This window comes from Paroedura picta, chromosome 10, assembly GCF_049243985.1.
Source record: "Paroedura picta isolate Pp20150507F chromosome 10, Ppicta_v3.0, whole genome shotgun sequence".
Lineage (NCBI taxonomy): Eukaryota > Metazoa > Chordata > Lepidosauria > Squamata > Gekkonidae > Paroedura > Paroedura picta.
This window is the reverse complement of record NC_135378.1, coordinates 81,748,543-81,887,612: the sequence shown is the minus strand read 5'-3', so window position 1 is coordinate 81,887,612 and position 139,070 is coordinate 81,748,543. Positions and strand designations below refer to the sequence as shown.

The 139,070-nt window shown below is 47.5% G+C and overlaps 8 protein-coding genes and 1 long non-coding RNA gene across 13 annotated transcripts in view; 6 read left to right on the top strand and 3 right to left on the bottom strand.

Moving 5' to 3' along the window:
* Positions 1-330, bottom strand: part of UTP3 (UTP3 small subunit processome component) — a 1,758-nt gene extending 1,428 nt beyond the window's left edge. Inside the window, exon 1 of the mRNA XM_077301146.1 lies at positions 1-330. This exon is cut by the window's left edge and continues 1,428 nt beyond it. Coding sequence (XP_077157261.1) covers positions 1-78 — 78 coding nt within the window. The 5' untranslated portion in view covers positions 79-330.
* Positions 331-5,951: 5,621 nt separating this feature from the next.
* On the top strand, positions 5,952-14,898 carry JCHAIN (joining chain of multimeric IgA and IgM). Its single transcript, XM_077301145.1, has 4 exons — positions 5,952-6,141; positions 9,654-9,786; positions 10,921-11,001; positions 11,951-14,898. Exons 1-4 carry the CDS (start codon positions 6,078-6,080, stop codon positions 12,153-12,155), a joined length of 483 nt encoding a protein of 160 aa, XP_077157260.1. The 5' UTR covers positions 5,952-6,077; the 3' UTR covers positions 12,156-14,898.
* Positions 14,899-15,463: 565 nt separating this feature from the next.
* Positions 15,464-27,289, bottom strand: LOC143819465 (protein FAM47E-like). Its single transcript, XM_077301144.1, has 8 exons — positions 27,071-27,289; positions 24,504-24,886; positions 23,354-23,508; positions 20,779-20,929; positions 19,372-19,563; positions 18,607-18,759; positions 17,231-17,308; positions 15,464-16,713 (listed from the first exon to the last, which is right to left on the bottom strand). Exons 1-8 carry the CDS (start codon positions 27,096-27,098, stop codon positions 16,582-16,584), a joined length of 1,272 nt encoding a protein of 423 aa, XP_077157259.1. The 5' UTR covers positions 27,099-27,289; the 3' UTR covers positions 15,464-16,581.
* A 1,471-nt stretch (positions 27,290-28,760) lies between these two features.
* Positions 28,761-40,820, top strand: LOC143819463 (C-X-C motif chemokine 11-like). Of its 2 annotated transcripts, XM_077301142.1 has the most exons (5): positions 28,761-28,779; positions 35,575-35,822; positions 36,950-37,076; positions 38,865-38,937; positions 39,688-40,820. In XM_077301142.1, the coding sequence occupies exons 2-5, from the start codon at positions 35,753-35,755 to the stop codon at positions 39,709-39,711; spliced, it is 294 nt and encodes a 97-aa protein (XP_077157257.1). In that variant the 5' UTR covers positions 28,761-28,779; positions 35,575-35,752; the 3' UTR covers positions 39,712-40,820. The 2 variants fall into 2 exon arrangements, with proteins under 2 accessions (XP_077157257.1, XP_077157258.1); XM_077301143.1 differs by lacking the exon at positions 28,761-28,779 and having other exon boundaries at positions 35,528-35,822.
* Positions 40,821-41,876: 1,056 nt separating this feature from the next.
* Positions 41,877-42,185, bottom strand: LOC143819464 (uncharacterized). The gene is made up of 2 exons (XR_013224981.1): positions 42,054-42,185; positions 41,877-42,015 (listed from the first exon to the last, which is right to left on the bottom strand). It is a non-coding gene; the product is annotated as an uncharacterized LOC143819464 (long non-coding RNA).
* A 6,632-nt stretch (positions 42,186-48,817) lies between these two features.
* On the top strand, positions 48,818-51,679 carry LOC143819998 (C-X-C motif chemokine 10-like). Its single transcript, XM_077302328.1, has 4 exons — positions 48,818-48,974; positions 49,078-49,204; positions 50,276-50,365; positions 50,812-51,679. The coding sequence occupies exons 1-4, from the start codon at positions 48,914-48,916 to the stop codon at positions 50,852-50,854; spliced, it is 321 nt and encodes a 106-aa protein (XP_077158443.1). The 5' UTR covers positions 48,818-48,913; the 3' UTR covers positions 50,855-51,679.
* Positions 51,680-53,199: 1,520 nt separating this feature from the next.
* SDAD1 (SDA1 domain containing 1) lies at positions 53,200-81,552 on the top strand. Its single transcript, XM_077301141.1, has 22 exons — positions 53,200-53,362; positions 54,742-54,846; positions 56,634-56,732; positions 57,579-57,689; positions 58,604-58,675; positions 60,610-60,710; positions 60,843-60,900; positions 62,583-62,657; positions 63,757-63,858; positions 64,603-64,672; positions 65,448-65,551; positions 67,001-67,058; positions 67,579-67,637; positions 68,876-68,952; positions 69,326-69,423; positions 69,692-69,768; positions 71,563-71,692; positions 72,837-72,928; positions 74,621-74,811; positions 75,454-75,538; positions 76,172-76,333; positions 81,232-81,552. The coding sequence occupies exons 1-22, from the start codon at positions 53,273-53,275 to the stop codon at positions 81,280-81,282; spliced, it is 2,067 nt and encodes a 688-aa protein (XP_077157256.1). The 5' UTR covers positions 53,200-53,272; the 3' UTR covers positions 81,283-81,552.
* Positions 81,553-88,157: 6,605 nt separating this feature from the next.
* Positions 88,158-105,657, top strand: NAAA (N-acylethanolamine acid amidase). Its single transcript, XM_077301140.1, has 11 exons — positions 88,158-88,464; positions 91,175-91,339; positions 92,660-92,786; positions 95,444-95,534; positions 96,225-96,301; positions 97,377-97,549; positions 99,275-99,337; positions 100,757-100,823; positions 102,122-102,150; positions 103,327-103,408; positions 104,718-105,657. Exons 1-10 carry the CDS (start codon positions 88,241-88,243, stop codon positions 103,400-103,402), a joined length of 1,092 nt encoding a protein of 363 aa, XP_077157255.1. The 5' UTR covers positions 88,158-88,240; the 3' UTR covers positions 103,403-103,408; positions 104,718-105,657.
* A 2,266-nt stretch (positions 105,658-107,923) lies between these two features.
* PPEF2 (protein phosphatase with EF-hand domain 2) lies at positions 107,924-138,756 on the top strand. 4 transcript variants are annotated; one of them, XM_077301135.1, is made up of 18 exons: positions 107,924-108,156; positions 115,258-115,327; positions 115,440-115,469; positions 121,855-121,982; positions 123,625-123,682; positions 124,320-124,495; positions 124,994-125,105; positions 125,813-125,859; positions 126,885-127,051; positions 127,162-127,198; positions 127,304-127,453; positions 129,284-129,541; positions 130,759-130,944; positions 132,339-132,481; positions 133,507-133,613; positions 135,669-135,838; positions 136,855-136,942; positions 138,246-138,756. In XM_077301135.1, the coding sequence occupies exons 2-18, from the start codon at positions 115,276-115,278 to the stop codon at positions 138,425-138,427; spliced, it is 2,091 nt and encodes a 696-aa protein (XP_077157250.1). In that variant the 5' UTR covers positions 107,924-108,156; positions 115,258-115,275; the 3' UTR covers positions 138,428-138,756. The 4 variants fall into 4 exon arrangements, with proteins under 4 accessions (XP_077157250.1, XP_077157252.1, XP_077157251.1 ...); XM_077301137.1 differs by lacking the exons at positions 107,924-108,156; positions 127,304-127,453 and having other exon boundaries at positions 115,261-115,327; XM_077301136.1 differs by lacking the exons at positions 107,924-108,156; positions 115,258-115,327; positions 115,440-115,469 and adding an exon at positions 118,553-118,707.
* The last annotated feature ends 314 nt before the right edge of the window (positions 138,757-139,070 follow it).

The window sequence follows — 139,070 nt, the reverse complement described above, 5'->3', positions numbered from 1 at the left end:
CTCCGGCTCCTCCATCTCTTCCTCCGGCGGCGCCTTGGCCCGGGCGGGAGCGGCTGACCGCCGCCGCGCTTTCCCCATGGCCGGGGCTAATGCGGCTAGCGGGCAACACGGAGCGACCGGCCCTGGAAAGCGTGCGCTTTCGCTCCGCTTCCGCCCTCGGGCATCGACTTCCGGGTGAAAGGTCGGTGTGACCCTCCGACCCCGCGCCTCCACTTCCGGTTACCGAAAAGGTTGGTTCCGCGCGCGCATCCAGCGGCCGGGCGATCTCTCTCCCTCTTGGTTCGTCCGAGGGACAACTCCGGGGCTTTTCTCAGCACGGCTTTGCCTTCGAATCGCCTCGTTTCCGGCCGGCCGTGGAAAGCCTTCCGTCATTATTCCTTCCGCCTTGTTTCCGGACGCTCTGGACCAGCGAATGATCATCGAGAGCAGACGGGGGAGTCACGTGGACTCCGTCCAGGGATACAAGAAAGTAATTTCTGTGACCAAAGGAAACCAGTGTGGAGGAACATGCTGAGCCGCAAGGGAGGGCGGCACAAAAATGTAAAATAAATAAATATAAATATTTGAGATGTTGCTAAAGTCCTAACGTAAGAAAACCAGGAGGGGCATCGTGGGATGCCCCTCAAAGCCAATCGCCTTTCCTTCCTACAAAAAACACTCTGAGGTAGGTGGGGCTGAGAGAGCTCTAAAAGAATTGCTCTATGAGAAGAGCTCTAAGAGAGTTGTGACGATCCCAAGGTCATTCAGCTGGTTGCATGTGGAAAAGGAATAGGGACTCAAACCCAGATCTCGATTTTAGAGGCTGCCTCTCTTAACCACTACACCATACTGGCATTAGTGAGGCTGGTGGACTCTGAGCAAGTCGCACTGGCCTTGAGGAATGGATGGTCTGATTTAGTCTAAGGCAGCTTCATGTATGTTCAGTATTTACTAGCAACATGAGGGTAGTGTGCATACACATCCCTTACACCAGCCAGTGTGGGGCAGGTCGAGAAGTCATTTTCCATAAGAACAGGGAACTTCATCAGAATTTTTCATGTTAAGCATCCTCGGTTAGCAGCAGAGGAAGTGGTAAAATCCTGAACAGTGTGGAGACATGCTGGAATGAGCCTTTTTAAAAAGTCAATCTCCCTCAGTTCTCTTCCTTATCTCTTCCCCATCCCATATCACTTCTGGTCCCAGGATTCTAACAGAGCCTTGTGAATGTTTCATGGCCATCCTCTCTTTACCTTTTCACCAGTGGGGTGGGAAACAACCATAGCTCCAGCTATCAGGGGGACATTTCTCTCCCTCTAGTATAATTTCTGAACCTGGGCAGGAATGGATTTGTAGGACCCAAGAACACATGAAGTGGCCTGGCTCTGAATCAGATCGTTGGTCCCTCAGTATTTTCTGTTCAGTCTGACAGTGGCTCTTCAGGCTCTCACATGAAGGTGATTCCCATCCCGATAATCTGATCCTTTTACCTGGAGATGCTGAGGGTTGAACCTGGGACTTTTTGCATCCCAAGCAGATTCTCAAACCCTCTCTTACTGGCCTTCCCCTGGAGGTACAAAACAAACGTGTCATTAATGACACTGCCACTAGGTGGGGTTGTTTCTCAAAGAACTGCACTAAGGCTACACAGAGAGCCCTCAAACTGCCTGCGGTGGAAAGCGAACCTGTGCCTGATACAAGCCGGCTGACGCATACCGAACCCTGTTGCCGTTCTGTGCAAAAGAAACACAGGTGGCCAGGTTATTTTTAAGAAAACCGCAGAGCAGGTGCAGTTTCAATCCCTGGGAGGGGAAGAAGGAGGGCTTCATGGATTCAAGTTATTTCTGACCACAGCAAAGGATGCAGAACGTTCCTCCTTATTTTATGGTGCTGCCACCCAAAGGTTTGGAAATCTTTAGTGACCTTAGGGCTAGGGATGCCAGCTTCCAAGTGGGACCAGGGATCCCCTGGCTTTACAGTTCATTTCCAGACTGCAGAGGTCAGTTTCCCTGGAGAAAAATTACCGGCCTTTGTACATGCACCGATTTTATGGGTGCACATCAGAATTTCTTGGCAACTATTATCTGATGAATGGATATTTTCCAACGATGCATTTGGATTGATTTTGTCACCCTAAAGAAAATTAGTTCCCATAATTTATATATTTTACCGGCTGCTTTGTGTATCTTGTATTTTATCAATGTATGTGTGTCTAAAAGAGCCTCTTGTGGCGCAGAGTGGTAAGGCAGCAGAGATGTCTGAAAGCTTTGCCCATGAGGCTGGGAGTTCGATCCCAGCAGCCGGCTCAAGGTTGACTCAGCCTTCCATCCTTCCGAGGTCGGTAAAATGAGTACCCAGCTTGCTGGGGGGTAAACAGTAATGACTGGGGAAGGCACTGGCAAACCACCTGTATTGAGTCTGCCATGAAAACGCTGGAGGGCGTCACACCCCAAGGGTCAGATGTGACCCGGTGCTTGCACAGGGGATACCTTTACCTATGTGTGTCTAAATTAGACCTCTGAGGAAGACCTGGTGTGGGTCAAAATGTATCAAGTCTATGGCCCAAGTTTGTATAGTGATTATGATAATTTTTCAATAATGGCCTATGAGCCTTGTGTGTGTTTTTAGTCTTAATTTTTAAAGAGCTGCGCCCAGTAAATGTTCATATATTTTTGCAACCTGTTGTCCAGTTTGCAGAGACATCCAACCTTTCAGGTCCGAGCTACTTCCGGTTATGTTTCTGGTTTTGTGTTTCTCATTCAAACAGAACAGTATCATTATCCGAGGGATCGAATCATTGTGGACTCAGCCTTTAGACCAATGGTTCTCAACCTGGGGGTTAGGATCCCTTTGGGGGTCGAATGACTCTTTCAGACGGGTCATGGCAGGTGCCCACATTCAGTTTTCTTGGCTTCTCCCCACCCTTCTCTCCAAGGGGGACCCAAAATGGCCCACTTCCCTTTACTGATGTTTCCAAATCAATTTTGTCTGAGGGAGGGTGCCTGCACCCGAAAGCTCATACTCGGAATAAATCTTGTTGGTGTTAAAGGTACCCTTGGACTCAATTTCTGTTCTTCCATCATTGGTTTTTGTTACTCCATTTGCACCCCGCCCTTCTCTCCAAGGGGGTCCCAAAGTGTCCAACATTCATTTATTAACAAACGGTTGCTAACCGCCAGGTGGTACTAAAATAATTCTCCAGAGTACGATGTTCAATTCCCCTGAAGAAAATGGCCACTTTGGGCGGGGGGATAAACTCTATTGTGTCCATAATAATGCCGAGGACCAAGCTTGAGGCACAAGGCATGATGGGAAGCCAGCTCTGTAATGAATGAAACTGACCAATAGTGTGCATCGATGGAAAAATCTATGGTGGAGCTTTTGTATATAAGCTGTGATTGGTTGTGGGTTTCTTTGGTTCAATTTTTGCCTCTTGCACTACCTAGCTGGGGTCACAATGAAGAGCTGAAATGAACCCCCAGTGTCCTGACCTCTAAACCCAGACTCTTATGGCATTTATACCCAGCTGGAGTCCCTTCCTTTCCCTCCCTGAGCCTCATCCTCCCCTTGCTCTGTCCCTCAATTCTCCAGAAATTTCCCAACCTGAGATTGGTAACTCTATCCAGCTCCAGTTTGGAGAGCCAGTTTGGTGTAGTGGTTAGGAGTGCGGACTTCTAATCTGGCATGCCAGGTTCGATTCTGCACTCCCACACATGCAGCCAGCTGGGTGACCTTGGGCTCGCCATGGCACTGATAAAACTGTTCTGACCGAGCAGGAATATCAGGGCTCTCCCAGCCTCACCCACCCCACAGGGTGTCTGTTGTGAGGAGAGGAAAGGGAAGGCGACTGGAAGCCACTTTGAGACTCCTTCAGGTAGGGAAAAGCGGCATATAATAACCAACTCTTCTTCTTCTTCTCCTCTATCCATGATGCCCATGATATCTCTCTTGGTGATGCATCTCCTTAATTTGCCTGTTTCTTTCTGTTACTGAGCCCCCACATAAACGCACACCTGTTTTTCTTAAGTACTTACTAGTTGACCCAAAAAAGTAACTGAAACCAAAACTTATTTTTCATAGAAGAAACGCGGTGGTCAAAAGGAGTTTATTTTTGGCTACGTTCTTGAAAGTTGAAGACACCCACATGAAATCCGTAGGCGACCGACTTCTAGGTTCTACTGGTAGAAAGAGCAAAAGGGACTCTTTCAGGCAAGGGTTTAGCGGACTGAATGGGGTCTTATATGAATCTGAGCAAGAGCATAATTAAGCTACTGAAAGAAGGGAGAATGAAAAGAACAAAACCAGATCATAATGGCTTGCTGTGTTAATCTTTCTGCAGCAGCAGAGAAGAGCCAGCGTCCAGCAGCGTCTAAAAGATTCACAAAATGTGAGGCAGGGAAAGAGCTTTTGTGAGTCCCCCACTCCCTTCTTCAGATACAGCCAGTTTGTGAATCCCTCTGTTCTAGTAGGACAAAGCAAGAATCCAGCAGCACATTAAAGAAGAAGAGTTGGGTTTTATGCCGTACTTTTCACTGCCCAAAAGAGTCTCAAAGCAGCATACAATCGCCTTCCCTTCCTCTCCCCACAACAGACACCCTGTGAGGTAGATGAAGCTGAGGGTGCTTCTGACAGGACTATCCAGACTGTGACTAGCCCAAGGTCGCCCAGCTGGCTGCATCTAGAAGAGCAAGGAATCAAACCTGGCTCACTGAATTAGAAGCCACTGCTCTTAACCACGACACCTGCGCTGGCTCACAAAATTTATGGCACTGCTCACTTTTTCCAATACAGCTAGGATGTGAGTTCATCTGTCCTAGTAGAAAAGAGCCAAGCAGCACCTTCAAGACTCACAACGTTTGTGACAGGGGAGGTGCTCTTGAGTCACTGCTGAAGTGTGTTAAGAAAGAATGTGATAAGAAAACACATTTTGGCAAGGAGAGATTTCCATCTTACCCACATCCTACCCCTGAGGCTGAAAGAACCCTGATATTACTGAAGAAGAATAGAATCACAGAATAATAGAGTTGGAAGGGATCTCATGGGTCATCTAGTCCAACCCCCTGCACTATGCAGGACACTCACATCCCAATCGCTCATAAGAGTTGTTAAGAAGAAGAGCTGGTTCTTATATGCTGCTTTTTTCTACCCAAAGGCGTCTCAAAGCCAATCGCCTTCCCTTCCTCTCCCCACAACAGACACCCTGTGAGGTAGGTGGGGCTGAGAGAGCTCTGACAGGACTGCTCTGTCAGAACAGCTCTAACAGGACTGTGACTGACCCAAGGTTCTCCAGCTGGCTACATGTGCAGGAGGAGCAGGGAATCAAACCCAGGTCTCCAGATTATAAGCCACTGCTCCTAACCACAACACCAAGCTGGGAGAGGCCGTGGCTTAGAGCTAGAGCATCAGTTTGGTATCAAGGAGAATCCTGGTTCAACCCCTGGAAGCTCCAGGTTAAAGCAGGAGTAGTCAACCTGTGATCTTCCAGATGTCCATGGACTACAATTCCTAGCGTTTTCTGGCAGGGGCTCATGGGAATTGTAGTCCATGAACATCTGGAGGACCACAGGTTGACTACCCCTGGCTTAAAGGACCAGGTGATGCGAAAGACCTCAGCCTGAGACCCGGATCTACTGTTTGAATGGACAAAACTGACTTGGAAGGTCCGGTGATCTGATTCAGCATAAGGCAGCTTCAGGTGGGCCCTTCCACACACGCTAAATAACACACTTTGGATCCACTTCTAATGCACTCTGCAACTGGACTGCCCTGTGGGGAAAGGCAGAATCCACATGCAGATGGCTACTGAAGTGGATTTGGCAGTTTCCTGTGTAGAAGACAAGCCCTCCTGTTTTTTAGAAAAGAAGTGTCGTAATAGCAACCACCTGTAGAGATTTCAAAGAACGGGGCTTCCCCCCCTCCCTCCCAAATTTGGTAAGCCAGCACTGACTTGTGGTTTCACGACCTCTAACCGCACCCTGTGTTGCTGGCAGCTCTCGTCGGCTTAGATCTACGCCGGCAATTCAGCGGAAACTTTCTGTGCTGCACTTCTGCTCCTCCCTGAGTGGCGCATCTCCAAGAGCTTTCCCGGGACGAGATTAAGGATGAGGCCCTCTTGGCTGGCCTGTGGAGCTCTGGCGGTCTTCTGGGGAGCCATTCTTGGAGCAGGTACAGGAAAGATCAGGTCTGAACCAGAAGGAACGGCCATTCATTGGCAAGGAAGGAATCTCCATTAGCTGCTGCATATGATTATTATTTTGCTAGGATGTCCAGACTGGAATTTTTTAAACATGGAACAATGGGAGGAATTGCTCCATTGGCTGGCATTTCGTGCAGTTTGATTGTTGCACATTCCTTGCCAGGTGCTCAGCTTGGGGACACGGTTAAGAGAGCCAGGTTTGATTCCCCACTCCTCCACCACATGCAGCCAGCTGGGTGACCCTGGGCTAGTCACAGTCCTGTTAGAGCTGTTCTCGTGGAACAGTTCTCTCAGGGCTCTCTCAGACCCACCAACCTCGCAGGGGGTCTGTTGTGGGGAGAGGAAGGGAAGGCAATTGTCAGCCGCTTTGAGACTCCTTCGGGTAGTGAAAAGCAGGGTATAAAACTAACTTTTCTTCTTCGTCTTCTGCTTCTAGCATTTTGCTAGTACCCTGACCTTAGGGATACCAGACTCCAGGTGGGACCTGGAATTACATCTCCAGACTGCTTTGGAGGGTGGATACTATGACACTGCACCCCACAGGTGTCCCTGTCCTCTCCTGCCACCCTCAAATATCCAGGAGATTCCCAGCCTGAACCCAGGGACCCTCTCTGGTGGCCAGGGGCATCGATCACCTCTACCTGTCCTGGACGACCCAGACTAAACAGATCTCCCCAAATCTCGGAAGCTAAACAGGGTAATCCTTGAAACGGGAGGCCCCCAAGAAAATCCAGAATTCTCAGAGAGAGACAGGCCATTGCAAACCAACTCTGTTCCTCTCTTGCTTTGAAAACCGTGTGGGGAAGCCGTCCCTCGGCTGCAGCCGGACACCACTGTTGGCTGGTTCAACAATAAGCATAATTGCAGTCCTCACAGAAAGGCTGGGTCCTCAGGGAGGAGGAAAAGCTTTTTTCTTACCTGATAGATATCTCTAGAGCAGGGGTAGTCAACCTGTGGTCCTCCAGATGTCCGTGGACTACAATTCCCATGAGCCCCTGCCAGCGAACGCTGGCAGGGGCTCATGGGAATTGTAGTCCACGGACATCTGGAGGACCACAGGTTGACTACCCCTGCTCTAGAGAACGCGAAGGCACTTAAAAAAAATTGTTTGTTTGTTTATTATTGTATTTATTTATTGAAACTGCTCAAGAAGTTAATGGAGACCGAGGCTTTGGTGTGCCTTAGATAAATTGCAAAAGCAGCCCTGGCGACTGAGGACAGAGCCTTGGAAAACAAAATAAAACCTGGAGGTGGTTCTGCCTGAGAAAAAGAGAAAAAGTGTTGAGAGTTTCTTTGTGAATTCTCTTGTTAGCCTCCTTGCACAGGGGTTCCTTGTCTTCTTGTCTTGATCTCTTCCCAGCTGATGAGGTAGATCAGCTACCTGTGACTGGTGCCTTGCCTTCTATGCTTTGAAGTCTACAAGATTCAGGGTGATGGTGGGTAGAGTGTATGGCTAGGAGCCCGGAGATTTGAGTTCAAATCCTTGTTTGCCACTAGATCTCACAACGTGACCTTGGGCCAGTTACTCTTTTTCAGCCTAACCTACCTTATAAGGTTGTTGTGGAGGTAACGTAAGACCCGTGTATGCCACACTGAGATTCTTAAGCTAAGGACCGAATTTATTTTATTGATTCTTCATCAATACCTTGCCTTTCTCCCCAAGGGGTGGGTCACAAAGCGGCTTACAACATTCTCCCTTTCTCTGTTTTGTCCTCACAATTCCCCTGCGAGGTAGGTTAGGCAGAGAGGAGGTGAGTAACGAGTTTCCATGGCAGGGCTGGGATTTGAGTGTTGAGTCTCCCGGATCCTCGTCTTACAGGCTAACAACGTGCCTGCTGCAATTTGGAAGGATGCCACGCTGACTGTAATATTCATCGTGTCTTACCAGAAAATTGTTTTGTTTCTTTTTAATGTGAAGGTTTGGATGTAGGAGCAGAAGGGACATACCCTGTATGATCATTGGCAGGTGATGGGGGAGGTAGAATTGACAGATCCAGGCTGGGAAATCCCTAGATATTTGGGAATGGAACCTCGGGAGTTCAGTGGGGTACAACATCACAGAGCCCCCCCTCCAAACCAGCCATTTTCTGCAGGGGAACAGATCTCTGTAGTCTGGAGATGAGCTGTAATTCCAGGGGATCCCCAGGTCTCACCTGGAGGCTGGCAACCCTACATAGTACTGACAATGGTAAATACAGTCTTGTAGGAAATATGAGTGCATGTGATCAAAACATTTCCCCTTTTTTCCTAGATAGGATCTTGTTCTTTAACAGCTAAATGAAAGGCAGAAATTCCCCAGGTGAAACATCTCCCTTCATCTCTAAGGGGATATCCATACTGGTGTTCTCTGCTTTTTAAAGTAAAGACAGCGTGTCTCAGTGTAGTTTCAGACAGGGTTCAAATCCTCAGAGCTAGGAAGATTTATAGGGGGATGTTGGGGCAGTCCCCCCCTGCCCATAACCTCACCTGGAAAGAGTTGGTTTTTATACGTCACTTTTCACTGCTCAAAAGTGTCTCAAGGTGGCTTACAATCACCTTCCCTTCCTCTCCCCACAGCTCTGTGAGGGAGGTGAGGTTGAGAAAGCTCTGATAGAAATGCTCTGGGAGAACAACAATAACAGGTCTGGGACTAGCCCAAGGTCACCCAACTGGCTGCATGTGGAGGAGGGGAGAATGACACCTGACTCTCCAGATTAGAGGCCGCCACTCTTAGCCCCTATGCCAAGCTGGCATCCATGGATGCCAACCTCCAGGCGGGACCTCCTGGAATTACATCTGATCTCCAGACTACAGAGATCAGTTCCCCTGCTGAAAAAGGCAGCTTTGGAGGACAAATTCTATGGTGAGACACAGACCCGAGGTGAAATCCTGTCCCAAATGCCCCATTTCCATCAGCCCTCTCTTCAGACCTCCAGAAATTTCTCAGATGCAAGCTGACACGCTTACCACTAGGTTGTCGTGACGCAAAAATGAGGTAAGCTATCTCGATATCTTTGAAAGACGAGCAGAATAAGAGATTATACAGAAAAGGGCACAGAAAAAGATGGAGGAAGAAGGAGAAGAAGAACAAAGAACAGACATTGACTCTGTGGTCCTCCAGATGTTCATGGACTACAATTCCCATGAGTCCATGAACATCTGGAGGACCACGGGTTGACTACCCCTAGATTACATTACAATATATTTTTGAGTCTCCAGCCAACTAGATCATAGACTATAATCTGCAATTCAAATGTATCAAATTACACCAAGATGGCTTCTTAAAATTAAGATTAAAATTAATTCCGCATTTGCTTTCTTTTGTATCATCTGGGTTTTTTAAGGGAAAGGAAAGACTAGGAAATATTCTGCCTGAGTCCATGGATGTCAGCCATCAGTCAGAATAAAGATTACCTCAAACGTCTGACAAAACAACAAGGAAATGTTCTTATTTCAGCTCATTATCTATCATTTCAGCTCATTATTGGTTGTTTTTTTTAAGCTTTTTACGAGGCGCAAGATGATGAGACGGTCTTGGTTGACAATAAGAGTCAGTGTGTGAAGGTGACTTCAGCCTTTGTCCCTTCCAAAGAAGATCCTACAAAAGAAGTCTTGGAGAGAAACATCCGCATCATGTACGTAGCACCCTTTGTTTCATTTCGTTTTCCTTCTATACTGTCATGTACAGGTGACCCATGCAGACATGGAGGAGACACGTCCCATGACATCACTGATGTCATGTTACCCAGACACAATAATGGGTAGCTCTAGGAATCGCCAGAAACTCTATGGCAAAACCATAGAGTTTCCAGCGATTCCTAGAGCTACCAGTTGTCATTTCCAATTTTAACCCAAAAGCCATATACCAGCACAGTCTTTTTTTGCCCCTCCCACCGCCACTCCATGAGGGAGCCTGGCCAACCCCATATGACAATCAAACTTTGGCCTGTTTCACACATGCAAGAGAAATCCCAGCTTTGAATATCCCCTCACATTAAAAACTTCGCCCCAATAGGGAGAAAAATGCTACCTCTTATCTTTGCTTGCTGGTTGAGTTTCCTGTGTTCACAGGGGACTTTAACATAAGGGGAAATTCCAAAATGGCCGCCGGAACTATGTCGTAGTTCTGGCGCCTCAGCCTTATGCTGCCTCATTTCCCTGCCTATGTACAGTTGTCCTTGGTCTTCAAGGTTACACAAGATTCTTTGTCCTCTTTGTGTATGGTTCTTCTGAGTCCATATTTTCGGCCCTGGCTTCTGCCTGGTGGAATGAGCTCCCGAGAGAGATCAGGGTCCTACCTGAACTATCTGTAGGGCCTGCAAGATGGAGCTCCTCTAAGGGGCCTATGGTTGAGGCCAGCTAGATAATAGCTAGATAACAGCCATAGTAAATATCAGGCCTCCCATCCACCCCTCTGCCCTCCTTTCCTCCCCTGTTCCCTCCCCATAAGCTAACACCTGCTGTCTACAACTTGACCTTAGTAATCAAAATTGATGCAACAGTGTTAAGTTGTGATTTTATACCATTTTTACACAGGTTTTTATCTTTATGAATCATGGTTTTATTGAGTTAACTGACTTTTATCGACTCTTTCAGACTGACCTACTTTGCAGGGTTGTTGTTGCAAAGATAAAACAGAGAAGCATTATATAAGCCCAGTTGGGTCTTCCCTTGGGGGGGGGGAGATGAAGTATAAACAAAGCCTATAGATAGTAAGTTGCATTCTGTTGGAACACTCCAATCGATAACGTTCCCCTTGACTCCTCCAGAGTCCCTCTGAAGAGCAGGGAGAATATCTCTGACCCCACCTCACCAGCAAGAACCCGATTTGTCTACAAACTCTCCAAACTGTAAGTGCTTCTCTTGGTTGATCTGAAGTCTCAGTTGCTCTGAGATCGCGGTGAATGGCCCCAGAAGCCCTTGAAGACAATTGCTGTGCCTTTCCCTGCAACTGCATGCACTGTGGATTGTACCAATGCAGCAATTCTGGCATTTTGGGGAGAACGGTCCTCTGTGCAGTCCCATTATAACTGCTTGCCACCAGGGCTTGCTCACCTGATGGTAAATCTGGATGATTGCCTTGAGAACCAGAGTTACATGGATGCCAAAAATCCTATATTGTGCAGAGGAAGCTCTGCCTTAGCTGCCTTAGCTTAGAATGCGAACAACCTGGAGAAAAAAATGTCCTGTCCCTTTACTAGAAGCTCAATGAGATGTCTTCTCTTTGAGCTAACCCTTCTTCCAACAATAAAAATTGTGCAGCATTCTTATGAAAGCCTCAGTCTCTCTGCCCTGTTGCTGGTCCTCCAGAGGAACTGGTTGGCCACTGTGTGAGGCAGGAGGCTGGACTAGGTGGACCCCTGGTCTGACCCAGCAGGGCTCCTCTGATGTTCTCATGAAGGACTCAGCCTCTCTGCCCTGTTGCTGGTCCTCCAGAGGAACTGGCTGGCCATTGTGTGAGGCAGGATGCTGGACTAGATGGATCCTCACTGGTCTGATCCAGCAGGGCTCTTCTCCTGCTCTTATAAGTAGGGTTGCCAACCTCCAGATAGATCTGAAGATCTCCCAGATTCACAACTGATCTCCAGACAACAGCTATCAGATCCTTGGGATCACAGATGCTATGGCATCAGTTCTCTGCTCAGCCCCCTCCCCAGGTTCCACTCCCAGACCCCCAGGAATTCTGTAACTTGGAGCTGACAATCCAACTTCCACCCGATGGGTTACTTGCCGGAACTGCAGATCCTTCTTTGGTAGGCGTGTCGACTAACACATTTCCTTGTATAATCCATCTTCCAGCTGTGAGAAATGTGACACGGCACCAGCCACCTTGGACGAAGAGGGAATTGTTGCCGGGAAGACAGCTCCATGCAATGATCCCAACGAGCCCCAGTACACCTACGACAGGAATAAGTGCTACACTGCCCCAGCCCTGATCTCCTATGCAGGGAAGACCCAGGTTATCACGACGGCCCTGAATCCCGAATCCTGCTACCCGGATTAGAGAGAATCCATAACATCAGGCATCACGGACTGACCTACACTACCCGCTTCTGTCAGCTTTAAGTTAGTTAACCAGCATGACTTTCCCAAAAGTATCCTGGTATGGATCGTCTGGTGAGTCTCCTCCAGGGCTGCCAATTCCCCGGTGGGCACCAAAGCAATGCTGAGAGTACAGATTCAGGCATGGTGGTTGAAGGTACAATATATTATGAAAATCATGGACTCCACAACAAAAATAGAAGAAGAAGAAGAGTTGGTTCTTGTATGCCGCTTTTCCCTACCCGAAGGAGGCTCAAAGCAGCTTACAGTCGCCTTCCCATTCCTCTCCCCACAACAGACACCCTGTGAGGTGGGTGAGGCTGAGAGAGCCCTGATATCACTGCTCGGTCAGAACAGTTTTATCAGTGCCGTGGTGAGCCCAAGGTCACCCAGCTGGTTGCATGTGGGGGAGCACAGAATCAAACCTGGCATGCCAGATTAGAAGTCCGCACTCCTAACCAATACACCAAACTGGCTCTCTGGAATCCAGTAGCACCTTTAAGACCAACAAAGTTTTATTCAAGGCGTGAGCTTTCGAGTGCGTGCAAAGAATTATCATATGGCTTCATTTGGATGTTGTGACCCGGTTTACTAATTTACCATAATTAGATTTTGCCTTATCTCTCCACTGTTCATTAGTGTGAGGAAGAGTGCCTGCCCTCGAAAGCTCACACCTTGAGTAAATCTTTGTTGGTTTTAAAGGTGCCCCCGGGATCTGATTTTGTTGTGCTACTTCAGATCAACACGGCGACCCACTTGAATCTATCCTTATGAACTCCACAGTAACCAATGATGCCAAGAGGAACAGTGAAGAATAGCTCCACAAATACAAATAGAAGTGATCTCTAGGGTCGTCTATCTCAACCCCCTGCAGAACGCAGGAAATTCACAACTACCTACCTACTCACAGTTATCCCAATTCCATGTCCAGATGATTCCCCCTTCCCAAAACCAGGAACGCTGGCCAGTCTAGCCTGGAAGAAATTTGTTTCCCAATCCCCAAAGTGGCAATCAAAAGTTCCCAAGGAGAATGCACCCTCCTGAGGAAGCGTCTTCCACTGAGGAACTGCTCGAGCTGTCAGGAACTTCTTCCGGATGTTTAGCTGAAAATTCTATTGAATTAATTTCAACCCCCTGGTTCTAGTACGACCCTCTGGAGCAACAGAAAACAACTCTGTACCCTTCAAGTACCTGAAGGTGACCACCATATCACCTCTTAGTCATCTTCAGGCTAAACAGACCAATCTCCCCCAACCTTTCCTCCTACAACTTGGCTTCCAATGTCTTATTTCATTTGAAACAAGATCATCCAAGTAACTTGTCATTTGACCTAAGAATCATTTGACCTAAGAATCTGGAAATAAAGAAGCAGTCACAGAACTTATGTTTGCCTCTGAGCTTCAATCAAAACTATTGTTTGAATTATACTATTTGTAAGCACTGAACGTTTGCAATTTGGCTCGAGCTTTTGCAAACTTCCGCGTATCCCCTTGTCATTGCTGTGTTGAGCCACAGGGCCAAACGTGGATTTAATGCAGTCTTTCAGTAATGTGCTTTAAACACAGAGCCAAACATTGATTCATTTTGAAACAGCATTATATTTTCGGAGTGCGTCAGCGCATTGCTATACTTCAGACTGTTCCTTTTCTACATTGTTGATTCCTTCTATAGGACCATCTTCCAGCTGTTAGGTGAGAGGGTTATTTGTATCTTCCACTGTTCTTCATTCTTCATTGTACCGCTGATTATTGTGGAGATTTTGATAATATATTGTACCTTTAATCGCCACACCTGAATTTGCACTTTTGTTTTTTGTTTTTGTGTTGCTGTTCTCTCTTCTGAGAGCTCCCTCTGTATTGCATTCTTCCAGGTGAGGTCTGGAGACTTCCCAGAATTACAGCATATCTCCAAACGACAGAGAGATTGGTTCCCCTGGAGAATACGGCTACTCTGGAGGGTAAACTGTATGGTAGTACACCCTGCTGAGGAGCCTCCATTTCCCAACCTTGCTGTCTAGCCTCCACTCCCAGATCTCCAAGAAATTCCCACTGTGGAGTTAGCAACCCTGGTGAAAATTCAGTGTTAAAGTCCCCACAATCTCCTCCTCGCACAACAGGGCAGGTGATGAAGGAATGTCTGTTAAACCAGTTTAAGCGTGTCCTGTAAACAAATAGACGTTGTTACCTACTAGAACAATTTTTCAAAAATCCTCAGTATAGTTCAGCCTTTCTCAACTTTTTTACCATTGAGAAACTGCTGAAACGTTTCCCAGGCTTCGAGAAACTCCAGAAATAGCACGATCCATGCAGCATATAGTTGGGAAGCAGAGCTAAGGACACGCCCACCCCAGGCCCCTTCCCCTCCAGGTCCATCGTTGGCCATTTTGGGAGGGGCTGTGAGGGTTGACATGGCCATATCCCCCGATAAATGTTTGAAAATTTTTTAAAAATATATTTAAAATTAATGAACTCCCATCCATTCAGGAAACAGCTCCAGGGTTCTCAACAAATCTCAGGGTTTCACAAAACCCTGGTTGGGAAACCTGGTATAGTCGCTTAAAACAAATCTACATCTGCAAAACGTTTTCCTGTTCTTCCTTCCCCTTTTAATTTCTTCCACTTTACAGCTTCGCTCCTTTCCCTTTATCAAATGCCTTTACTAGAGCCCTTAACGAAGCCATGCTGTCAATAAAAAAATAATCTTTCCTTCTCTCTGTGCTTGCATCATTGGTGCCGAACGCAGGTAAAACCGGCAGCATCCCAAGGAAAGTAACAGTGGACTGTATCACTGTTATCTCAGTAAGTTTTATATAACGAAAGAGATTTCAGACGTTTTCTTTCAGCCAGGGATTTGCAATGCAATTCGAGACAGAGTTACACCAGTTTAAACACACTGAAATCAATAGGGTTAAATTGGAGTAACTCTGCACAGGATTAATCTCAAAAGACAGGAAAGGGTAATTTGTATGCTGCAGTCCTCTCTATTTATCTTGCCAGGAACACTGGATTATTTATTTACCATATAGCATGTGCCTTGTAGCCAGATCTGGGGATGGTCTGGCAGCCAGGCAAGGGATGTTGGGAGGTGGTTTGCCATTGCCTGCCTCTGCGTCATGATGCCCCCTAGTGGTCCTTGGAGGAACTGACACCCTAATCCTTGAGGTCTTCCATCCAAATACTAGCCAAGGTCAGCCCTGCTTAGCTTCCAACGAGATTGGGAATCAGGGGAGGATCTTGGAAGAAAGAGCACAAGAAACTCATATTTTTGGCAATAATGTTTATTTACAAATGTACAGATTGAGGAGGTATCTTAAAAGGTTCAGCAACACACACATAGTCAGTTCTAAACCTCCAATTCCAGGTTTAAAATCAACCAATTTCCCTTCTACTTTTTTTTTTTAAGTTGAGCTAGACGTGCAAATAATTCATTATCTTGTAAGTTTGACCCCCTGGACTTCAAATGACTGGGGACCTTGAGGTTTGGACCCCAAATTAACAATCTCATATTTCCACAAGGCGTCAAAGTGGGACAAACCAGGCAAAGCTCTAGGCATGAAACCACATGTGTTCAGTTCCTGCACTAGTTTCAGAGACGTTTTGGTCCCAACAGGACTTCATATAACTGGAGTTTTCCATCCTCTCATCACCAAACTCCACTGGATGTTTTTCTCATTTTTTTTCCCTAAGGGGGTGGACAAATGTACCTCCAGAATCGAAATTAAGGTCCATTTCCCCCCAGTACCATGAGCATGGTTTCCTCCCATGTTCCGTTGCAAATGGTAGGCCTGAGCTAACCAAGTGGCGATTAAGTTGATGGCCCCCAGACTTCAAATTAAGGTTGTCAATCTCCAAAGGGAACCTGCTGGAGGGTTGACATGGCCATTTCCTGGAATTGATTGCCAGACAAAGAGATCTCCTTGAGAAAATGCCTGTTTTGGAGGGTGGATTCTATGACATTGTGCTTGGGTGAGATTCCTCCCTCCTTAAAACCTCACCTCCCTAGACTCCACCCCCAAGTCTCCAGGAATTTCGCAACCCAGAGTTGGCAACACTACTCCACATGGGCTGTCCATCAAAGGATTAGTATCTGATAACTGAAAGACCAGTTAACCTGTGTCAGTGTAAAAATTCTGTCCCAATAGAAATCCAGTTCTAAATTTAGTCCTTGGTTCCAAATATAGAGGATAATCTAAAACATAGTGAGAAAGGTCTTTGACAGGTTCTCCACAAAGACAAAAGCACTTCATTCATTCATTCATTCATTCATTCATTCATTCATTCATTCATTCATTCATTCATTCATTCATTCATTCATTCATTCATTCGCAGTATTGTAAAGAATCATGGACCATACAGGCCATCTAGTCCCACTCCCTGCTCAATGCAGACTCATCCTAAAGCATCCATTGAGGAAGAGTTCTCTTGGAGCTCCTTGTGTCTCGGAAATTTATTCCTGGAGCCCTTCGCAGCTCTAGTTCTGGATCCAAGAGAATTCTGGACAGCCAACATCTGTTGCAGGAACTGAAGCAAAATGCATGTTTTAGCTTGTTTTCTTGTTTGAAATCCCCTATAAATGCTCTCACTTTCCGTGACCCATAGAGTCAGACCCTGCTGTTTGTGGCACGAATTCTGGAAGACGTAAGATAGGACCACATGAACCTCTGAAGGGCAAGCAAGGGTGGGGGTTCGAGTCCCAACCAAAGCCATTTTTAGGAGGGGAGGGGCATAGCCCAGCTGTGATGCACATGCTTGGTGGTGGACTATGTCATTAAGTCACAGTTGACTTATGGCAATCCCACAAGGGTTCAGTTTCAGTTTTATTAAGGTTTAACAGCCCATAAGGCAGGGGTGGACAAACCATGGCTCTCCAGATGTCCATGGACAACACAGCTTGAAAGGTGGAAGGGTTATGCGTCACCTCACTCCCTGATATTCTGTGGTTGGCTTCCCTTCCCACAGCGAGGGCCCACAGGCTCAGAAACAACCTCTGAATAATTAGATCTTGCCTCTGGGAACTTACCTCTGAATTAGAACCTACCTCTGGGATCCGGTAGCCTTTTCTTTCCAGGTACTCCTTAAAAGCATGGGTTCCATGAAGCTGCATGATATCAGCATCCTTTAAAAAAAAAAAAGCTTGATGCTAGAAGCCTGGCCAGGTGGGTCAGCACCAATGTTTCATGACCATCCTCCCCAAGTAGGCAAACTTAGGAGAGACTTCAGTAGTTTATTTGAAGAGATTAGGAATGGTTACATTAGACGCTTTGTTGCTAAAGCTGACAAGATGCACAGGTTTGAAGCAGATATGGGAGTTCAGCACGCCCCCCCCAGGTGCCATTCGTTCCCACAGTCTGTGATCTTACAGGATGCATCCCTTATCTTCAGAGTATGCATGGTTTACCACAGGACACTAACCAGATGCAGATTCAGATTTATCACGGCTATCTAGCCAGGTTTAAAATTCAATGAAATTTGTTTACTACACTGGAATTAGTAATGATACTTCCACAAACACTCGTAAACAGAGGGAAAGCGAATAACTCGGAAAACAACTGAACAACAGGACGCAACCTTTAAAGAGATTAAGAAAACAAATTATATAAAACAACAACTTCAAGAAGGACGTAGATAAAATTGAAAGGGTACAGAGGAGAGCGACGAAGATGATCTGGGGCCAAGGGACCAAGCCCTATGAAGATAGGTTGAGGGACTTGGGAATGTTCAGCCTGGAGAAAAGGAAGTTGAGAGGGGACAGAATAGCCCTCTTTAAGTATTTGAAAGGTTGTCACTTGGAGGAGGACAGGATGCTGTTTCCGTTTGCTGCAGAGGAGAGGACACGCAGTAATGGGTTTAAACTTCAAGTACAACGATATAGGCTAGATATCAGGAAAAAGGTTTTCACAGTCAGAGTAGTTCAGCAGTGGAATAGGCTGCCTAAGGAGGTGGTGAGCTCCCCCTCACTGGCAGTCTTCAAGCCAAGGTTGGATACACACTTTTCTTGGATGCTTTAGGATGTTTAGGGCTGATCCTGCGTTGAGCAGGGGGTTGGAGTAGATGGCCTGTATGGCCCCTTCCAACTCTATGATTCTATGATTCTAACAAAGAGGGAAAAATTATGAATTACCTGCTTTGAGAATAATATTTAACATAAATTAATAGAATCTATAAAAATAGTCGATGTGAATCAAACAACAACGCACTAAACACACAAAACACAATAAACATGGCACTGCCTGGTGACATGCCAATTCGTGCGGGGGCGTGGCATGGCATGGAGGTGTGGCCAGCTGACATCACTTCTGGGGCTCCTCCAAGCCTGAAAATATATTTCAGGGGTTCCTCCAGGGTCAAAAGGTTGATGTTACAGTGCTGGGCCCTTAACTTGTAAAAAATACCCTTGCAGCTAATTGGTCATACCTTTTCAGCCAATATCTTCCTTGTGTTTTCGATGCTCCCATCTTCCACCTGGGGATCTTCTAAAGGTTCGCTGGCCTTCTGTTTTTTCCATGTCTTTGGGTCCAGATACCAGGCACCATACCTGACCCTCTCCCTCTTGGGTCGGGGACGGTCCTGTGGAAGAACTAATTATAAGCAGCAGATTGTCTCTAGCTGTACTTTGACTGCTTCTCTGCAGATCCCTGCTGGAAACAGATTTATACCCCATCCCCTGAGAAGGCACTGGGAACCTTACAAGTCCAACCCTGTGTGTTACATAGTGGCCAAAACCCAGGGACATCAGATGGTCCACCAACCTGGGCCAGAACTCCAGAAGTCTTCCCATTGTGCCCCCCAACACAAAGAATACAGCACATCGCTAAGAACACAAGAGAAGCCATGTTGGATCAGGCCAATGGGCCATCCAGTCCAGTACTCTGTCACACAGTGACCAAAATCAAGGGGCCATCAGGAGGTCCTCCAGCAGGGCCAGAACTTCAAAAGCCCTCCCACGGTTGCCATGCAAGCACCAAGAAGACAGAGCATCCCTGCCCCAGACAAAAGATTGTAAGAGAAGCCACGTTGGATCAGGCCAATGGCCCATCCAGTCCAGCTCTCTGTGTCACACAGTGGCCAAAAAACCCAGGTGCCAAACAAGCTTAGAAAAATGTTAATCTTTTCACTTCACACAGCCACACAAAGGGTCTCCACCAAAATGTTCCCAGGGGAACTTCAAGATTTACTTGCCTTAGACTGGCTTCCTGGCAGAGCAAGGCTTCCGTCTCGGGGAGGTGGTGCTCCCACACCTCTCCTCAGCTCGGCCGGCAAATCATTTGGCTCCACCACTTGTACAGGGACCAACATGGGCAGCTTGGTTTCGTAATGTACGTCAAACAGGTTTAAAATGGCAGCTTCATCCACAGTATGTTTCTCTCCTCCCTAAAATAGGGAGGAAGAAATGTTCAAAGTCTACAGGTCCACCACAGTATGAAGACATACTAGAGCTGGCGTCAACATGTTAGAATATGCAAGATCCTACAGCATATATAAAGGACATTCCACAGGGAATTGGAGGAAATGTGCAGTTTTTTTAGCACACTTTCTCACTGATTGCCTCCAGATAAACAGTTAGGCAGTTAGGCAGGACTCTCTCTCTCTCTCTCTCTCTCTCTCTCTCTCTCTCTCTCTCTCTCTCTCTCTCTAAACTTATTTCAATTTCCATTAATGTTGGTGTTCCATTCCCTTGCATACTCCAACCCTGCCAGCACAACATACCCCAAGGTGGGGCAGCTGCTAAGGCCCAGGTCTTCTGCAGGGTCCTGCTGCCACCATCCCCCCTCTGCCCAGCTTCTGTACTGCCCTCCTAATTATTGTGAGCCCTTCTACCAGGTCCACACCCAGCTGCACTGCCCAGCATCATCAGGGAAGGGTTAGGGAGCACAGAGAAGACGGGGAAAGGAGCACATGGATGGGGGAAGGATGGATGGTTAGGCAGGGAGGGAGGGGAGTGCAGGCAGGCGGGCAGAGAGTGGGGGGGTACTATGGCAAGCAGGGGAAAGGAAAGAGGCCCCTGGGCACTCTCTGTCAAGGGCCTGCTGAAATGTGTTGTCAGAGTATGAATATGTAACGGAGGATTTCAGTGTGGGCTGCTTAAAGACTAACTAGGTTTATTGAGAAGAAAAACCACTTTGTAAAGAAGAGAGGAGAGAGAGAGAGTCATAACAGTCTAACTGACTAACTTCTGTTCTGGAGGCAATCAGGGAGGAAGTATGGTCAAAGGAGCAGGAAGTCTCCAGCTGAGCCAACCAGGGCACAGGAGGAGATTTATCTGGAAAATACCAGGAAGTCTCTAATCTCAGTATGCTAACTACACATCTCCTCCGAGCCTCCCATAAGATATCCTTCATATGCTGTTGAACCGAACACACCACCGATCTTGCACCTTTCGACAAAATTGGCCCTGATTCGTACCTGTAAGCCATGAATCAGGGGTTGCCCCTTAAATGAAGGCTGAGAACTGGAGCACCAGGCCAAATGCTCCCCCGTGTGGGTGCAGGAAGAGATGGAGCAACCTGCCACGACTAAAACTCCAGCCTGCAGCCTGGCATGAAACCTCCAGTGCATAAACGGTCATAGAGGCGCCATTTGACTCACCAGAGAATCCAACCCTCGGCAAAACTCCTTAATGGCTTCTTTGACACTGTCGTCGAGGGGAGGAACGTAATGCAGCCTGGCCTCCCTTTCTCTTGCGGCCACTTCTTGTTTGGAGAACCACGTGTAAGGGCCCTTGCTTTTCAGATCCTTGCTGCAAGAGATGTTTGCATTACTCAACATGCATGAGAAGTACCACCAAGTCACAAATGATTTATGGAGACCCTGTAGGGCAGGGATGGACACTCCCCTTGCTTTAGAGTTTTCGAGGTAAGAGGCGGTGGTTAGCCAATGCCTGTCTCTCTGTCCAAAGGACCTTGTGCACATCTGAGACCTGATACTCTTAGTGCAAATAAAGAATCTTATTTTCTGTTTTTATGTTGGTTTTCCTTGGTGCCCTTAAGACTTGATCTAAGTTGCTGGTCTATGATCTGTTGGTCTATGACCGTAATAAAGATCTGAATCTGAATCTAAGTTACAGTAATACCTCTTGCATCTATTTCTTTATTTAACTTCTTTAAATTTATAGACCGCCCTCTCCAGATTCAGAATGTGGGATATTTCAAGAACTTGAGAATTGGCGACAATTTTGAATTAATCATTCAAATTAATTATTCATTCATACAATTCATTCATTCGTAATGAATGAATTGATCACTCATACAACGAATCTGTATCACATCTAGAAATTCACCATCTCTCACTCTATCCCGTCCCACTCTAATATAAAAGAAATCCAAAATATGGAACATTTAGGATAAAAGGGATTGATTTGATGAAACCAGATCTGTTCTCCTGTCAAATTATTTGAAAACTATGTTTTATTTATGGGACATCAGAGTACTCATTTTTCTGACTGTGTACAATCTTGTGGGGCTTTACGCACCGGGATCTTTGTTGCAAATTGGTCACTGAATGAAAAATCGCCATTTAAAATAGTGGAATTCATCATTATGCATACCTGCCTTTGTAGTGGAATCCAGTTGCGTTTTGTAGCGTTTCCCACAGGCTTCCGGTCTCGGCAGAAATTGCTAGAAAGGAAGCGCTATTGCCAAGCTCGTCCCGCCCCTGGCCGTCAAGCAGCCAATGGGCAGCCGTTAGCATGCTCCCAAACAGCCCCTTTCCCTTTAAGAAAGGTTTTAAAAAAAAAAACAGACCCATTGTAACGAATCTGTATAGATTCGTTGCAACGGAGAGACCCATCCAGCTGCCTAATGTGAGCTGTCGTTTGATCGTATGATCGTTGCCACGCTGCCTCGAGTGAAAAAAAAAATCCCCCCCCTCTCGCGGGCCCGATTTTCGGCTGAATTAATGTGTAAAAAATAAAGGGACTTTATTTCAACAAACGGGCTTTTCTGTGGTTTGTGCTTAGTGACTAAAGGGGAAGGACTGAAGCCAGGGAAGCCTCTAAACAGAAAGAGGCTCGCTGGTGCGTTTATCCCCGCTCGCTCGGAGAAAAAAAAATGGCGATCGCTTCGCCGGAAGTTTGGAGGACAGGCTCAGGAGGAGGGACTTTGTAGAAACCGCAACAATGTTAACGCACAGGTCTTTTTCGCTAGTGTTGCAGATTGGTTGCAAGAGTGTAGCGCTTTCCGGAGGGTGAATCCACTTTTTGGGATTCCCCTGAAAGCGCTACAAGGAAGCGCTTTTTGCTGATTGGTTTCAGGTGTGTGGCAGATTGTCTACGACGTCGTGCGTTATGGCAAATCAGTAGCGTTTTCAATTAGCAACCATTGTGATATTTTGAAGGCGTGCAAAAAGGCCCTGTGAATTCTTCAATTTTTCACTCCCTCTGAAATTGCTCGATCAATTTGCAGTGCAGCCACAAGGTGGCGATCAAAGGCCACCTTTCTGCAGCTTACATTTACAGGGGTGAAACAAAACAAAATCCAGTGGCACCTTGAAGACAAATAAAGATTTATTCAAGGCATGAGCTTTCGAGTGCAAGCACTCTTCCGCAGACTATGAACTGACCATCATGACATTTAATCCTGTTAAATTAGTAAACTGTGTCACAACATCCAAATACAGCCATTAACAAGATTAATGTTTGCTTATATATTAACTTTAGCATATATATTGCTTGTATATCTGTTGGTCTTAGAGGTGCCACTGGACTCTGATTTTGTTTTGTTGTGCTGCTTCAGACCAACACGGCTACCCACTTGCATTTACATGGGTGGCTCTTCAGGCTCAAAATTCAGAGTTTCCCTCATTTTCTTCTAGATAGGTGCTCAAAAAACCAGACTTCATCTAACGGCACAGACCTTTGTGTAAAAAAGCTGAGTCACCCGGGTCACCAGCTAGAGACACTCTCTACTGATCGAAGATGGGTAGCGCTGCAAGATCCACGGGGTATTAGATGAGTAGGGAAGACAAGTCAAGGTTGGGAGACTCCTGGATATTTGGGGATGAAGCCTGAAGAAGACCGGGATCTTGTGGGGTTTAGTGCCCTAGAGTCCCCCCTCCAAAACACCCACCAGTTTCCCTAGGAGAACCGATCTCTGTAGTCTGGGGATGAGCTGTCATTCCGGGGAATCCCCAGGCCCCACCTGGAGGCTGGCCTCCCTCCACTCACCCCTTATGCGACTTCTTGGGCTTCGTCTTCCTTTTTCTTTTACTCTCCAACGGAAGTTGTGACGCAGACGGAGCAAGGCCCCCCCTTTCCAAATCAGCTTCCTCTTCTTCACTGAGCATCTCAGGATCCAGGATACCCACAACTTCTCGGAAAAGCTGAGGACAAATCAGAAAAGGCTCCCTGGTGGAAATCCATCTGCAGAGCAGCTTCTCAGGAGACCGAAAGTATCCAAGCAGAGTTTATTTGGATCCAGGACAGACTCGTAAAACAAATTCCCTCCCTCACACACTTGGCAACTCGGTCACTGATAAACACGTTACAACCCCATGAGTCATGAAAGAAACTTTCCCCCTGTTAACAGGGAAATTGCAATTTGAGCACACTGGAATATTATCCTGTTCATATTTTAATGTTCATTTTTTAATTCTGAAGGGCCGGCATAGCTGCAATGTCTCTGCAGAGAGACCCAAATCACACCTGCTCTTCTTCAGGGAATGGGTTGGGAAAGACCTAGAGATTGTGGGGGTAAAGCCAAAGGAGGGGGACTGGAGGCCTTTCAGTGGGGTATGATTAAGCTTGCCAGACCCCCACTGGTGGAGGTGGTGGTCCCCCAGCCCCTGGCTGGCAGAGGAGACTTAACGAGTAGAAAGAAGAAGGCCATGTTGCCGGTATCACGCCAGAACTGGTGTCATCACGCCCGTGACTTCTAGGCAACACAGCGGTATTTTGCTAAAAACACTATGGCAGAAGCCCGTTTTGCCATAGAGCTTTTGCCCAACTACCAGAGCATTATCAGGAAGTTACAGGTGGGATGACATCACTTCCTGTTCGACACCAGCAAGGCTGCCTTCTTTCTACGGGTTAAGTCCCTCCTCCCCCCCCATCCTCGACTGGTTGCCAGACGGAACCCGACAGGAGGGACCTAGTATAACACCATAGAGTTCTCCTTCCAAACTGGCCTTTTTCCCCCCTCCAGCGGGTGAACCAATCTCTGTTACCTGCAGATAATTTGTCATCTTAAGAGCTACCAGCTGGAGGTTGGCAACCCTAATTGTGACTGCATCCCATTTTGGATCTGTTCTTGCCCCGCTTCTGCCTTTTAAGCGATCAGGTAGGGATTTTTCACTTGTCTGTGGATGCAGGATCTTACCTCTAGAGGGATGCTTTCTGCCAGGTGAGGATAGAGGGCCAGCGGGTGTCTGCTGAGGCAGTACTCTGTCTGAGCGACCGTCTCCTTTCTGGCCTGCTGCAGCCGACTGAGTTTGGAGGTCCGGCTCTGGGGCTCGGAGACCATCCTTTTGGATCCCGGCTGGGTCTGGTGCGGAGCCTCGGGTCTGGTGTGGAGAAGAATCGGGACCGGCCCCTTGGTGGGCTGTGGGAGGACCTTATGGCTTAGACAAGGGAGGCCGGCTCTGAAGTCATCCGGGCTGCCGTTCAAGAACCTCCAGCGCCGGCCGTTTAAGGAATCGGAGAGCCTGGCTTTGGTCAGGTTGTGTTTTTGGAAGCACCTGAGCGGCATTTCCCTCTTGGGATCTGAAAAATAAAAGCAGACCCACTAGGCTGCGGTCCCCAGGTCCTGCTGGTAGCCAACTCTACATTGGAGATTTAAAACCGAGCATGCGTTTCACCCTTTTTTCTTTCTTGCGGTCCACCAGCCCCATAAGTATGAAGACCCCATAAACAATCACAGTGTGAAGGCCCCATAGCTATAAAGCACCATTGGGTCCGTAGCGTAGCATGTGCTCAGCCAGTGGCAAACTAGAAACCTAAAAGTCTGAGCAGCAGCAGAATGTATTAAACATTAAAAATACAAGTATCTATTTAAATTCATGAGCACATGTAACATTTTAAAAGATCAACATATATCACGCACTATTGCACAAATCCAAGGCAGTTTGACACATGGCTAAATTACAACAAACCAGAAAACCAAATGCGTTTCAACTCCTCTGGGGGTCTTCTTCAGTGGTCTAATATTTAAATACACTCGTGATGTAATAATGGGGACTATAAGGTGGTAAGAGCCTCTTGTGGCGCAGAGTGGTAAGGCAGCCGTCTGAAAGCTCTGCCCACGAGGCTGGGAGTTCAATCCCAGCAGCCGGCTCAAGGTTGACTCAGCCTTCCATCCTTCCGAGGTCGGTAAAATGAGTACCCAGCTTGCTGGGGGGTAAACGGTCATGACTGGGGAAGGCACTGGCAAACCACCCCATATTGAGTCTGCCATGAAAACGCTGGAGGGTGTCACCCCAAGGGTCAGACATGACTCGGTGCTTGCACAGGGGACACCTTTACCTTTACCTTTTATAAGGTGGTAAACAATAGGAATGAAGAGGCTCCCACACGTATAAAATGTGTCCAAATATATTTCTTGGAGATCCCCCAAATATATTCTCACTTCTAAATTTTTATAGAAGAAAAGTGGGTTTTTATACCCCCCCCCCTTTTCACTGCCTGAAGGAGTCTCAAAGCGGCTTACAATCACCTTCCCTTCCTCTCTCCACAACAGACACCCTGTGAGGGAGGTGAGGCTGAGAGAGCGCTGATATTACTGAAGAGTTGGTTCTTATATGCCGCTTTTCTCTCCCAGGAGTCTCAAAGTGGCTTACATTCGCCTTCCCTTTCCTCTCCCCACAACAGACACCCTGTGAGGGAGGTGAGGCTGAGAGAGCTCTGATATTACTGAAGAAGAGGAGATGGTTCTTATATGCCACTTTTCTCTCCCAGGAGTCTCAAAGTGGCTTACATTCACCTTCCCTTCCGCTCCCCACAACAGACACCCTCTGAGGGAGGTGAGGCTGAGAGAGCCCTGATATGACTGAAGAAGAGGGGATGGTTCTTATATGCCGCTTTTCTCTACCCAAAGGAGTCTCAAAGTGGCTTACAATCACCTACCCTTTCTCTCCCCACAACAGACACCCTGTGAGCAAGATGGAGCTGAGAGAGCCCTGAGAGAACTGCTTGGTCAGAACAGCACTATCAGGGCTGTGACTAGTCAGAGGTGACCCTGCTGGCTGCATGGGGAGGAGCAGGGAATCAAAACAAGCTCGCCAGATCACAAGCCACCGCTCTTAACCACTACACCAGCGTGATGGTCCTTTTTAGCACAGATTTATTTACTTCACTCAGTATTATGCTTCAGTGACTGGATAGAACTCTGGTACATTAACTAAATAGCCCAATACCATATAACAAGAAGCAAGAGGTTTCAAGCACTTTGTATAAATGATTAATTAATGTATAAGTACCTAATGCACATAATAGAATCATAGAATCATAGAGTTGGAAGGGGCCATGCAGGCCATCTAGTCCAACCCCCTGCTCAACACAGGATCAGCCCAGAGCATCCTAGAGCATCCAAGAAAAGTGTGTCTCCAACCTTTGCTTGAAGACTGCCAGTGAGGGGGAGCTCACCACCTCCTTAGGCAGCCTATTCCACTGCTGAAGTACTCTGACTGTGAAAAACTTTTTCCTGATATCTAGCCTATATCGTTGTACTTGTAGTTTAAACCCATTACTGCGTGTCCTCTCCTCTGCAGCCAGCAGAAACAGCATCCTGCCCTCCTCCAAGTGACAGCCTTTCAAATACTTTTTCCTTCACCACGATGAGTTAAATTGTAGATGTATCATATCATCTAGCAGAATACCTTGGAGAATTAAGAAGGAGGCCTTGAAATCCTTAGATCAAGTTGTAAAATGGAGGGGGGAAAAACAACATACCAGTCAATGAATGGTGCACAGATTCCATGCGCAGCTAATTGTGGATCAATAGCATGCACAGCCGAGTTTCAAAGACGTTGCCTGAAACAAGGATGTTCCTGATTGTGCTTCTGGATCTCAAATTTTCAGAAAATATCAAACCCTTTCTCTGCAGGGAGCCGGGATGTGTCCCTCGTGTGGCTTATTCTCCGTAGTGTTTGAGTCCGGTTGTTGTAGCAACCAAGTTCTGCTGAGCTACTTCATTCCCTTCACAGCTGCCACTGCTGCACTTGTACGTACAGAGTGAATTTCTCACCCTTCTGTGGCTTCCTAAGTAATTGTCAGTCCCAGCCCTACCCTGATATCTTGTGGCACCTTGGAGATGAGCCAAGTTCTACTCAAGGCGTGAGCTTTTGTGTACATGCACACTTCTTCAAACCAACACAGCTACACACCTGAATGTAGTAGTGAGCAATCCAAAGCAAGCACACTGGCTCCCAAACTGAAGCAAACTTTTCCAGACTATCCCCAGGACATTTATGGGAAGGGGTCTTGGCTCAGTGACCAGAGCCTCTGCTTGGCATGCAGAAGGTCACAGGTTCAATCCCCACCATCTCCAGTTAAAAAGACCAGGCAGGAGGGGATGGGAAAGACCTCGGCTTGAGATTCTGGAAAGCCATGGAGAGGGGGGGTGGCTCAGTGTGAGATCCTCCGCTTGACATGCAGAAGGTCCATGGACATCTGGAGGGCCACAGTTTGACCACCCCTGGTCTATAGCATGTATATATCGCAGTCCCTTGCAGCTCAGGACAGTTTACAGAGAACATTTATCATGCAATAAAATACAATAAAGTTCAGTAACTATATCATTGACAATGAGGCATCTTCAGCAGTAACCGTAACATACGGACATTTGTTCACACATAACATTTTGATCATCACCCCGCAAAGGGGGCATATCTGGGTGAGAGGGGTTTCTGGGAATCTAGTAGATGTTGACCTTGGCCAAGTGCCCGGCAGAAGACCTCCATTTTGCAGGCCCTGGAGAACTGTGTGAGTTCCCCAAAACCAAGCAAATCATATCATTGCAATGTATACAATCTAATATGGATAACAGCAGCATTAATTTCTCATGATTTCTGTCACCCGCAATTTTTAACCCTCTTTGGAAATTAAAAAAACAAAACTGTGTACAACTGAGTAGAACTATATATCTCTGAGGAAGACCAGTCTCTTAGGAAGACCAAATCAGAGTCCAGGGGCACCTTTAAGACCAACAAAGATTTATTCAGGGCGTGAGCTTTCGAGTGCAAGCCCTCTTCCTCGGACTACGAACTCCTTACATGACAGGGGGAATATATTGAAACACATTTGGCCTGAACTCGTCCCAGAAGATATTAAGATATTCTTTTATGGTTTTCAAACTCTTTGAGCTCCGATGATAAATCATTTATATGTTTCTATATATGGTTTTATCCCTAACCTTTGTGGTCCTGACCTGTTTTCCAGGCTGGGTTTTTGTTTCCATTTATGCTGTTTGTTCTCTTATTGTTGGCCCCGAACCATAACTGAAAGTAGAACCTGCACTGGAGAAAATCCCCCGTCTGGGGAAGGGCCAGGTTCTGATAACAGCATCAGTCACAGAAGGTGGAGGCTGCTGGTGAAGCCCCAGCTGACAGGCGCGTTTTACGCTTTACGTTTCCAGGGATCTGCAGCTGATCCAGAGTCAGGTCAGTTTATCCTGCCAGGGGCCTCCTACGCCGGACAGGCGTTGAGGACTCTGCTGCATTTGAAAATTGCAAATTGCTGCATTTGTGTTATTTAGTGGGAATTTTGGAGAAGTTGGAGCAAACGGGCTACACGCGGCATGTTTCCCCGGTCGGAAGTCAGCCGCCCAGCCGGATTATATCATGACTTTTCTCCCACGAGGGGTGGGGGTGATGACAGCTGGAAGGGGGAGATTTTGATAAGAAAGAGAAATGGCTCTCGGGACAGGAAACTCACTTGGAACGTGAGGTTCTGGTCCCAAATGCCATTCCTCACCATTGTTCTCAGAAAACATTAATCCGACGTTTCCGTTGAAATCCTGGAATGTCAGCTTTCCAGCCACCCCCACCACCCCCAGCTGCTGGGGGCAGATGGGGGGCAGAGCTGAAGAAGAAGAGTCGGTTTGTATACCCTAATTTAGGGATCACCCAGTCCACAGGTGGGGCCTGGGGATCCAGATGACAGAGAACAATTCCCCTGGAGAGCATGGCTGCTTCAAAGGGATGATTCCATAGCATGATATTCTATAGCTTTATATAATCCCATAGCATTATATGCCATTAAGGCCCCTCCCCGCCCCACATCTTGCCTACTCCCAGCTCCACCCCCAAAATCTCCAGGTATTTGCCGCCCCAGAGATGGCAACCTATGAAGGAGTTTCAAAGCAGCTTATATTCACTGTCATGTCTCCTCACAACAAATACCCTGTGAGGAAGGGAGGCTGAGAGAGCTCTGTGAGAACTGGGTCACCCAGCTGGTTGCGCGTGGAGGAGGAGTGGGGAATCAAACCTGGTTCTCCAGAGCAGAGACCGCAGCTTTTTAGCCACGACACCAACTTGGCTCTGGGTTGCCAGATCCGGAACTCCTGGAGTTTTGAGAATGGAGTCTGGAGAAGAAGAAGAAGAAGAGTTGGTACTTATATGCCACTTTTCTCTACCCAAAGGAGTCTCAAAGCGTCTTACAGTCGCCTTCCCTTTCCTCTCCCCACAACAGACACCCTATGAGGGAGGTGAGGCTGAGAGAGCGCTGATATCACTGCTCGGTCAGAACAGCTTTATCAGCGCCGTGCATGTGGGGAGTGCAGAATCACCAGATTAGAAGTCCGCACTCCTAACCACTACACCAAACCAGAGATAGAAACCTCAGCAGGGGTACAATACCACAAAGTCAGCCTCAAAAGCTTCCTTTTCCTCCAAGGGAACTGATCTCTGTATTCTGGAGATGAGCAGTAATTCTGGAAGCTCCCCAGGTCCCACCAGGAGGCTGGCATCCCACATGAATAGTCGCCATTGTCTGGAATTCCCCATTCCCTTTCGTTTTCCCTGTGGGCTTGCACTGCCATGCTACAGTGTGGGTCAGCGGGTAAAGGGAAAAATCCCCACCAGCCTCCACTGAACAGTTCCCTCTTTGAACTGGGGGTCCAAGAGGTCCCGTTCCTTTCTGGTTCAAAGGAGAAGGCCCACAGCATGTCTTGAGTCACACGTGGGGGCGGGGGTGGGTGGGGGAACCCCAGATGGAAACACCTCTGTATTTGCATGGTTGGCACGTTAGTTCTTTGCACAAAGTGTGATTAAAATGTGCGATTTGCTCCTGGAGGATGTAGTGACAGCCGCAGAAATAAGCAGCTTTCAAAGAGGATGAGGTAGATTCATGGAGGGTGAATCAAGCAATGGCTACTAGACCCAGTGACTCAGGGGAACCTCTATGCTCAGAGGCACCCAGCCTCTGCCCAGAGCCGGGTGGCAACATCAGGGGAAGGCCTCAGCCTCTGTGCTCTTAGCCATCCAGAGGAACAGGGCAGCAGCTGGGTGAGACAGGATGCTGGACTAGATGGACCTTCACTGGTCTGATCCAGCAGGGCTCTTCTGATGTTCAGGTGTCTGCCCTGGCGTTGACCCTCCAGAGGAACTGGTTGGTCTTCCTTTCTCTTTTGGACTTGCCTATCTGCTCCTGATCTCTATCACCACCCTGTTTTCATGTGCCATCTTACTGTCACCCCAGGTGGGGCATAAAAATGTCTTAGAATTCCAGCTCACCTCCAGGCGACAGAGTGGTTGATTTGGAGGGTGGGCTGCATAGCATTATACCCAGCAGAGGTCTCTCTGCATCCCAAGCGCCTCCTTCCCCAGGCTTTAGCCCCCACCCCAAATCGCCAGGTCTTTACCAACCTGGACTTGCCAGCAGGGGCATCTCTGGCATCACTACTTTCAGGAGATTTGCAGTTCTAGAGATTGGCTTCAATCTAGTGTCGGCAGGTCCCCCTTGGCCACCAGAGAAGAAAGGGGGAGCACGGTGGCCATGTCCAGGTTGAGAATCTGCTGGAGATTTAGGGATGGCACCTGGAAAGGCCAGGGACCCGCACGGAGTACAATGCCATGGAGTCCACCCTCCGAAGCAACCATTTTCTCCCAGGGAAATGATCTCTGTAGCATGGAGAGGAGCTGTAATTCCGGGTGACCCCCAGGCCTCACCTGGAGGCTGGCATCCCTAATTCGATGGCTTTAGAAGAATGCAATGACTTAGAAGCCCATCCCAAATAAATGAGTAGCGGCTTCTAATCTGGCAAGCTGAGTTTGATTCCTCGATCCTCCACAGGCAGACAGCTGGGTCACCGTGGGCTAGTCACAGCCCTGATATTTCTGTTCTCATACAGCAGTTCTACCTGAGCTCTCTCAACCTCACCTACCTCCCAGGATGACTGTTGTGGGGAGAGGAAGGGAAGGCGATTGGAAGCCACTTTTGAGACTCCTTTGGGCAGTGAAAAGTGGGGTATAAAAAAGAACTTTTCTTCCAAACCAAAGTGCCGCTGTTATTTCAACATCCAGTTCCCTGGACTGAGCCACTAGGAGACTGTGAACATCACGGTAATGCCATCTGATGGTTATTGGGGGGATTATGTAAAGGCCTGCGAAATTTCACAGTCTTGGAAACTTCAGATGCACAGATTGCAAAAGGAGGGAACAGGACATCCGTGCCTTTCGGAAGTGTGTAGAAGGTCACATGTGGTCAGAATAAGCTCAGCCCTGCAACCAGGGTGGCAAGTCTAACCACAAGAGGAACCAAATCAGAACCAGGCGAAGAAGCTTGCCAAAGGATATTCCCAATGGGGAAGGCCTCACAAACCTTTTCTCTTTCGTTTCATCCTCACCCCAACCCTAAAAGCAAGTGGTTCACCCTTGAGCTTCATGGCTCCATAAGAATTTATTTAATGTCAGGATTTATGCTCCACACGTCCACTGCTCCCAGAGCAGTTCGCAACACATTTTAAAACTTATACCCCGCTGAGGTCGCTCCTCTCCTCAGGCCCCATTCACCGCAGGCATCACCCTCCCCTCAAACCTCCAGGAATTCCCTAGCCTGGAGTTGGTAACCTTACATTGTCCTTTGAACCTTTCAGAATCAAGGCCAGTGGGCAGAAACCCGGCTTGCTCTTTTCTGTACCCAACCGAATGTCTAAATAGGGACTTTTGGCTTTTTATAATAAATGAACTCTAAATATCCTGAAAGAAGAACAGAAACTCAAAAGGGGGATCCCTGCCGAAGGCCTTTGCCGGCCAGGCGGCCGTCATTATGATAGCGGCAGCAAGCCCGCTACCTCATAATTACTTCAGCTTTCAAAGTCTGAGATCTTCCGGTGTAGCGATTTACAGCCCTGAACTCCGTGGGCGGTCTATAGTTCCTCCTTCCCTACTCTACCACATAAAGATATTGTGGGACACAAAAATGGGGTAACCTCAGTGCAGTGCTGCAGTTGGAGGGTTGGATTCGGATCTGGGAAACCCAGGTTCGAATCCCACCTTCGCGCCAGGGAGGTTGGCCAGGTGATCTCGGGCCAGGGCCACACTCTTAGCCTGACCTACCTCGCAGGGCAGTTGTGGGGGTCAAACGGAGGCGAGGGGCTCCTTTGGTGGAGAAAGAAAGGTTGGATATAAATAAACTAAAATCTAAATAAATAAGGTGTGTATAGTGGTCTGGCCTGGACAGCCCAGGTTCTTGTCAGATCTGAGAAGCTAAGCAGAGTCAGCCCTGGCGAGGCTGGCCAGCCTCCAGGTGGGACCTGGAGATCCTCTGGAATGACAGCTCATCTCCAGACTACAGAGGTCAGTTCCCCTGGAGAGATTTTATTTTCCTGGGCTCCAAGATCACTGCAGATGGGGACTGCAGCAAAGAAATTAAAAGACGCTTGCTCCTGGGGAGGAAAGCTATGGCAAATCTAGACAGCATCCTAAAAAGCAGAGACATCACCCTGCCAACAAAAGTGTGTTTAGTCAAGGCTATGGTATTCCCAGTTGTAATGTATGGCTGCAAAAGTTGGACCATAAGGAAGGCCGAGCGTCAAAGAATTGAGGCTTTTGAACTCTGGTGCTGGAGAAGACTCTTGAGAGTCCCTTGGACTGCAAGGCGAACAAACCGGTCAGTCCTAGAGGAGATCAGCCCTGACTGCTCCTTAGAAGGCCAGATCCTGAAGATGAAACTCAAATACTTTGGCCACCTCATGAGAAGGAAGGACTCCCTGGAGAAGAGCCTAATGCTGGGAGCGATCGAGGGCAAAAGAAGAAGGGGACGACAGAGAATGAGGTGGCTGGATGGAGTCCCTGAAGCAGTCGGTGCAAACTTAAATGGACTCCGGGGAATGGTAGAGGACAGGAAGGCCTGGAGGATCATTGTCCATGGGGTCGCGATGGGTCGGACACGACTTTGCACCTAACAACAACAACGAAAGGAAAGGAAGGGAAGGGAAGGGAAGGGAAGGGAAGGGAAGGGAAGGGAAGGGAAGGGAAGGGAAGGGAAGGGAAGGGAAGGGAAGGGAAGGGAAGGGAAAGGATGGGAAAGGAAAGGAAAGGAAAGGAAAGGAAAGGAAAGGAAAGGAAAGGAAAGGAAAGGAAAGGAAAGGAAAGGAAGGGAAGGGAAGGGAAGGGAAGGGAAAGGATGGGAAAGGAAAGGAAAGGAAAGGAAAGGAAGGGAAGGGAAGGGAAGGGAAGGGAAGGGAAAGGAAAGGAAGGGAAGGGAAGGGAAGGGAAGGGAAGGGAAGGGATGGGAAGGGAAGGGAAAGGAAAGGAAAGGAAAGGAAAGGAAAGGAAAGGAAAGGAAAGGAAAGGAAAGGAAAGGAAAGGAAAGGAAAGGAAAGGAGGGAGGTGAAGATTGCTGGTGTGTTGGGAATGCTTGTTGGGCATGGGCAAAATTTCATTTGCCAGACAGATCATGCCCCTTGATCCCTTAGGTGGTTTTGCAAGGAGAAGTGATGAGACATGTCAAAACTAGACTTCATTGCAGAAGCGGAGGCCAATCTGAGAAAAAGAGCAGGAAGCCTGTGGCCGTACAAAAGTCAGGCCGTGAGAAAATCCCGAGGTGCCTTCACTTTCAAAATGAGCCAATGGCAGCTGAAAAGCAAGCTGAGAGGTGGTGTGGTGTAGTGGTCAAAGCATGGCCTCTGGATCTGGGGGACTGGGTTCGATTCCTCGCTCCCCCGCATGCAGCCAACTGGGTGATCAGGTGGTAAAAAGTGAGGTACACAAATCAGCTCTCCTTCTAAAAAAAGAGGGAAATGGCTGCTTTTAATAATTGGACTGCATAGTATACAGCTTCCTGCACATGCATGAGTTCAAATCTCCAGGTATTTCTGACCCCAGAGCTGGCAACCCTAGAAGTGGCCGGTGGGGTCGCACCTGCTGACCCAAGGCATATTTGAGGGTCGTGTTTACATGGAGTTTACAGGTGTATCTAGGGCTACCGTTTGCACTGTCTATTTTTAAAAAAAATGTAATAGAAGTTTTTAAAACATAAAAGATCAATAATAGAAAAAAGAGAGAGAGAAGAATAAGAAGAAATATGTTAAAATAGGCTTCTGATTTTATCTTCCATGAATATATCCCACGTTACTTATCAATCATGCTATAATTATTATATAAAATAAATTAAGAAAGCCAGCGTGGTGTTGTGGTTAAGAGTGACAGCTTCTAATCTGGTGAGCTGGGTTAGATTCCCTGCTCCTCCACATGCAACCAGCTAGGTGACCTTGGTCCAGTCTCAGTCCTGTTAGATCTGATCTCACAGAGCCTCACCTCCCTCCCAGGGGGTCTATTGTGAGGGGAGGAAAGGGAAGGCGACTGTAAGCCACTTTGAGACTGCTTCGGGTAGGGAAAAGCGGCATATAAGAACCAACTCTTCTTCTTCAGTAATATCTGGGCTCTCTCAGCCTCACCTTCCAGTCACCTTTCCTCTCCCCACAACAGACCCCCTGTGAGAGTGGTGAGGCTGAGAGAGCCCTGAGATTACTGAAGAAGAAGAAGAAGAGTTGGTTCTTATATGCCCCTTTTCTCTACTTGAAGGAGTCTCAAAGTGGCTTACATTTGCCTTCCCTTTTCTCTCCCCACCACAGACACCCTGTGAGGGAGATGAGGCTGAGAGAGCTCTGAGAGAACTGGGACTGGCCCAAGGTCACCCAGTTGTCTGCACATGGAGGAGGAACGGGAATCAAACTTCATTCTCCAGATTAGAGGCCGCTGCTTTTAACCACGACACCAAGCTGGGTCTCTTATCTCCAGTGGAAGCCGTAGCAGAGAAACGGAAAAAAAATAAATTGGCTCTTGAATGTGTTTGGTCAAACAGAGTCAGCTTGTGTCTTCCCCCACTTTTCCATCCCTTGTCCTCGATGCTTAACCTCACTGGAACACAGAATGAGAAGGAATTATGAGGAATACTCTGTGTTTTAGGGACTGTATGGAATGTTTTTAAACAACGCTGTTCCGTCAAACTAGGCAGGGAAAGGAGTAATGCTTCCCTTGAAATGAAAGTGAATCAAACTGGAAATTCCCCAAGAAGCAGTCGTGGGTGAAGTGAGCCAATAAATACCAAGTCACAGAACAGCCTCTCTGCTCCCTGCTTTTCCTCCTCCAACAACAAACTGGAAGCCGGAGATCCTTCGCCGAAGCCAAAATGAGCAAGCAAGCCGTTACTGCGACTCTCACGGTAGCCGTCCTTCTTCTGGGTGCCGTTACTGTCCAAGGTAACACCATCTGGTTATCTTTTAAAGAAGCTTATTTTACGAGCTCCATGTCCGAAATAATTACTACATATTGTTGGGAGAGCCCACATTTCATGATTCTTATGTCGCCAGCGAGGTCTCATTGTAATGCTGCATAATTATCTGAGTGCAGGTAGCTTATTGCATGGGTAGTCAACCTGTGGTCCTCCAGATGTTCATGGACTACAGTTCCCACGAGCCCCTGCCAGCATTTGCTGGCAGGGGTTCATGGGAATTGTAATCCATGGACATCTGGAGGACCACAGGTTGACTACCCCTGGTTATTGGACCACTGTTGAAGATGCTCTGAGTTGAAACATGTTTGGCTATAGTCATCCCATTGTCATTTTAATATACATTTGCCACCCAACCTTTAGTTTCCTGACTTGTTTTCTCGGGTTGGGTTTTTGTTCCCTTTTTGTTTTTCATCTGGCCCCTGTGGGAGACAGGATGCTGGACTAGATGGACCTTTGGTCTGATCCAGCAGGGCTCTTCCGATGTTCTTATGAAGGCCTCGGCCTCTCTGCCCTGTTGTTGGCCTTCCAGAGGAACTGGTTGGCCACTGTGTGAGACAGGAGGCTGGACTAGATGGACCACTGGCCTGATCCAGCAGGGCTCTTCTGATGTTCTTAAGATGGCCTCAGCTTCTCTGCCATGTTGCTGGCCCTCCAGAGGAACTGGTTGGCCCCTGTGTGAGACAGGAGGCTGGACTAGATGGACCCCTGGTCTGATCCAGCAGGGCTCTTCTGATGTTCTTACGAAGGCCTTGGTCTCCATGCCCTGTTGTTGGTCCTCCAGAGGAACTGGTCGGCCCCAATGTGAGACAGGATGCTGGACTAGATGGACCTCTGGTCCAGCCAGACTCTTGTGATGTTCTTACATAAATAAATCAGATACTTTCATTACAATCTGCCTTTCTTGCTGAAACACAAGGTGGATCTACAGCAGGGCAAACGCTTTTAAAATAATAACAAGCTCTGTTTTAAGATGAGTAAATGCAAGACAATTCATACTGGGAGGGGGTGGGGGGTTTCAACTAGGAAAAAAGCATCCACCTGCGATTCCACCACTTTCCCAGGTGTGGCTCCTTAATGTACTTTTTCTTGCAGGATTGCCAACCTCTAGGAGAGGGCGCTGCCTCTGTCGAGAAACAGCCATACCCTCCATCCACATTTCCCGCGTTGCCGAAGTACAATACCACCGGCCGAGCGCCAGCTGTGATCGGGAGGAACTGATGTAAGCAGCCGGGGCACATTATTGTGGCTTTTACGTTTCAATGCTCCTGCTGCAGCAGCTCCATCTGGGCCAATTCTGCACATGTTGGAAAATGCACTTTAAAAGCGGATTTTCCTGTTTCCGCACAGGAAAATGTAAAAGCACATTGAAAGTGCATTATCCAATGTGTGCGGAATAAGCCCAGGTCTCTCCTTCCTGCTGCTAGCCTCCTCTCTCCCCCATTCTAGCTGCATCTTTCTCTTGCACCTCTTTGCGTTTCTGTCCTGTTTTGACTTGACAACTGTAGAATTGCCAAGAGCCAAAAGAACATCTGTTGCTGCTGACATTGGCCTTGCTTTTTTGAGGGAGGACAAGTTAGGGGGCTCCCATAACAGGAAAGGGTGTGTGTGCTCATTAGGACCTCTCCCATGCCTTTTACCTTCTCAGGTGCACCAAAGAAAGTGTGAAGCAGTGCTGGGTTGAAAAAGTGACCCCTTTACTGAAGAGCCAATGGGATATACTTTACCCATGTAATTGAAATTAATACTGATAAATTAATATTAACACCATAATTGTAACCACAGAAGAAGAAACAGAAAGCAGGATTGTATACCTGGGACCCTGCTCTGGTTGCAAAAACATTTAAATGACCCAGGACTGCCTTTAATGAATTTCAAGTAGATACCACTTTTTGCCTGTTGGTTTTGTCGCTTCTGGGTTGATCCCTGACAAGCCTGAATCTCTGGTGAAGCTAGCACTGAATACTAGAATCCACCTCTTCCTAAAATCAGAAAGCCACCGCATAGATAACAAGAAACAAAGAATCACTGTGAATAATGGCTTCTGTGTTTTGTAATGAATAACATTTACGGGACCTTTGGCCATACACATTAGCTGGAGGAACGATAAGGCTATTGCGACAGCTGAGATCACCCCTGAAACCTAAATTAAGGACAAGCAAGCAAAAGTCTTAACCGTATGACGCTGCAGAAATCTTCTGTGATAAACTATAGATAAATGAGTAATCTGTAGACAAGCAGACGATGCACATCTAGGTTTAAGTCCGTTTCGTAGCTGATGTTCCTCAGAGGCTATCTGAACTGGCCATATGTAATGTAATGTATTATGAAAGACAGTAGCCATTGGTGTTTGTCATTCTCTCGGGCTGTGTTCTGCTAGTTTTTGCTCCTGATGTTTCGCCTGCAGGACCATTTATGCACTGTAGGTTTCATGCCAGGCTGCAGGCTGGAGTTTTAGTCAAGGCAGGTTGCCCCACCTCTTCCTGCACCCACACAGGGGAGCATTTGGCCTGGTGCACCTCATCCGGCCAGGATTTGTGCTCCTGCACGGGAGCTGGGGCAGTGAAATTCCTAGTGCATAAACGGTCCAGGCAAAACATCAGGAGAGAAACTACCAGAACACAGCCCCACAACCAAAGAAATCGTCGGCAAAGGATGGGAGTGCTCTTTGGGAGCTCCCTTGCCCGAAATGTGTCCGGTGCGCTCTAGTTACCCAGACGTGACGTTGGAGGCATCAGGGAAAGTTATATGGTAAAAAATCAGCCTCAGACCATAGAGTTTTGTCTCAAACTGAGAGCGTCACCCCCCAACCCTGGTGAGGCAATGGGAGACATCAGCACCCTTTCTCCTGCAGCCATATCTTCTAGCCAGATGCTTTCAAATCAGTAATATTCTCCTGTTCAGAGATCACCAACAACTTACACGAATTCTTAAAACTTGAGTACTCGCAGTAGTTGTACAGAGTAATCCTGCTTCCACTTATGCAGACTTTTTTCTTTTTACCTTACAGAGTCACATTGAAAGCCAATGGGAAAAAGAAATGCTTAAGTGTTATCTTTGAACAAGGCAGGAGAATAAAAGAGGTGAGAAATTTTATTAAGGCTGGTATGAGATGCCCTCAGCTGGGTGGGAGGTTGGATCTCCTCAACCTCTGAGCCTCAAGCTTCGATGTCCTGCAGTTGGCCCTCCAGAGGAACTGGTTGGCCACTGAGTGAGACAGGATACTGGACTAGGTGGACCCCTGGTCTGACCCAGCAGGGCTCTTCTGATGTTCTTATGAAGACCTTGGCCTTTCTGCCCTGTTGTTGGCCCTCCAGAGGAACTGGTTGGCCACTGAGTGAGACAGGATACTGGACTAGGTGGACCCCTGGTCTGACCCAGCAGGGCTCTTCTGATGTTCATATGAAGGCCTTGGCCTCTCTGCCCTGTTGTTGGCCCTCCAGAGGAACTGGTTGGCCACTGAGTGAGACAGGATGCCAGACTAGATGGACCCCTGGTCTGACCCAGCAGGGCTCTTCTGATGTTCATATGAAGGCCTTGGCCTCTCTGCCCTGTTGTTGGCCCTCCAGAGGAACTGGTTGGCCACTGAGTGAGACAGGATGCCAGACTAGATGGACCCCTGGTCTGACCCAGCAGGGCTCTTCTGATGTTCATATGAAGGCCTCAGCCTCTATGCCTCTTGTTGGCCCTCCAGAGGAACTGGTTGGCCACTGGATGCTGGACTACATGGACCGCTGGTCTTATGTTCTTATCCTCACTCACTAAAAACTAACACAGCACAGCTGCAGGAAACCAATCACAAACCAGTTTGTTATTTTTCGCTTTCCCAACAGGCGATTATGAAGAAAAAGAAATGAAGCTCGCCTGACAAGAGAAAGAAGACTCTGGAGGAAAATCTACATTTCCCAGCCAACGCCACGATGTTTTTCAACACAGGAGAGAACATTTGGCAAATGATATATATATGATGCCATCATGGGCAGCTAAGAAAGTGTCGACCAGAACAGATTGTGTGTTTGTGTGTGTGCTGAGAAGCTGAATAATAGCAGCACCTCTTTATTCCGTGTTTTGACTGAAGTCACCTAGGCTTTACAACCACGGGGAAGATCTGTACAAACATATCAGGGTTCTAAACCAAGATTTCCAGGCAGGATTTCTGAAATAACGGTGTATTGGTGCGGGGAAAGTGTGCAACATTGCTCATGTTTTGATGTTGCTTTTGTTTGTGCTACTACAAAGCAGTGCATATCCAATAGATTAAATAAAACAAACAGAAATGTTCAATTTTAAAAATGCATGGTTGTGGAGGTGAGCGATGTGTCCCTCGTCATCAGTGACAGCTCTGGCACTAACCATGGGGACTTGTGATAGTTTCGTGAAGCAATAGCTGATATAGAAACTGAGGTCTAATCTAAGGTGACCAGATCTTAACATTGGTAAAGCAGGACACCATTGACCGGGGGGGGGGGGTGGATCTTGATTAAAATTTGGTCTATATGTAGCAACAAAAATTTTCATTTTTTGCTGAAACACAAGGGGGATCTACAGCAGGGCAATTTTTTTTCAAAAAGTACAATTTGCCATATGCCCCTAGATGTCCCTCCAAAAGTGGAACAATCTGGTCATCTTATCTTTACTAAATTTCCCATTGAGGAACTCTCAATAATCTTGTTGGGAACCCTGAAAATAAGATTCAAATCCCTCTGGTCTGCTTGTGTAACTGTCTTATATGGTTCAGGACCGATGTATCCAAATGACTGCTGACCACTGATCTTCAGAGGCCTCACTTCCTGTGTCCCCCCCTTCTGAGATTAGGCCAGGGCCAACTCAGGGAGGCCATCTCAGTGGTGGCCCCAAAGCTCTGGAACCCTCTGCCCAGGGAGATTCACTTGTCCTCTTTTGCTGCTGTGAAGAATATTTGTTTCGTTCGGCCCCTCCATCCTCTCCAAAGTTTTAATGGATGTTTTTTTTTTAAATCTTGTGTACTTTTAAATTCTGGTTTTGATGTGTTTTTAATGATGGGGTTGGTTGGTTTCAGTAGCTTTTACGATGAGGTTTTAATTTATATGTTTCACTATGTTGGCCACCTTGGTGGTCTTATGAAGGTTAGAAAGGTGGGGTAAAAATCTTGTTAACCAATAAACAAGGCTATAATTACATGCAATTTTGGTTAGTACATTCAATAATTCAGCCAAAGCCTTTTCCTGTTTGGTTGGTTTTTGGCTAGCTCTCCCAAGCTAGCCAGAGACTTATTAAATATTTTTAAAAGAACAAAGAATATGACTATTAACTAAAGAGGCTACTGCATGAACTGACTGTTCGTTGGCAAAGAGGGTGAATGAATAAAGGAAGAGAATTTCCTCCTTTTGTTCCTTTTTCCCTGTTGGAGATAAAGAACTTGTTTAACAGAGCAAGAATGAGATGAGAAAGGAAATCAATTTCGCCATGTGTACATCTTCTAAAACCTTGATAGCCCCATGGAAGACCTGACCTTGGGACTGGGGTTGCCAATTCTGACTTGGGAAATTCCTGGAGATTTCAGGAGATTCTCCAGACGGCATTCCCCAAACTGCACGTTCCATGATTTCAGTTGGACAATTGTCTCCTCAGTGTTTCTGTGGCATAACACTTGGGTGTTGTAACTGTTGATAAAGAAGGGCATTCAAAATTTAAAAGTTCAAAGACAGAATTCTGGATAAAAAGACTGTTTTAACAAATAATCTTCATCAGGCTGCAATTCTCGTTGCCAGCTTTCTTCTTCAAACAAAGTATTTCAAGCATTGCTAGCAACTAGAAATGTAACAACACCAAGAACAAATATAACAACACCAAGAACCAAGCTGTGAACCTTGGGGATTTTTGTGATTTTTGCATCGCATTACGTCTTGAATTGTGGTCAATGAGATTTTAGCTTTATTTAATGGGTATTTTATTAGGGGATTTTAAGTCTGTACTCTATACTGTATTTTGTGTTCTGACCACCCTGAGCCTCCGGGGAGGGGCGGGATATAAATAAAATAAAATAACTGGTACTAAACTGCTTCCATTTTTAATTACAAGTGCATTTGAATTTTGGTCTGAATGACCGTAAAATAAAGGTTGATTGATTGAACAACTGGTACTATACTGCCAAAATATTTTTATCTTAGTGGGATTCAAGCCTTGAACTTTATAATATGAACAATGTATTATAATAAACCACTAAAATAATTCTATCTTTGCCCAGATTCTTGTATAGCATGCTTATTTGATGGTGAAAACCAACTGTTTCCTTCATAAATGGGCCCAATATTCTCTGGTCAAAGAATTTAGAATGCTGTTCTAATGCCAAACCAACCCACAAACAAATGGGGGGAGGGCGGTTATATAAAACCGGGTTTCTCGGTCTGTGCAAAAGAGAAGAGAGTTAAAAAAACTTGTGTTTAAGTTGTGTGAGAATGAAAAACAGTTCTAGAGTCTGATTTCAGGGATCAAAAGCAGTTCTGGGACCGGATCATGGCCCTTGGTCCTCCTTGCCGTCTGTCCAACTTGTACATTTGTAAATAAACTTTTCTCTTTTTTCGTAATATGTCTCCAGTGTTCTCTACACCAAAGGAAACAGAACTTTTCTCAATAACAATTCCAGAAGGAACTAGATTTGATTCTGGGATCGTGCTGTTGGCCAGATCTGTCCTCTACAACCACAGGGATGCAAATTCCATTGGGGAAGGAGGGACAGGGGAGAATGTCCCCTCCCCTCTTTTTATTAAAAAAGTTTGAGAAAGTTTTTCAAAATTCACTTATCACATTGCAACAAAAATATAAGGACAGCAGCCGAAAATGGTAGGGGCAAAAAATCCAGAAAAGTGGGTTTCCATCAGCTACTTCAGCCATGGCCTCCTCAAGCCAGAAATCTCGTCAAGACTTTGTCAAACTAGCTGGCGTTTGCAGTATCCAAAATCAGAAAAATTGCCACAGGCCAGATCTTACAAACAGGAGAGGACAAATAAGCTGAATGAAAGCTAGACTTAGGTGGCTGGCCATGTTGGTCTGAAGCAGCAGAACAAAGTTTTGAGTCCAGGGGCACCTTTAAAACCAATGGAGTTTTATTCATGTGTGCATTTTTGTCTGAAGAAGTGCACTTGTACACACCCATGCTGCTTCTAGTGTTTAACGCACGTGGTGTTTAATTCTGAGTGTTCATATTAATCCAGTCCCCCCTACACACACGGACACATGATTCATTTCAATGGATAGTTTAGACCAGGGGTAGTCAAACAGCAGCCCTCCAGATGTCCATGGACTACAATTCCCATGAGCCCCTGCCAGCATTAGCTGGCAGTGGCTCATTGGAATTGTAGTCCATGGACATCTGGAGGGCCGCAGTTTGACTATCCTTGGTTTAGACAAATGAGTTTAGACAAATTCACAAATGGGGGGTTGAACAACCTGCAGCTACAGTAGCTATGTGGAGTTTCCGGAGAGAGTGAGACAGTTTACCTTTAAATACCAGATCCTGAGATAAATGCCAGGTGAAAACAGTTATAAGAACACAAGGAAAGCCCTGCTGGATCAGACAGAGAGTCCATCTAATCCAGCATCCTATCTCACACAAATTTTAAAGCTTTTCTTACTTTTGAAAAGCTCAGGTTTTAACAATGGCAAAACAAAGGCCCGACCCACCTGCAAACTGCCAATGAGTTGGTATGCAGAAGAGAAAAATACACCCAAGGGGAAAACAGGGAGAAAGCGAAGGAAAAGACGAGGGTTTAAAGGCCTATTGTTTACCTGCTCAAGTGTAAATCCATTTCTTCCAAGCAGGATTAAGCTGTGTGTGACTGTGACTATAGCAATAAGCAAGAAAATGGGCATATGTGCTAGACAGGGTAACCCCCATGCAAATAGGGTTGCCACCTCTGTTTGGGAAATTCCTGGAGATTTGGAGACTGTGAAGTTTGGAGACCTCCATGGGTAATAAGGCCACAGAGTATACCCTCCAAAACAGCCCTTTTCTCCAGCGCGACTGATCTCTTTGTCAGAAGAGGAATTGTCATTCCAGGGGATCCCCTGATCCAACCTGATCTTGGAAGCAATTTCTAACCAACCACAAGGAGAAATTTAAAGACTGATTAATTCCCTGCCGCAAAGCAAATGAGAATCAGTCACAATCGTATCAGTCATTTGGGACAGAACCTGGGAAGAAGCAAATTTCCAGCTGAAATGGGAAATGAGGCACCTACGCCTCCACCACCACCACCCCCCACCCGCCTTTCACAAATTTAAGATAGAAGCATTGCCTAGAGCAGGGGTAGTCAACCTGTGGTCCTCCAGATGTCCATGGACTACAATTCCCATGAGCCCCTGCCAGCAAATGCTGGCAGGGGCTCATGGTAATTGTAGTCCATGGACATCTGGAGGACCACAGGTTGACTACCTCTGGCCTAGAGGGCAGTGAGGCTGAATCCTTTACCTATAATTCAGTAACCAGTTCTTGGTAGCAATTTCTGCCCAATCACAGGCAGAAGTTTACTAACTGATTAGTTCCCTGATGCAGAGCCAATGAGTATCAATCACAACTGTATCGTGCATGCGTGCATGCATGCATGCATGCATTTGTTCGTGCATGCATTCGTTCCTTCGTTCGTTCATTCATCTTAACCATTAGTGGCTCTAATATTTTGTTAGAGCCACTATGGGCAGAGCAGTGTCCAGGATACGTCCAGGTGTCCGGACACCACTTCCAGCTACACGGGCCAATCCAGGCACACCCAGCAAAGCTGGGCGCAGCCGGATTAGACCAGCCCATGGAGTGCCCGCCCCAAGGAGCTGACTGCAAGGCGTGCTTGCAGCCTCGCTGCCAGTCACTCCTTGGCCATGGGGGAGAGCACTCCTGCGCTGCCCTGGCCAGGGTGCTGATCTGGCCGGCCGGCCAGCCGCCAGCTCATATGGCAGCCCAGCCGCCTGATGCCAAGTTTGAACAAGCCGCCAACACTGACCACAGGTAGGGCGGTGATGCGCCAGTTGTGCCCTCTCGCCATTAGTACCCGTCGTATCCCTGGGTGCAGTGGACTTTGGGCCTAGTTCTTTTATAATTTGATTTATCTGACAAAGACCCAGAGGTAACCATTTTAGTTGCCAGAGTTTTAACTAAGATGCTTTTATAATATGCTGCCTACCTTGTATTTTATCTTTTATAGTTTATTTAATCATTTTAAGATCTGTTTGGTTATGTAACCCCATGGCCTATTTTATTATTTTGCTGAAATTTTAAACCCTATTTTTATATGTCTTATACATGTTTTATGCCAATAAAAGGTTAGTGACTGACTGATTTATCTACCGCCCCTCTCGGACTAGCTGTCTCAGGGCAGTGAACAAGAGAGTGCGCAATATTCTACAATTAAAATACATAAAACATAATTAAAACCTATTTGTGATTAATTAAAGTCAAAGTTATTGCATGCAGCCCGGCCATTAGTCAGGACTCACTTTGGTCTCCAAGAGCCAAGCTGGATGATTTGGGGAAGGGGGAAAGGGAGAAATGAGACGTGGGGAGGAGATTCCTCCTAAGAATAAACAGTCGGGTCTGGGGTTAGCTTTGATCACAAAAATATTGAGGAAAACTAGAAGAAGAGTTGGTTTTTATACCCTGTTTTTCAATACCCAAAGGAGTCTCAATGTGGCTTACAATCGCCTTCCCTTCCTCTCCCCAGACACCCTGGGAGGTACATGGGGCTAAGAGAGCTCTAACAGAACTGCTTTGTGTGAACAGTTCTAACCAGACTGTGACAAATGCAAGGTCACCCGGTTGGCTGCATGTAGGGGAGTGGGGAATCAAACCCAGCTCACCAGATTAGATGCTGCCGCTCTACACCAAGTTGGCTCCCTTCACTCCTAGGCGTGGTGCGAAGAATTGCTACATATTCAGGGGGACTTTAGGCTGATTCTGCACTGAACCCCGGGTTGGACTAGATGGCCTTTATGGCCCCTTCCAACTCTATGATTCTATGACTGTCTTCTCCCATATGTTCCTGGGATTAAGATCTCTCCTTAATACCACTGGAGTCTTACTCACATAAACATGGAAGGAGATCATGGCAGCCTTAACGTTATATCCCCCAAAGCCCAAGCTCAAAATATTTCAAAATTTGCCCTTTTAGTCCCTTTGGAGGAAAGGGACATAATCGGAAACAACTGCAGATGTGGTCAGCGCGGCCAGATGTAATGGAAAACGTCATTCTTGCCATGCTTTTGTCAACAAGAAAGTCCCGTCTAACTCCTTCCGGACCAACCAGAGCCGCCTCCATTTCCTCTTCCACACAACTCTAAAGGCCTGGCTCCGAGTCCGCCCCTCCTCTGCATTTGGCCACCCCAGTTGTGCGGATTGTACAGCCTGTGGCTGGGATTCTTTTGCTTGCCCTGAGACTCCAGAACCTTTCTCAACATTTGCAATCTTTCCAGAGGAATTTGCAGCTGGAGGGGAATAAGCAAAGGTTCCAAGTTAGGCTGACCAGCCGGCCAGGAGAAAGCATGTCCTGCGTCTTTAATCGAGGCTTAACTTATGCAAAGGGGCAGCCAAAGCGTTTTCATGGCATGGAAGTAAAGGACGCTGCTGGGGGAAATAATCTCCCAGGAAGCTGGCAAGAAGTTGGCCTTCCACCTGCATTTGCAGCTATGCAATGCTTTTTGTTTCCTGGAAACGTCTGGTTTCTCCTACAGAGAATATTCGCTTTCAGTTTCGCCGACTTTGGCTGGCCAGCACAGACCGACTTCCTTCAAAGCCCTGGAGGTTTTTCCGTAGGATCTTGAGGGTCAAACTGGATGTTGCAACATCTGCGAATCCACCGAGGGTACCCGCAGCTGCAGGGAGGCTGGGAGTTCCCCCGTGCTGTAAAAGGCCCAAATCAGCTTTGGACAGCAGTGTAGGGAGGGGGTGGGGGGCTCCTGCTTCCTCCCCACACAGTTTCCCTGAACCAAAGGGGCATGGGGGTTGTTATTATCCTTGTGGGGGGGCTCCACGTTCAAGCATTCTGTGAACACTGAGCCCCCCTACTGCGGCCAAATAGCGTTGGCATATGCAAGACCTGTAGTGTGTATGGTTCAACGGCAGAATATACTACAGCAGTGGTTCTCAACCTTCCTAATGCCGCGACCCTTAAATCCAGTTCCTCATGTTGTGGTGACCCCCAACCATAGAATTATGCAAGGGTTCTTTCACAGAAATTAAACCGAAACTTACCAATGGCGTGAAGATCCATTGTTCACGATTGTATATACATTGTTTCCCCCCCCCCCGGGGTTTCTTGAGCCAGCTGCTGGGATTGAACTCCCAGCTTCATGGGCAGAGCTTTCAGACTCCATGTCTGCTGCCTTACCACTCTGTGCCACAAGAGGTTCTCAGATTAGGAACATCCTATTCTTTAAACAGCTGGTGCTTTGCACCATCTTTGCATACTTAAACTCTACCAACAAATACCCGCCCCCCCCGAGTGCTGTTTAAGTTTGGGGAACTGTCATGAGGGGAAAGACAGCAGCTCCTCCTCTCCCTGCACTGTGGTGGTCCCAACCAGAATCAGGCCCCTGCAGAACTGGGATGCTGTTTCATCTAGTGTGATAGATTATCCCTACACCGGAGAAGAAAATTAGCGTTAATCTGGAGAACAGGGTTTGATTTCCCACTCCTTCTCTACATGCAGCCAGCTGAGTGACCATGAGCTAGTCACAGTTCTCTTAGGGTTGTTTTCACAGAGCAGTTCTCTTAGAGCTCTCTCAACCTCACCAACCCCACGGAGTGTCTGTTGTGGGGACAGAAGGGGAAAGGTGTTTGTAAACCGCTTTGGGACTCCTTAAGGCAGCACAAGTGAGGTATAAAAATAGCTTTTCTTCTAAAACGTGTTCATTCTTAGGACACTATTGTAGGAATGGTTTAAATTAATATAAGAAATAGATTAAAACATGTTAACCTCCAGGGCTGGAGATAGCAAGCCAAGTTTCGTTAATTAATAGAATAGTAGCAACATTTCCTGTTGCTCAACAGTTAATAACAAGATTAGGTGTTGTTTGAGTTAATTGTTTAATTTGAACTATCAGGAACTCCTTATCATGTCCTACAAGGGACGCAGAGATTTAGGGAATAAAATTTAGGTAATGAAATATATTTTAATTGGTTTTGTCAGGAAAAATAAATTATGAAGTGCATGTGTAACATGTTGATATTTGGGCAAGTTTCTGGAGAAAAATTGGGGAGGTTTTAAGGAGATAACATTATGAATATGTACATATGTAAAATATTGGTTGGATTTTGGATTGGAGGAGGGCTTCTGTCGGTGATTCGGGCTGGCAGAAGTCTCCTATTCTGCAGCTCCTTGAATAAAGATCTTTTCTTCTCACATCTATTCTTGTTGGTTAACCAATTCATTACAAATTGGCCTGTTGAGTTGAAGCACCAAGTCACAAATCAAGAAATTTAAAAATGAACCCAACGCTATTGCCAAAGCAGCTACAACAAAAGGTTACATCAGGGGTAGTCAAACTGCGGCCCTCCAGATGTCCATGGACTACAATTCCCAGGAGCCCCCTGCCAGCGTTCGCTGGCAGGGGGCTCCTGGGAATTGTAGTCCATGGACATCTGGAGGGCCGCAGTTTTTGACTACCCCTGGGTTACATGGTCCATCTCCCACATCCCTTTCCTACCTTTCAATAATTGGCTCGGGTCTTATTCTAACTTGCTGAGTCCTTCCATTCTAGCCAATTTGTTCCTCAGGACTTGGCTGCCTTCCCCAAGATACAGTCATTGCCTATCTTCTGTTCCCTTAATCAAAAGTGAAAGCATTCAGTTTCTTTATGAGAAACGGAAGGTTTTCCCTAGAAGGGAGCACGTTTCCTCTCCTCCAGTTGGGGATTCCCCCCAACCCACTTGGTCTGGAGATTCCCTGGTGTGAGCAGCTGACGAGGCTTCAAGCCAATCAGATTTGAGGAGGGGGAGATTGGTCCAGTATAAATTCTCCCCTGAAATTCAAGCATCCATCAGGCAGCCAAAGACAGGACACACAACACAGAAAAAAATTCGCCATCATCGCCATGAAGAAAGTCTTCGCAGTTTTCCTTTGTGCAGCCGTCTTGCTTGGGACAGGCATCCAAGGTGAGTAACAAAGGCAGAAGGCACACAGGTGGGGATGCCAGCAATCATCTGCCTCACGTGCTTACAGTAACTTCTCAATCTTTTATATTCATTTTGTTTTTAGGACTTGTCACCTCCAGGAACAGACATTGCCTATGCCTGTCTGCGAGTTCCAATTCTCTCCCCAAGGAACGTTTTGGAAATGTGACGGTGCACCCAGCGAAAGCTCACTGTGATCGTGTGGAGATCATGTAAGTCAGGAGCCCTCCACTTTATTAAACCAATGGGCGCTACTTGAATTTTGAGAACAGGAAGTAGACTTCGGGGTACACATCATTGGGCCCTGGAGGACCATGTTGGGGATCCCTGGTGCAGTGGTCTGAATCAGCTGGGCTAGGCCAAGAACAGGCGAGGGAGAGGGGAATTATTTGTTTAAATTGAGCTCAAGCAACTGCCCCATGATGGAGCTTCGATCTTTTGCTCTCACAGAGATAGTGTCCCTTTGATAAGCAAAAGTGGGCGGAGCATTCTCTTGCGGGGGGGGGGGGACTCAGACTGGTTATTGTCAGGCAGTGATTGGGGTCCCTTGCTACTGCATGTTTCTGAGGGCTGGGGGTTGCCAGCCTCCAGGTGTGGCCTGGAGATCTCCTGGATCCACTGTTTCAGTACACCACAGAGATCAGTTCCCCTGGAGAAAATGGCTGATAGACTAGGGATCCTGTTTCTCCGCTTATGGTGGCAGACTCCAGCCCTAGTCCACACATGCTCAGTTTATCAGTGGGGAGAAACTGGGGCCAATGCAGGGGGAGCCATCAAACTGGAGAGAAAATTTTTTTTTAATGGCCCTTGGATACTTACTAGAAATTCTAACCATAGAGTGCCTGGCGATGCCTAGAGATGCCTGCAACTGACACGGTCATCTTATCATAAATTGTTGACCATTGCTAGAGGTACCCTTGTAATTTCTGGGTAGCTCTGGGAATCACCAGGGACTCTATGGCCAGAACTTCTAACAAGCACCCTAGGCCTTATTTTACTTTGTAGTTTCTCTCCCAGGATGCTGCCCCTCCCGAAACGCTTCCACTGACTGCCAGTCACTGCCTGGTGACCCTGGGGTGGATTCTATGGCATTCTATCTCTGCTGAGTTCCCCCCTCTCCCCCGGCTCCCCTCTCCACCCCCAAATCCCAGACCGGAGCTGGCAACCTTGACGTGCATCCACATTCAGTAACCGAGATCCGGTCCCGCTTAGAGGCCAAAATAGCAGCAGCCTTCGAATGAATGAGCGATGTAACCTTGAGGACTTTGTGCATTCCTTTCCAGTGTCACGCTGAAGGCCAGCGGAACAAAGCAGTGCTTGAATCCAGATTCTAAGACCGTGAAAGCCTGGTTGGCAAGGACTGAGCGAAAAAGGTATGCAGATGGTGAAAACTCCCCACGCCTGCCATGGATCACCCTAAAATTGTTCTGTATCTAAAAGCTATGACCCTAGGGCAGGGGTAGTCAAACTGCGGCCCTCCAGATGTCCATGGACTACAATTCCCAGAAGCCCCTGCCAGCATTTGCTGGCAGGGGCTTCTGGGAATTGTAGTCCATGGACATCTGGAGGGCCGCAGTTTGACTACCCCTGCCCTAGGCCCTGTGAAACCATTGTTTCATAGAATCACAGAATCATAGAGTTGGAAGGGGCCATACAGGCCATCTAGTCCAACCCCCTGCTCAACGCAGGATCAGCCCAAAGCATCCTAAAGCATCCAAGAAAAGTGGGTATCCAACCTTTGCTTGAAGACTGCCAGTGACAGTTTAATGAAGAGAGGACAGTGTAATGAAGTCCTCACACCTCTTTTCTTTCCTTGCAGACCGAGAAAAATAGTAGCGGCCGGCAGGAGATCCCCACAGTAGAGCAACGGACGGAGGCCTGATTTTAGTCGCCCACTGGGTTTTTTTGGGTGGCAAAGGTCAAGAGGATGATGAAGACTCCAATAAACATCTCTTGCTAGAATTGCGGTCCTTTGAAAACCACAGCTGCAAGCCCTTCCACTGAATGAGCAAAGCCGCTTGGCTGAACTGGTCACATCTGCTTGTCCTTGGACAGCTCTACGGGTACAGTGACGAAGAGGAGGTGTCCTTTGTGCAACGTCCTTTGTGCAAACTTATTGGGTGGGTTTGCACCTCTCCCTGACACGGAATCGGAAATGGAGAGAGAGAACAGTCCTGTCTGCAAAGGGGTATTACTGGCATTAGCAATATATCTCAGGTTGAAGCCCTTTTGAACTATCCAAAGCAGGGATATTACTTTGTTCCAACGGGAGTTTAAGACAGTATCTATCACCCCCTGCAGGTCATATGTGATTACAGCATTCCTCTGATACTCCCCCCCCCCCCCTTCTATGGAATCATTTCTTAAAAACACATATCCGTTGAAGACTTTTAGGAATCAGTGTTTTAGGATGTGTAAAGTTGCTTTTCACAGGCATTCACCTCTCAGTTGGAAATACCCTTGCAAGTGTTACATAACCCAGGTCTATAGTTCTCCTCTTAGGGACTTTCCCTTAAAAATAGACAGAATGTTTGAAATGTACAAAAAGCTAAGTGTCTTTATTATAAAATGCACAATGTAAATAATTTTTAAAAGATGCTCTGTTTGTATAAATGCAAGAGTTTTTTGAAATAAGTTTTGGGTTTTTTTTATAGTTATCTTTTCATTATTAAACGGTCTCTGCTTAAGCAATCTGTGTTTATTTGTCTTTCAAAAAATGAAGGGACATACCAGGGGGGTGTAATGTCTCATACGTATCACGGGTGGACGTTGCACCACTTAAGAGGAAAATCGCTTTCCGACTCACAGAATTCATAATCAGCATGTTGTCTCAAGTGGCTTTAGCAGCAGCATTTCTGGGAGGATCCTTTGTGATCAGTCGTCAAAGTTTGAGATTCCAAAGCCAAATCAATCCCCATTTCCCACAGAGAACTTCTCAGGTCTTATAATCATCAGGTCATAATTCCCCTTCATGGCTGTCCAATTAAAGTTAAGGCTTCTCTTGCGCTGAAAGGTTTTCTGTCTTTCTTCCCGTCCTGAAGTGGCCCTTTTGTTCCCTGGTTGAACCGCTAGCAGACGGCTTTCTCTTTTTATGTTGGTGAAAACCAGATTGAGTCAAAGGAGCATTTTTAGTACTGGGCAAAACAACGCAGCGTGCCTGTCGGCAGTGTGGAATTGTATTTGCTGCTTAGGAATGAAAAGTCACATGGAGCCTTTCTTTATCTCAACACACTAGAAGAACAAAGCTTGAGTCCAGGGGCATCTTTAAGACCGACAAGGTTTTATACAAAGGCCAAGCTCCTTGCATTCAGGAATACAACGGGTGCTAAATTGGTGTGTGTGTGTGTGTGGAAGAACTCTGCAATGGCCTCTCCCACCCTCCCGGACCTGGATAGGCTGTAGGCAGCTCTTAGGGAACTCACTGGCAAGGGCAGCTCTCATGCAGCAGAGATCTGCAGCCTCCGAGCCTCAGAGGGAAGGAGGAGGGGTGGTCAGGGGTGGGGGACGGAAGGCGATTGGCTGGCCGCTGGGCAGATAGGTAAGGCGGTTGAAGGGAGAGGCACTCAGGGGCGGGACAGCCACCCTGAGTGTGTGTTAAGTGCACTTAAGGAATGAGAAATGCTCCTCCTCCAAGCCCTTACCAGGAATATATTATGTGGAACAGATAAGCTTTACATTTGCGTGCACACTTCTACAGATATCTGAAGCATACATGCACACAAAAGCTTACACCCATAATTAAACTTAGTTGCTCTGCAAGGTACTGATGGTCTCCCACTTTGTTCGGTTGCTTCAGACCAATACCACGACCCACCTGAATGTACCAGACAAAGTGTGCACGCACGTGCAAGCTTATACCCAGAATTAAACTCCCTTGGTCTTAAAGGGGCTGCTGGATTCCAACTTTGTTCCACTGGAAGAAGTGTGCATTGATAGTGGTTACACATTTAATTGGGATTCTATGGTATTTTATAATGCTGTTTTGTCAATTCATGCTCAGACTTTAAATGTTGGGATGGCTTTTTTCAATTTTTTGCAACTCGCCCGAGTCCTTGGATGGATGACAGATACCGATTCTTAAAAGTCCTGCATCTAAATGCAATCACCCCCCCCTCGCCTTTGAACTCCGCGCTGCAGCGTTCGCGTTCGAAGGGTGGGGGAAAGGCCCTCTGCGGGAGCCGTATTACGTCATCCAAGGGCGACGCGATCCAAGATGGCGGCGCCCACCTGACGCCCCACGTGGGTGTTCCGGGCAGGGCTCTCTCTCTCTCTCGGCAGCCATGGCCGGCCGCCACAACAACAAGCTGCCCAGCAACCTGCCGCAGCTGCAGAACCTGATCAAGCGGGACCCGCCGGCCTACCTCGAGGAGGTGGGAGGTCGCTTCGGGGGCGGGAGGGGAGGAGACGCACCGCTTTGGGGTGGAGGCAGGCCGTTCGGGCTCCCGGCTCCGCATCGGCACCGCCTTGGTTGTTCAGACTTAGTACGGGGCAATTGTGAAGTAGGACGCTTAAAAGAGTGCCTTTCAAAATGGGTTTCCTTCCCTTCAGGGCTGGCCGAAGAGTTCATCTGAGCGTGGGCAGAGTTCTCGCCGCGGTTTAGGGCTGCGAGCTCTTCGTTTGGGGATACCTGGAGGCATTGGGGGTGGAGCCTGGAGTGGGTGGGATTTGGGGCAGGGGGGCAGCCCATCCTCCAAAGCAGCCCTTTTCTCCAGGGGAACTGATATCGGCCATCTGGAGATGAGCTGTAAAACCAGGGGATCCTCAGGTCCCATCTGGAGGATGGCATCTCTAGCATTCAGAGTTGCAGCAGGGGTGGGGTGACCTTTTTTTGGTCATAAGCTGTGGTTGTCATTCTCTCTTGAAACTTGCTAAGAGTTCTTGATAAAAATCCAATACTGCGTTTCAGAGAAAAGTAGTGATGGGGCAATAAAGTTGCCAACGAGCAGGTGAAACCTGAGGGTCTTCCAGAATGACAACTGATCTACCGAAGACAGAGGTCATTTCATTTTTCAGGAGAAAGTGGCAGCGTTGGAGGGTGGCATCTATGGCTTTCTACCTTACAGAGGTTCCTCCCCAAATCCATTCCTTCTCCAGGGTCTGGAGTTCTTAGTACCTAACCTCCAGCCACCCTCTTTCTACCTATATCAATTCAAAAGAAATTCCGTCTAAACCTCCGGAAGAAGTTCCTGACAGTGAGAGTGGTTTCTCAGTGGAACAGGCTTTCTCGGGAGGTGGTGGGTTCTCCTTCTTTGGAAATTTTTAAACAGAAACTGGATAGCCATCTGACGGAGAGGCTGATTCTGTGAGGTTTCAAGGGGGTGGCAGGTTACAGTGGAGGAGCGATTGGGATGTGAGTGTCCTGCATAGGGCAGGGGGTTGGACTAGATGACCCAGGAGATCCCTTCCAACTCTGATTCTATGTCAGGGGTAGCCAAACTGTGGCTCTGGATGTCCATGGACTCCAATAACCATGAGCTCCTCCTGGCCTGCAGTGGCAAACTACCTCTGGAGATCAGCCTTGAACACCCCATGGGGCTTGCCATTGCCTGCCTGCGTGCCATGACCCAGCTGTCTGCCCTGAGTTTTCATGACAGCATTTTCAACCCCCAATGGATGCTGGGACAACCCTGCCTTTGCTTCCCCTATCTCTCCAGGTTCTGATTGAAGGTCAGATCTCAGTGTCCTTAAACCTTTTCAGGCGTGAGCAGGAAGTGTGTTTTTGATCTGTGACTTTGTTGGTGTGTTCTAGTTTCTTCAGCAGTATCGTCATTACCAGTCAAATGTGGAGATATTCAAGCTGCAGCCGAACAAGCCCAGTAAAGAACTGGCTGAATTGGTGATGTTCATGGCTCAGGTAAGACGTCACGTTCTGTAGTAGCAGAAGTCCTGATCGAGGTTAATTTTGCCTTTGCAATATTATCTGCCCTGAGTCCGCTGGGGAGAAAAATGGGTTAATGTACTAGAAATAAACCCTTGTTATAAAAGGGGAAATCTTGCTTATGAAAAACGGACAAAACTAGATATTTTTTAAAAGTTTGCAAATTGTCCAAAGATGAAGTTGCTAATCTTACCAACAACCACCACCACCCAACCCCCGTAATTGTAATTTCTAATGTTACACCTTTGTGTTCCAAGAACTTGTCAATACTAGAAACAAAAAGAGACTTAAGTCATTCCCTTTCACAACTGAACCATAGTTTGGGGGGGAGGGGTTTCCCAGAATTCTTTTAGCATTTTTAGCCGAACTACAATTCCCAGAATTCTGCGAAGGAAGCAATTACTGTTAAACTGTTACAAAATGTATATCCTTATTTTTGTCCATAACAAAATGTGAAAGACTTTAGCCAAAACAAGAGTCCAGGAGCTAAAAATAGTTAACAAAAGGGAAATGTCTGTAGGCCTAATGGGGGGGGGGGGAATAACCATTTTGGGTTCCTATCATTTTTTTTCTGTTTGTGGCCTTGAAGTAAACACTTGGGTTGAGAGTTAGCAGCATCAGTTTGTACATGATTTACAGGAACATGTGCTCTGTTCTTAACCACTACACTAGTGTTATGTAGTGGTTAAGAGCCAATCACAGCCCTGGTAGAGCTGTTCTCAGAGTGCAGTTCACTTAGAGCTCTCTCAGCGCCACCTACCTCCCAGGGTGTCTGTTGTGGGAAAAGGAAGGGAAGGAGATTGGAAGCTGCTTTGAGACTCGTTCGGACGGTGAAAAGTGAGGTATTAAAAAAACTCTTCTTAGTTTAACGGGAATCTTTTCCTTCTCATCTTGTGAATTTTGGGATTTATTAAAAACGGGGGGTTCTTACTGGAGTTACGTGATATCAGTTTGTTCATTTAACTATTTTATTAATTGCCCTTCCCCATAAGCCGGGTCTATGGGTGTGTACAGAAGGTTGCTTACCAGCATGCAACACTTCAGATCATAACATACCAGTGCTGCGACACACATCTGAATAGTCAATGACAAGAACCTGCACATTCAGACAAAAAATGCTCTTATGAATGCGAAGAGGGACAGGTTGGATCTTTACTAACAGAGGAAAGATCTGGTTAGCATAAGGGGTACATAGAGGAAGAGTTGGGAATTGGATAATTCCTGAAAGTTATGTTTAATGGATGGTGTGAAAATTCTCATATCATGCAATACGTACAAATGATGGATTAAAAAAACGATTGCGCTTGGTAAAACGGCAGGAAGCAGAGGAGGTGGACAAAGAACAACATGGATGGATGGAGTCAAAGACCCAAGGGAACTGACCTTCCAAACAAATTTTTATATGACTGGATAGAGTTGGCCATTGTCCAAATCGTCACCATGAGTCAAAAACGACTTGATGGAACTTGACAACAGTCATTGGTTGAACATTGAACAAGGACTGTCAAATCCTTGCATTGCTTTGATTGCTCTTGGGTTACTCACCAAATCTTTACCCAATATATCTTCTGGGGTTATTGTGAGCTGTCAATTGTGAGCTTGCCACATTTGTTGATGCAAACTTTGAGATTAGGCGCTGTTGCGATATGTTCAAGGTTAAGTATCTTATTTCGGGTGGAGGAGAGGATTTTTAAAGCTGTTGTTTTTTTCAAAAATGTATATGTTTACAGTTTTCTGCTAATCCTTTTTTGGGGGCCTAACAGGTTGGCCATTGCTATCGTGAGCATCTCGCTGACTTTCCGCAGCAGCTGAAGGATCTGCTTTCCTACCATCACACGATGCTGGATCCTGATCTTCGAATGGTGCGTCTGATATTTGTACAGTATCATAACCTGCAGCCGTTATGCACATGTTGGATAGTGCCCTTTCAATGAGTTCTTACAGCTGGATTTTCCTGTGCAAAACAGGATACCGTATATACTTGCATATAAGCCGACCCACATATAAGCTGAGGCACCTAATTACACCACAAAATGCTGGAAAAACTTATTGACTCACATATAAGCCAAGGGTGGTGTTTAGATAGTGGCTTTTTCTCCTTTCCTCCCCTCCCTCCTGTTTTGGGCAGGATTTTTTCCCTCTTTTCTTCACACCCTCCTCCTCCCTCCTCTTTCTCTCTGACCCCTCTTGTATTTATTCCTTCCTCTAGGGGCATTTCCTCCTTCTGCTCTCTGTTCTTCCTCTGAGACAGAGGTTTCAGAGCTTCCTGCAATACGTGCTCACCTCGTGAAGGCAGGGAGGGGGGGGAAGGCAGAGACTGCTCTTTCCCTCCCAGGCTTGCTGTGTCTCTGCTGTTCCTGCCTCTGCTTCTTCAGGCAAGTATACTTGTCTCCCACCCTCCTGTCTTGTCTGGAAGCTGTTTTTTTAAATACCTGAATATAAGCCGAGGGGGACTTTTTCAGCCTTAAAAAAGTGCTGAAAAACTCGGTTTATATGCCAGTATATATGGTAATCTATTTCTAAAGTGCTTTATTCAACATGTGCATAATAGGCCCAGGTCAGAACTCCCAACATTAAGCCTCTATTGCAAGTCCACATTTGCCCAGTGAAGTCTTAACCTTCTGTGTGTGTTGTTGACACATCCTGATTTTGACGACCGTGTGGCTGCATTAACTGACTTCCTTTCCTTCCCCTCCCTTCCTTTGCAGACCTTTTGCAAAGCCCTGATCCTCTTGCGAAACAAGAACCTGATTAACCCCACAAGCCTTCTGGAACTCTTCTTCGAACTCCTCCGCTGTCACGATAAATTCTTACGAAAAGTGAGTTGCGGGTTTCTTGGTATCGTCGAACCTTTCTCCGATTGCTTCCGCCGTAGTAAGAGGGTTTGAGTGACAGCCTGGAAATGGCGTGTGCCTTTGCTCAGTGGCTTAGATGGTGCAATCCTATACAGAGTTGTGCTGGATTTAGACTGGCATATCTCTGCCTAGGATTGCTCTGTGGATCTTGCATATGTGCTTCGAGAGTTGACTGGAGAAAAAAAAAATGTTCTGTCCCATTCATAGAGGCTTGCTACGTGGAAATCGGCAGCTGAAGGTTGTCTGGTCATGGGGTCAAATCACATGACCTTGAAAAAAAACATCCTATTTAGTCTCCATTAAAGACATAGAACAGTTTCTTCCAGGCTGTTATCAACCCCACCTAGTAAATCAAAAATCAATTTGCTTACATTTGTCCCATTAGTATTTTTCTTCCTCCCCTAATCCTTGAAACTGTAAGCTCCTTGCGATGGGTGTGTCTTTGGGTCACTCTATAAATTGCCATGATCTAGAAGAAGAAGAAGAGCTGTTTTTTATATACTGCTTTTCACTACCCAAAGGTGCCTCAAAGTGACTTACAATCGCCTTCCCTTCTTCTCCGCACAACAGGTACCCTGTGAGGTAGTTGGGGCTGAGCTCACCTTTACGTTCCAAAAGCCACACAGTGCTGATTTTTTTGGGTTTTGACTTTTGTCATTTTCTTATTTTTGCTCCTACCGTTTCGCCTGCCTCCGTGGCTGGCGACTTCAGAGGGCTGTCTCAGCAAGACGCCAGCCACGGAGACAGGCGACACGTTAGGAGCTCAAAACAAGAAAACGACAAAAGTCAAAAACAAAAAGAATGAACTGGAAGAGAAAGAGACATGAAAGCCTTTGACGATACTTCTTTTTTTTTTTTTTTTGCTTTTGTTTCGACAGACGTTGTACAATCACATTGTGACCGACATCAAGAACATCAATGCGAAGCACAAGAACAACAAACTGAACACAGTAAGATCTGGACTCTTCCCCTTTCCCCAGTTCAGCTCTTGAGGTAACACTGTGTTGTGAGGCACCCTGTGAGTTTGTGCCTCTTTAGGCCCCGGGGGCGGGGGCTGTCACCCTCCTCTTCCCTCGTGCTTGCTCTTGGGTCCCCGTAAGCATGAGCAAGTCTTGGGCTTCTAGTTAATATGTTAATGTTGCTATGTTAGCTATGTTCTATCATTAATTATTATGCAATCACTGCTGTTGCTGTTAGTTGCGAAGTCATGTCCAACCCATCGCAACCCCAAGGACAATGATCCTCCAGGCCTTCCTGTCCTCTACCATTCCCCGGAGTCCATTTAAGTTTGCACCGACTGCTTCAGTGACTCCATCCAGCCGCCTCATTCTCTGTCGTCCCCTTCTTCTTTTGCCCTCAATCGCTCCCAGCATGAGGCTCTTCTCCAGGGAGTCCTTCCTTCTCACGAGGTGGCCAAAGTACTTGAGTTTCATCTTCAGGATCTGGCCTTCTAAGGAGCAGGCAGGGCTGATCTCCTCTAGGACTGAGCAGTTTGTTCGCCTTGCAATCCAAGGGACTCGCAAGAGTCTTCTCCAGCAGCAGAGTTCAAAAGCCTCAATTCTTTGACGCTCGGCCTTCCGTATGGTCCAACATTCACGATCATACACAGTACACAGTAGTAACAGCAACCACTGTTACTACTGTGTATTGCTCTGAATTATCATGTACTTACCTTCTTGTTTCCTGTGTTATATGTAAACTGCCCTGAGCTGCAAGGGGAGGGTGGTATATAAATATTATTATTATTAATAGTAATAATAATAATAGCAGGGAGCCCTTCTCAATCCTTTTAGGGCCTTCTGTCCCCTCCTTGCCCTGCTGCTTATTCCCCTAAAAGCCCTGTGGGCCACTCAACAGGCTGTCCCTTGCCAACACATACTTTGAGTGAGGCCTGAATAAAAGATAGAATCCTACAACCATCGCGTTGGCAGGGGACAAGGAGGCCATCTAGTCCAACCCCCTGCTCAATGCACGATCAGCCTCTAGCATACAGATTAAGGATCTGTCCAGCCAGTGCTTGAAGACGGCCAGTGATGCATCTGTTGCCCGGACAACTCCTCATTTCCACCCTTCTTATCATTATTATTTATTGTATTTCTATGCCGCCCTTCCACGAAGCCTCAGGGTGGCTTACAGGGTAAAGAACATTGAGTACATCCTCATAATAAATTAAAATTTAGATTGAAATCATCATTCCGATACATAATACTAGCTGCATACTTCATCCCTGTTTCAGGGGTGGATGGAGGGGGTGAGCGTTTTTTTTCAGTGGTGTTCTAATTGGGTGGGTTCTTAGTTTTTTATTTATTATATATTTAAAAATATAAAGTTAGGGATGCCAGAGGACCAGTTCTGTATTACAAGCCCTGCAGAACAATTTTGAGATCCATCGGCCTGGTAGAACAGGTCCATCTTAAAAGCCCTGCAGAACAATTTTGAGATCCATCGGCCTGGTAGAACAGGTCCATCTTACAAGTCCTGCAGAACAATTTTGAGATCCATCGGCCTGGTAGAACAGGTCCATCTTACAAGCCCTGCAGAACAATTTTGAGATCCATCGGCCTGGTAGAACAGGTCCATCTTACAAGTCCTGCAGAACAATTTTGAGATCCATCGGCCTGGTAGAACAGGTCCATCTTACAAGCCCTGCAGAACAATTTATGGTCCAATAAGGCCTTGATCTCATTCGGCAGAGCTTTCCTCCAGACTGGGGCCAGAGCCAAAAAGGCCCTGGTTGAGGTGAGATTTGATTCTTTAGGACCGGGGGCTCCTGACCTGTTCTTAGAGCCCTGCAGTGTGTCTGTACTGGAGGGCGATGGTCAGGGTAGGAGCCAGCCCCCCCCCCCCCATATTCTGACAAAATAATCTATTGATTGCCTTTCAGACGCTCCAGAGCTTTATGTACACAATGCTACAAGACAGCAACCCAACTGCAGCCAAGATATCTCTGGATGTGATGATAGAGCTGTACAGGAGGAATATCTGGTAGGTTGTGGAGAGACCGGGTGGGGATGGCGTTGACATGGTAATGAACCGCAAGAGCAAATTGTGTGTCCATGTTGGTAACACTGTTCCTTTTCAGCGAGGTGTAAATGGTCTTTGTTTCATTCTTCCCAGGAACGATGCCAAGACGGTGAACGTCATCACCACGTCCTGTTTCTCCAAAGTCACCAAGGTGAGAATTTATTTTTTTAAGTTAGAAAAATATGTTAGGAGAAGAAGAATTGGTTTTGATCCCCTGCTTTTCCCTGCCCAAAGGAATCCCAACACGGCTTGCAGTTGCCTTCCCTTCCTCTCCCCACAACAGACTCCCTGTGAGGTAGGTCGGGCTGAAAGAGCTCTGACAGAACTGCTCTGTGTCAACAGCTCTATCAGGACTGCGACTGGCCCAAGGTCAGTGGGGAATCAAACCCTCCTCTGCAGATTAGAAGCTGCTGCTCGTACCCCCAAACAAGCAGGCCAGTGTTTTGGATGTTCCTGCACAAGTTTTGTTGATACGTAACACTGCTAGGGGACATCCTCCCCTTTCTTTTTGTCTCACTCCTTGAACGCTCACGCACACGAAGCTGCTTTCTAATGAGTCAGAAGATATAACTCCACTTGGACGCCTAAACAAATCCAAGCATATGTAAAAAGGGTTAAACAAAACAGATTAATGATGCAGCGCACTTAAAATAGTTCCTTAAAAACAAAATAGGCCTTCCTTTATTTAACACTGCAGCATGCATATGCAAACCGGGCAAAGGGACTGCTTTATTCAGTATGAGTATACCTCACAGTCCCTGGGGTGGGGCTGTAAAAATCAGATGCCCTCAAGTTCCAGTGTGTCTCTTTGGCAGAGTTGTTTTGTGACGACAGGAATCATTTCGGAATGCACCAACGTAACCTTAAAGGGTATCTGCTCTACAGAATCTGTCATATAATATTTCTGTGGCATTAAATTGGCCCTGAAGACGGCCTTCATGGTTGCAATGGATAGTCCAGTTTCATTAGTTTATTGAGAGCCAGCTTGGTGTAGTGGTTAGGAGTGCGGACTTTTAATCTGGCCAACCGGGTTTGATTCCACGCTCCCCCACATGCAGCCAGCTGGGTGACCTTGGGCTCGCCACAGCCCTGATAAAGCTGTTCTGACTGAGCAGAAATATCAGGGCTCTCTCAGCCTCACCTCCCTCACAGGGTGTCTGTTGTGGGGAGAGGAAAGGGAAGGGGATTGTAAGCCACTTTGAGACTCCTTTGAGTAGAGAAAGGTGGCATATAAGAACCAGCTCTTCTACTTCTTCAGTAATCTCAGGGCTCTCTCAGCCTCACCTCCCTAATAGGGTGTCTGTTGTGGTGAAAGGAAAGGGAAGGCAAATGCAATCTGCTTTGAGCCTCCTTCGGGGAAAAAAATGGCATATAAGAACCAACTCTTCCTCTTCTTCTTTCCCTTAAAAATAAATAGAATGTTTGAAATGGGGTAAAAATGAAGTAAATTGGTAAAAGTAAAATAGCAACGTGATTAAGAGCAGTGGTTTCTAATCTGACAAGTCCATGGTCCCCCAGCTCCTCCACATACACCCATCTGGGGGACCTTAGACTTGTCACAGTCCTGATAGTTCTGTTCTCACAGAGCAGTCCTGACAGAAGCTCTCTCAGCCTCCCCTACCTCGCAGGGTGTCTGTTGTGGGGAGTGGAAAGGAAAGGCGAATATAAGCCCCTCTGAGAATCCTTTGGGCAGTGAAAAGCGGGGTATAAAAACCAACTCTTCTAAATAAATCACTCCTACTTTTGCGAATCTGGTTTGGTTGGGAGAGCACGAGAGAATACTGTCAAATGTGACTTCTGTTTCTTTATCCAAACATCTCACTGCGGTTCCAGATACTAGTTGCCGGCTTGACATTTTTCCTTGGCAAAGACAAAGAGGAAAAGCAAGACAGCGATTCAGAATCAGAGGTGAGTTCATCTTGTGTTCTATTGGGAATGGCTTCAGTTACAACTTGTAAAGGACTCAGATTTTGTTCTGTCACTTCAGACCAGCATGGCTACTCCACCTGAATCTGCCTTGAATAACAAGGTTTTGGTCTAGGTTAAGTAGCCACGTTAGTCTGTAGTATGCCAAGATTTGAGTCCAGTAGTAGTGAAAAGACCAGTGTAGCTTTCCAGGGTGTAACCCAGGGGTGGCCAAACTGTGGCTCTCCAGATGTCCTCGGACTACAATTCCCAGCTGCAAGGGGCTCATGGGAATTGTAGTCCATGGACAGCTGGAGAGCCAAAGTTTGGCTACCATTGCATAAAGGAAGGACTTTGCATCTTGTTCAGCAAACCAGTTGGGAGGGAGACCTGAGTCCTCTCCCAAGTCCACATGGAGAACGAACATCATTATCTGTTCCACTTAATATTTCTAGTAAGGGCTTGGAGGAGGAGCGTGTCTCATGGCTTAAGTGCCGCTCAGTGCTTAACACCCACTCAGGGCAGCTGTCCTGCCCCTGAGTGCCTCCTCCTTCAACCAGCTTGGCTGTCTGTCCAGCAGCCAGCCAATCGCCTTCCATCCCCCCATCCGTGACCACCCCCTCCTCCTTCCACTTCCCTCTGAGGCTCGGAGGCTGTAGATCCTTGCCGCATTAGAGCTGCCCTTGCTGGCGAGTTTCCTGCCTGGGGGCCTCCAGCCTATAGCATGTCCAGGTCCTGGGGGAGGGGGATGTTGTCCACAGAGTTCTTCCACTCCACCCCCGTAATATAGCGCCCATTGTATTCCTGAATGCGGCAGGCTTGGCCCCTAGTTCTTAATAAAATTGTACACTTGGTCAGCCAAAATCATGGAGTGAGTCCCTCTCTCCCGGATTTATCTGGCGGGTGGGAGGTTATGCTGGTTGTTCAGCAAATGCCCTAAGCGTTATTCATTCCTATGCATTTATAAAACTTCCTGGACTACAGCAGCCCTTCTGTTGGAAAGCTGAGCCCAAGCGACTTTGGGTTCATCCGAGAGGGTGAGCACAAACAAAGGGTTCAGGCGCTGCCAACCATTCTTCTCTCCATCACGTTTCTTCTCAAGGACGATGGCCCCACAGCAAGAGACTTGATGGTGCGCTACTCCACCGGAAGGAAGACCACCAAGAACAAGAAGAAGCTGGAGAAAGCCATGCGGGTCTTAAAGGTGAGCACGGAAGAGCCGGTGTGGTGGGGAGACGTGGGGCAAGAGTCGGCTCAGCCATGAAGTGTGGGCAACTCTTTGTGTGTTCCACATAATTTATGTACCCCAGTGATGTTGCTGCTAAGATCCTCGGAAGGACCTTAACTGCGTGGTTGGGTGATATATATATATATATTTTTTTTTATCTGCAGAAGTTCTCGGGTTCAGTCTCCAGCATCTGTGGTGAGAAGGGATCTCAAAGAGCAAAGCCATGAAGGGTAGCCAAACTATGGCTCTCCAGATATCTATGGACTACAATTCCCATAAGCCCTTGCCAGATACTTTGATGTAATGACCCAGTACTAACAGAGGACGGGATGGGGCGGGTCAGTAGGGCAACGGTTGTTGTAAAGCAGGCATAGATGAAGGAAGGTGGGGGGGGGAAGCGATTCCTTTGATCAAAGCCATTTGTCCATCTGTCATACCACACGGACACCTGGTCTGCTCAGTTCTGTGTGGTTTAGTGGTCAGAGTGCTGGACTAGGATCTGGGAGACCCAAGTTAAAATCTTTGTGCTGCCCTGGGAACAAACCTTTTTCCAGCTGGCTCTGTCTCCTGCGGCAGCCATTTTGCCACTGGGCCAGTTTCGTTGTGTCGGGATTCTAAAAGTGCTCACAGGATCCGAAGGAATGGCGAAGGCCACACTGAAGTTAATGTTGTCCTGGCGCTCCACTGAAGAATGTTATCCCCCGTTTCCCCGTTGTGCAGAAACACAAGAAGAAGAGGAAGCCAGAGGTGTTCAACTTCTCAGCCATCCATTTAATCCACGATCCGCAAGGTAAAAGCTCTTGGCCGTGGTTGTTCACTGTCTTCTGCGCGGTGGTGAAACAGACTGGTGTGCTGGGAGGATAATGTGGCTTTACATGGGGGGAGGGTCCCAACAGTGGGCACGGCGGCACCTGAGTGGACCCAGATGGGTTTTTTGCCCAGCTTTTGCCCACTTTGTATGACCTGAAGGAGTCTCAAAGCAGCTTACAGTCGCCTTCCCTTTCCTCTCCCCACAACAGACACCCTGTGAGGGAGGTGAGGCTGAGAGAGCCCTGATATTAAGAAGAAGAGTTGGTTCTTATATGTCGCTTTTCTATACCCAAAGGAGTCTCAAAGCGGCTTACAGTCGCCTTCCCTTCCTCTCCCCACAGGAGACACCTTGTGAGATAGGTGGGGCTGAGAGAGCTCTGTGATAAAAGGTATATCAGGGCTGTGACTAGCTCAAGGTCACCCAGCTGGCTGCATGTGTGGGAATCAAACCCAGCTCTCTAGATTAGAGACCACCTCTTTTAAACATGACACCAAGTTGGCTCTTATTGGCAATTGGAATAGTTTGCTGTTGATTTTACTCTCTTTCCCATCATGGGTTTTTAAAAATTACTCCTCTTTTCTCCTTCGTTTTTGCGTGACCCCTGGGAGGGTGGTAAAGAAATATAATTCTGAGGGAGGGGAGTCCTCCTGGGCCCAACACTCTGCCTGCGTTAAGCTCTGAGACGATTCTGTTTTGGGACCGATACATTCTGGTCCCTTTTCCCTCCAATCCTTCCCCTTCTGTGTTTATTCAGACTTTGCAGAGAAATTGCTGAAGCAACTGGAGGCCTCCAAAGAAAGATTTGAAGTGAAGATGATGATGATGGAGCTTATTTCTAGACTCGTCGGGATCCATGAGGTATGAGTGAATGTCCAGGCTTCGAGTCTGGAGTGTTGGTCAAGTAGCAGAGGCCCCACCCTTTAAGAGGGTCGTCATTTTATTAGAACAACACATGTTTGACAGATAAAAGCCAAATGGGTGTCACCTGTGGTGGGCTTGCCCTAGTTTTGATAGCTCTTTGGTTTTCAGTTTTCTACAAAGACAGAATCCTGATACTGCCTGCTCCCACCACCACCGTATACAGTCAAAATCTTGAGGTTGTCAACATGCTGAAGGGATTTTCCTATTTTGGTGGATGGATAGAAGAAGAAGAGTTCGTTCTTATATGCCACTTTTCTCTACCTGAAGGAGTCTCAAAGTGGCTTCCATTTACCTTCCCTTCCTCTCCCCACAACAGACACCCTGTGAGGGAGGTGAGGCTGAGAGAGCCTAGATATTACTGAAGAAGAAGAGTTGTTTTTTATATCCTGCTTTTCTCTACCCGAAGGACTCTCAAAGCGGCTTACATTCGCCTTCCCATTCCTCTCCCCCACATCAGACACCCTGTGAGGTGGGTGAGGCTGAGAGAGCCCTGCTATTACTGCCCGGTCAGAACAGCTTTATCAGTGCTGTGACTAGCCCAAGGTCACCCAGCTGGCTGCATGTGGGGGAGTGCGGAATCAAACCCAGCTCACCAGATTAAAAGTCTGCACTCCAAACCACTACATCAAGCCGGCTCTACCAAAAATTTCCTGGATTTAGAGGGACTGTTTATTTCCATTAGTTACAGGTTGCCTTTCTCCCTCGGGTTTAAGGCTGATGCCACCGAGTGAGTCTGTAACCATCAAGTGGATGGGAGGGCTCAATAAATAAAGCCATAACATTTGGGTTGTAGAGCCAACTGGAAATCTTAAAACACGGCAGAAGTAAAGCAACAGTGTTAGCATTACACAGTAAATCAGGGCAACCAAAATATGGCTCTCCAGATGTCCGTGGACTACAATTCCCATGAGCCCCTGCCAGCTAGGAATTGTAGTCCATGGACATCTGAAGGGCTACAGTCTGGCCAGCCCTGCTCTAAATGATGCTAAATGACACAACAGGGTCCAACTCACAGCAAGCTATACACTCTTAATTGCAGTCTCCAATTACTTTACGAAACTTTTGGCACAGTGCTGCCCTTGTTCCAAGTGTAAAAAGCCCTCTTGAAAAATTCAGTATTGCCCAGTTTGCCCAGAGTGGGAACTCTCCTGGCCTTTTTCATGCAGGCTACCTTTATTCCACCTAGTTGGGGCCATGTGTCTGGGCAGTTCTTGATTGTCATGGATTTTACCCGCTTGTACAGGCAGGTATTGATTTCACCCACGTGCAGGTGGTCCTGCTTGGATTAGATGTCTTGGTGGAAAACTATATAGGAGAGGGGAAGGGAGGGGAGCCCCAATGAAGACCAAAAATTCATCCTGCAATATTTCTTTTTCTCCCCTCAAGCTTTTCCTCTTCAACTTCTACCCTTTTGTACAAAGATTCCTGCAGCCACATCAGAGAGGTAGGGGTGTATTCATTCTATTTTACTTTAACGCACAAACACATGAATTTGCCTTAGACGGAATCAGATCCATGGGCTGTCTAATCCAGCCTTTCTCAGGTTTTTTTTTTACTCTTGAGAAACCCCCAAAACATTCTTCAGGCTTCAGAAAAACCCCAGAAGTGGCACGATCATGCAGAATACGGTTGGGAAGCAGAGCTGTGGACACGCCCACCCGGGGCCCCTCCCCTTCCCTCCCCCTCCAGGCCCATAATTGGCCATTTTGGGAGGGGGGCATGGGTAGATAGCCATGGTTAAGGTGAAGGGGTGAGCAGTTAAGGCTGGGGGGGGGGAAGCGAAGAATCAAAAGCAACTGGGTTTCACATATTTCAGATGATGATAAGCCAGGCTTAGAAGTCAAACCTTATTTTTTTTTTAAAAAACCCAAACATTTGATTGTTGTTTTAATTTATTCTTGTTTTGAAAAAGGTATGATTTCTCAACACCTTCTGCTCTTTTCGGCTTCATTTTTTTTCTCTAGAAGTTACCAAGGTTCTACTTTTTGCAGCACAGGCTTCTCACCAGCTGGTTCCCCCGGAGGTGAGGATTGTTTGGAATTTTATTGACTTTGGGAGAAGGTTTGGAGCAGCGAATGCTGGCAGGGGGCTCCTGGGAATTGTAGTCCATGGACATCTGGAGGGCCGCAGTTTGACTACCCCTGGTTTGGAGAGTACCACAGGAAAAAGAATCTGCTTAACTTTCTGACTTCCGGCCTGGAAGTATTTTTGCTCGTTTTAAGCGTGTATTGCCACATGTGTGAGTCATGTAAGCATGCCTTGGTGTGCATTTGGATGAATAAAGCACATGTGATGGGAAGCAATTCTGGCCTTTAGCTCCAAGCCTTTGAAATGATGTTCCCGGAAACCCTAGGGGCTTTATTTGGGAGCTTAGCCAGTTCCTTGGGAAGAAGATCAGAAGAACAGGTGGGACTGACTGTGCTTTAAAAACTCATAAATGTTGTAAATTCATGTGACCGACTGTGAAGAATTAGTGCCTCACAGAGCCAGAGAACCTATGCGTGAGGCGGCTCAAATGGATTTCATGGGATAGAGTCCGTTGAGAAGGAAGAATTGGAAACTCACTGCTAAGGAGAACTTAATTTAACACTGATTGAGGGAAGATGGTGAGGCAGAGCGGAAGGATTACTGAAGGTCCCATTTGAGTCAGGAAAAGGGAAAGAGCTTCTAGTTTAGAGAAGTAATTCTCTGCCCAGTTGAAAAAGGAGATAGCTCAACTAGTGGAGTGATCCCTGGTGTGTTTAGAGAAGGATTTTGGATTCTTGGTAGTGTATCCCTACATTTTGAAACGTGAAGAATCACTTAAACTCAGGAACTGCTTAGCAGACTCTGAAAATAAAGCTTCTCTTCTCAAAAATTCTAATCAAAGACTTGGTGAAAAGCTTAAAACTCTTATTTGCTAGAAACTATTTTCACAAACTCCAGATAATAAGTAGCTTCAGAGTTATTATTGATTCACCTCAGAAATTTTACCCCTGATTCTACTTCACCTTTTCCCGCTATATTGTATAAAATATTTTATTTTTTTAATTTTCAAAACCTTCTTGTTTGCCATTTTCAGAACTCTTATCCCTGAGAGGTTTGCATAGTTCATCGATATAAATTGATCCTGGAAATATTTCCTCCATAGCCCTGGCTGGGGAAGTGGAGGGACATATGACCAACGTTGAGCACATTTCCAGAAGAATAGGGTTAGAAAAGATACTGATTGTAATCAAAAGGCCAGCGTGCAAATCTAGATGTATATGTTTCCTTCACCAGATTATCCAGTCGGTCCTAATGACAATAGCCAACAACTTCGTCACAGACAAGAATTCTGGGGAAGTGATGACTGTCGGGTAAGAAGCTAGGCCTCAAGAATCCCGTGGTTCAGTATAGTGTGGGAAGGAGGATACATGATGGAAATCAGACTGTGTATGTAAGGTTAAGGTGGTACAAAGGCCTTGTCAATCATGGCCCCAGCCTTCTGGAACCAGCTGCCTATGCTAAAGCACTATGAAGATTTAGAAATGGGAATAAAGCTTGTTTCCTTTAGGAAGTTCTATCACACTATGCTCTGTTTCCTTTTCATGCTGAAATAAGCTTGGGGAACAGACTTCCAAGTTATTCTTTTAACGCAATTTAAAAGCATGTCGCATTTATTAAAAAGAGCCTGCCTTCATGCCAGATCCCGTTTCTGAACTTTGCCTTCATTTACTTCCCGCTTTCCAGGATCAATGCTATCAAAGAAGTGTCGGCAAGATGCCCTCTCGCCATGACAGAAGACCTGCTTCAAGACCTGGCACAGTACAGATCTCATAAAGATAAAAGTAATTTCACTTTGTTGCCTGCTTATTGGTTTTCTTTGGATCCTTTTCGTTTTCTTTCCTTGTTGTGCTGCCTGCTGAAGCCTGGAAATCCGTAATTTTTACAAAAACGCAGAACGGTGCTGTCGGTAGTGGATTTCTGAACATTTGGGTGTGCTTAATTTGTAAAAAAAATTAAAAGAAGGCAGCAGCGGCCCTTCAGAAACCAGTTCCACAAAAACACACCCCTGCTTTTCGGAGTGCCTTTAATTGTAACCATGTCTCTTTACAGATGTAATGATGTCAGCGAGGACGCTGATACACTTGTTCCGGTCGCTGAATCCACAAATGTTGCAGAAGAAATTCCGGGTAACTCATCTTTGAGCATTCCAGGGTTATAATTAAGATCAGGACATTGATCCTTGGTTGGAATCGGCAGAGTTGGGTTGGGAAAATTACTGTTTATCACCATCTTATAACTGTGGGATAGTATGATCTATGTTGTTGTTTTAATGGGATTTTATGGTTTTATTCTGTAAGCCACCTCGAGGTGACCTTGTCATGAAAGGTGGGATATAAATTATAAAATAAATAAACAGATTTTCGAGCTGGGGAAGGGGGACCAGGAGCAGCTTCAAAGACTCAGCTTTGCCTTCTCACTTTGCCATAGAAGCTGGCTGTGTGACCTTGGGCCAGTCACATACTTCCGGCCTCACCTACCTCGCAGGGTTGTTGTGAGGGAGCAACGGAGAGGAGAACAACTTAGTCCCCCCCTGAACATCTTGGAAGTAGGGTGGGGTAAAATCTACTAACATTTCCTGGGCAGTGTTTCACCTTAGCTTTTTCACTTTTTATTGTGGGGCTTGCAAAGAAGCCTCTAGGACAGATCTTTGTGGTTAATTGAACTTGATTGTTTGTTGTAGAGCACAGATCCCTAACCAGGGCTCTTTGCGGCTCCGTGAGAGCTCCCCAGGGGCCCTCAAACCTTTCACCTATATACTATATACTGCCAAATGGACTCAGCCACATGTAATTCCAGCATTGCCATAAAAACAGAGAATTGGCTGCTTCCATTGGCCAGTGGGGCGCGTTCCTGCTTGGTTATCATGCCTGGGAAAGGGGGCAGAGGCTGGACTACACCTGACTCAAATCACCACCTTTCTCCCCCCTCCTGATAGTCCTTCTTTGCCATGGCAGGTAGGCACAGCCTTCTGGCAGCAATTCTAGCCTGGTTCCAGGTGCCTGGAGGTCTGAAAAATATTTCAGGGGGTTCTCCACAGTCAGAAGGTTGGAAAAGGCTGTTTTAGAGGCTAATTCAGTTCAAGAGATGTTTTTCAAAGCAGGTGCAGTGCTGTAATTTTGGAATGGGACGCTTCCGAGGGACTTTTCTCAGGAGGCCCAGAATGCAAACCTTTGACCTTGCTTGAGAATGTTTGCTTGATGGGGGTGGAAAGGGCCATCAAGTTGGAACGAACCTGTGGGTGGCCCTGTAGGGCAGCCTTTCTTGATTTTTTTTTAGCATTGAGATACCCCTGAAATATTCTTCAGGTCTTGAGAAACCACAGAAGTGGCGCGATCGTGTAGGGTACAGTTGGGAAGCATAGCTGTGTACTCGCCCCCTCCAGGCCTGTCATTGACCAATTTGTGGGGGGGTGTGCCATGACCATATATGGTTATATCACCTGATCATAGAATCAAAGAGTTGGAAGGGACCTCCTGGGTCCTCTAGTCCACCCTCCTGCACTGTGCAGGACACTCACAACCCTCTCGCTCCTCCACTGTCACCTGCCACCCCCTTGAGCCTTCACAGAATTAGCTTCTCAGTCAGATGACTATCCAGCCTCTTTAGAAATCTCCAAAGAAGGAGAACCCACCACCTCCCGAGGAAGCCTGTTCCACTGAGAAACCGCTTTGATTGTAAGGAACTTCTTCTGGAGGTTTAGACGGAATTTCTTTAACTTGTGGCTGCAAGTCTTCTGATGTGTAGCCCATGAGACTTAAGCTAATAGTGGCCCCAGACCCTAACAGTGAGAAAGAGATAGAACCTCCACACATCCACAGATGTGGATGCTGTATGGCATGAGCACATCCCTGAAAGAATCCTGTGGTGACACAGGTGGAGATCCTTGCTTGTTTGAAAATGAACATCTGGTTCGCTTGTAGGGTAAACCAACAGAAGCCACCTCAGAAGCCAGAATCCATGAATATGGGGAGTTGACTGCCAAAGACTATATCCCTGGAGCTGAAGTCCTGGATCTTGAGACCAAAGAGGAAGATGGAAAACATGATGAAGGTTCTTTGGGTTTTTTTGCAGAATTCTCATGATGGTGAAGTTCGGGTTAGGATGCAAAATAGGATGGAGAGCCAGTCTGATTTCAGGATCAAGTGTCCTGAGTTTTAGGAAGCTGCATTACAAACTATGCTCTCCTGTCCTAATCTCCAATACTTTGATTAGGATTACTAGCTCTGGGTTGGGGAATACCTGGAGATTTGAGAGGGTGGCGCCTAGAGTGGGCAGGATTTAGGGTGGGACCTCAGCAGGATACAGTGCTCCAGAGACCACCCTCCCAAGCTGCTATTTTCTCCAGGGCAATTGATCGATCGGCTGGAGATCAGTTGAAATCCAGCAAATCTCCACCCACCACCTGGAGATTGGAAGCCCTAGCTTTGATAGATTTTCTAAATAAGGTTTGGTCTTTAGTATATTATAAAAATAACCTCCACTTGCACTTCCTCTGGGCATGTGTTTGGCTCTACCTCCCATGATGGCAGCCATTTTGTGGTTGGTTCCACCTCCCATGACGCCAGCCTCCCATGACGGCAGCCATTTTGTGTTTGGTTCCACCTCCCGTGACGGCAGCCATTTTGTGGTTGGTTCCACTTCCCATGATGGCAACCATTATGTGGTTAGTTCCATCTCCCATGATGGCAGCCATTTTGTGGTTAGTTCCACCTCCCATGACGCCAGCCTCCCATGACGGCAGCCATTTTGTGGTTGGTTCCACTTCCCATGATGGCAGCCATTATGTGGTTGGTTCCCTGTAGCAGGCAGTACAGAACTTGATAGACCAGTGGCGTGACCCAGTAGAAGGCAGCTTTGTGCGTTCACTTGTATTCTTTGGGGTTTATTTATTATTGTATTGTATTTATATACTGCCCTCCCTAAAGGCTCAGGGTGGGTTACATAAAACAAGAAATGATACAGTTGACTCCATTTATAGTGATAACAAGGCATAATATAACATACTGAAGCCAGTGGGTTGGGCAGGTTTGTAGTAGTCATCGTAGGAGGGATGCTTGGGTGCCAATGGGAAGCGGTGGTTTAGGTCAACCTCAACCAAATGCCTGGCCGAGGAGCATGTTTCCCTGGTGTAAGGTCAGAATGCCGAAATGGGTTTTGTCCCTCCCTCATTTTGCATCTTTTTATCCCCTTGCAGATGGCTGGGAGAGTGCCAGTTTGAGTGATGAGGATGAAGATGGAGAATGGATCGACGTGCATCATTCCTCCGATGAGGAGCAGGAAGAGCTGGTGACTTTTCCACCCTTGTATAACTTGACTCCCTTTCATACAGGCTCTTGAACCCGCATTGAAATGTTTCACGCACGTTAAGCTTGAAACACTGGCCTGCTGCAGTTAATGAAGCTTTAGCCTGGGCTTTTCAAAACCTGTTTCGATACTGGTTTATTGTACTTTATCCTTTAGGTGTGTGAGACCTTAAAGCAAATCTGTTTACCTTCGGAAGCCAGTGAAAGGGGACTGTGTTCTTTGCCCTTATCTAACATACCCTTAATAAGGTGTTGAATTGGCTGCTGTGCATATGTTCCATTGACACTGGCAATGTTACGTTTTTCAAAGAATCTGGTGTAGTGTAAGTCAAGACACAGTAGTACCTTGATTAAATGAGTGATGGGGTTCCATTGGTGACTTGTCAGAAGTATTCGACAAGATACTTCTCATAAGTTTTGGCTTTTCCATCAGTAACAGGAATTAATTGTATATCCAATTTCTAATGTGGATCAAAAAGTCTGCACACTGGGGCTATGTAGGGCACAGGAGGGATGTTTATATGTTACCTTCCAGGTCTCACAAAAAGTCTGAGCAACTGGGGGCAGGGGAGTTATAGGGCTAGACAAAAAACGAACAGTAAAAACACTATGGAAGAAAAAACATCGGGTGACATTATAAAATGTATAATACGATTTATTGAGCTGGTGTAGTGTAATGGCTTAGCGAGATGTGAATCAGGAAGTCTCCAATTCAAATAACAACTTTTCCATAAATGTATTTCTAGTTGCCTTAAGAAGAAGAAGAAGAAGAAGAGTTGGTTCTTATATGCCGCTTTTCCCTACCCGAAGGAGGCTCAAAGCGGCTTACAGTCGCCTTCCCATTCCTCTCCCCACAACAGACACCCTGTGGGGTGGGTGAGGCTGAGAGAGCGCTGATATCACTGCCCAGTCAGAACAATTTTATCAGCGCCGTGGCGAGCCCAAGGTCACCCAGCTGGTTGCATGTGGGGGAGCGCAGAATCGAACCCGGCATGCCAGATTAGAAGTCCGCACTCCTAACCACTACACCAAACTGGCTCTCTATACTGCTTTCTCAGCTTCTGTCGCCATTTTGCGGATGGGTAAATAATGGCCTACCTTAAATGATTGCTGTAAAGACAAAGCTAATCTACCGGGAGTGCTTTGCAATACTCAGGCAGCTCTGTAGAAATGTGATTAGTAGAAGCAGAGACGACCCATCAGCTGAAGATGCGTAGACAGGAAAAAGTTAGATTTCAAGCTGGCAATGACAAAAACTTTATTCAAACAATATAAACTGTTATAAACAGAATGAGTTCCTAGGTACAACAGCCCCGTTTTCGTTTTTACTTCATCAGTGAATTTAACAATATCTTTTGGTCACTTATAAGATTCCCTAGAGCAGGGGTAGTCAACCTGTGGTCCTCCAGATGTTCATGGACTATAATTCCCATGAGCCCCTGCCAACAAATGCTGGCAGGGGCTCATGAGATTTGTAGTCCATGAACATCTGGAGGCCCACAGGTGAAGTAAAAACGAAATCAAGGCTGTTGTACCTAGGAACTCATTCTGTTTATAACAGTTTATATTGTTGAATAAAGTTTTCGCCATCACCAGCTTGAAAACTACCTTTTTCCTGTAGAAATGCAGAGCTGTCCTAAAACCCCCATTTCCTGTCTGCCTCTGTGTATTGAAGGCCGAGAAAGTCAAAAGCATGCCTGCCGAGGAGAGGAAGGCCAAAGCTGCGGCTGTCAGTACCAACCGGCTTCTCACCCAAGAAGAATTCCAGAAAATACGCCTCACCCAGCTAAGCAAAGAACTCAAGTCTGCGCCGGGCAAAACTGCAAAGAGGAAAAATATTGAGATAGACAGCGAAGATGAAACAAGGTAGAGGACCTAGAACACTCTAAGACCTTCCTTCCTTCCTTCCTTCCTTCCTTCCTTCCTTCCTTCCTTCCTTCCTTCCTTCCTTCCAACAGAAACATACTTTCTTAAACATTTTATGCTGCCATTTTATGCATTTTGTGTAGTTTATTTGCCACCCACTGCCTCTTGATTGACTTCACACATTTCAGAATAATACTGCACGAACATTAATGGTGGAGAAGGGTCTTTCTGGTTGTTGCTTTTTGTGGAGGAAAAATTTCCAGTTTTATCCTCAACAAATATAAGTAAAGTGACAAACTTATCCCTTACTTTATGATTATAACCTAGCCCTCTTGTACTTCTGTTCTTTAAATCTATTACCCCCCCAGTATCAAAACCAGAAATTAGTAGTTCATTTCCCCCCCTTCTTTGTGCAAGAAATCCATAAGGCAGGGGTAGTCAAACTGCAGCCCTCCAGATGTCCATGGACTACAATTCCCATGAGCCCCTGCCAGCAGGGGTTCATGGGAATTGTAGTCTATGGACATCTGGAGGGCCGCAGTTTGACTACCCTTGCCAATAAGGGGTTTCCATTTAGATATAGACGTGTCTTTATTATGAGCTGATGTTGCATCGCTGTTTCTTCTGGTTCTTTTCTTCCAGAGGCGAACTGCTTTCCCTCAGGGACATAGAGCATCTGCACAAGAAGCCCAAGTCAGACAAAGAGACGCGATTAGCCACAGCTATGGTAAAGTGCACTGTTGTGTTTTTAAATCCTGAACGGGTACAATGTGATCTATTACGAAGCCCCCAATCAGCTTGCAACATTTGTAAAATGAAAAACACAAAGTAATGAAGAAGAGCTGGTTTTTGAACCTCCCTTTCCCCAAAGCAGCTTACAATCGCCTTCCCTTCCTCTTCCCACAACAGTCACCCTGTGAGGGAGGCGGAGTTAAGAGAGAGCTCTGGCAGAAGAGCTCTGTTTCTCTTCTGCCAACAGCACAAAGCTCTCTCCAGAGCAGGTTGGCCAAATTGTGACTCTCCAAATATCCTTGGACTACAATTCCCATGAGCTCCTGCCAACATGGTGGCAGGGGCTCATGGGAATTGTAGTCCATGGACATCTGGAGTTCCACGGTTTGGCCACCCCTGTCTGGAGTGTTCACACATGCTGATTAAACGCACTTTCAATCCTCTTCCACTTTGCCACTGGATTTGCCTGCTGGCAGGGAGGAGCGGCCTATTAATTAAAACATATTAATTATTATAATAATTAAAAACTGACTTGCAAACGATTGCTGAAAGTGCGTCCCCCGTGGGTTATTCACCGTGTGGATTATACAGCCATTTCCTTTTTCTCCCCCATCCTCTTGGCTTTCAGGCTGGCAAGACGGGCCGCAAGGAATTCGTGAAGAAGAAGACAAAACTGAATCCTTTTGCCAGCTCCACCAATAAACAGAAGAAGAAGCACAAGAACTTCATGATGATGAGATACAGCCACAACGTCCGGTCCAAAAACAAGAGGTCGTTCAGGGAAAAGCAGGCAAGTGGGTCTGTTCACCTGGCTGTTCACCTGGGTTCACCTGGCAGGGGTTCACCTGGCTGTTTCTACCTCAGGAAAGGATACGAGTCCCTAACCCAGGGGTAGTCAAACTGCGGCCCTCCTGGTGTCCATGGACTACAATTCCCATGAGCCCCTGCCAGCGTTTGCTGGCAGGGGCTCATGGGAATTGTAGTCCATGGACATCTGGAGGGCCGCAGTTTGACTACCCCTGCCCTAACCCTTTTGAACCTGTGGACCCCTTTGGATTTCTAACACAGTGTGGTGGGCCCAGCCCTTCCCATTGCAGACTGCTTAGTTTGTGCCCAGTGCTATGCTTTGGTGACAGAGCCCTGACAGTACTGCTCCGTGAGAACAGCTCGAACAGGACTGTGACTGGCCCAAGGTCACCCAGCTGGCTGCACGGAGAGGAGTAGGAAGCCACCACTCTTAACCACTATGCCATTCTGGCTCTCTAAATAAAGCTCTCAGTGATGGAGTCTCTGCGTGGGAGACAGAAGGTCCCAGATTCGATCCCTGGCATCTCCATTTAAAGGGTTCCGGTGATGTGCAACAACTCTGCCTGGGACTGTGGAGAGCTGCTGCCAGCCTGGTTAGACAAAACTGACCCTGAGGGACCAAGGATATAAAGCAGTTTCATGTATTCAGTCTGACACTTGATTGTGAATGAGAAATGCGCTGTCTCTGTTTATAGAAACCATTCATTGGGTGCTTTTCTTTGTTAGGGAGCTCAAGGTTAGGTTTTAAAAAACAATTAGGATAAAATACATCAAAAGCTTAAAACCGGAATTCGTAATCACTGCTGAGGACTGCTGGTCAATTTAAGCAAATGCAGTCCTAAATAAAACCATCTTCAGCTGCTCCCATCAAGACTGAAAGTGAGGGGTCCAGGTGCACCTCCATGGGGTGATCATTCCGTAATTGTGGGGCCACCACTAAAAAGACCCTGTCTTATGCTCCAACCAATTGAGCTTTTTTGATTGATGGGACAATAGGATGGCCTTTCCCTGGGATTTTAATTTCAGGACAGGAACGTATGGGAGAAGACCGTCTAGTTACCCAGGTCCCAAGCCATATTGCAGGGGTAGTCAACCTGTGGTCCTCCAGATGTCCATGGACTACAATTCCCATGAGCCCCTGCCAGCAAGCGCTGGCAGGGGCTCATGGGAATTGAAGTCCAGGGACATCTGGAGGACCACAGGTTGACTACCCCTGATTTATAGGGCTTTATCCTGCTGGCCCTTTAAGGTACTACAAGAACATTTTGGAGAGCAACAGTTAAAAAGCATTTTCCCACAGATTTTACACTCTGTGCAATGAAATCTTCTGCACGTAACGCTGAAGAAATTTAAAAGAAGAGGAAATGATATCCCAGAAAATTACGCTGTTTTCCATGAGCCTAGTTCAGTTCAGAAAGCAATGAACTGTACATTGCTTGAGGTGACCGGGCCTTGCCCCATCCCTGACCCAATGGAACTCCACACCTCTCCACAGGACGGGCCTTCAGCAAAGAGATACCAAGTCAGGTCTCCGGATGGGAAAGGGAGATGCCGGTTTTGCTCCAGCTGCTTTTCATTTCACAGCGTGCCGTCTGTGTGAGTCAGCTCAGTGCCTTCCAGCAGAGAGGCAGTTCACCCGGCTGACTCAGCCTTGTGCCCTGTCCCGAAGGTTAGGCCCAATTTCATATATTTTATCTGCCTCATCCGCACTCCCCAAATTACATGCCGCTTTGTGCTCAAAAATTGCTTGCTCCCCGTTTAATTACGTTGTTGTGTTTCCTGGAGTCTGCCGGACGAGCCTTGTGCAAGGGCAGTCAGGGTTTTCAAAGAGAAAATTCTTTGGCCTTCGTAAAGTGTTATGGTTCTGAATCTCTGCTTTTAGGTCTCTGTGTCCCCCCCCCCAACCCAACCCCTTTTAATGATCTAAATTGAATTTATAGTCCACATGGTTACGAAGCAAGGAAAAGCAATGGGAATGCTGAAAAACTCAGCAGCTATGGTTGCCATTGGTTATGGCAGAGGTCCCCAACGTTCTGCTTGTGGGGACACCGCTGCATCACCATGTTTTCTGGCGCCCAAAAGTAGTTTTTGGAAAGTGGGCCAGGCCAGGTGGGAGTTTTGCCTAGCCAGGCTTTAGATGGGCGGTTGGAGCATTGATTGGCTGGGCAGATTTTTTAAAATTGCTTTCTTGACGGCAGCCATTTTGCAGCTGGCTCCGCCTCTTGCAGCAGCCATTTTGTGGCTGCACTTGCCACGCTCTGTCAAAAAGCCCAAAGGTGCTTAAAGTCTCCAAAATTTGGGGACCCGTGAGTTAAGGGATGGAATTCCAGTGCTTTGAAGTTAATCAGATTTTTTCCCCTCACCTTCCTTCAAGGAGCTCAAATGCTTCCCTCCTACTCCTCTCGAAATGTATCCTCGTCATAGCTTTGTGAGGTAGATTAGGCTGATTGTTCATGTGACTGGCTCCTAGAGTGCAGGGATTTGAACTCAGGTCTTCCCAATCTGACACTCTAACCCTGCACTCTAAGCCTGTAGGTGTTTTTGGAATTTTTAGGAGCGGGGAACAGCCGCCATGATAAAATGACTATTGAGGAGTCCTTCACAGAAGGATGGGAAGAAGAGTAGTCCAACCCCCTGCTCAGTGTAAAATCAGCCTCAAGCATCCAGGAGAAGGATCTGTCCAGCCGCTGATTGAAGACGGCCAGTTAGGGGGAGCTCCCCACCTCCTTAAGCAGCCCATTCCATTGCTGAACTAGACTCCTAGAATCCTAGAGTGGGAAGGGTCCCTAGAGGCCATCTAGTCCCACCCCCCTGCTCAGTGTAGGTCAGCCTAAAGCATCCCTCCCTCTGTAGCCCCCCCTCGGCCAAACATCACCTCTGGAAATCTACCAGGGTAACGGCAACTGCTATTGGCAGGGCGGAGGGATGTTAGGGGGATGTGAAATGTTGATAGATATTGCCGATTTTGATTGTACAGGGGTTTTTGTCTGTTTTTCTGTAAACTGCTACAAAGCTGGCCAAGCCAAGAGTGCCGGTCTATAAATATAAACAAACTAGACTTGCATCCAGGAATGTAACTGGCGCTAGCGGCGGGCGCCCATGATGGCTCTGACGCCACCTTACCTGGTGCTCCTGTTGGCTGCAGGGCCAACAGCCTCAGAGCCGGTTGCCGTGCTGAGCCGCACCCAATAGCCAGTACCAGTGTGGCGGGGCAAGAGCCCGGCAGCCAGCTGGGCTGCCACGGACATTGGTGGCTGGGCCAATGGCCCCACAGCTGTTCGGCCTGCCACATGTGCTGGCAGCCGGGTCAGTCGGCAGTTGAGGCAGTGCCGCAGGAGTGCCCTCCGCAGCACCCAGCTGGCGTCTGGACATGAGGTTGTGTGAGCACTTTGTGGCCAGCTTCTGGAGGCGGGTGCTCCAGTGGCTGCCCCAAAGCTGGCCACGGCCAGATTGGTCCATGCAGGCAGAAGCAAAGGCCAGACACCGGACCTGTCCCAAACAGCGCTCTGCCCATGGTGGCTCTTTAGAAATATTAGGAGCCACTAATGGTTTGGACAGGGGTAGTCAACCTGTGGTCCTCCAGATGTTCATGGACTACAATTCCCATGAGCCCCTGCCAGCAATTCATGGGAATTGTAGTCCATGAACATCTGGAGGACCACAGGTTGACTACCCCTGGGTTAGGATATGCTCCTTTGACTTGCCATTGCCTCCCTCTCTAGCAACCCAGGATTTCGGCCTCCCATCTGAGTACTAACTTAGGTTATGAGTCCTGATAAGATCAGGCTACCAAGGTCGGGGAAGGGCAGCTTACCCTCCTACAAATATCACCCAAGCAGTGATCGAAATCCCAAACCAGAATCTCAACAGAGAACGCAGCCTCAAGAGGGAAAGCAAATAACAACGGTCTATAAAGTAAACACCAAACTAACTCACGGCGCCCTACAGGCTTTTAAAGGCAAGAGAGGTGATCTGCCATTGCTTCCTTCTGCACAGCGATCCTGGGCTGCTTTGGCAGTTTTCCATCCAGGCATTAACCGGGGCTGACCTGGCTTAACTTTGGAGATTTGATTAGGTCAGGCTGGCATGGGCCGTCCATTTGAATTTGAAGAAGAGCTGGGGGGTGAGTGGGTGATGTACCCTGCTCTTTACAACCCAAAGGAGTCTCAAAGGGGCTTAGAATTTTAATCGCCTACCCCTCTACTCCCCACAGCGGACACCCTCTGAGGCCGATGGAGCTGAGAGAGCTCTGATTGTGCCTGGCCCAAGGCCACCTAGCTGGCTGCATGTGGAGGGATGGGGAATCAAACTCAGCTCACCAGAGTAGAGGCCACTGTCCCTTATCACTGCACCATGTGAAATAAGCACTTTTCAGTTTGAAGGAGAGAGGTAATCCTCCCTGCCTTGATTCCCTGCCCCTCCACATGCAGCCAGATGGGCTAGTCACAGTCCTGTTAGACCTGTTCTCACAGAGCAGTTCTCTCAGCTTTCTCAGCCCCACGTCCCTCACAGGGTGACTGTTGTGAGGCAAATGTAAGCTGCTTTGAGACTCTTTCAGGTAATGAAAAGAGGGGTATAAAAACCAGCTCTTCTTCTAAAAACTTGTACTACTAGTTTTCACTGTTTTTTAACAGTGATTGAAGGCGCTGCTGTTAACCACTGCACCAAGCTGGGGAAGACTCAATGGAAACCTGAGTCTTAGAAGAAAGTTATGAATACACAGCTTCACTATTTCTGATTGCAAGGCAGGTTTTTTTTTCACTGTTCTCGCTGAAGAGGGCGTGCAGGAAATTTTCAGCATTGTGCAGTGCAGATCTTCTTAGAGATCACCGTGCAGGGTTCCTATTCTCCGTGCTAAGGCATATTTTTCTCGTTTTGCAGCTGGCCTTGCGGGATGCGCTCCTGAAACAGCGGAAAAGGCTGGTAAAGTAACCGCTAACTCAACCAGAGCGGAAAATCACCTCGTCTCGATATCCCGATTGGCTCTCCAGAAGCCAACCCCCAATCTTGTTGTCGAACTATCTACGCTCCCAACGAGCTGAAAACTACACCTGGATAATTGAATGCAGTGACTCTTCACCCTGCTTATTACTTATCTATAAAAAACCCTAAATGATTATTTAAAGATGGTTTTTTACAAGCTGGGACTATGCCTCAAGGCCCCGACTTGTCTTTTCATTAAATGCAATTTATTTAAATACAGCTTGTTGACAGATTAGGGCTCTGATTACTTTGGCGGCAGAATTATGACTTCCGTTGTAAAGATTCCTTCGAGGGAGTAAACCCTATGGATTGCAGTGGGATGAACTTCTAAGTAAATCAGTGAGTGTTCTACTTCAATGTTGAGTAGAGTTGCCAGAACCAACCCCCTCCCTGCAGAGGCGGGGGGGGGGTCCTCTACTGCCAGGCCTTGACCCTTGATGATGTCATTTCCTGTGCGACCTAGGTTTTCCTGTTTCTCCTGATCGTCCCCCCCCCCCTCGCTAGTTGCCAGATGGGACCTGGCGACCCTAACAGAGAGGGAAGACCAATACTCTAGTATTGTTATAAAATACATTTTAAATACTTAATTTGGTCCTATATTTTTTTGTACCCATTGGAAGTTACAGCGATTCATTTGCCCACACCCTCCTTGGTTAACACTTTAACTTGTTTCTGGTCCAGAGCAAGCTATGAGTGGTGTCGTGTGGTGGTTTGAGCAGGTTTTCTTGAGCCTTTCGCCATCTTTGGAATTCTGTCATGTGGTGGGGCCCACTACAAAATGGCGGCTGTGGGAGGCGGAGGCAGCCACAAAATGGCTGCAGCTGCTCACCTTCAGTCACGCAGCGAAGAACCTTGTGCTAGGGAGGCAACCAGTGACAAAACATTTTTTAAAACCTGCACAACCAACCAAAAACAGGCAGGTGTCAAAAGAGTAGTCAGCAGGTGCCATGGAGCCACAACCTCCACACTGGGGACTCCAGGGTTAGTCATGGACTTTGTTGTTTTCAAAGATGTTACTAGATTGAAACTATTTTGTAGAATGTTTGTGAATTTCTGCAGGCCGGCACTCTGTCCTGTCACTCTTCAAACTTAAATATTACATTCCCCTGCCTATTGGTGTGCTGCAATTCACCAGACGTTAGCCACTGGTAAGGTAAATTTTCATGGGCATTATTTTTAGTCTGCCTTTCTCGCTTGGACTCAAGAATCATAGAGTTGGAAGGGAGCTGCAGGGTCATCTAGTCCAACCCCTTGCAGAATGCAGGAACTCACCACTACCTGCCCACCCACACTGATCCTAGTTTCGTTCCCAAGTGATCCCTCCACCAAAAATCACCGGAATCCAGCCTGCCCTGGAAGATGTTCACCTGCAATCGCACTGCGACAATTAGCAATTCCCTGGGTCTGCAAGGAAGGGCCATAAGAGACAAACACTGGCACATATCTTCGTGCTCACTCACTCATAATCTGCCTAAGTTCATAAAATCAACATTTTTCAGATGACTATCTAGTCTCTGCTTAAAAATTTCCAAAGATGGAGAATCCACCACCTCCCGAGGAAGCCTGTTCCACTGAGAAACCGCTTTGTCAGGAACTTCTTCCGGATGTTTAGATGGAATTTCTTTTGCATTAATTTCATCCCACTGGTTCTGGTCCATCCCTCTAGGGCAAGAGACAACAACTCTACTCCATCTCTTACATGGCAACCTTTTAAATACTTAAAGATGGTTATCAGATCCCCTCTCAGTCGCCTCCTCTCCAGGCTAAACAGACCAAGCTCCCCCAACCTTTCCTCCTACATCTTGGTCTCCAAACCCCTCAACCATCTTTGTTGCCCTCCTCTGGACACGCTCATTTCTCTACATCCCTCTTCAATTGTGGTGCCCAAAACTGAACACGGGACTCCAAGTGAGGCCGAACCAGAGCGGACCAAAGTGGTAACATCACCTCACATGATCTGGACACTATACGTCTATTAATACAGCCCAAAATTCCATTTGCCTTTTTAGCCACCGTGTCCTACTGCTGACGCATGTTCAGTGTCTGGTCTACTAAGATGCACCGATCCTTTTCACTCATACTGCTGCCAAGACAAGTCTCAGCCATCCCATAATGATGCATGTGATTTTTCCTACCTAAATGCAGAAGCTTACATTTTTCATTATTTAAATTCATTTTCTAGCCTGTCAAGATCATCTTGCATTCTGATTCCGTCTTCTGGTGTATTTGCTGGTGTATTCACCATCCCAGTTTAGTGTCATCGGAAATTTTAATAAGCAATCCCTCTAGTCCTTCACCGAAATCATTTGTGGATATGTTGAATACCGCAGGGCCCAGGACAGATCCCTGAGGCACCTCACCCGTCAGTCCTCTCCAAGAAGATGACGAACCATTTACAAGCACCCTTTGGGTGCGATCTGTCAACCCGTTCTCAATCCACCTAACAGACAGATAACACCAAGTGAGTCAATGTAATTGACAGGACAGAACCATTAACAGTACAAGAGGATTAGTGTGGCAGAACCAATCAGAAATCTAAACACAGGCAAACCACAAGTGCTCATATGACATATCAAATGACACACAAATTACATAGTGGGATCTGGTTACAACAAGCAAATCACTGTAATGAACAGCACCATCCTTAATAATTTCTCCAAACCATTTTGGGAATCGTTGAGCTCTGTTGCCCATGTAGGAAAACCCTGGCGGATGATTCAGTTTTGCGTAGTTTGTGGGGACGGGGCCTTTCCAGGCCTCCTAATGCAGACTGTTCCACAGGGGCTTGGCGGAGAAGCCGTGTGTATGGGGCAGTTCTCAATTTTGCCCTTATGCAGGTTGGCCCTTGCAGAAGGCCATGCTTAGCAATTGTGCCATAGTGAAGAGTGGTAGCCTGTAGTCTGGAGAACTGGATTTGATTTCCCACTCGCCACACGAGGCCTGCTGGGTGACAGTCACAGTTCTCTCAGAGCTCTCTCAGGCTCACATAACTCACAGGGTGTGTGTTGTAGGTGGAGGAAGGGAGGGTGATTGTGGGCTGCTGTGAGGCACATGAGACCTGCTGGATGACCTTGGGCCACAGTTCTCTCAGCCTCACATAACTCACATGGTGTTTGTTGTAGGTAGAGGAAGGGAGGGCAATTATGAGCTCCTGTGAGACACACGAGACCTACCAGGTGACCTTGGGCTAGTCACTGTCCTGTCAGAGATCTCTCAGCCTCATCTACCTGCCTCAGTCTGTTGTGGGAAGAGGAAGGGTTAGTGATCATCAGTCACTTTGAGACTCCTTCAGGCAGTAAAAAGCAGGGTACAAAAAACCAGTTCTTCAGGTGAGCAGACAGCCAGAACAATCTGGCCACCCCCTTTAACATCCATACTCCATGAGACTGCACGGTTGAGGTCTGTGGAGGGGGTTAGTAGCTTTTTCCCACTGGGGAATATTTTGTTACTGCAACCTAATTGTTTTAAGATGGGGTTTTATTGTGGGGTTTTATCTTTTATTCTGTAGCCGGCCGCAAGCAGTCTTGCCTGGGAGGCAACAAATCCAATAAATAAATAAATCTGTCATGACAGTCATGGTGGGAGGGGCAGTCCTGTGGCCGTGAGGATCCGGGCCCATCAAGAGCCCTGTATGGGGTTGCTGATGCCTTAAATTGAACCTGGTAACTTACAGGCAACCAGTGGCATCCCTATACAATAGGAGTAAACTGTGTTCCGTCTAGCTCCTGATAATATTCCGGATCGAGTGGAAGGGGAGCCCAACGCACAGTGCGATGCGGTAGTCTAGTCTCAATGTAACTGGAGTGGGGATCCAGGTGGCCGCAGCAGCTGTATCAAGGTAAGGGACCATTTTCCAAGGTGGGGCTCGTTGGACGAAAGCCTTCCCCCCCCCAAGCTGCGTGAACTTGCTTCTCTAGCAATCACGTTGGGTAAAGTATAACCTCAAGGCTCTTGAGTCAGCAGGGATCAGCTGGACTCCCTTCAGAAGCAGGGAGCATGACATAGAATCATAGAGTTGGAAGGGGCCATACTGGCCATCTAGTCCAACCCCCTGCTCTACGCAGGATCAGCCCAAAGCATCCTAAAGCAACATCCTTCAAAAGATCTTTGCCTTCCCAACGAGTGGTGCTTCTGGGGTTGGTTTTAATTTGTTCATTATTAGTTAATAGACCAGGGCAACATGGCAGCGATTAGAACAGGGGTAGTCAGACTGCAGCATTCCAGATGTCCATGGACTACAATTCCCATGAGCCCCCGCCAGCGAATTTCCTATGGCGTTCTTCACTGAGGAACCTATTGGCTCAGTCACTGCTGTAACCAACCCTGAGTTCAAGGGAGAAAAGTACACTATAAATCTCCTGTTCCATATATTTCTCGTAAGGCCTTGGGGGAGGAGCATGTCTCATAGCTTAAGTGCCACTCAGTGCTTCACACCCACTCAGGGTGACTGTCCCGCCCTTGAGTGCCGCCTCCTCCTCCTCCAACCAGCTTGCCTGTCTGTCCAGCAGCCAGCCAATCGGCTTCCACCCCCCCACCCCTGGCTACCCCTCCTCTCTCCACTTCTCCCAGAGGCTGCAGATCCCTGCTTTTTGAGAGCTGCTCCTGCTGGTGAGTTCCCTGACAGCTGCCCACAGCCTTTCCAGGTCCTGGGGGGGAGGGAGAGGCCATCCACACACCCCTAAATCTAGCACCCGTTGTATTCCTGAATGCAACGGGCTTGGCCCCTAGTACATAAATTAAAACGGCAATGAAGAGGCCCTTCTGTTTGAGGCAGAAGAGCAGGAAAACCTTGATTGTGCTGTACTAAATGGGATTTTATTGAAGGAATGAACAGGGAGATTTATGGCCTCCTTAAATTTAATCTTCGATGGGGCACTAATCGCCTAATATATTTGCACAGCTATCTGAGGGCCATAAATTTTACCATTCATGGCACCTGGGTTTTGGCCAGTGTATTGGGCTGGATGGACCACTAGCCTGTTCCAATATGGTGATCTTCCTCTTGTGTTCTTCTTCTGACTTGTCACAATCAGATATTTGCCTGGTAGGTGGTGTTCGGCAATTCGAGAGCTAGCCAAATTCTTGGGGATTGCACAGGTATCATCACAGGATTCCTGCTTTCCAAGCAATGCTGTTTTCTGGAGCTGAGAGGATGTTATTGGCTCAGGGTCCCAAATGCCCATGTGTTTCTTGAGACTTCTAGGCACTGCTCCAAGGGCTCCATTTGGCACAATGGTCACATTTCCTCCCAGAGGAACTCTAACTCTATTTCTAGGTCTTGGCATTTCATTCTCTTCTTTCTTTTCTGCTGTCTCCTGACATTGCAGTTTCAATGAGCTGAACCCTCTCATTTTTTTCCTACGATCGTGATGCTCAAGGTGTTTATCCTCTTGCAGTTAGAGGTCCTAAGCTTTGTTTCATCCCTCTCCATGATCAAGAACCAGCTTGGTGTGGCGGTTAGGAGTGCGGACTTGTTATCTGGCGAGCCGGGTTTGAATGTGCGCCTCCCTCACATGCATCCAGCTGGGTGACCTTGGGCTCGCCATGGCACTCATAAAGCTGTTCTGACCGAGCAGGAATATCAGGGCTCTCTCAGCCTCACCCACCCCACAGGGTGTCTGTTGTGGGCAGAGGAAAGGGAAGGTGAATGTAAGCCACTTTGAGACTCCTTCGGGTAGAGAAAAGCGGCATATAAAAACCAACTCTCCTTCATTAATCTCAGGGCTCTCTCAGCCTCACCCACCTCACAGGGTGTCTGTTGTGGGGAGAGGAAAGGGAAGGCGAATGTAAGCCACTTTGAGACTCCTCTGGGTAGAGAAAAGTGGCATATAAGAACCAACTCTTCTTCTTCTACTTCAGTAATCTCAGGGCTCTCTCAGCCTCCCCTCCCTCACAGGGTGTCTGTTGTGGGGAGAGGAAAGGGAAGGTGATAAAAGCCACTCTGAGACTCCTTCGGGTAGAGAGAAGTGGCATCTAAGAACCAACTCTTCTTCTTTTTCTTCTTGTTTAGTTTGTGTTCCATGACTTTATTATCTTATTGTTATTGTTATTATTTTGTGGTAGGAAGGGCTAGGTTCAAGTCCTCCTCTCCCCCCCCTCCCCCGCTGCTCCATTAAGCTGGCCAACCCTGAACCTTCTCAGACTTGGTGTGAGGATAATACACAAATCCGCGAACAGAGCTCCGATCTCCTTAGAGGAGGAATGAGTTGAAAATTACATTGGCTGGCTTTTTAAGACGGTGTGGCAGGTAGGAATCCATCAGGTCAAGCACTGCCATGTGTGATGGATGGTGATGGACGGACGTTAGCTTGCTACCCGCTATGCAGTCCTTAAAGACCTTTAAAGCAGGGATCCTCAACCTGTGGTCCTCCAGATGTTCATGGACTACAATTCCCATGAGCCCCTGCCAGCAAATGCCGGCAGGGACACATGGGAATTGTAGTCCATGAACATCTGGAGGACCACAGGTTGAGGATCTCTGCTTTAAAGTATTTCTCCAAGGCGTTTGGCCCAGTCTTTTACTTGTTATTTATTTATTTGTAATTACATTTCTATTCTGCCACCCTCACAACAGTGGCTCGTGGCGGGTTGGGATATCGTTGGGGGCGGCCGGGGTTCCTGGGACCTCAATGGGCAGAACGTCACCAAGTCCCACCTTCTCCTTTCCCCCTCCAGGAGACTCGCTGCCGATTCCGGGAGATCTCCCGCCCCCCCCGGGAGACTGGCAACCGCCGTCCCGGCGCGACGCCCGGCCGAGCGCGCGCGTTCCCCGCCCGCCTCCGCCCCCGGGTCCCTGTGGGGCTCGCTCTCTCCTCCCCTTGCGCTCCTCCCTCGCGTGCACTTTCTCCCCGGCGTCGGTTCCGGGCTCGGGCAGCCGCCTCCGCTGCCGCTCGGGGTTGCAGCCCCCATGGGCCGCCTGCGGGGAGCTGCCGGGACCGCCTCGGCGCTGCTGCTGCTGCTGCTGCTGCTGTTCCTGCGCGATCCCGGGGCGGACGCCGCCTACGCCTTCTCCGCGCGGGCCCCCCTGCAGTGCAATGTGAGCCTGGACGTGGCCCCCGAGCACCGCTGGGAGCCGGTGGTCAGCTACTTCGACCCCGCCTTCCTGCGGGCCGCCCTCTTGCGGATCATCGAGTGAGTGCCGGGGCCGGGGGGGGGGGGGGGAGGGAGGGGGTCGCCCTGGAGCCGGGAGGGGGGGGGGCTTCCTTAAGAAAGCTGGGCGGGATGGCAAGTTGGGGGTGGGGTGGTGGGGGGCTCCGTTCAAGTTACCAGCTGGCCAGGGATGAAACCAGCCGCCTGTGCCTTTAAGGTGTGCAGAAATCAGCTGGGAGACCTTTTCATCTAAAGAAGGTGCTCATGGCTGCAGGTGAGGATGCTCTTAAGGGGACTGCTACATATATATCTCGGCTTGCCAACCTCCAGGTAGGACCTAGAGATCTCCTGGAGTTGCAACTGGTCTCCAGGTGACAGCGAATAGATGGTGGGCTCTACATCATGATGCCTTGCTGAGCTGTCTTCCCCAGACGCCACACCCCAATCCTGAGGAATTTCCCAACCCAGATTTGTTAACCTCACATGATGCACCCCGTACCTGATTCTAGCTTCATACTCCTGTTAGCTACAATCATTTTCATAGAATCACAGAGTTGGAAGGGGACCCCCAGGGTAATCTAATCCCACCTCCTGCAGGATGCAGGGAGTTCTTTCCAAGATGAAGGAATAGAGAGAATGCTCCTTAAATTTGCTGTCGATACAGTAGAAGACAGGATTACGCTACAGGGTGATTCTGACAGGCTGCAAAACGGGGCTAAAGCAAACAACATGAATTTTGGCAGAGATAGATGTAAAGTTCTGCATTTGTAATAATAACAAGGGCCAAAGCCCGTTCTATCCGGGAATACAACGGGCGCTAGAGCCTGGGGGTGGGAAGTGGAAGGAGAGGGTAGGCTTGCACGTGAATGCCTTGGGATTAAGGAGTGTTTTTTCGTGGGGAGTTTGTGGTGGTGTGCATGCAAATGAGGGTGTGGAGGGGCAGTCAGGGGTGGGAAGAAAGTGTGGTGTGGGAAGGCTTGTTGGAATTGGGTGAGGACTCACCCTTGGCAACTGGGGCATAGTTGTGTTCTCCGTAGCTCACAGGAGGATCTCATGGTAGGCAATGTCTCTTGTAACAATGAGGTCTGAATGTCCAGAATGCCCTTTTCTGGACCAGGTGGAACAGAGACTCTGAGGTCTTGGAAGCCCACCCAGGACTGTGCCGAGGGGGGCTAGGTAAGCAGCAGGCTGGCACCCCCAATTACAGTACCAGAGAGTTCAGAGAGAGAAATCTGAAAAGTCCAGAATTAAACCCGGCCTACACCATCACAGAAGATCACTTTAGGATGCTGTGGGCTAATCCTGCGTTGAGCAGGGGGTTGGACTAGATGGCCTGTGTGGCCCCTTCCAACTCTATGATTCTATGATTCTATGATTCACTTAGCGAACTTGAGCCAGGCTCTCTCTTAGCTCAGCCTACCTCTTAGGGTCGTTGTGAGTGTAACGCAAAAGAAGGGAGGATGCAAGCTGCTTTGGGTCCCCACACGGAAGAAAGCAGGGTGCAAACATTGATCAGGAAACATGGTGTTGATGGTAGAAATGCTGTAAACTTGCAGCTGATTCATGGCGACCTATAGGGTTTTTGAGGCAAGAACCGTTCAGAGATAGTTTTCCACTGCCTGCCACCTAGCTGCCCCCTCAGTGCGGCAGTCCCTAAAAAACTCAGTAGCTCCCCTTCAGCACAGCGTCTCCGGGTGGGTGCTTGGGGGAGGGACCCTAGATCTTCCTTGCCCTGGCCTCAACCCAAAGCAGGTTGTAGATCAAAACCAAGCCTGAATTCTCCCTGGAAGCTCCAAAGGACTAAACTGAGGCTGTTGTACTTTGCTCCCATCATGAGAAGACAAGAATCTCTGGGGAAAGCAAAAATTCTAGGAACAGCTGAAGGCTGCAAGAAAAGAGGCAGGCCCAGCTGTATATGGATTCATTTGAGAAAGGAAACCAGGGCCCTCATTTGCAGGACCTGAGGCAGGCCGCTAATGATAACACACTTTGGAGGTCAATAATTGCTAGGATTATTTGTCAGGAGCAAGATGATGAGACATAACGGCTCACAAATATTGAAATAAATAAACCAATTAAACCTCTGTCTCATAGCGGTGGTGGTTTGGGTTAGTTGAAATAATTTTTTCTCTTACGTCAGATTCTGTGCCTGATCCCGTCTGCTCACTTTTATGCTCTGAAGAGTGTTGCCACCCATCCTAAAGGAGGCGGGGTCCTCTGACTCCAATCAGCTGTGGGCACCTGGGGGACTTAACAAGAGAAAGAGGATGCCAGGTGATGGCACACAGGATGTGACACCACCATGCCAGTAGTTTCCAGGCACCGCTCTGGTATTTGGGCAAAAGCTCTATGGTATAAGCCAGGGGTAGTCAAACTGCGGCCCTCCAGATGTCCATGGACTACAATTCCCAGGAGCCCCTGCCAGCAAATGCTGGCAGGGGCTCCTGGGAACTGTAGTCCATGGACATCTGGAGGGCCGCAGTTTGACTACCCCTGGTATAAGCTGTTTTTACTGTTGAAATTTTGCCCAAATATTGCAGTGTGATGACATCACTTCCTGTGCAAATGTCATCCGGACCTTCCTCTTTCTCTTGATAAGTCTCCACCATCTCCCGCCAGTTGTCTAGAGGGGCCTGGCGCCCCTAATTCTGAAATGGTCCTTCAACATGCACAGCAAACATTTGGTTACTGAGCAACGGGATGGCTTCTGGGTTCGGGACCCCATTCTATGTCTTGCCTCCTTGTCTTCCAGTTCCGTCGTCCCCAGGTGGGTTCATGCTGTTATTCGGCCTATAGCTGAAGAACTCGAATTCTACGTCCCTGAACCGTTTGCAGGAGAGATTCGGGGAATCTGCCGGGCGTTGGGGGTTAATATTGGCGACGGGCTACTCCTCAATTTGGCTTATGAATCTACTGCGTAAGTATATATACATATATTAGAACAGGGGTAGTCAGCCTGTGTAGTCATGACCATGTATAGTCAAATCACCCAATAAGTATTTAACAAATTAAAAAAAAACACATTAAAAATTAATTCCACCCGTTCAGGAAACCCTTCCTGGGCTGTCAAGAAAGCTCGTTTTACAGTATGGGACTGTTTATAAGGATTATTATGTTAACAGATGTAAGGCTCTTGAGCACTGGAAGAACCTTATAAATACTAAGGAGGGTTGTTTTTGAAATCCTTTTCCTTCTCCACCCTCCCAACGAAGAACAGAGGAATTGAACCTGGGGCTTTTGGCATGCCGAGCGGATGCTCTGCCACTGAGCCAAGGCCCTTCCCCAGAGGCAGAAGAATTCCTTCTGACATATCAGCCGTTTTCAGACTGCCTTTGCATTCCGTTTTAGTCACTGGTTGCTAATGGGTTTCCCCTGTCATTTCAGACAGACCCGTTTTAGTCACTGGTTGCTCGCGGACTTTATTTACATGTTCATACAAACCGTCTTGCGTCGGGTTAGCAAGGCATGGTCAAGCCGTTTTTGAGAGAAACTTTCGTCTGTTTTCCACTCCTTTCTTGTGCTTCTGAATCGCTCTGGTGTGCTCTTTAAATTGTCCATTGTAGGGTTTGAGCACTCTGGTGCGCTTCAGATGCTTCAGCGAGCACCAACACCCGAGGCAGCCAGCAGCATAGACGGGAGGCACAGGGGTGGCAGCACACTAGCATGTTCAGTGCCATGCTGCAGCGCTGGCTGCTTCGAGCATCAGTGCTCACCAAAGTGGCTGAAGCGCACCGGAGTGCTCAAACCTAGTCCATAGTGCTCCCTACCATCTCGCTTTCGAGTTTGAACACTGTCCCTCTAAACCAGCATACCACTTTGATGCTATAGTGGCATCTCAACGTTATATTGGTTTGCTGAACTTGGAACGTTAAAAATAGCTGAGGAAGTTCACCTAGTGAAAAAGGATGGGGGAAGAAGGCAGTGCTGTTTGAAATGACCATAGCATTTCAGAGATGGCTTGGAAACAGAAGTTCTCTGTACGAAGCCCCCGTCCCTGTATCCCTTTACCTGAAATCAGGCCACCAACGGATCACATCCGGTTTCAAACAGTGAGGTGAAAATCTTGATGAGAACTCCCCTGCTTATGAGGCCCTGTCGTTGAGGAGACGTGAACTGCAAGAGATAGGCCGCCATTTTGCCTTCTCAGAGGCATGAGACGTCTAAGGTCAGAAAAATGTGCATGTATGTATAAACTTGGATACCCCCCTTGATTCTTCTTTCTCTTCTTCTCCCACAGATACTGCACCAGTATAATTGCTCAAGATAATAATGGAAATATATTCCACGGCCGAAATTTGGATTATCCCTTTGGGGATATTTTACGCAAGGTTACCATTGATGTGAACTTCTTAAAGAATGGGAAGGTACATAAGAGGGCTTTAGCCATGGCTGAGAATTACTGATGGTATAGCAAGGAAGAAGAAGAAGAGCTGGTTCTTATATGCCACTTTTCTCTACCCGAAGGAGGCTCAAAGCGGCTTACAGTCGCCTTCCCATTCCTCTCCCCACAACAGACACCCTGTGAGGGAGGTGAGGCTGAGAGAGCCCTGAGATTACTGAAGAAGAAGAAGAGTTGGTTCTTAGATGCTGTTTTTCTCTACCCGAAGGAGGCTCAAAGCAGCTTACAATCATCTTCCCTTTCCTCTCCCCACAACAGACACCCTGTGGGGGAGGTGAGGCTGAGAGAGCCCTGATATTCCTGAAGAAGAGTTGGTTCTTGTATGCTGCTTTTCTCTACCCAAAGGAGTCTCAAAGCGGCTTACAGTCGCCTTCCCTTTCCTCTCCCCAGGGTGTCTGTTGTGGGGAGAGGAAAGGGAAGGCGACTGTAAGCCGCTTTGAGACTCCTTCGGGCAGTGAAAAGCGGAGTACAAAAACTAACTCTTCCTCTTCCTCCTCCTCCTCCTCGTATTTTATTCCCTGTGTTTCTGCATAAACAAAAGCACACGTTAGACTACTGGAATCGTGCAATTAAAAATATCACCTGTTCCTGGTGACCCGGGTGGGGTGAAGGGTGGTTGGACCAGACTGCGACTAGGGTAATTGGGCTGGCTGTACCTGCTCAAGGGTTGGTGGATGCCCTTGAGCAAAATCACATCACGAGAACGACCCTGGGGCTCGTGCTGTAATTCTCGTCCATGACGGCAACAAAATTTGTAGTTCTCCCCAGGAGCGAAGATGACTAAACGGAGGTTGTCATACCTTGGTCACGTTGTGATAAAACCGGAGTCACTGAAAAAGACATGAACAAGGCTGTTAAAAATGGACATTTTGAAGGCTATAAGTTGCAAGCAACCTGACAGCAATTTACATATTTACATCCTCATTATCAGCATCAATAATAATAGTAATTATTATTATTTTTCTCCTGCCCATAGAGTGTGGCTCAGGGTGGGTTACAAAACCTAAGAACATTATTAATCTAATTTAGGCTTTCTCAACTTTTTTTTACCATTGAGAAACCCCTGAAACATTATTTAGGCTTCAAGAAACCCCAGAAGTAGAGTGATCATGCAGAATATGGGCAGGAAGCAGAGCTGTGGACATGCCCACCCGGGGCCCCTCCCCTTCCCACCCCCTCCAGGCCCATCTTGGCTATTTTGGGGGACGAGGCAGGTCGATATAACTTTATATGGTCGTATCACCAGATAAATGACAAATATTTAGAAATATATTTATTTATTGTAATATTAAAATTAATTCCCACTCATTTGGGAAACCCTTCCAGGACCATCAAGAAACGCCAGGGATTTACAAAACCCTGGTTGAGAAAGCCTGGTCTAACTAAAGCCCCCAGCTAAAAAATTTTACGTAGGGTTTTGGTATCAGGTCTTTCCATCTGAGGCCAGCATTGGTTGCTGGATGTTATTTTGGGCCCCAGGCATAAGCCTGGTGGAATAGCTCTGTCATATAGGCCCCGCGACACTGATTAAGGTCCCAGGGGCCCTGATCTTCCTCAGGGGAGTGCATTTTATCTGGCTGAGGCCCAGACCAAAGAGACCCTGGCCCTGGCGGTGGCCAATTTCACCTCCTTTGGGCCGGGGATCCTGAGCAGGTATTGATCGGAAGATCTTAGTACACTTGGGGGATTATAATGGAAAAGACAAAATGGCAAACTGGGATTTGCTGGGAGGGAATTGCAGTGTGTCAGGGGAAGTCTGGTGTTGACTTCTCAACCAGCTGGAAAGGCTGAAATTAGGATTCCGAAAATGGCTGGAATACAGAGGCCTGAACTCCTTGGAGGAACCTTTGGACATGAACTCTGATTTACTGAATACCGACGTTTTGACCTGCCACAATCGTCCCTTATTCTTTTAGCAGCGGCACATGAACTCTGCTCTGACCTGGATAGACCAGGCCAGCTGGATCTTGACCAGGGGTAGTTAAACTGTGGCCCTCCAGATGTCCATGGACTACAATTCCCAGGAGCCCCTGCCAGCATTCGCTGGCAGGGGCTCCTGGGAATTGTAGTCCATGGACATCTGGAGGGCCACAGTTTGACTACCCCTGATCTTGACAGACCTCAGAAGCTACGAAGGGTCGGCCCTGGTTAGTCCTTGGACGGGAAACCACCCAAAAAGTGGCAGGTTGCTTAAGCAACGTATTCTCATTTAACGTTTCATGAAGTTGAATTGCACAGCATTTGCTTGCCTTTACAGTAGGGTAGACCCTCTTGTGGCGCAGAGTGGTAAGGCAGCAGACATGCCGTCTGAAAGCTCTGCCCATGAGGCTGGGAGTTCAATCCCAGCAGCCGGCTCAAGGTTGACTCAGCCTTCCACCCTTCCGAGGTAGGTAAAATGAGTACCCAGTTTGCTGGGGGGTAAACGGTAATGACTGGGGAAGGCACTGGCAAACCACCCCGTATTGAGTCTGCCATGAAAACGCTGGAGGGCATCACCCCAAGGGTCAGACATGACCCAGTGCTTGCACAAGGGATACCTTTACCTTTACAGTAGGGTGGCTGAAATTCTGTGCATTATGATGTGGCTGACAGCTGGCTATTGCTCACCTTTCCAATTTACAGGTGCTGTACAAGGGCACGACGTTCTTTGGGTACATAGGGCTGTGGACGGGGCAAAGTCCGTACAAGTTTACGATCTCTGGAGATGAGCGAGGTAAGGCGAGGGTCTTCTTTCTCAGCTGGGTGGAGGTCTGGTTTGGTTCAGGAAACGCAAATTCTCCATCACAGGCAACCAGATGTTCTGAAAGCCATGCCACTTCTGTTGTGTTGTGGGAGGTGGATAACGTGTGTGGAGTGTTTCATGAGTTACTGTTTTATTTAAACAACAGTTAGAGCGGTTCCTCAGTGGAACAGGCTTCCTCGGGAGGTGGTGGGGTCTCCATCTTTGGAGATTTTTAAACAGAGGCTGGAGAGCCATCTGACGGAGAGGCTGATTATGTGAAGGCTCAAGGGGGTGGCAGGTGACAGTGGATGAGCGAGAGGGTTGTGAGTGTCCTGCACAGTGCAGTGGGTTGGACTAGATGATCCAGGAGGTCCCTTCCACCTCTAGTATTCTTTAATTCTAGATGACCCTGGAGATCCCTTCCAACTCTATGATTCTATGATTCTAACAGCCATTCGGAAGAGTGCTTGCACTCGAAAGCTCACACCCAGAATAAATCTTTGTTGGTCTTAAAGGTGCAACTAGACTCTGATTTTATTGTGCTACTTCAGACCAACACGGCTAGTCATTTGAATCTAGCCATTTGGAAGCTTTAGGATTGGGCAGAATGACTGCAGAAACATTTCAGAATTCATGATGGTGCATTGATTCTTTTTTTTTTAATCCTCCCGTTTTTTGTAGATAGCGGTAAATGGTGGGAAAACGCCGTGGCTGCCTTCTTAAATCGAGATACGCCCGTCAGCTGGCTAGTGAGGACAGTACGTTGGCATATTTTATCCTTTTTTCCTAAATCGTTGTTGCTTTTTCTGTCACCGGCGGGGCTGCCAAGTCTGGGTTGGGAATTTACAGGAGGTTTGGCAAGAGCATGAACCTCAGAGGAGTATAATGCCTTGACCAGCCTCCAGGTGGTCAAGGCAGATGAACAGGACCACACAGGAACAAGAATATTCGATCCAAAAAAAAGGGGGAAATATCGCGGAGAGCTAACCATCAGTGGAGACTCTCACATGTAGCATATATCGCATGGCTCAATAAGCACGTTGAATCAGAAAGATAATCCACAATAACACAATAATAGCCATCCCCCAAAAATTCTAAACTAGCTGATCCTGCATTGAGGAAGGAGTTGGACTGATGGCCTGTCTGGCCCCTTCCCACTCTTGGATTCTAGGATTCAGTATCAGGGTCAGGCCTTGGCCTTCTTGCCCTGTTGTTGGTGTTCCTGGGGAACAGCGGCCTCATCCAGCAGGGCTCTTCTGATGTTCTTGTTCTTGCGTTAATGTTTCTCCTTATGTTGTAATTTTTATCTCCTATTTTTAATGTTAACGGGGTTTTATTGGGGTTTTTAGCGAGCTGTTGTAACCTACCATGAGCTGGCTCCAGGAGTGGCAGGGAATAAAATTCTAAATGATGGATGGATGGATGGATGGATGGATGGATGGATGGATGGATGGATGGATGGATGGATGGATGGATGGATAATGAGTTTTGTATCTAAATTGGCCATAGCTGTGCAATAATAAGGACCAGAAGTTTCTTTAAAAAAAGTAAGCCTGAGATTTTGAGACTCCTTTTGCAGAATTTGCTAGCCTCAACCCCCTAAGCAGCGTTTTGTACCTCTGAGAATTCCACGGAGGGAAAAACCCTGGCTGCTTTGCCACACTGTGATTTCAGAATCTTCCTCTGATGGGATTGTACTTTTCTGAGTCACTATTAAAGGCTCCAAAGTGCCTTTCCTGATATCAGCCTGCCGGTGTAAGAAGGTGCCCTTACTTCTTCTAAAACTTGATGAATCTGCATGGGTTTCCCGGCTCTGTTTTTGGTGTCACGCAGGTTTTGAGTGAAGCCGACTGTTACGATACTGCTGCTTTTATGCTGGCGAAGACACCCATCATAGCTGGCGTCTACTACATCATTGGAGGCACAAGGTCAAGCGAAGGGATGGTCATTACAAGGAACAGAAAAGGACCGGTTGATATTTGGCCCTTGGACCCTTCGTCTGGAGGGTAAGAAGCCACATGGGGGAATGTTTTTGGAGGGGCGCCTGCATTACGTTGGCTCTTAACCAAGGGCAGAAACACATCTGTCAGGAAAAGACTAAATTCTTTTGCAAGACTGGCCCAACCTGGGAAGCAGCCATGGATTTACCTTTGTGGTGTGTTACTCTGAAGACTTAGGGGTCGCTGTCATGCAATGTCCTAGGCCCCAGGGTTAATGCCAGACTTTGCAACCTGGAAGGATAATTGTTGGGCTTGTCCTCTGTCCAGGCACAGAGGCTATGAGGGACTAGCAAGAGAAAAGCATAAAGCTTGCTTCTGGCTAGCAAGAGAAAAGCAGAAAAACAAGTTGGGAGGCGTTGCTTTAGAGCCAGGCAATGGCATAGAAATGCTGATGACCCCAGAGGGACGGACCAGTACGAATGGGATGAAATTAATTCAAAAAGAAATTCCATCTAAACATACATTACATACGTAAAGGCCGTCAAGTGTCAACAGACTTACGGCCATCTAGTCCAACCCTCTGCTCAGTGCAGGATCAGCCTCAAACATCCTTGATGTAAGATCATTTCCATAATAGTGGCAGAAGACAATGAGAAAGGTAGGGTGCACCGCGGACTGCTTGTTGCCCCAATGTCGGATTCTTCATCGTAGACCAGTGGTCCCCAACCTTTCCGAGGCTGGGGACCGGCAGGGCATCGGGCCGCGCCCCCGCGGACCGCGGGCCACGCCCGCGGATCGGGCCGCACCCGAGCCGCGCCCACGGGCCGCGCCCACGCCGCGCCCGCGGATCGGGCCGCACCCGAGCCGCGCCCGCGAGCCACGCCCACGCCGCGCCCGGGCCGCACCCGAGCCGCGCCCGCGAGCCGCGCCCGGGCCGCACCCGCGGATCGGGCCGAGCGGGCGTGGCCCGCACGGGCGCGGCCCAGCCCTGATTCCCTCTCCCCGCCCTCCCCGCAATAAGAAGCTTCCCGGGCCGCAAGCTTGCGGCCTGGGAAGTTTTTTACTGCTGGGGGGGGGGCGGGGAGAGGGAGCCGCGGCCCGGTGCCATGGCCTTTGCGGCCCGGCACCGGGCCACGGCCCGCAGGTTGGGGACCACTGTCGTAGACGATCTCCAAAACAGATAAGAAATCAGAAACTCGAGCAGCTTCGGTGTTTGTTCTTTGGGGCACCAAGTCTTAGAAGGGGGAAAAGTGTTCTAAGGCATTGATTCTCACCCTTCCTAATGCCGCGACCCTTTAATACAGTTCCTCCTGTTGTGGTGACCCCCAACCATAGAATTATGCCAGGGTTCTTTCACAGAAATTAAACCGAAACTGACCAATGGCGTGAAGATCCATGGTTCATGATTGGATATCAATTGGGTTTTTTTCCGGGGTATCTTAGTTCAGTTCTGCCTCTTGTCCCACCATGCCGATCTCGCTCTTTTCTACTGCTCCAGACAGACCAACGCTCTATCTCGATCTACCTCGCAAGGCTGTTGTGTCGATGCCCCCCACCAGCCAAGCGGCTTGCCCTGCCGCGATCCCTTTGAAAGGGTCGTTTGACCCCCAAAAGGGTCCTGACCCCCAGGTTGAGAACCACTGCTCTAAGGAATCTTTTAGACCTTACAGCTCTCTGCCTAAAACCCACAAGCTCCACCCATCACTGGAACCTTTAATAGACAGGGACGCATGTGCCCATGTGCTGTGCTTGTATGGGACTCTAGTAACACTTAATTGTTTTTTGCCGTAGATGGTACCGAGTGGAAACAAATTATGATCACTGGATACCTCCTCCGCCTTCCGATGACCGAAGGTACATGCTATTGGGAATGCTTCTGTTAGGATGGCTTTGTAATAAGGGGGGAGAACCCCAGTAGATGTCCCTGGCTGCACAGGAGAGCCATTGATCACCTGATCCTGTGGTGTAGTGGTTAGGGTGTCAGGCTACGATGTAGAAGACCCATGTTCGGATCCCCACTCTGCCATGAAGTTCAGTAAGCGATGGACGACCCTTTGCAAACCCTCAGCCTGAACCATCTCGCAGGGATGTTGTAGGGACAAAATGGGGAAGGGAAAAGAACATCTGCCACCCCTGAATTCCTTGGAGGAAGACCTGGGTTAAAACGTACTGTATTCTGAGGCAAAGTTCCCATCTCCACCATTACCGGAAATCAGTTAAGAACATAAGAGAAGCCATGTTGGATGAGGCCTTCCATGCATGTTTGGCTAAAGCCGACCTTAGTTTCCACCTTGTGGGCTTTATGATCATTTGACCTGCTCTTTTGAAACTCTCTCCTCAGCTTTTAACATTTTTTTAAGTTTCTGCTGGATGGTAACTGCTGTTGTTCACTGCCAGCGAATGCTGGCAGGGGCTCATGGGAATTGTAGTCCATGGACTTCTGGAGGGCCACAGTTTGACTACCCCTGGCCTAAATCATCCATGAAGGTGCCATCCATGGTGCTACTGGCCTCAATTTAGCTGTGGTCTGTGTTGGCATTCTAAACTGATGTTGAAAGCTCAGAAGCCACAGTGGGTCTCAATAGGATTTCTAAGAGTAGGGCATCATTGCCTGGCATGGGGAAGAGCTGTGACTCAGTGGCAGAGCATCTCCATGGCACGCAGAAGGCTCCCTGCTTCAGTCCCCAGCATCTCCACTTATAAGGACCAGACGGTATGAGATATAAAATGACCTCTGAACCAAGTTACTGATGCATGTCGGTAAACCATGTCCCAATTTCAGTGTCCCTATTTCAATGTCCCTAAACCATGTCCCTATTTCAATTACTTACTTAGATTATTCGCCTGCTAGCCTCCCCGAGAAAGAACCAAGGCGGCCAAATCCCCATAGAGTTTCCAGAGATCCCTAGAGCGACCGCTGTCACTTCTTGGTCCCCCCCCCAGAAGTGACATCATCATGTTCATAATATCCTGCTCCGCCCTTCCTCGGTTCTGGCCTGGCAGCCCTAGCATGAGCTGCCCAAGATGGCTTATATGGAGGGCAGCATTCAAAACAAATAGCAATAAAGCCACCCTTTTAAAACCTTCCCCCATCCCCCAATTAGAGTGTGCTGGAAACAGTTTTAGATCTCAAATGGTGTAGACTCTGTAAAAAAAATGCTGTTTGAGTCTCAGATGTTGTCTCTGTGGCCACTTTCTCTGGTTGCTGCATTTTCCATTTGGATTGGATCAAGCTGTATTAATGGGCAAATGTTTTCTTTTTTTTCCCTACAGGACGCCAGCCATCAGAGCTATGAATGCAACCGGGCAAGGGAATGTTAATATCAAGTCTCTCTATAACGTATGGTCTCTCTGTTCTACAGATATCTGTTCTGCTTTTAAAATTTTAAAGCTCTGAGAGATTTCGGGTGGGGCTTCCGTAGCAATCCCAAACAGAAACGGAAGGGCTGGGGCAGCCTCTCTCACCTTTTTTTTTACCATTGAGAAACCCCTGAAACATTCATCCAACTTCGAGAAACCTCAGAAGTGGCGTGATTGTGCAGAATATGGTTGGGAAGCAGAGCTGTGGGCAGGTCGACGTGACCATATATGACAGAGGCTGATTCTGGGAAGGCTCCAGGGGGTGGCAGGTGACAGTGGATGAGCGAGAGGGTGGTGAGTGTCCTGCGTTGAGCAGGGGGTTGGACTAGATGACCCAGGAGGTCCCTTCCAACTCTATGATTCTATGATTCCCCGATAAATGTTTAACAACTTAAAAAAATATATTAAAAATCCATTAACTCTCACCCATTAGAGAAACCCTTCCAGGGTTGTCAAGAAACCCCAGTGTCTCTCAAAAGCCTGGTTGAGAAAACCCAACCTGGATAGCCCAGTCTAGCACAGTCTCAGCATTGTTTGGAAGCTAAGCAGGGTCAGTCCTGGCTAGGATTTGGAAGGGAGACCTCCAAGGGATACCTGGGTCATGCTGTGGAGTGGCAAACCACCTCTGAACTTATCTGGCCTTGAAAAACCTACAGGGCTGCCGTAAGTGAGAGGTCAGTGATATACACTTCCAAGGGATGTAGCTGTTTACAAACACGCACAATTTAGGGTCGCCAGGTTTCCCTTGTCTACTAGCAGGGGATAGAGGGGTAGAACTTGGCAAGAGTGAGTGAGTGAGTGAGAAGGCCGGTGGGATCCAATTCAACATTGAGGTTTTTAAATATATATATTGATATATTTCATTGCATCATACATAACTCTTTGCAGCTTGGGACGCAGTTGGCTAGAATTGGGTCTTTGTGAGAGACTCCCACGGGTGACCCGTTGAATGCTTAATGGAAAGTCTGAATTACAACCAACTCTCACCGCAGATTATCTGGGTCTGAGCCTGCGTTTGGAGCGAAACCCTGGGGTCTCTCCATTCAGATTAAGTATAGTTTTGAGCTGGGGAGGCTTGAGTTTGGCCGTGATGCTTGCGGCGTGATCTTGGGCCAGCCACACTCTTTGAGCCTTGTCTAACCCACAGGGTTACTGTAATGGGTAGGTAGGATAACCCCATCCACGACTATAATCCCCGTCTCCTGGGAGGGCAAGTGAAAAGTCAACGGCATGGATCAAAGTGACTTATCTTCTTTTTATGTTCTTTTTAAATTTCAGGTGTTGTCAACCCCTCCCGTCATGAACCAGTAAGTTTTTCTTGCTTACTATCATGGTTGGGGCCCATGCCAGGTAGTCCAGCCCAGCCTGATCTTGTCAGATCTCCAAAGCTAAGCAGGGTCAGCTCTGGTTAGAACTTGGATGGGAGACCACCAAGAAAGCACAGGGGGGCTGAGCAGAGGGAGGCCATGGCAAAACCACCTCTGTTGAAAGGCCCAAGCTAACCTGATCTCCTATGACCTTGGAAGCTAAGCGGGGGCACCTCTGGCCAGTAGTACTTGGGTAGGAGACCGCCAAGGAAATCCTGGTCTGCTATGCCGAGGCAGGCAATGGCAAGCCGCCTCTGAATGTCTCCTGCCTTAAAAGCTGTGCGGGGTTGCAATACGTTGTCCTGCAAGATCACCTTGTGAAAAGCCCTGACCCAAATAGCCCAGGCTGACTGATCTCATCCCATGAAGCAGGGCTGTCCCTGTTTGTAGGGTGTGAGACCACCAAGGAAGTCCAGGGTTGCTATGCAGAGGGAGGCCACGGCAAACCACCTCTTATCTCTTGCCTTGACAACCCTGTGGAGTTGCTTTAAGTCGGGTGCAGCTTCACTTTGGGGTTGTGGTGGTTTTACTTTCAGATTTGGAGGTGCAGAACTACCAATGTGTTCTCTATAGAGGTGTCACTTTGGTCAGTTTTTTAAAAACTGATGCTTATTTAATCTTTGATACATCTGGGTACAAATCCTTAACTTGGATGTGAACTCTATCGAGTCCAACACTCTGTGTGACACAGTGGCCAAAACCCAGGTGCCATCAGAAGGTCCACCAGCAAGGCCATAAGATCATAAGAGAAGCCATGTTGGATTGGCCCAATGGCCTATCCAATTCAACACTCTGTGTGACACAGTGGCCAAAACCCAGGTTCCATCAGAAGGTCCACCAGCAAGGCCATAAGATCATAAGAGAAGCCATGTTGGATCGGCCCAATGGCCTATCCAATTCAACACTCTGTGTCACACAGTGATCAAAACCCAGGGTCCTTCAGACAGTCAACCAGTGTAGCCATAACCCCAGAAGGCCCTCCCACTGTTGTCCACCAAACATCAAGCATACAGAACATCATTGCCCCAAGCAAAGTGCTCCATCTGTAGCTTGTGGTTAAATAAGAATGTTGTATGCACCATAGTTCTCATTGCATCTGTCATATTCTTCTACCAGGGACACCGTCTATACCACTGTAATGAGTGCCGCGTTCCCAGAGAAGTACATGACACGAATCAGGTTCCCAGAGTGAAAATGTGTAAGTTGTGGTACTAGTGTGTTCAGCAAGTTGAGGCCTTGTCGTTCCACCCCAAATAACTCAGGAATGTTGAATTGGATCGTATTAGGTCAGCCTTTCTCAAGAGCCAGTTTGGTGTAGTGGTTAGGAGTGCGGACTTCTAATCTAGCATGCCGGGTTCGATTCTGCGCTCCCCCACATGCAACCAGCTGGGTGACCTTGGGCTCTCCACGGCACTAATAAAACTGTTCTGACCAGGCAGTGATATCAGGGCTCTCTCAGACTCACCCACCCCACAGGGTGTCTGTTGTGGGGAGAGGAAAGGGAAGGCGACTGTAAATTAATTAACTCCCACCCATTCAGGGCCGTCAAGAAACCCCGGGGTTTCACAAAACCCTGGTTGAGAAAGCCTGGATTGGGTTATCTGTTAGTGATAGATGAAAGGAAGGGGCCCATTTTGACTACTGAAAACCTTGCCATGGATTGTGCTGAAGTGTGGCTCTCCAGATATCCATGGACTACAATTCCCATGAGCCCCTGCCAACTGGGCTCTTGGCCAGCTGATGGGGGCTCATGGGAATTGTAGTCCGTGGACATCTGGAGAGCCACAGTCTGGCCACCCTTGTATTCTCCTGCTCAATGCAGGGTTAGCCTAAAGCATCTTGGACAAAGGTTTGTCCAGCTGGTGCTTGATGACTTCCAGTGAGGAGAAGCTCACCTCCTCCCAAGACAGCCCATTCCACTGCCGAACTACTCTGACTGTAAAAAAATTTCCCTAATATTCAGCCTGTCCCGTTCCACCCCAAATCTACACTCATTATTGCAAGTCCTATCCTCTGCTGCCAACAAGAACAGCTCCTGGCTCTTCTCTAAGCGACCACCTTCTGGATGCTTTCCGAGAGCAATCAAGTCCGCCCCCCCCCCCAACCTCTTCTCCAAACTGAAGCTCCCCCCAAGTCCTTCAGCCTTTCCTCGAAGTAAGAATAGCGTGGTTTTCAAACCACATTGTATTGTTTCCCCCTGCAGTTAATGCAAAGGGGCTGAAATGCATTTAGAAGTGCTGATTTGCCAGCAATTATTGACTGTATCTGGTACATCCCTAAAGAAAGACATGAGTTTTATTTAAGTTTCTCTCTCTCTCTCTCTCTCTCTCTCTCTCTCTCTCTCTCTCTCTCTCTGTCTCTGTCTCTCCCTCCCTCCCCTCTCTCTCTCCCCCCTCTCTCTCTCCCCATCTCTGCCTCTGTCTCTCTCCCCCCTCTCTCTTTCCCCATCTCTGTCTCTCTCTCTGTCTCTGTCTCTCTCTGTCTCTCTCTCTCTCTCTCTAAACCAGGAATGGAAGAAGGAAGCAGAACATTTCTTTTCCAAACACAATGACTGTTGGGCTCATTTTCTGCCCTGAAGCTGCAGAATAAAAGCACAGAAGATGAATAGAGAGCTTATCATCCAAAAGGGAGGGGTATTAATAAAAAAAAATCATGCTATCTTTCAGCCTCTAAGTGACTCACACCTAGATTGGCTGGCAAAATATTAAATTACTGCCGGAAAAGCACTTAGAGGTGTTAAACAGAAGTTAATGATGGTATAAAAGTGGTCGTTAAAACATACACTATCGCAGTTCAAAGGCCTTTCTGGGGTATAAAAAAATACGTCTAGTCCAAAAATTGGAAGAAGTCCTGCCTCTTTAAGGGAAGGAAGAGCCCGGGGGAGAGAGTTGAGAATACCTCCCCTCTTTGCCATGACTTCTTGCCAACTTAACCATGGGTAAGCCAGGATCTTGCAGGAAAGTTCCACCCTTCTATCTTAACGCTCCAGCAAAACTGGTACACAAATCCTGACCCACACCGCCATTTGTGAGAATAGCATTCAAAACAGAGGGACGTTCATGGAGGGGTACCGCAGGAAGCAGGCAAAAAGGAAACGGGAGTTCAGAGCAGGATTTCTAAGGGGAGGCTGTACACCGTGTCCTCGTGGCTAGCAAAAAGAGCACACACTTGGCAGAATAAGCACACCATGATTTATACAGGGTTACAGATCGGACTGCAGGTTTTTTGGGGTGCTGAATTAGGGTCACTGCAATGGGTGATGCTAATGACCATGACGGAAAGGTTCTTATAGTTAACAACAACAACAACAACAATTTCATTCCTTTGAATCTTAGCCTGCAGGCAGAGTTTTTGAAAACTGAGATCATTGTTTAATGCTTGTTATGCCTGGGATAGAAGCAATATTTCTGCACTGGATGAACTGGGAAATAAACTTGCCTATCACGAGGTTTTTTGCCGTGTTGTAGATTTATTTTCCTCCCTGGGATTGTCAGAGACTTGCAGTCATAGAGCCGTTGGAGGAGTAGATTGGATTTGTTAGATTGGATTTGGAAGACTCGAGTTCAAATCCACACCCATTCCTGAAACTCACTGGCTGACCTTTTGCTTATCACACTTGCTGATCCTAACCCACTACGCCAGCAGGGTTACAAGGATAAAACTGAAAAGCCAAGAACTGGGTAGGTCATCCTGAACACCTTGAACAAAGAGTGCAAAGAAGCTGGATGAAGAAGGCGAGCTGGGCCTATTCTGCACACAATAGATAATGCACTTTCAAGGGAGGGAGGGAGGAAGGAAGGAAGGAAGGAAGGAAGGAAGGAAGGAAGGAAGGAAGGAAGGAAGGAAGGAAGGAAGGAAGGAAGGAAGGAAGGAAGGAAGGAAGGAAGGAAGGGTCAGCCAGCCAGCCAGCCAGTGTGGTGCAGTGGTTAAGAGGGGCAACCTCTAATCTGAAGAACTGTGATTCCCTGCTCCTCAACATGCAGTCAGCTGGGTGACCTTGGGCCAGTCCCAGTTCTATCAGAACTCTCTCAGCCCCACCTACCTCACAGGGTGTCTGTTGTGGGGAGAGGAAGGGAGGGTGATTGTAAGCCACTTTGAGACGCCTTCGAGCAGTGACAAGCGGGGTATAAAACCCAGCACTTCTTAAAATCAACACTATGCAACTGCAACAACAGATCTGTTGTATGTTTTTATTCTCCCCCCTGTCCCTTCTGGCTGCAAAAAAACAGACAGATTTTGTTTTGAAGTCAACAACAACACCGTTGCCAGGGGCTTTAATGAGATCAGGATCTCACCCCAAGTGTTACTCCCTACTTACCTAGAGATGCCGCTTTATCTGGAGTTAAGCGTGCTTTGCTTTGACCCAGTTTATGCTCAAGTTGCATCAAACGGTTCCCGTTGCTAATGCTATAATTGGTGCGGAAACGGCACCAGTTTGGGGAGATGCCAAGGAGGGTGAGAGATCGTCCCCTAAAACAGATTGTAAGCTCAGGAAGAATGCAACAATATTTAAGATATGTCATTTTCAGGCACAGAGTTTTTAAAAAGAAGGCTAAATGAATATATGGAGGATGGGTCTATCAAATGGCCCAAATTCAAAGGCTGTATATCAATCTCTCATGGTGTAGAAGGTATAATATAACCCAATCTCAGAAACCAAGCCTAGTTGCTATTTGGATGGGAGACCACCAAGGAAGACTCTGCAGGGGGAAACAATGGTAAATCACCTCTGCTTCTCACTTGCCCTGAAAGACCCTTGCTGGGGTCTCCATAAGCTGGAAGCTAGGCAGGGTTGGCGCTTGAATGGGAGACCACCAAGGAAGACTCTGCAGAGGAAGGCCATGGCCAACCACCTCTGCTTCTCACTTGCCCTGAAAGTCCCTTGTTTGTGTCTCCCTAAGTTGGAAGCTAGGCACTATTGGTACTTGGATGGGAGACCACCAAGGTAGACTCTGCAAAGGAAGGCAATGGAAGACCACCTCTGCTTCTCACTTGCCCTGAAAGTCCCTTGTTGTTGGAAGCTAGGCACTGTTGGTACTTGGATTGGAGACCACCAAGGTAGACTCTGCAAAGGAAGGCAATGGAAGACCACCTCTGCTTCTCACTTGCCCTGAAAGTCCCTTGTTTGTGTCTCCCTAAATTGGAAGCTAGGCACTGTTGGTACTTGGATGGGAGACCACCAAGGAAGACTCTGCAGAAGAAGGCAATGGAAGACAATTTCCGTTTCGGTTCTTGTACTATCCTGCTGGGGTCACAATAAAGAGCTGAAATGAACACAGTCTCTGAACCCACAGTTCTAAGCGGATTACCAGATTGGCATCTCTAGATTGGTTTGACAAGGGAACTTGGTGGCCACCTCCCAAAACCCAGCTCTTCCCGGGCTTCACCCCCCAAAATCTCCAGGTGTTTCCCAACCCGGAGCTGGCACCCTTCAGAGGAAGCCTTTCGAAATCCCCGCAAAGCCCTTTGCCAAAGAAACACTCCAAGGTGTTCACGGTCAGTTCCTCAGACGACAGCGGACTGAAATTCTTGGTAATCCTCCTGCAAGTAATCCTAATCCGTTTCATCTCACTTGCTTCTCGTGTCACGTGGGGAGGCTCAGAAACCTTCGCTGAGCAACCGGCAGTAAATAAACAGAGGGGCTGGCCAAATTTCTGAGTTGCGCAGCCAAGAGATGCGAAGAAAGGAAAATGGACTCTTTCCGCAAGCTGCTGAAGACAGCGACCGGTCCACCAAAGGATGTCCGTAGCGCTAGGCCTCTGAGAAGAACTCACTCTGTTTAAAGGATTTCTAGCATTCTTGGATATGCTCAGGAGCAGGTTGAGAATTATCAGCTGATCTCGTAGAGGCTGAAAAGCGTTTGGGCAAAGCACCCTTTGAAAGCCGATCGATTTCCTGTCAAAACTTGGAAGCTTGGTCAAGCTCTCAGTAAAACACACATCGGAGGTAAGGGGATCTTTTTGGAACTAAAACCTTCTTCCTGCTTAAGGGTTCTCTCAGAAGTAAGCAGAGTTCAAGCCCAGGTCGGAAATGGACATACTTGACTGGGTCCAAAGATAACCACCCCGTTGTTACGTCTGTTTACTTCAGAAATAATCATGGAAATGTTTCTTTCAGGAGGTTGGATGGCAAAAGGGAAAGAGGGATACCTGTCCGTTGTAGGGTTGTCAGGTGCCCCTTGGCCAGTAGATGGCGATGGGGTGGTAGAGTTGACAGGTGCAGGTTGGGAAACTTCCAGAGAACTGGGGTTGGAGCCTGGGGAAAGATGAGAGCCTCAGTGGAGTACAACACCATACCCTCCGAAGCACCTGTTTTCTCCAGGGGAACTGACCTCTGTAGTCTGAAGATGAGCTGTTAATTCTGGGGGGTCCCCAGGTCCCTCCTGGAGGCTAACAGTGTGTGAAGATCACATTATATTCCTTAGGAGCCACTTTCTTTAATATCAAATACAAGCTTAAACATAGGTAAAGGTATCCCCTGTGCAAGCACCGAGTCATGTCTGACCCTTCGGGTGACGCCCTCTAGCGTTTTCATGGCAGACTCAATACGGGGTGGTTTGCCAGTGCCTTCCCCAGTCATTACCGTTTACCCCCCAGCAAGCTGGGTACTCATTTTACCGACCTCAGAAGGATGGAAGGCTGAGTCAACCTTGAGATGGCTGCTGGGATCGAACTCCCAGCCTCATGGACAGAGCTTCAGACTGCATGTCTGCTGCCTTACCACTCTGCACCACAAGAGGCTCTTACAAGCTTAAACATACTAGAATCTTAATTATTGTTTTAAAACTTGTCTCTCATATTTTGTAAAGACCTATGGCTACATACAAATAAATTCTACTACTGCTGCTAGAACCTTCATATGGATGCTAAAACCTTCCAAATCTTTGGAGAATGATTTAACAAGAAAGCAGTCTTTGTTTTTCTGAATTAATGGTGTAAAAAAATGTCCAAATATGAAACAAGACAGAGATACCAGATAAGTGCGCCGTTTCGTTAGTACTTCCTCAGTTGTCAACACTGTATTTTCAACCAGCATCCCTCAAATTCTCCTGCTGGGATTAAATCCTGAATTCTAAATCAGGAGAAAGCTTTTGCTCTCTCATAGGCCGGTAAATTTCATTATTTTTAACCGAAGCCATTCAAGCTTAACTTTTGACAAAAAATATGTAACGCCACCAATAAAATCCTGGGAATAATATTCCTAAAGGTTACCTTGTTGGGATAACACCCTAAATTTTAAGCCAGGAAGAATCCTCTCATGGGCTGGTAGATCTCCAAATACAGCTGCCACAACTAGCTGTAGTTCAAGTGCCTATCCATTCCCTACAGCTGTGATCAGGAATTAGCCACAATTAAAGATACATCAATAATGTCAATCCTTTTTGTTCTGAGAGAGCACATCTATTTACTACCACGTGTCTTGTGACGCTGCAGAGCATTGAGATTCTTTAAGCATAATCATTGAACTGAAAGGTTCAGCTTTGGATAACCTCCGTAGCCTGGGTCCTTGGTCCTTGTCTTCCCACCTGGAGGCTGGCATCTCTAGTCCATCGTGTTTTAACCCTACGCTTCCTTCAAAGGAACTCTGGGTGGCTGATATTGTTGGTCACTCTTCCAGTTCATCCTTACAACGAGAAAGCGTCCCTGAAACCCACAGAATGTTATGAATGAACGGGGATTTGAACCAAGCCACATAAATGCACGTGGAGCTGCCTTATACTGGTCCAGCGAGGTCGGTATTCAGACTGGCAACGTCTCACTGGGGTCTTCAGGCAGAGGGCTTTCATGCCACCCTCGTACCCAGTCAAGGAGGAAGGGAAGGTGATTGTAAGCCACTTTGAGATTCCTGCGGGCAGTGAAAAGCGAGGTATAAAAACCAACTCTTCTTCTTCTTGATCCGGGGACCTTCCACAGGCCTTAGCAGATGCTGTGAGCCATGGCCCCTCTTCCTCCAGTTGTGGTTGTGGCCTAACCTCTGCACTGCCATGTTGCGAGTTTGTATCAGGCCCAGGAAAAATACGGTTTCTTGGAAGTCAATCACGACATGGGCTGTAATGAATTCCCATTGGCAAGGTGTTCTTTTCGTAACTCCTGTTTACTGGTTCTTCTCTGTCCTAAGGAGAAATAAATCTTTGTTGGTCTTAAAGGTGCTACTGGACTCCGATTTTATTGTGCTACTTCAGACCAACACGGCCACTCACTTGAATCTAAGGAGCCAGTACTAGTTTCTATAACCCTGCAGCTGAGTCCTCTGTTATGCAAAGCAGTATTAACAGTATAAGAACCCTCTGACCTTTCTAGCATTCATACCCTTAATTCTAATCCTCAGAAGCTGTTAAAACTGCAGCCGCTAACTTCACAATTTCTTGCAAAACCTTTCAGCTGCTGATTTGATAGTTTTGTTATGATGTCCTCCCCCTCCCCTCCTGGGCCATTGTTTTATTGATGACCGGGAACTAGAGCCTGTAGATTAGAACTCAGCGTTCAAAGCCAGGCAGGGTGTACGGATGGAATTTGTGCAAGGTTTAATGTGTTCTACTCTACCCAATGCAAAGAAGTCCCAGAGCATCAGGCTCACACCATATTAATTTAAAATATAGATCAAGCGTTCTGTATGAATTGCTATTCAGGGTTTGTCATCAGGGTTGCCAACCCCCAGGTGGGGAGAATATAGTGAAAGCCACCTGCCAGTGGTTGTAATAAGCAGATAAGAACTGACAGACTGTCTATGAAGAAGAAGAAGAAAAAAGGTCTTTAATTCGGGTTAATACATAACATGGAGAGGTGAAAAAACAAACAAACAGGTTTTCACTGCTTTCCTCAGGGGCTTAATTACAATACAAAAACGTTCCAGCTACCAGCAGGCAATTATTAAATAAACTTGTATTAACAAGCAATCTTGTACTTTACTTACATGAGTAATAATGTAATTTAGATGCAACCACAATGCTGGTTTGCAAAATACATCTGAACAATTTATTTTTAATGAAAAAGGTAATGCAAAGCCAGGTCTAGTGAAAGAAACACATTTGAAAACAAACATTACACTTTGCATTTTTAAAAAAAAATTACATCTTACCTGTAATCACAAAGTATAATGTTTATACTACTTATTCCCCCGCCCCCGTTAATGTAAGTTTTAAAATGAATTGAAGATTACTATTCAAAATAATGGGGGGGAAATGGAGATAGTGACAGATTTTATTTTCCTGGGCTCCAAGATCACTGCAGATGGGGACTGCAGCAAAGAAATGAAAAAACACTTGCTCCTGGGGAGGAAAGCTATGGCAAATCTAGACAACATCCTAAAAAGCAGAGACATCACCCTGCCAACAAAAGTGCGTTTAGTCAAGGCTATGGTCTTCCCAGTTGCAATGTATGGCTGTGAAAGTTGGACCATAAGGAAGGCCGAGCGTCAAAGAATTGAGGCTTTTGAACTCTGGTGCTGGAGAAGACTCTTGCGAGTCCCTTGGACTGCAAGGCGAACAAACCGGTCAGTCCTAGAGGAGATCAGCCCTGACTGCTCTTTAGAAGGCCAGATCCTGAAGATGAAACTCAGATACTTTGGCCACCTCATGAGAAGGAAGGACTCCCTGGAGAAGAGCCTAATGCTGGGAGCGATTGAGGGCAAAAGAAGAAGGGGGCGACAGAGAATGAGGTGGCTGGATGGAGTCAATGAAGCAGTCAGTATGAGCTTAAATGGACTCCAGGGAATGGGAGAGGACAGGAAGGCCTGGAGGATGATTGTCCATGGGGTCGCGATGGGTCGGACACCTAACAACAACAACATTCAAAATAGGTAGCATCTGGGGGGATCACCTTATGCAACCTGCGTCATCTTCATATTTCTGTAGCTTTCAAATCTGCATTTCAGAGGGACTGTTGGTATTGTGACATACTACGTATGACATTGTTATTATGCAGTCATTGAATGTGTTTTTGAAGTGTTGATGGGTGATCATTGATATGCCCTTTGGGTTGTTTGGGTTTATCGCATTAACATACATGTGCATTATTTTTATGTGTGGTTATTATTTTTGTTTATTATTATTATTTACATTTATTTCTCGCCACTCCCAAGAAAGGCTTGTGGTGAGTTACAATATGATAAAAAACAACATGGCGGAATTAATCAATTCTATCCCTTCCCCCCCCCCCAATGCACATGTCATAAAGGGGGTGGAAAGAGGTACCCATTGATGGCACATGGCCCCCCAATAAGATCTTTCTCATGTGTTGCTTTGTACAGGCCTTCAGCTCATAGTTTCTTTTCTTCTAGCTTTTGTACTGGGACCTCTCACCCCCTTTTTTCCTGACGCACATGAGATACGCTCTCAGCACATAATTATATAATAGTCAAGAGCAGTGGCTCTAGGCACATATCATAGGAGGTGGTCTCCAAAAAGGATAAAATGTGCATATATTGGTTGGAGCCATAATTTACAGATCCCATTCAACCACTCAGCTACACTTTATAAAGAATTTAATATAGATATTTTTTAATATAGAGTTTATTATCACAGTTTTGACCACTGAGGAAGACCCAGTAGGGTCGAAACGTGCTTGGTCTTATGTGCTGTTAGTTCTGTATAGTTTTTACAAAGTTTTTATTCTCTTATTAATTCTGCACAATAATAATCAACATTTTTACATTATTTTATTGTACAGCTCAACTTCTGAGTTCCTACCTGTTAAGGTTGGGTTGTGTTCCTTTTTTGGGGGGGGTTTTGGTTTTGCGATGCTTGGAGATCTCCTGCTATGACAACTGATGTCCAAATGCCAGAGACCAGTTCCTCTGAAGAAAATGACTCCTTTAGGAGGCAGCTTCCTCAGGCTTTACCCCCAACATCTCCAGGTGTTTTCCAACCCAGAACTGATCCTACCTAAGACCGTGTGTCTGAAGGACAGTCTCTCGGTGTACATCTCTGTGTACCAGCTATGTTCCTCTCATTGGCGGGTGGTCCCTGGTAGAAGTTACCTACCTGGCATTTACCAGAGCCTGGTCCTTTTCATAGTGGCTCCCACCTGGTGTCCTAATCAGGCTATCCTGATGTCATCAGATCTCGGAAGCTATGCAGGGTCGGCCCCGGTTAGCACGTGACTGAGAACCAGTGTAGTGTAATGGTTAAGACCAGGGGTAGTCAAACTGCGGCCCTCCAGATGTCCATGGACTACAATTCCCATGAGCCCCTGCCAGCATTCACTGGCAGGGGATCATGGGAATTGTAGTACATGGACATCTGGAGGGCGGCAGTTTGAATACCCCTGGTTAAGAACGTCAGACTCTAACTTGGAGAACTGATTCCCCATTCTTCGACCACATGAAGCCTGCTGGGTGACCTTGGGCCAGTCCCAGTTCTCTCAGAACTCTCTCAGTCCGGCCTCCCCCGCTCCCTCCCCCACTTTATCTTCACAGCAACCCCCCAAGGTAGCATAAGATGTTGAAAGGGTTGGTGGGGGAAAGGAAGGAAATTGTAAGCTGCTTTGACACTCTTTAGGGTAGTGGAAAGCAAAATATAAAACCCGACTCTCTGGAAGGCCAGCTTGTTGTGGCGGTTAAGAGCAGCGGCTTCTAATCTGGTGAGCCGGATTTGATTCCCCGCTCCTCCACGTGCAGCCAGCTGGCTGAACTTGGACTCGTCACAGCACTGATAAAGTTGTTCTGACTGAACATCAGGGCTCTCTCAGGCTCATCCACCTCACAGGGTGTCTGTTGTGGGGAGAGGAAGGGAAGACGAATGTAAACCGCTTTGAGACTCCTTTGAGTAGAGAAAAGCAGCATATAAGAACCATCTCTTCTCCTCCTCCTCCTCTGAGGAAGAATAGTTGTTTTTTATACCCTACTTTTCTCTGCCACAATGGGTCTCAACTCATCTTACACTCGCCTTCCCTTCCTCCTCTCACAACAGTCACCCTGTGAGATAGATGGGGATGTTATTGCTCTATGAGAGCAGCACTATCAGGGCTGTGACAAGCCCAAGGTCACCCAGCTGGCGGGATGAAGAGGACCAGAAAATCAAGGTTACACAGAGGCAGGCCATGGCAAACTGCCTCTGCTAGTTTCTTGCACTGAAATCCCTTCTTGGCTTGCTGTCACTAGATTGGCCGTGACTTGGTAGCACTTTCCAAAACTCTGTTTTTAGAACGGGCTCCCAATCAAACTTTGCAGGGCATAGTCCTTTTGGGGAGGCCCTGCAAGACAGATTGGGTTGCTAGGCTTTTATAATGGGGTTCGAGCTGCAAACACCCTCTTGGGACAGGTTGGTTTTGTGTTTATTAATGGGTGGCTGAGTTTAGCTGTAGTATTTCTTGAGCTCATAAATACCACCCAGGGCTTAACTCTGCTTGCTCGGTGTGACACCCTGGGCCGTGACGTGTGTGCGCAGTTGCTGACACAGAATAAAACGCAATGGAATTACTGAGACAGCAAATCCCTGGATTAATTTAATACGGTGGGAACTATGCAAGGTAGCTATTTAAAGCGGCAAAAAAGTATATCCAGGTAAGAATGTTAGTGTGTTTGTCTGCCATAAACGTTTGGTGCTTTAAGCCTTCCGCTGGATTGTCTGTGGTTTAAAAAAAATAGATAAAGGAATTAGTAGGTTATTGTTCCTCCAAAGATCTCAGGGGAATGTACGTAGTATATCTCCACTAAAACCCAGTAAATTAGGGTAAGCTGTTGAGAGGCCTTTTATAACGTGGGGCTTTTGGATTTTTCAAATGTTTGAGCTGATGTTTTGAATAGTTTTGCCTGAAAGTTAACCTGATGGTGTGCCAATTTCCTTCTGTTTACACTGTTTTATCTACACTGCTGCTGTTTTAGGTTGCAATCCTGAGGACTGCACTTCCCAGGGAGTGGGCACTATTGAATAGCATGAGGCTTACTTCTGAGTAGACCTGCTCAGGACTGCTGCCTCCGACTCTTAATTTATTGGGATGTTTGATCATCATTCACGGTTGCAGATCTCTTTGTAGTTAAATTGTGTGGTGAGGAGGGGCATAAATATTTTTTCAAGGAAGGTATTTCTTGTTCCTTACCCTCTCACAGGTGAATTGTTTGAAGACTATGGGATGTGGAACTTCTGGCCAAAAAGATTCGTTGACAGACTCGGAGAAAAGTGAGTCGTGGATCTCCTTTCCCGAACATTTAAACTTTGATGCCTTACACTTCTTCAGCATCAATCTGGATAAATGTCAAGGTTTATTTCTTTTCCTTTTTCTAACAACTAGGCCAGACGTTCCCCGAAGCATCTTCCCAAGGTAAATTAACTGATTATATTAATTGTCACCTTGTCTAATTGTAAACCAGATGATCTAGCACTCACAGACGTGGTATCCGTAGACTCTGAGAATTCCCCAAATAGGCAGGAAAATAACTCCCACTCAGGAAACCCTTCTAAGGTCATCAGGAAACCCCAGGGTTTCACAAAACCCTCGTTAAGAAAGCCTATCCTATACTAACTTCTCCCTAATTTCTCATAATTCTATTACTGCTTTTGTAAAGTTCCATTTACTTGAATATTGGAGCCTGTATAGAAAGCAACCATTGAAAGGTGTCAAGTTTACAAATAAACAAGCAACAATGAGAAAGTCACACACATTTATTTGTATTTTCAGGAGGGTAGTCTGTACTAGAAGAGCTAGATTTGAGTCCACTGCCTCCTTAGAGACTGAATTTTGGAAAGTCAGAATTCCCTCTGATAAAAGGCGCTTTCTTTCCCAAAAGCGTAAAGGTAAAGGTCTCCCCTGTGCAAGCACCGAGTCATGTCTGACCCTTGGGGTGACGCCCTCTAGCGTTTTCATGGCAGACTCAATACGGGGTGGTTTGCCAGTGCCTTCCCCAGTCATGAACGTTTACCCCCCAGCAAGCAAGCTGGGTACTCATTTTACCGACCTCGGAAGGATGGAAGGCTGAGTCAACCTTGAGCCGGCTGCTGGGATCGAACTCTGAACCTCATGGGCAAAGCTTTCAGGCAGCTGCCTTACCACTCTGCGCCACAAGAGGCTCTTTTTCACAAGAGGCTCTTCCCAAAAGCGTAAACCCTCCCAAATTGTGTTGGTCTCTAAGCTGCTACTGGACTTAGAATCCTAGAATCCTAGAATAATAGAGTTGGAAGGGGCCTCATGGGTCATCTAGTCCAACCCCCCGCACTATGCAGGACACTCACAACCCTATCGCTCACCTGCCACTGTCACCTGCCACCCCTTGAACCTTCCCAGAATCAGCCTCTCCATCAGATGGCTCTCCAGCCTCTGTTTAAAAATCTCCAAAGATGGAGAACCCACCACCTCCCAAGGAATTTCTTTTGAATTGGTTTCATCCCATTGGTTCTGGTCTGTCCCTCCGGGGCAAGAGAGAACAACTCTTCTCCTTCCTCTATATGGCAGCCTTTTAAATACTTGATGGTTATCAAATCCCCTCTCAGTCGTCTCCTCTCCTGTCTAATTCCGGGTATAAGCTTTCATGTGCATTCTTTGTAAATGCACACAAAAGCTTATATCCAGAATGCAATTTTGTTGGTCTTTGTTGGCCACGCCTTCTGTTATAATTTCCTCTAATATTATTTCTGTCCTGACCCAGATGGCTTGAGTTAGCCTGATCTTCTCACATCTCAGAAGCTCTGTAGGGTGAGCCACGGTTAGTACTGTTGGCAGAGTTTAAATTTGCAAAGAGCTATGCTAAAAGAATAACATACCATATATACTTGAGTATAAGCCGAGTTTTCCAGCACATTTTTCACACTGAAAAAGCCCCCCTCGGCTTATAGTCGAGTATATACGGTAGTTTTATGAATGAAGAGAAACACACTTTGTGTAGAAAGGAGAGGAGAGAGAGAGTTCCTTCCAGATATTTAAAATGGGCTTTGTCATAGTGATCACGTGTTTGAAGTTTGTCAGTTGAGAAAGACGTCCTCTTTTTTGCAGTTAGGTCTCTCTCTCTCCCTTCCCCCTCTTTCTAGTCAAAATTGTTTGTCTCCTAATTTAGATACAGAACAGGGGCACCTTTAAGCCGAACAAAGTTTAAATCTAGGTAGAAGTTGGTGTAGTGGTTAGGAGTGCGGACTTCTAATCTGGCATGCCGGCTTTGATTCCCCACTCCCCCACATGCAGCCAGCTGGGTGACCTTGGGCTAGTCACAGCACTGATAAAGCTGTTCTGACCAAGCAGTGATATCCGGGCTCTCTCAGCCTCACCCACCCCACAGGGTGTCCGGAGAGAGGAAAGGGAAGGCGAATATAAGCTGATTTGAGACTACTTCGGGTAGAGAAAAGCGGCCTATAAGAACCAACTGTCCTTCTTCTTCTTCTTCTTCTTCTTCTTCTTCTTCTTCTTCTTCTTCTTCTTCTTCTTCCCTGTGCATGCTCAGTGCTTAAGAATTAAGCTGTGTTGGCCTTAAAGGTGCCACTGGACTCAAATTGTGTTCTGTGGCTTCGGACCAACATGGCGACTCACCTGAACCTAACTTAGATATATATAAAGTAATGCTGGCTCTCAAGTAAAGTCAGTAAAGCAGAGGAGAGAGTTGATTCTCCTTTCTCTGGACAGGGGACCTCAGCAGGTTTGAGCCTTCTCTTTTGGTTTGCAGGGCAATTTACCACAGAACATACACCCACCAGCCAGGATTGTTGGGGCCCCTCTTGGATTACCAGCTCTTGGATTACCAGAACTAGCTCTGGGTTGGGAAATACCTGGAGATTTTGGGGATGGAGCCAGGAGGCGTGGGATTTGGGGTTAGGAGGGACTTCGATAGAGTAGAATACTATGGAGTCCACCCTCTAAAGCAGGGGTAGTCAAACTGCGGCCCTCCAGATGTCCATGGACTACAATTCCCAGGAGCCCCTGCCAGCGAATGCGAATGCTGGCAGGGGCTCCTGGGAATTGTAGTCCATGGACATCTGGAGGGCCGCAGTTTGACTACCCCTGCTCTAAAGCAACCATTTTCTTCAGGGGGGACTGATCTTTTGGCTGGAAATGAGCTATAATTTCAGGGGATCTCCAAGTCCCACCTGGATGGGCATCCCTAATGGACCCTTAACAAGATGCTCATTTGCACCACTAAAATAGGTGCCATGGATGAGCGATGGTTCCCCGCTTCCAGCAGTGCTCCATTAAAATAAGTTTCCTTCCCCGAGCTGACCCTTAAGCCCTAACTAGAAAGCCAAATAAAAGCCTGGCTCAGCTGATGCTCCTTCTGTCCATGGGAGGCCTCAGATTGGAATTTTAGTCCTCCGCCCCGAGGTTCCGTCCAATGAGAATAGGTCTTGCTCTTCCCTTTTGCATCCGCCTTCCCATTGGGCTATTCCGACCAATGAGACGATTTGATGCAAACCGGGCGTTGGGCCGGTTGCTTGAAATGCCAGCGTTCTTCCTTGTACCGGCTGAATCTCTACCGTTGGCGGTTATGAAGAAGATAAACTTTAAATTTTGGCGTGGCAGAGCAAAGCTGCCTGCCGCCAGTCAGTGCCAATGGAGCTGGAAATAGAGCTACACGAAAAGGGTTTTGAGCATATTGTATCCTAGCCACCTGCTTTTGTGTGATGTGTTCCTATGAGGGCGGCTTTGTTCGTTGCAAAAGAATTAACAATCATGGGCGTTATCTGTTGGAGGAGGTCTGGTATCTCGGTGGCAGGACAAGGCCTGTTTATGGCAGACAAACTCCATGGCACCCTCTCCTTTCCTGCCTCAGTGGCAAGATTTTTATTTGGAACGTGGGCCGTGGGTAGGGAGGGTAGTGGAATTGGACTTCATCTCCCGACTTCAGAGATCAGTTCCCCTGGAGAACATGGCTGTTTTGGAGGCTGAGGACCTGGTTCTCCCCAAACCCCGCCGTCCCCAAGCTCTACCCCCCAAATATCGGGGTATTTCATGACCCAGAGCTCCCCATGGTTCCTCTTTGACCTCAGTCAGCCTCCCTCAAAGGTCCAGGCATAAATTCCTCCAACCTCAGAACGATTTGATCAATACCCAAACCAGTCCCCGAGCAATGTTTAGTTATTGACCAAGCTGGCTGTCCACTGTGGGTGGAAAGAAAGATATCGTTTAGCAAATCTTCCTGGGCAGAGTAGTCAACCTAGCTGGTGCCACCACCGGAGAAGGCCCCTTTGTGGAGCCCCCATCAGTACAGCGAGGCCGCCCTGTAAAGCTGCCAGTGTCCGAGTAGCTCCTCCTGCTATTACAGCTGACCTCCAGTGTTAAATTTGTGGGTTCGGGATGGACACGGACACTAGGGCCCATTCTGCACACATAGGATAATGCACTTTCAATGTGCTTTGGCAGCTGGATTTTCCTGTGCAGAACAGGAAAATCTACTTCTAAAGTGCATTGAAAGTGCATTATCTGTTGTGTGCAGATTAGGGCTAGAAGTGATTTGAGCTCTTTATTAGGACCCCGGCGTTGTAGAAGGAGAACTGAAACTGAACCAACCCCCTGCCCCCCCCCAAAAAAAACCCTCAACTTATATATATATATATATATATATAAGCAAACACTGATCTTACCACCAGTGCTCACTGTTGATCAGTTTGGATCTGGCAGATGGGATCTAGCCACGCATTGGTCAATAACATTGTAAGCTACGATCCTGCCTCAGACCTCAAGCTCGGTCCTTGGCAGGTCTACAGACATAAAATCCAGGCTACCAAGGTCAGTTCCCCCGGAGAAAGTTTAACTGTAGCACTATACCCTCCCTGCTGAAGCTCCTCCCCAGGCTCCACCCCCAAAGCCTCCAGGTATTTCCGAACCCAGAGTTGGCAACCACAAGGAAGTGTGATGTTTTCTGCAGACGTAAACAAAATTCTCGTGGCTCTTTGAAGAATAACCAAATTTCATTCCAGGATGTGTTTTCTCAGGCTAGAATCCACTTCAACGGATGTAATTAGTGGACTTTCACTGGGCAGATACTTATATCTGAGGCTATTAAATTACTAAACAGCAGGGTCAAAGGGCCTCTGCAGTTATAGGTGTGTGAATTAGCATGGCAAAGTGAAAGAAACAACCTGTTGTTCTTTGTACTTAGCTTGATTGCAATTAACTGGCTGAGACAGCAATCTTGGGGTTGTAGTGGACAGCATGATGAAAATGCCGACTCAGCACATGGAAGCTGAGAAAATGACAAATGTTGAGGATTAATCAGGAAAGAAATTGAAAATAAAATAGCTAATATTGATTTATGGCTCAGCCTCATTTGGAGTGCTATTTACACTTCTGGTGGGCATTTCTCAGAAAGGATAATACAGAACTAGAAAAGGTACTGATGAAGGGGTTGGAGCACCTTAGGTTTATAGAATTGGACATAGGGTAGAAAAAGCTGATAGAGAGACTTTTCTTCACCCTCTCCCGTAATACTGAACTTAGGGACACCCAATGAAGTTGATGGACAATGGATTTAGGACAGACAGAAAGAAACACTTCTGCGCTCAACGAGAACTTAGAGTGTGGAAACTGCTGCTGGTGAATGTAGCGAAGGCCAGATGACTTTAAGAGGGAGTTGGGCAGATTCATGAAGGATAGACCTATCAGGGGCTACTAGCCTTGGTGACTTAAAGAAATCTCCACAGTCAAAGGCAGTGGATCTCTGAAGACGAATACCGGCAGGAGGCAACATCAGGGGAACCCCATGGACTCTGTTCCTAGTTTGTTGGCCCTCCATGGCAACTGGTTGGCTGAAATAGGTTGTTGGATTTGATGGGCAACTGGACTCCCCCATTAGGGCTGTTCTTATGTTCTAATCTCATGTGTAATTAATTATCTGCCTAGTGAGGGCCCCATACCTGCATCTTACGAAGTGGGCTTTGGTCCACAAAAGGTTGAGTGGAAATAAAATCTGGTTTGTTTTTAAGGAGCCACAAGACACCTGTTTACGTCAATACTAGAACTGCCAAGTTCCCATTGAGGGTGTGGATCCTCCTAAGTTGCCAGCCCTCCTGCTGGAAGCAGGGAATCCCCTCCCAGTCCACAGGCCCCACCCCCTGCAATTGATCAGCTGGCCACCAGGGGATCTTACCAGGAACAGGAAGGAGACTCAGGCCGCATCACCAATGACATCACTTCTGGCATGTGCCAGAAGTGACATCATTGCATCAGCGATATTACAGTGATGCCCTGGTACTTGGGGGGGAAACTTTATAGTAGAAGCCATTTTTACAGAGTTTCCTAGAAAAGGATAAACGTGATAAAGATAGATGTCCATACGTCAAATGGAATAGTTTATATATACGGTCTTAGACCACAATAGGTTTTTAGGATGTTTTTTTGCCGCCGATTGGAGGATTTCAAGGGGATGGTTGAGTTGTGTTTTATAATGTTATGAGTTTTATGGGGTTTTATGTATTGGGTACCTGTCACAAGCCACTGTTGTGGGAGTGGCGGGATAGAAATGGAATGATGGATGGATGGATGGATGGATGGATGGATGGATAGATGGATAGATGGATAGATGGATAGATGGATAGATGGATAGATGGATAGATAGATAGATAGATAGATAGATAGATAGATAGATAGATAGATAGATAGATAGATAGATAGATAGATAGATAGATAGATAGATAGATAGATAGATAGATAGATAGATAGATAAAACCAGTCTAAGGTCATGTTAAAGTGGGAAGGGACCATGTCCTCAGTGTCTTTTTATATGCCACAGCCTTTAAAGCTGCTGTCCTGATCCAAAGATGGTTCCGGCGTTATATGGCACGGCTCGAAATGCGCCGAAGATGCACATGGCGCATCTTTCAGTCCATAGAATATTCAGGAGAGCAGGATCATCTCAAGGTATGTAGAGCCATCTGGTTAGTATTGCCAGTGCTGCCTCAGCAAATGCTGGGGTATTTTCGAGGAGGGTAGAGTTTGGGGATGGTGTGATATCACTCCCAAGTGACACTCTAGGAATTTCCCCAGTCTCTGTGGTAAGGGCCATAGAAAAATGGGGGGGAATCTAGAATGTCGCTATGGAAGCCATCTTCTGGCCATTTTTTCCCCTCACGCTCCTCAATTTCTTAAGAATAGATAATGGGCTCAAAGTGGGGGGTTTCTTGCCATGGGCTGTCTTGTCCTAACCTTCCTGCCAGTGATCCAAAAGATTATGGATTGGATTCAGTCAACATTTTTATGGGAGGGTTGGGGAGAGGGAGCGGCGGCCGCTGGCATGCCGCTGGCGCAAACGCGCATGCACGGTCTTGCCGCACATGCGTGTTTGCATCTGGCAGGGCCACAAACGCACGTGCGCAGCAGTTTTGTGCATACACGTTTGCGCAGCCACCGGGAGCGCAAACACGCACGTGTGGCGGTGCCGCACATGCACAAAACGGCTGCACATGCGTGTTTCCGGGCCCGCTGGACGCAAACGCGCATGCGCAGCAAGTCCATGCATGCGTGTTTGCGCCGGGGCTGCCACGCATGTGCGGGCCCCAGGCCACCCTCTACCCCCACCCTGTGGCAGCAGTCCACAGCCACGGGCAGGTTGATCTAGAGCTCTCTAGGCACTTTTGCAGTACGGGGGTTTCGGTTGGAGTCCACTGAGGAACCAGTCACACGCAAAACCCTGGCTTAACCGGTTCTTCATTTGTGTTTGGAATTTCCCGTGGCATTCTTACAATTACATAACATTTTTGTAGAATTTCTATGATATGTTTGGGCCTTTAAGCATTGGATAAACTTCTCCTCATTGTGTACATTTTGATTCCATTGTGTTGTTATTAGACAGTGTTTTTTTTTTCTTTTGCTCAGCAAGAGGCTGTAGTGATGGCAACAGGAATAAACAGCTTTAAAAGGGCACTAGTTAGACCTCTGTCAGTGGCTACTAGCCATGGTGGCTGAGGGGAACTTCCAAGTTCAAAGGCACTAAGCCTCTGAATCCAATAGCTGGAAGGCAATATCAAGGGAAGACCTCAGCCTCTCTACCCTGTTATTGGCCCTCAAGAGGAACTGGTTGGATACTGTGTGACGCAAGATGTTGACTATTGGTCTGATCCAGCAGGGTTCTTCTTAAAGTTCTTATAAAGGCCTTGACCTCCTTGCCCTGTTATTAGCCCTCCCGAGGACCTGGTAGGCCAGTGTGTGAGGAGACAGGATGCTGGTCCAGGTGGATCACCTCTCTGATCCAGCAGGGTTTGTTGTAACTTTGTGTATCCCACCCACAATGGCCAATGATGGACCAGGAGGGGATGGGAAGGGAAGGGAAAGGGGGTTTAATGGGATTTTATGGGATTTACAGGTGTTATCTGTACCTGTTTCCTGTTCCCTGTAAACCGCCCTGAGCCTTCCGGGGAGGGCGGTATAAATAAAATAAAATAAAATAAAATAAAATAAAATAAAATAAAATAAAATAAAATAAAATAAAATAAAATAAAATAAAATAAAATAAAATAAAATAAAATAAAATAAAATAAATGTTCTTGCTTCTTCTCTTCTGCAGCTCAACTATTTCTTTGACTACCTTGTGGACCACTTCATGACAACCAGCAGTAAAGAGAGTAAGCCTCTGTGTGAAGCTAAATAACATGTCTGGGGTATTCCCTATAAAGAAAAAGCAGACAAGCCGTTATCAGGCTATTGCAAAATTCCAAACAAGGATGAAATACAGACATTTTGCTAGAACCACCCAAATTGACATAAAACATGATGCAAAATTTGACGCTCATCAGAATTCCTCATCGGGCTGGATCATACAAATTGAAAGCGATGGAAAGTTGGAAATCGGATTAGAACATATAACAGGAGCGGAAGGGAGGCTTGGGCAACATTGCTGCCGGTGTGACAACAACACTTCCTGTATGCACAGGAAGTGATGTCATCATGCTGGTGCTACCCAGGTGATGCTTTGATATTTGGGCACAATTCCACAGTAGAAGATATTTTTTACTGAATTTTTGCTGAAATGCCAGACTGTTGTCAACATGGTGCGGCATGATGAGGTCACTTCCTGTGCATACCAAGAGTGACATGACCACATTGCCTGGGCCTCCTTCCTGCCCCTGATAAGCCCCTCCTCCCAATTCTTTGCTGTTAATCGGATCTCTGTTAAAAAACCAAACTGTGAACAGCTTTCACACGCCCGACTGAAGGTCTCGTTTAGATGTCACGCCGCCTTTTCTTTCCTTTCTCTCCCAGGGGATTTCATTAACCGTGTTTTCTCCGAAAGCGATATCCCTAAAGATCCCAAATTACAGAAAGCCTGTAACTATGAATTGATCCAGGTGCCGGATCACTACAAAGGTCCCCGCCTTTCCTTCCCTCTCTCGCTGGACGACGCCACTTCCTTGGTGGAAGCCTTCAAGCAACAACAAGTAAGTATCTCAGGTGCAATTGCGTCCTTGCCCTTCATCCCCCCCCTCCCCCATGGCAGTTAGTGGCACTGTATCTTTGGAGAAATGAGCCTCTTGTGGCGCAGAGTGGTAAGGCAGCCGTCTGAAAGCTTTGCCCATAAGGCTGACAGTTCAATCCCAGTAGCCGGCTCAAGGTCGACTCAGCCTTCCATCCTTCCGAGGTCGGTAAAATGAGTACCCAGCTTGCTTGCTGGGGGGTAAACGGTAATGACTGGGGAAGGCACTGGCCAACCACCCCGTATTGAGTCTGCCATGAAAACGCTAGAGGGCGTCACCCCAAGGGTCAGACATGACCCACTGCTTGCACAGGGGATACCTTTACCTTTTTATCTTTGGAGAAACATATATATTTCTCAATTAATGACAGTCAAGCAAGTTAACCCCCGAGCCTCCGTATTCTTGCTGGGGGCAAAGTTCTCTCGGAAGGCCTTCTGTGACGTCTTCACTTTTTCCCAGTAGCAGCTCCATGCGTATTATGTTCTGAAACTCTTCCACGAGACCCTGAAGCATCTCTCTCAGCTGCCAAACATCAGCAGCCTCTCCACCTGCTACAGCGAGATCACCGTGTGCGGTAAGGAGCGTAGCCGTTTGCTACCAGTGGTACGAATGTTGCCCTGTCTAGACACTGGAGACCCCTTACAACATGGCTTTGAGTAGACTTTCTCAACCAGGGTTTCGTGAAACCCTGGGGTTTCCTGACGGCCCTAGAAGGGCTTCCCGAACGGGTGGGAGTTAATTAATTTTTTATATAGATTTTAAATTTGTTAAACATTTAATGGGGCATATGACCATATATGGTCATGCCGAAACCCCACCCTCCACCTCCCACCCACAATGGCCAATGATGGGCCGGGAAGGGAAGGGAAGGGAAGGGAAGGGAAGGGAAGGGAAGGGAAGGGAAGGGAAGGGAAGGGGGTTTTATGGGATTTTATGGGATTTTATGGGATTTATATTTTTATGCAACCCACCTTGAGTCTTCAGAGGAAGGTGGGCTATACATTTAAGTATTATTATTATTAGTAGTAGTAGTAGTAGTAGTAGTAGTAGTCATCGTCGTCATCGTACCTTATTGCCTTTACAAATCTACACTGACTTTTGAACAAAAACCTTATTTCACTATAATTCAAAATAACAATTCAGCATAAATGAAGTCCCAATAGGGAAACACTGAACAAAAGTAAAATTATCTTGTGACCTCTGTCTGCCCTTGGATCTTGATCAGGCTCCGTGGCAATAAGGGAGAAATCGGCACTAAATTGGCTTTTTCTTTCTTATTAGGAGACTTGCATGGCCAACTGAATGACTTGTTTCTGATATTTTACAAGGTATGTAACACAGGCTGGTAAACTTCATATGCCCAAGTTTATCTCCCAGACAGCTGATATCAATAACTATCTTCAGTTCCACACCAAGAGAAATCTAAACTCTGTGCACAAATCAAATGATCAGATTTCACAAACTCATGCAAGTGCCAGGGCCCGGTGGAGGAATTCTGCGAGCAAAGGAAGCCAGCTTCTAATCTGGAGAACTGGATTTGATTCCCCACTCCTCCTCCATGTGCAGCCAGCTTGGGCCAGTCCCAGTTCTCTCAGAGCTCTCTCAGCCCCACCTATCACACAGGGTTTCTGTTGTGGGGAGAGGAAAGGGAAGGCGACTGTAAGCCACTTTGAGACTATTTCAGGTAGTGAAAAGCGGCATATAAGAACCAACTCTTCTTCTTCAGTAATATCAGGGATCTCTCAGCCTCACCTCCCTCACAGGGTGTCCGTTGTGGGGAGAGGAAGGGAAGGTGAATGTAAGCCTCTGTGAGACTCTTTCAGGTAGTGAAAAGCGGCATATAAGAACCAATTCTTCTTCAGTAATATCAGGGATCTCTCAGCCTCACCTCTGTAAGCCTCTGTGAGACTCCTTCGGGTAGAGAAAAGCGGCATATAAGAACCAACTCTTCTTCTTCAGTAATATCAGGGCTCTCTCAGCTTCACCCACCTCACAGGGTGTCTGTGGTGGGGAGAGGAAAGGGAAGGCGAATGGAAGCCATTTTTAGACTCCTTTGGGTGGAGAGAAACGGCATATAAGAACCGACTCTTCTTCAAAGAGAAAACACATTTGCTGTAGGGTATAAATTGCTGAGCCAGATAAATGGCCAAACAATATCTGAATTATCTTGCCTTGAAAACTTTACCAGGAGAAAGCTGCAATTTGACGGCACTCTCCACTGCTGTTTCACCAAGTCTGGGGAGGCTTTTGAAAAACAGCACGGCCTGCTCATGACAAATCGTTTTATCCCGTCCCTCGGAGAGCACTTCTTAAAAGAGCCAATTTCTCCTCCTTCCTCTTTTCGCTTGTACAGAACGGCCTTCCATCTCCGGCGAAGAGATACGTGTTCAACGGTGACTTCGTGGACCGGGGCAAACAGTCCATTGAGATCTTGATCATCCTTTTTGCCTTCCTCTTGATTTACCCACAGGAAGTCCACCTGAACCGAGGAAACCACGAAGACTATATGATCAACTTACGGTACGGGAAACCCCACTTTTGGGGGATCCGTTCGTTGCTGTCCTTGTTTGGTTTGTTTGTTTGACCAAGCAGTGACTTAACGACCCTTCTCATGTCCTTAACCCTTTTAGCTATGGGTTCACCAAGGAGGTCATGCGCAAATACAAGGTAAGATGTGGGGAAATGGTGATGGTGCATGCTGTAGGAGCTCCCTCCCCCACCGTCGACCGTGTTTCTCATTCTTCCTTGTTTTCCTTGCCCTCCTCTGTCTAGGAACATGGGAATAAGATACTGAAACTGCTCCGGCATGTCTTCAGCAGTTTGCCACTGGCCACGCTGATTGACAGTAAGGTTTTAGTTGTACATGGGGGGGTGTCCGACACCACTGATTTGGAACAGCTGGCCAGGATCGACAGGCGGAAGGTACGGATCCTTTGAAAAACCTTAAACCCCATGCTCCCATTATCACTGTACAATTTCACCTTCCCCGAGCTGTGAGACAGTCCAGGGAAAGCACGAGAGACCTCCGGAGGCTTATAAGACCTTCCGATTATTTGCTTTCCCAAATATAGAAGTTCAGGTTCAATCCAGCAAACCTACTGTCTCATATCATACATGCGGAAAAAAACATGCAAGCTAAAATAATAAGATACTTATAATTGTACCCTGGTTGAGTTCAATAGAGGTGACTTCAAAGTAGTGGTCTTTTATGTAGAATCATAGAGTTGGAAGGGACCTCCTGGGTCATCTAGTCCAACCCCCTGCACTATGCAGGGCACATATTCTTTCATGTTCCGTGTGTTTCACAGCAGCATGAACAAGCCTGTTTTGATTTTTAAATCATATTCAGTGTAAATTACAACAGACACGCAGGAGTCAGAAATATTTTTTAAATAGCTCCCAGTCTCCGTCGAACTTCTCATGGCTCCAGCTCAGAGAGTCCTTTTGAACTGGAGAAGCTAGAGATCGAACCCGGGACTTTTTGCATGCTAAGCGGATGCTCTGCCACTGAGCCACAGGTCTCCAGACTGCGAGTCTCTGAATCCAGTCAACTCCCAAGCTCCATCTCTCTGCTTAGACCTCCCTGCACGTTCCACAAGCCTTGGGTTGTGTGCAGGTCCACCCATTAGAAAGTCCTACCAGAAACTCACTTCCAAGGAGCTTATGGGCCCAGATCCAGTCGAGTAATGTGGAGAGAACGTTCTTAGGCCTCCCTTCTGCACCATTTTCCTGACACAAAACATCCCAAGGGAGTTACTACATGATCCACTGGGATAATGTAAAAGGTAAAGGTAAAGGTATCCCCTGTACAAGCATCGGGTCATGTCTGACCCTTGGGGTGACGCCCTCCAGTGTTTTCATGGCAGACTCAATATGGGGTGGTTTGCCAGTGCCTTCCCCAGTCATTACAGTTTTACCCCCCAGCAAGCTGGGTACTCATTTTACCGACCTCGGAAGGATGGAAGGCTGAGTCAACCTTGAGCCGGCTGCTGGGATTGAACTCCCAGCCTCATGGGCAAAGCTTTCAGACTACTGCCTTACCACTCTGCGCCACAAGAGGCTCTTGGGATAATGTAATCCCCCCCAAAAAAAACATGTAAATCCCCTTCAACAGAAGCCTAAAAAGCCGCCATAATCTAGAAATAAAACTTTCCACCAGTCATTCTTCAACACGTGTTAACAAAGAATAGAATTCGTGGGAGATGGTTCACTGAGTCTCCTCAAAGACTGCGAAAGAACTGTGGAAGGCCATCACTGAGGGGGCCACTGTGGGTCTCTGGGGGAAGGAGTTCCAGGGCTCAGGGATCTTCTACACGCCAACCCACATTGACCTTGCATGCCCAGAACTGACCCCTGACAGGTTGGAGAGGAACAATCAGGCATTCCTGTGGGACCCAGGGGTGTAGTGGTGGGGAAACTGGCCCTAGATGAGCCTTCTCCAGGCCCAAGGTGTCCAAGTCTGACCTGGAGACCGGGGAGGGGAGGAACATGGGGCATCAAAAACTCCATGGCTTCATCATCGAGCTTCCAGTGATTCCTAGAGGGGCATGACATCACTTCCGGTGTCACTGGAAGAATGAGCTCTTTGAGCTCAATGAATATATTCAAAGCTCACCTCCTGTACAAAATTGGTTGAGTATTTTGTACCTCCCAAATTCCTTTCAGGCCTTGGTTATGATTCGTGAATGTGTTCAGAATCAACCTTTTATCTCCCCCTTTCTGTTTCCCCCGCCCTCTCTGTTCCCATTTTAGATTTTCTCTTTGTTAACCCAGAAGAGAAAAAGCGAGAAAATCCTGCGCCTCACTGAAGCCGGGCCGGCTACTATTTCCAATGCTTCAAACCAGTCAGATGTTCCCAAGCTAGGACAGCCGGAAGAGCTGCAGTCGTGCTGTCAACAAGTGGGCAAGACAAAAGGGTTGGAGACTTCTTCTGGTTCCCCAGAAGAAGGGACGGAGCTGGAAATCAAATCCTTGGAACCTGAGGAAATGGAAGACACTGAGATCAAACAGGTGGGTTGGATACTGTCCAGCCTCACCCACCTCACAGGGTGTCTGTTGTGGGGAGAGGAAAGGGAAGGTGACTGGAAGCCGCTTTGAGACTCCTTTGGGTAGAGAAAAGTGGCATAGAAGAACCAACTCTTCTTCTTCTTCTTCAGTTATATTAGGGCTTTCTCAGCCTCACCCACCTCACAGGGTGTCTGTTGTGGGGAGAGGAAAGGGAAGGTGACTGGAAGCCCCTTTGAGACTCCTTTGGGTAGAGAAAAGTGGCATAGAAGAACCAACTCTTCTTCTTCTTCTTCAGTTATATTAGGGCTTTCTCAGCCTCACCCACCTCATAGGGTGTTTGTTGTGGGGAGAGGAAAGGGAAGGTGACTGGAAGCCCCTTTGAGACTCCTTTGGGGAGATCAACGGTTCTGGCTCCTGGAGATCCCCTTCTATTATAACTGATCTTCAGACGACCAAGATCAGTTCCTCTGGAGAAAATGACTGCTTTAGAGGGTGGACTCAACAGCATTAGACCCTGATGAGGTCCTCCCCTCCCAACGCCCCACCCTTCCCAGGCCCTGTCCCCCAAATCTTCAGGCAACCTTATTCCCAACTATACCCAGGTTAGCGTTGCCTCAATATTTATTTGAATTTTAATTTTTTAAATTTTTAATAATTTTTAATAATTTTTATTTTTATTATTTTTATTATTTTTTAATTTTTATACCACTCTTCCCTATAACTCTGGGCAATTTACATAAAACATTTTGGAACATTTACATGGAAAAGTATCAATATCAATATAACAATATAACAATAACATGCCAGCTAGAACAACTAGAACAGTATTTCAACAACAATAACTTTGACACTCCCTTGGTAGGTTCGAACTCTCAATCTGGGGGTTGTAGTACAACAATATCTGTTGTAGTCCAGGGGTAGTCAACCTGTGGTCCTCCAGATGTTCATGAACTACAATTCCCATGAGCCCCTGCCAGCAAATGCCTGGGGAGGATGGGTTAATGAACTGTAGACCCTTACCTAGCTTGCAGGGGCTCATGGGAATTGTAGTTCATGAACATCTGGAGGACCACAGGTTGACTACCTCTGTTGTAGTCCATCGGATCTGGCTCAGTTGAAATTCCATGCTGGGGAACGGGCCAGAATTATCTGGAAATTCCACCCCAATTGAACAAACGATGGTCCCAAGCCTATGCCCCCGGTTTCGTCCGCTCCTTCAGGTCCTCGATATCCTGTGGAGTGACCCGTACCCTCAAAACGGCTGCCGAATCAACCAAGAGCGAGGAGGGGGCTGTTACTTCGGCCCCGACGTGACGGAGAAGTTCCTACAGAAAAATGGCCTCCAGCTCCTCATCCGCTCCCACGAGTGTAAGCTGGAGGGTTACGAGTTCTGCCACAACCGCAAGGTAGCTCAGTCAGACAGCAGGGAAATGTGGAGCTGGGGGGCGTGGGAAAGTGTTGATGTGACCCCGTTGTGATAGGCAGTCTGGGGAAAGTATACGCAAATGGGACTGACTGACTCCAGGCACATTTGCTGGCATAGCAGTCACATAAATCGGGAAAATGTTTGGGCTGGTGCATTTATTGGGCATTCTCAGGTGGTGAGCCAGTTTGGTGTAGTGGTTAAGGAGTGCGGACTTCTAATCTGGCATGCCAGGTTCGATTCTGCGCTCCCCCACATGCAACCAGCTGGGTGACCTTCGGCTCGCCATGGCCCTGATAAAACTGTTCTGACCAGGCAGTGATATCAGCGCTCTCTCAGCCTCCCCTCCCTCACAGGGTGTCTGTTGTGGGGAGAGGAATGGGAAGGTGACTGTAAGCTGCTTTGAGCCTCCTTCGGGTAGGGAAAAGCGGCATATAAGAACCAACTCTTCTTCTTCTTCTTCTGGTGGAAAGTCCTGCCAAGTCGCAGCTGACTTATGGCATCCCTGTATCCTTTTTAGGGAAATAGTCATCAAAGGATGTTTTGTCCCTGCCTACCTCTGTGTAGCAACCCACGACTTTGTTGGTGGTCTCCCCTCCAAATGCTAACCAGGGCTGACCCTGCTTAGCTTCTGAGAGCTGATGAGATCAAGCTAGCCTGGGTCATCCTGGTGAGGGTATTGCTAAGTTCTGCTGCAAATCTCCCCAAAGAAGGCAAACCTAAAGTACTGGCTAGTTTATTCAGGAGAGTACAAACAGCTTGACAAGACCCTTGTGTTGCTGAAGATGAAGGCAAGCAACAACGGAGGGCAGTTACAGAAGCAAAATTCCCACCTTTCTGTACACAATTTGGTTTCACACAGAATGGTTTGTCTCCTTAAAAGGTAGTACACTTTACAGTTGACAACTCCAGGTGGGAAGATACAACCACCGCCACTGGGCACACAATAGGGAGCCAGACGGCCCCAGGGTCTGGGAACGAAGCGGGGGGTGGGTGGGTGGGGGGGAATGAGCAAGGCAATTTGAGGTCTGTTCCCAGTAGGGGAGTTCTGGGACTTTGGTCAAGCAAATCGCGGCAGGAGGCAATGGCTACAGGACAGGCATCATGTACTTAATATGGAAGCAGTCACTGAAGCAGTCAGTGCAAACTTAAATGGACTCCGGGGAATGGTAGAGGACAGGAAGGCCTGGAGGACCATTGTCCATGGGGTCGCGATGGGTCGGACACGACTTCGCAACTAACAACAACAACTTAATATGGAAACATAGCTGGGGGGGGGAAGGTTATTAAAAGTGCATGAGTGGCCAAGGTTTCTTACTACATATCTTTGAGGTTGGTTCTTATCGATGGTAAACCCACCTTATGTCTTTTCTTTAGGTCATCACCATCTTTTCGGCTTCCAACTACTACGCCATTGGGAGTAACAGAGGTGCCTACCTTAAACTGGGACCGGACCTGACCCCCCACTTTGTGCAATTTCAAGGCAGCAGGAGGGCATCTCAGCTGACCATGACACAAAGGCAAGGCTTCCTTCCTCGGTGTAGAGCTCCCTTCATAAGAATATAAGGATAGTTCTGCTGGACCAGACCAGGGGTCCATCCAGTCCAGCCTCCTGTCTCACCCAGGGGCCAGCCAGTTCCTCTGGAGGGCCAGCAACAGGGCAGAGAGGCCGAGGCCTTCCTAAGGACATCAGGAGAGCCCTGCTGGGTCAGACCAGGGGTCCATCCAGTCCAGCGTCCTGTCTCACTCAGGGGCCAGCCAGTTCCTCTGGAGGGCCAACAACAGGGCAGAGAGGCCGAGGCCTTCCTAAGAACATCAGAAGAGTCCTGCTGGGTCAGACCAGGGGTCAGTCTAGTCTAGCATCCCATTTCACATAGTGGCCAGCCAAGGCTGAACAACAAGTGATAAAAGCCAAGGCTTTACCATGATGTTGCCTCCTGGCAGTATGATTAACAGGGGTTGAATGCAGCCGTTATTTTTAGGATGAGCTAGGCCATCTATTGGGCCAGCGATCTGTGGGGTTGCCAGCTCTGGTTTGGGAAATACCTGGATATTTTGGAGGGGGAGATTTGGAGAGTGGAGGGAGTTCCTCTGGGTACAATGCCATAGAGTCCGCTTTCCGAAAAAGCCATTTTCTCTGAGTTAACTGATCTCTGTCTCCTGGAATTCAGCTGAAATCCCAGGATACCTCCAGCCACCACCTGGAGGTTGACAACAGTCGTGATCTGCATTGATCCAATCAGCTCTTGTTGTTTTGTATTTCATTTCTATGAACTCCCCCCTCCCCCCCAAAAAAGGGAGGAAGAGCTGACATTTCAGCAACACACCTCTATGACTTTGAAGTGACATCGGGGCAATGCTCTGATCTGGGGGCAAAAACTCTATGGCAGAAGCTGCTTCTCCCAGTAAGCCCTCCCCCCCCCCATCCCTGCTGGCTCCCAGGAGAGACCAGGCCATGCTAACTGGGTCAGGCTGTGTGTATCTGCATACGTATGGCTTTGGGCTGGTTCTGATGCAGCGGAAATGCTTCCTTGTTCCCCCCCAGGATCAGCCATGTGGAGGAGACTGCTTACCAGGCGTTAAGGGAGAAAATGTTTGCTCACAGATCAGACCTCAGTGGTGCTTTCAAGAAGCTTGATGTGAACAAATCAGGTGAGGCTAAGGAAGGGGAGGATGCCAGCACAGGAGACGGTGCCTTGTTGATGCTACATCATAAGGGCGGCCAGCTCCAAGGGGGTGGGCGTGGGGAAGGAATTCAATGGGGCTTAACACCAGAGTCCACTGTCCAAAGGGGCTGTTTTCTCCAGGGGAGATGGTCTCTATCGTCCGGAGATCAGTTGTAACCTCATGACACCTTCTGGAGGCTGGACCAAAGGAAAAAGGTCCACTGTGTAAAGACACCAGAACTAAATGAGAATAAATGTCCTCAAGTCCAGTCTAGGAAAAAGTATCTCTCATAGGTTTGCCAGGTCCCTGCTGGTCGTCGGTGAGGGACGGAAGGGGCGGCTTGCCAGTAGCAGGGAGTTTCATCTGACCATTCAGCTTGGGGACTTCCAACATGACCCGGAAGTGACATAGGGACGCTGGGGACATCGGGATGACACTCTGGTTTTTGAGCAAAAACTCTATGGTATAATTAGCTTCTACCATAGTTTTTGCCCCATAATCAAAGCATCGTCCTGCACACTAGACTTTTGCTGAGGATCTCTTTGTTTACAGCCTGGTGTAGTGGTGAAGAGCAGCAGCCTCTCACCTAGAGAACTGGGTTTGATTCCTCACCCCTCTTACACGTGCAGCCAGCTGGGTGACTTTGAGAACCAGTCCCAGTTCTCTCGGAACTCTCTCAGCCTCACCAACCTCACAGGGTGTCTGTTGTGGGGAGAGGAAGGGAAGGCGATCGTCAGCCACTTGGAAACTCCTTCGGGTAGTAAACGCAGAGTATGAAAACCAGCTCTCAGCTGTCTCCCAACATGCCCACATCACTTCCGGGTCATGCTGAAGTCCCCTAGGACAGTGGTCCCCAACCTTTTTATCACTGAGAACCACTCAACACTTGACAATTTTACTGAGGCCCGGTGGGGGGGGGGTAGTTTACTCCTGTACTCTCAACCACTGCCCTAACGCTCTCTGATCGCTATGGTCATGTTTAAACATCCCTTCAAAATAAGATACAGACACGCCACAACAATGAACATAAGGAACATTTTATTTTCATGGAAATTTTAACTCATGACAATGACCAATCAATGGGAACCCTGAGCTTGTTTCTCTGCAATGAGAGAGTCCCATCTGGGAGTGATGGGAGACAATGACACCCAAAGTGTGTTGTAAAGCGCTGGGGGGGATGAAGTAAAGGGCCGGGGGGGGGGGAGAAGGCGTCCTTCAGGGCCCACCTCCAATTAGTCGACGGACCACATGTGGTCCACAGCCCACAGGTTGGGGATTGCTACCCTAGGACATCCCTAAAATATTGGGTTGCATGTTCCTTCAGTGCGGGAGGGGAAGTCCCTTTCACTGGTAGCCAGCCTCCAAATCGGTTTCACAAGCTGGAGGCCCCACAGATCTCAAGCCAGGCTTCTACTCCCGTGCTCCTTCCCCTTACTGTCCTGCAGGTGGCCTTCTTGTGCAGTCGATGAGATCCGGGATCTCCTATTAGGATAAATCACTCCCTTGGGGGCATTAGTCACCTGCCAAGAGCCAGCTTGCTGGGAGGGGCGGTATAAAAACCAAATAAATAAATACAATTGAAATTAAAAAGCCATATTCTAATTACTGCATGCTGTCAAGCTGCAGCCGGCAGAGGTGGTTTGCCATCGCCTGCTGTGAAGGGGCGTCTGAAGAAGCGTGCTTGCCCAGGAAAGCTTATACCCAGACTAAAACTTTGTTGAAGGTGTCACTGGACTTAAACTTTGTTCCGTCTTAGGGACAGTTTGTTTGCTATGATGCCTAAACCTGCAGGTCTTCACTTTCCCCTATAAGTGGCAAAAGTCAGTTTTCCCTTGTTGTGGGAGGGGGCTGGGAAAAGCCATTCCCTCACTGAGATCTGTTGAGACCCAGGCCGAGCTGTGCTTTCCTCACCCAGGAAATCCTGGGAACTGGTCGCTCCCTTTCTACTGCATGCTGAGATCTCACGGGACGGTTCTCTTCCCCGTCGTTCCTTCCTCAAGCTCTCCTGACAAGCTCGCCTGGGTATTCCTGTCCCGACAGGTGTGATCACATTAAGTGACTGGGCCACCGCCGTCGAGTCGGTCCTCCGTCTAGGGCTGCCCTGGAGGATGCTGCGTCCGCAGCTCGTGCCCCGCCTAATTGGCGGGAAGTTGGACTACAACCGCTGGCTGAAGGACATCTCGATGGAGCAGAAGTCAACGAACCAGGAGGTAACAAAACGCATGTTCGGGGGTCCAAATGAACGCTACAGAAATGTCCGAAAACATTAAGGAGCCTGTTGCGGCGAGAGAGAAGCTGGGATGTGGTGTAAAACAGCTGTCCCCAACCCCCGGTCCGGGGACCAGGACCGGTCTGTGGATCAGTTAGTACCGGGCCGCGGCTCCTCCTCGTCCTCCTCCCCCTACCCGGTTTCACAGAACCATTAATTGCCCTAGGCAAGCAGTGGTGATGAGACATGGGTATTTTTAAGGGGAAAAAATTATTTAAAGGGAAACAAAGAAAAATACTACATATTATATACTACAAACTACCTGGGAAAAGGATAAACACGAAGTAGCATTTAACAATGCATACCTTGTTCTTTTACGTCACTTTCATGTTACAACCCCATCCTGCACTTTCCCCATAGTTAGCATCTAGCCTCAAGATTGCTTAATTTTTTTTCATACCAATTTCTGCTGTTCAATGTAGTCTCATATTGGACTCCATTTTCTTCTGAATTCTCGATGTTGGTTTGTCGTGCACCGAATATGCAAGTTCTTCCATTGGCCTGTATTCCAGCAATTTTATTTAACCCGTCTGTGATGTCCGGCAATAATTCTTTTTTTTCCATCTTGATGCATAAAGGCAGTATTGTTACCGCCCAGGGAACCAATCAACAGGACCATACCAGCTGATAAATGTTTAATAAAGTTTAAAAATATATATATATAAACAATTAGTTAACTCCCACCCATTCGGGACGCCCTTCCAGGCCCATCAAGAAGAACTACGATTCCATGAAACCCTGGTAGAGGAAGCCCGGTTTAGCTGGAGGGAAATGATTTAAGATTCCTTTTTAAAGAATTTCCTCCAGGTGACCAAACACGGATATTTACCTAATTGTTCTTCCAAACCACGGATGACCAGGACAACTAAATCATGACAGAGGGGATAATGAATGTTGGTAAGCCAGGGACTGGGAGGAACACTCAAGACTGATCCGTTTTGGTCCTGTCTCTTGCAGCGCATCCAGTCGAGTTTGCTGGAGACCATTTACCGGAATCTGCCCAACCTGGAGACTATCTTCAGTGTCATAGACACGGACCATTCAGGTAAGTGCCTCGACTGCCTACGGAGATTGCCGTCATGGCTGTTATCATTGGGCCTGTTATCATTGGGCCTGTTAATGGGACTTTTCAGCACCCACTTGCTGTGTGCCCTAGAACAGGGGTAGTCAACCTGTGGTCCTCCAGATGTTCATGGACTACAATTCCCATGAGCCCCTCCCAGCAAATGCTGTCAGAGGCTCATGGGAATTGTAGTCCATGGACATCTGGAAGACCACAGGATGACTACCCCTGCCCTACAAGCCATGTGTGTGAGCAGGCAGCCGTTCAGCAGCAAGCAGGAGCCATGCAGGGTCTTGCACTGGCTATTGTCCATTTGAAGACTACAGCAGCTATTCCGACCTTCATAGCGTGAGGAAGCCTGATCCCATCAGATCTCGGAAGCTAAGCAAGGTCAGCCCCGGCTAGTACTTGAAGAAGTGGAAGAGTTGGTTCTTATATGCCATTTTCCTCTACCCAAAGGAGTCTCAAAGCGGCTTACATTCGCCTTCCCTTTCCTCTCCCCACAACAGACACCCTGCGAGGGAGGTGAAGTTGAGAGCGCCCTGAGATTACTGAAGAAGAAGAGTTGGTTCTTATATGCCGCTTTTCTCTACCCGAAGGAATCTCAAAGTGGCTTACATTCTCCTTCCCTTTCTTCTCCCCACAACAGACAGCCTGTGTGGTGGGTGAGGCTGAGAGAGCCCTGATATTCCTGCTCGGTCAGAACAGCTTTATCAGTGCTGTGACTAGCCCAAGGTCACCCAGCTGGCTGCATGTGGGGGAGCGGGGAATCACTCCGCGCTCCTAACCACTGCACCAAGCTGACATCCAAGGAACACCAAGGCTGTGACCGGAGGCAGGCAATGACAAACCACCTCCAATTAGTTGGATGAATGATTGTGGAGGGGGCTAGCATGTCAGATTAGGATCCAGGAGAACCAGGTTCAAATTGCCACTCTGCCATGGAAGTGAGCCAGGTGATGGCAGCGATGGCCAAACTGTGGCTCTCTAGATGTCCACGGACTACAATTCCCATGAGCCCGTGTGAGATCAGAGGCTGAACTCAATGCACCACCGATGTGATTCAGCAGGGCTCTTCTTATGTTCTTTGGGAAAGATGGAAACCACTTTGGGTCCTCGCTAGAGACAAAGGCAGGCCATTCAAGAAGTGGGCTTCAAGTTGATTTTCTACCAAGTGTTTTCAGAAAGTGGGCTGGGCTGTGCGGGGCTTTCCAAGTTGCCCGCAGGCACAGGGACCCTCGCAGCGAGTAGGCTGTAACCCACTCTATTGCTCTGACGCCGGCAGGACTCATCTCTTTCGAAGAGTTCCGCCACATCTGGAAGCTCTTCAGCACCCACATGCACATCGAGATCCCGGAGAGCAGCATCTGTGACCTGGCCCGCAGCATTGATTTCAACAAAGACGGGAACATAGACTTCAACGAATTCCTCGAAGCCTTCCGCATCTCCACGCAGAACACTGACTAAGGCCGCTGCTCCAAGGCCAAGCCGCTCCAAGACGTCACCCTCGGGACCCCTTCTAAACCAGACTCATCTTTTTTTACCCATGAATGTGCCTCTGACCCGGACTAAAAGACCCAGCCTGTCACTGCAAAACACAGGGCAACGGCTGGCCGGCCACGGTTAACGCCGCCCTTCCAAACTGGTCTCTGGCACCTTTTTTTCCAACGTCGGCTTTCGATGCAAGAAAGTTTGCATCGCTTCTTTGTAACCCGGATTCAAGGGCTTTGGTGGTGGGGCTGCATTCCCTTGGGATATCTTCCTCAGTTTTAAAACCTGTTGAAGAATAAATTCGGATTCATGAAATGCTTCTCTTTGCAGGAGGTCTTTTGTTGTCATTCCAAGATGATCGTTTGACCAGGAATTGCCTTTCAGGAAACTGGCGATGCCAGAAAAACTAGCTGGGAATAGTTCAGTAGCCAGACAAGGAGCCATGACGGGGAATGCATGAAGCTGCCTTCTACTGAAGAAGAAGAAGAGTTGTTTCTTATATGCCACTTTTCTCTACCCGAAGGAGGCTCAAAGTGGCTTACATTTGCCCTCCCTTTCCTCTCCCCACAACAGACATCCTGTGAGGTGGGTTAGGCTGAGAGAGCCCTGAGATTACTGA

What these genes read in the sequence shown, in the direction of transcription:
- SDAD1 (XM_077301141.1), top strand. Translation starts at nt 53,273, where the DNA reads ATGGCCGGCCGCCACAACAACAAGCTGCCCAGCAACCTGCCGCAGCTG. An exon ending in TGGTGATGTTCATGGCTCAG is followed by an intron (nt 54,847 to 56,633) that starts GTAAGACGTCAC and finishes GGGGCCTAACAG; the next exon opens with GTTGGCCATTGCTATCGTGA. An exon ending in CAGATCTCATAAAGATAAAA is followed by an intron (nt 69,424 to 69,691) that starts GTAATTTCACTT and finishes GTCTCTTTACAG; the next exon opens with ATGTAATGATGTCAGCGAGG.
- LOC143819463 (XM_077301142.1), top strand. Translation starts at nt 35,753, where the DNA reads ATGAGCAAGCAAGCCGTTACTGCGACTCTCACGGTAGCCGTCCTTCTT. An exon ending in GGGTGCCGTTACTGTCCAAG is followed by an intron (nt 35,823 to 36,949) that starts GTAACACCATCT and finishes TTTTTCTTGCAG; the next exon opens with GATTGCCAACCTCTAGGAGA. An exon ending in AAGGCAGGAGAATAAAAGAG is followed by an intron (nt 38,938 to 39,687) that starts GTGAGAAATTTT and finishes CTTTCCCAACAG; the next exon opens with GCGATTATGAAGAAAAAGAA.
- LOC143819465 (XM_077301144.1), bottom strand. Translation starts at nt 27,098, where the DNA reads ATGGAATCTGTGCACCATTCATTGACTG. An exon ending in CAGAAAGCATCCCTCTAGAG is followed by an intron (nt 23,509 to 24,503) that starts GTAAGATCCTGC and finishes ATTTGTCCTCAG; the next exon opens with CTTTTCCGAGAAGTTGTGGG. An exon ending in GGAAGATATTGGCTGAAAAG is followed by an intron (nt 17,309 to 18,606) that starts GTATGACCAATT and finishes TTTTTTTTAAAG; the next exon opens with GATGCTGATATCATGCAGCT.
- JCHAIN (XM_077301145.1), top strand. Translation starts at nt 6,078, where the DNA reads ATGAGGCCCTCTTGGCTGGCCTGTGGAGCTCTGGCGGTCTTCTGGGGA. An exon ending in GGGAGCCATTCTTGGAGCAG is followed by an intron (nt 6,142 to 9,653) that starts GTACAGGAAAGA and finishes GTTTTTTTTAAG; the next exon opens with CTTTTTACGAGGCGCAAGAT. An exon ending in GTCTACAAACTCTCCAAACT is followed by an intron (nt 11,002 to 11,950) that starts GTAAGTGCTTCT and finishes TCCATCTTCCAG; the next exon opens with CTGTGAGAAATGTGACACGG.
- PPEF2 (XM_077301135.1), top strand. Translation starts at nt 115,276, where the DNA reads ATGGGATGTGGAACTTCTGGCCAAAAAGATTCGTTGACAGACTCGGAG. An exon ending in GTTGACAGACTCGGAGAAAA is followed by an intron (nt 115,328 to 115,439) that starts GTGAGTCGTGGA and finishes TCTAACAACTAG; the next exon opens with GCCAGACGTTCCCCGAAGCA. An exon ending in AAGCCTTCAAGCAACAACAA is followed by an intron (nt 124,496 to 124,993) that starts GTAAGTATCTCA and finishes TTTTCCCAGTAG; the next exon opens with CAGCTCCATGCGTATTATGT.
- LOC143819998 (XM_077302328.1), top strand. Translation starts at nt 48,914, where the DNA reads ATGAAGAAAGTCTTCGCAGTTTTCCTTTGTGCAGCCGTCTTGCTTGGG. An exon ending in GCTTGGGACAGGCATCCAAG is followed by an intron (nt 48,975 to 49,077) that starts GTGAGTAACAAA and finishes TTTTGTTTTTAG; the next exon opens with GACTTGTCACCTCCAGGAAC. An exon ending in GCAAGGACTGAGCGAAAAAG is followed by an intron (nt 50,366 to 50,811) that starts GTATGCAGATGG and finishes CTTTCCTTGCAG; the next exon opens with ACCGAGAAAAATAGTAGCGG.
- NAAA (XM_077301140.1), top strand. Translation starts at nt 88,241, where the DNA reads ATGGGCCGCCTGCGGGGAGCTGCCGGGACCGCCTCGGCGCTGCTGCTG. An exon ending in TTGGCTTATGAATCTACTGC is followed by an intron (nt 91,340 to 92,659) that starts GTAAGTATATAT and finishes CTTCTCCCACAG; the next exon opens with ATACTGCACCAGTATAATTG. An exon ending in GATCTCTGGAGATGAGCGAG is followed by an intron (nt 95,535 to 96,224) that starts GTAAGGCGAGGG and finishes CGTTTTTTGTAG; the next exon opens with ATAGCGGTAAATGGTGGGAA.